The following is a 144,179-nucleotide window of genomic DNA, read 5'->3' as shown; positions in this document are numbered from 1 at the left end:
TCCAAATACATGTACATCCTGTCCCTCAGTATTCCCTCCAACAACTTGCCCACCACGTATGTCAGGCTCACTGGTCTATAGTTCCCTGGCTTGTCCTTACCACCTTTCTTAAACAGTGGTACCACGTTAGCCAACCTCCAGTCTTCCAGCACCTCACCTGTGACTATCGATGATACAAATATCTCAACAAGAGGCCCAGCAATCACTTCTCTAGCTTCCCACAGAGTTCTATGGCACACCTGATCAGGTTCTGGGTATTTATCCACTTTTATGTTTCAAGATATCCAGCACTTCCTCCTCTGTAATATGCACATTTTGCAAGATGTCACCATCTATTTCCCTACAGTCTATATCTTCCATATCCTTTTCCATAGTAAATATTGACGCAAAATACTCATTTAGTTTCTTCCCCCATTTTCTGCAGCTCCACACAAAGGCTGCCTTTCTGATCTTTGAGGGGCCCTATTCTCTCCCTAGCTACCCTTTTGTCCTTAATGTATTTGTAAAAACTCTGGATTCTCCTTAATTCTATTTACTAAAGCTATCTCATGTCCCCTTTTGCCTTCCTGATTTCCCTCTTAAGTATACTCCTACATCCTTTATACTCTTCTAAGGATTCACATGATCTATCCTGTCTATACCTTACATATGCTTCCTTCTTTTTAACCAATGTCGATTTGAAAATCATAGCTAAGACTCCTGCACTGAGACTAGAAACTGTGCTGCCCTCCATATTTAAGGAGGATCAGATGGGTTTTATAAAAGGTTACAGATCGTCTAATAATGTTAAGAGGTTACTTAACATGATCCATGTATGTCAACAACGGTCGGTACAGGGATTAGTGATCTCTCTAGACGCGGAGAAGACATTTGACTGGGTCAAATGGCCATATCCTTTTTATACTTGCAAGCAACTTGGCTTGGGTGAGGTTTTATCAGATGGGTAAAGGTTCTTTATAGTGACCCTTTTGCCGTGATTGTCACCAATGGTGTGCGATCAAGCAATTTTAATATTCTGAAGGGCACTCGACACGGCTGTCTCCAATCACTGTTGCTTTTCACATTGATAATTGAACCGTTGAGGTTGGCAATACCTAGGGATCTCATATCTACTCCAGAAGTGGGGACAAATTCACATAGGATTGCATTGACTGCAGATGACATTCTTGTCTTTTTGTCAAACCCAACAGTTCCGCTACTTCATCTGGTACAATGCATTAATTTGTTTGGTGGTCTACCGAAAACGATTGGTCCTGAGGGTGAATCTCGATTTCCCTTTAAATGGTCACAGGAGGGTTTTCACTTCTTAGGTATATTCATTACTCCCGTCTTTGATCAGCTATTTAAAACCAATTTTGCCCATTTATTCGACAGAATCAAACAAAACCTTCGAAGATGGGAGGCACTTCCGATCTCTTGGTTAGGTCGGATAGCTCTCATTAAATGAACATTCTCCCCTGCCTGCTGTATCCTATATGAATGCTTCCTTTGATCTTTACTAAGCAAACATTTAGGAGACTGAAAGGCTGGTTCAGTTCTTTCATCAGGCATTGCAAGCGACCCCTTATTAAACTAACTAAATTACAATTACCCCATAGACCGGGAGGAGTGGATCTCCCAGATATTAAAAAGTATCAATTAAGCTTGTTGTTATCTTACATAGAACATAGAGAACATAGAAAAGTACAGCACAGAACAGGCCCTTCAGCCTACGATGTTGTGCCGAGGATTATTCCTAATCTAAAATAAAATAACCTAACCTATGCACCCCTCAATTCACTGCTGTTTATGTGCATGTACAGCAGTTGCTTAAATGTCCCTATTGACTGTTTCCACCACCAACACTGGCAACACATTCCATGCATTCACAAATCTCTGCATAAAGAACCTGCCTCTGACGTCTCCTCAATACCTTCCTCCTAATATCTCAAAACTATGACCCCTTGTGCCAGTCAATCCTACCCTGGGGAAAAGTCTCTGACTATTGACTCTATCCATGCCTCTTATTACCTTGTATACCTTGATTAGGTCACCTCCTGTCCTCCTCTCCAGTGAGAAAAGTCCAAGTTTAGTCAACGTCTCTTCGTAAGACAAGCCCTTCAGTCCAGGCAGCATCCTGGTAAATCTTCTTTGCACCCTCTCCAAAGCCTCTATATCTTTCCTATAATAGGGCGACCAGAACTGGACACAATATTCCAAGTGTGGTCTCACCAGGGTCTTGTAGAGCTGCAGCAAAACCTCATGGCTCTTAAACTCAATCCCCCTATTAATGAAAGCCAAAACACCATATGCTTTCTTAACAACCCTATCCACTTGGGTGGCAACTTTGAGGGATCTGTGTACTTGAACACCAAGATCCTTCTGTTCCTCCACAGTGCCAAGAATACTGTCTTTAATCCTATATTCAGCATTCAAATTCAACCTTCCAAAATGAATCACTTCGTATTTATCCAGGTTGAACTCCATCTCAGCCCAGCTCTGCATCCTGTCTATGTCAAGCTGCAGCCTGAAATAGCCCTCAATACTATCAACAGCACCTCCAACCTTTGTGTCATTGTCAAAATTACTAACCCACCCCTCAACCTCTTCATCCAAGCCATTTATAAAAACTACAAAGAGAAGGGGCCCAAGAACAGAGCCCCTGCGGGACACCACTCACTGCTGACCTCCAGGCAGAATATTTTCCATCTACAACCACTCTCTACTTTCTATCAGCCAACCAATTTTGAATCCAGACAGCCAAATCTCCCTGTATCCCATATCTCCTCACTTAATGATTGAGCCTACCATGGGGAACCTTATCAAATGCCTTGCTGAAGTCCACATACACCACATCCACTGCTCGACCTTCATCTCATCACCTCCTCAAAGAACTCAATAAGATTTATGAGGCATGACCTGCTCCTCACAAAGCCACGCTGACTGCCTTTTATTACCTATGCTTTTCCAAATAGTCATAAATCCTATCCCTCAGGATCCTTTCCAAAGTCTTGCTGACCACAGACGTGAATGACTGGGCCCGGGAGGGACCCTCACTTACTATGGTTAGACATTGAAGCTTCTCAGTCAAGATGCCCCTTACTAGCTTACTGTTCTTGGACAAAATGTGGACAGTTAAAGAATATTGCCATAGCCCAATAGTTAATAATACTTTTAAAGCATGGAGGGCAATGCATCAGAGTGAGGGCAATATTGCCAAAACATAACTTTTTACACCCACAGTTAGTATTCTGAGTTTTCAGCCGGGGAAGATGGGATTCGGGGTTTAAACTGTGGGCAACTAGGGGTGAGCCTTGCCTGGGTGACATTTTCGAGGGAAATATACTGATGTCTTTTAACCAGTTGGCTCAGAAATACCAGTTGCCCAATAGAGACCTCTTCCATTTTTTCAAATTAGAAATTTCATACAAATTCTAATTGACTCTTATAGATCTGGCATGGAGAAGAGGGTGCAGTGTGCTGAAAATACACTTTCTATCAGTAATGTCTATCACCTATTGGGAAAGGGCCCCTCGGACGAGTCCAAGCTGCTCTGTAAGATATGGGGCAGGGAGCTGGACATTGAGATCTCTTCTGAAGTATGGGAGGATATCTGAGAAAATGCAAGAAGGATCTCATTTGCAATGGGACCCATACCTTGCAATTGAAGATTCTTCATAAGGTCCAATTTGCTCCAGATTGTCTCTCAAAATTTAAAGTGTGAGTATCTTCATTGCATCCTAAATGCAAAATGAGTACGGGTACGCTCACTCATTGTCTATGGTCCTGCCACAGGCTACAGGCATACTGGAGCGCTGAGGGGGCGAAATAGAAAAGGTCTTGGGGACAGAGATGGAGATGGATCCAGTATCTCTTCTTCTACTTTCATTAGACGCGCACAAAACAAAAGCTTTCCAGTATCCTCACTTTTTGTGCAAGAAAGAACATTCTCTTAGGATGGGTGCCTGAACCCCCCCCCCCCGGGATTTTCGGGCATGCCTAAGCTAGTTATGTAACACATCCCTTTGGACTTTCTTACAAGTATGTTGCACCATAAAACTGAGAATTTCTGTAAGACATGGCAGCCCTTTTTGGACTATTTGGGTACAGATTTGTTTGTCACACTAATAAGTGCCTTTAAATGTAGGGGTAAATGTAGGGGTATGGGTGGGTTGCGCTTCGGCAGGGCGGTGTGGACTTGTTGGGCCGAAGGGCCTGTTTCTACACTGTAAAAATCTAATCTAATCTAATCTAAAAAGCCATAATGATTCTGTTTAATGAATCTGGTATCCAGAGAGGAAGAATTACAAACACATGAATATGTATAAATTTATGCTCCCAATGGTTGAGGGCTATTACTTTGTTTTACTGAGCTGTATTATTATTATTATTATTATTGCTGACATGATTGAATAGTTGTTAGTTATTATTTATGTAATGAATGGGTTTCTTTATATTGATTTGAATTGTTTTGTTTTGTATTTGTTGTAATACTCAAAAAAAATTTCCCTTTTTTTCAATAAAAAATGTACATTATATTTTAAAAAATGGCTAGTCAGGTCTGAGGAAATGAATGTCTTACCCCTGCTCCTAGTTCCAGTGTTCTTACCTCAGTGAGAAGATTTGGCTTGGAAGGTGTGAGACATCAACTCCATCATTAGCTGAGCACCTCAGTGTAACAGCTCTGCTGCTGGCTAAGGAAGGAATGCCCAGGGCGCTGGCATGCTGAGACCTGGCACCAGCACAACCCCAGGCAGGAAGAGGACCATGTGGTGTCAACAATCAGGGATTTCATCCACATGAATGGGGAGTAAGAGGTCTGGGAATCAGAGTTGTGGAATGCAATGGCCCTCATTGCCCATAAGGTGCAGCAGAGTAGCGAATCATGTGACCATCTGGCTGCCTCTGTGCACAGGTTGGCATCTGCCATGGAGAGGGTTTTTGCCTGAAATGTCGATTTTCCTATTCCTTGGATGCTGCCTGACCTGCTATGCTTTTCAGCACCACTCTAATCTAGACTCTGATTTCCAGCATCTGCAGTTCTCACTTTTGCCTATCTGCCATGGAGAACCAGATCCAGATTCCTCAGGATCTGCGAGAGAGGAATCAAAAAGGTGCCCGGAGGCAACCCAGCCAGAAGGGAAACCACATAGAGACCCTTTCAGAAGTCTCCAAACATGCACTTCAGAGGCATCCAGACCATCCATTGCCATCCTCCCTGCCACCTTAATACCCTTGGAAGCAAACACTCAGGACAGTTATCTTGCACCTGGCACGGAGACATTTGGAATGTCTGGCTGGTCCAGATGCAAGTGCCTCTGGGGTCATCCAAACAAACTTTCAGAGCCAACGGATTCCGCTGAACAGACTACCTCCACTCTCAGGAACCAGACAGTACACTAGTGGGAGGGGGAAGAGGAGAAAAACGTGTCATGGGAACTTTGAGGGAATAGGTGACATTATTTTGTACTTTATATATAAAAGGAACTGCTTTCATCTTATATCTTGTCTCTCTGTGTAGCCCCGAATGACATTGTTTCAGCATGAGGCATAACTTTATGGCTATAAACAATGCATCATGGCTGGGGATCTGTGGTGAGAGTCTGCTTCAGCATTTGGAAGCAAGAGGAAACAGGCTTTTATAGGGCCATGGGTGCAGGTCCATTTTTGGCCCATGTCCTACAACATCGTTATTCTTTCACAGTGTCTGTGACTAAACCTGTTAGTATGAATGAGTTAGTCAACAACGTCTGTGGCAGGAAGGTGCAAGGCATAGAAAGCCAAATACTTTTGGATGGCCATTGATTGCAGACATTACAGGACTGTGACCTGCATAGTGCATGAATCTGTGTGTAATTTTCTTTAAAAGTCCTATTATCGGTAGGTCCTTCTGGACCCACCCTCACAGTTTGAGTGTGATTGCAGCTATTTTCTTCCCTATTGCAAACTACCAAATTCCAGTACAATTGAAGGTGACAGTGAATGCTCTTCAGCCAGTGGTTTACAGACTCCTTCTCTGACCAACCAAATCCCTTTCCTGGTTCCTCTTCCCATTGTCTTTGCACCTGTTCACTTAACTGGTCTGCATTTGTCCACCTTTCTCACTGAGCCCCTGTAATACAATGTGACCATGCCAACTTTTGGCATTCATTCACCATCCACCCTTAGTTCCCCCATCTCTTGAAGCCAGGGTGCAATTGACCTGACCCCTCCACATATCCCCCATCTCAGCCATGTTTTATTGTGTTCACCCATTTGCAGGTACTGTTGCCTCCTCTTCATTTTTGTAGACCCCCCCATCCTGCTTCCCATTTGCCTGTAACCAAATATCCTGAAAAATAGCTTGCGAAGTCTCTTTTCCACAGTAGCAGGCCCCCTTATCCCTCTTCTCCAAACCCTCTTCACTTTAGTTTATTTGGACAGATCTGAGAGACTGACGATACCCCACCCCCTTGAGCGGCCTAACTGGACAGCCCTGGGTGAGAAGTGTCCAGGTCCCTAACTAGTGACTACAAATTTCTCTGACCACATTAGGCCTACCCACTGACTGGCCACAATGGAACCACGAGAGTAACCGTGATACACTTACCAGATGGCAGAGGTATGAGCCCATGACCGAGCACAGTCCGAGCAATGCTGGGCCATGACCAATCCACTGAACTGGTATGGGAGGCTGCTCTTGGCTTGTTGGAATGGGACCCTGTAATTGATGTGTCACTCTCTGGATTTTTGTGAGGTGTGTTCTCTTAAGACTTTGAGACATGGTTGACTAGAGTTTTTGCAGACCAGTATGTACAGGAAGAATACCCATACTGACCAAATACTGAACTATAACAACAACCACCCCAGCACCCACAAATGAAGCTATTTCAGGACACTATTTAAATGGGCAAGGACACAATGCAGTAACCCAGAATTCAGAAGGCAGAACAGAACACCTATTTAAGGAAGTTAAACAAAACAGCTACCCTAAGAGCCTTATCCACTCATACACCCACAACAAACCTAGAGAAGAAAATACTACACGACCAGACATGATAGTGACCATACCATGCATCAAAGACATTTCAGAAATGTCTACCCGACTACTCAGCCCCCTTGGAATTTTAGTGGCCCACAAACCAGTAAACACCTTTCACAAGGTCCTTAAAGACCTGATACCCACATCCAACAGGACAAACATTAACTACGAGACACCCTGCAAGGACAAACAAGAAGAAAACTGACTATACGAGTGCACAAACATCAACTTGCCACTGCCAAACACGACCTGTACTCTCTCATTTCCAACCACACAGACAACAAATGATACAAATTCAACTGGGACAATGTAACCATCATAGCAGGGGCAAGACAGAGACACACGAGACAATTCCCTGAAGCCTGGCACTCCAATTGGAACTAAATCAATAAACACATTGAACTGGATTCCTCTCCATATAAATGCGAAAAGATTAAGCAAGCAGCCCTGAGGTGGACGATGGTCTAAACAGTGAGCTGAGTCCGTGTTCATGCACACAAAGTGTCTCTTCTGCAAACTTTCAGTGCAAGTTATCGATGCAGCCTGCAATGCATGTCTGTGCTTCAAGAGTGCCCTATCCAGTGTATTGAAGTGATGCTTGTGAAAAGTTGTCAAAAGCCAGATGCCAATGTATGAGGAGGAGGGATTCATGTAGCTCTAGATCATGTCATGCGATATTGTTTGGTGCTGAACAATATGGAGGTTGCTCAGAGCAAGCAGTGAATGAACCCGTTCTGGTTTCCTTGACAAATTTTCCCAATGTCTAGCTTGTTTAGCATATTTGGTAAAACAGAATTTTAAATATTAATGATGTGAGTTAGCTATTTACAGGGTGTTTAATAAGAAAAAGACCACCTTAATTGGCACCTAAAGCTGGCCATAGCACTTGTCAAAAGTATAAAAAATGCATTCTCCCAATATCAGAATATGTCTCCCTGGAACTCTCGTCCAGTTCTGCCACATATTTCATTTAAGGCTGAGATAGAAATAGACTCTTGATCAGTAGGGGAATCAAGGGCTCTTGGGAAAATGCAAGACAGGGGACATGAGAAATATCGCATCAGCCATGATCCTTATGAAAGAGCAGGCCCGAGGGGCTGAATGGCCTACCCCTGCACCTTTCTCTTATGGTCCTACAGTCTTCTCTTGCCACAACCCATGTCACTCAGACCACAACAAGACTTTGTTCCAAGTTTTATTTTGCTAACAGTAAATGAAGACATTTCTTTGACATCACTTTTGACTTAGAGATGAGTGGACTAGTGGGATGTTTGTACCCATGATGTTGAGTCCCATTGATCTTGAAATGACATTATCATTTAAATTTGGCAGCCAGGAGATGAGGGAAATGCAGTAGGTGTTGCAAGCATAAACCATGCAATTTAGACTTCATGGTCAAGTCTAGGTTGTCATCAGCTAGTTTGCCAGGATATGGGACACCAGTGGAATGTTTTGGAATCCTGGGAAGGCTTCTATTCCTTTTTCCCCTTGCAGACTCTTTTCACCCTTTGCAGAACCTCTACTCCCTTTACAGACCCTTACTTCCTCTTCCAGTCTCTCATACTATTTCCTGGTGCCTCTTCTTCCTTTCCAACACCTCTTCCTTCCTTTGCAGTCCTCTTTTCCTTTCAGATCCTTCCACCCTTCGCAGACCTCCTATCCATTCCCTGACTTACATTTTCAGCCCCTCTCCACCTCTCCCCATTGGACTTTCTCTCTCCCCACATTGCAGATTGTCTTGCCCCATCCCCACTGAGATATCAGATAGACAGCCTCACCCCATAGCCTTACTCATCAGCTTTGACCTCACTCCTGGGCTTCCTCCCATTGGCTTTTCTTCTTAGCCTCACTCCCCAGCCTTGCAGCCTCATTGCCTATTAACAGCAAGCACAGGAGAGAACCAGCTTATGTTTGGAGGGGTAGCTCCTTTCATTTTAGTTAACAGAGTGACTTTTCTCTGATTGCTTACTTCCATGAGTGAATTTTCTTGGGCAGAGCTACCCATCTCCCCCATGTATTTTGAATGCTGGTCCTCACACATCAAATCCCATTCACCTGCCACCCTCGGCTCCAGGTCCTCAACATCTCAATTTTGAAATTCTCATCTTTGTTTTCAAGTCACTTCATTGCCTTGTTCTTCTCTATTTTTAAGACTTCTTGTACCTCTACAATCCTCATAGTATGACATTCCCTATTTGACCTCTTGAGAATTCCCAATATCTTCATTCACGGCTGTGCCTCCAGCTGTCTGGGCCCTAAACTTATAGTTATAAAGGTTTATAGCACAGAAAACGACCCTTTGACCCATCGAGTCTGCACCAGTCAGAAAATATAATCAGCTAATTATTCCAATTCTGTTTTCCAGCACTTGACATCCTAAGTTCACATCTGAAAATTTTAAATGCTATGAGGGTTTCTGCCTCTACTATCCCCACAGGCAGTGAGTTCCAGATTTCCAACTCCCTGGAGGTGAAAATAAAATTTCCTTACATCCTCTCTAAATGACCTACACCTTATCTTAAATCTACGTTCCTTAATCATTGATCCCTCCATCAAGGAAAAAAGTTTCTTCATTTTTCCCCTATCTATGTTCCTTATAATTTTATTCATTTCAATCATGACGACCCCATTCCCACCCCTTTGTCTCTTCTGCTCCAAAGAAAACAACCCCAGTCTATACAATTTCTCTTCTTAACTAAAACTCTCAGGCCTTTATGACATCCTGGTAAATCCCCTCTGTACCCCTTTCCTTCCTAAACCTCTCCATCCTTTTCATCTTCTTTAAGACACTCCTAAGAATCTTAGTATTTGACCAAGCTTTTTAATCATATATTCTCATATCTCCTTCAGTGGCTTTGTGTGAAATTTTGTTTAATAACATGCCTGCAAAGCATATAAGCATTCTTCCTATGTTAATTCTGCTAGCTACATAAATGTATACTGTGTGAACACTCCTGCTTCCAATATCTTTGACCAAAAATAGCAATTCAGCCCTTACATTGTAGGATCGTGACTTCCACATTAAAATGAGACTATCATCTGAAACTAGCTAAGGATAGTTATAAAATTACTGCATTTTGAGGCATTTTTAATCCCATTAATATCAGATATAGGCAATAATAATTCTGAAAAAAAATGAGAAAGTTACTTGTTCATCAGAAGTAAGAACATTTTTGCAATTCCTGCTGGGAAAAAATTAATTTGGAATGAATTTATATCTTTGAGCTACACTTAAGACCTGTATCACAATTAGAAACTTACTAGATGATTATGTCAGTTATAAAGTTATTTCCCACTTTAAAGAAAATAGATTCAATGTCAGCAGATGATCTTTTCCATTAGCTTATTGTTGATTTTTAGGAACTAGACACGTACAAATTAGCTGCTACGTTTTCCTGCAATGCAACAGTGATTAGTACTCCATTGGCTAGAAGGACTATTGGCTTTGGGATATCCTGAGGTAATGAAAGATGTCACATGAGAATCAACTTGCGAGAATTGTCCAAACATACACCACTGAAAGGATGGAGGAAATCAGCTCCATCTGCAAACTTGGAATACTCATTAGAATTTTCAACACGCACTATCTAATCTCATCCTTCCTATATTCAAGACAGTGACTGCCCTCACATGCAACAATGAACTTGTGATAATCAAGGACAGGTTGTTTCATATCAGCACAATGTTATTGATTTGCAGCACATCATACAGCAAGGCTGAGACCAATTAACTAAATAGTTTATTTCTGCAGTCAATCTGTTGACCACTGATGAGGAACCACCCACCCTCCTTCACAAAATCACATTGCAGAGTTATACAGAATTACTTTTTTGCTGGTAATTCTATTTCTGCTTTAGTTGTGTGGGCATCACGAACTAATTTTGCAGTTTCACCAACATTTATATGAGTAACAAAGCTAATCCATGTTGAGATGGTAATCCTGATAATGAAAGCTTCTAAATGGGAATAATCTAAAACTGGGACTGTGACTAATGCCTTCGGCAGCTTGTTCCATTATGGGATTGACCTTAGGAAGAAAGATTGCTCATATGCTGTCTTTGAAACAAATGAGTCCAACTTTTCAACATGGTGAGAGGCTCTTCAATGTAGTGGAAATGCCCAAAATCACCAGTCCATTTCCCAACCATGGAATGTCCCACCTTTGTGGAGATAGACCTAGAATCAAGCCAGATTTTGTGTAGGGACAGTAGACAGAAGCAGCTGGGCATCTAATTCTTCAATTGGCTCCACTCAGATAGGCTGTTACTATCCCTGTAACATGGAACCAGTGTATGCATGTTAGATCTGAGAATAAAAGGTCTGAACTCAGGGTTCATTTAGAGAGCCACTGTACTCCATTGGAGAAGTAAGGTAGTTTTCAGATATGGTCCTGGGACACCTTTTCAATTATGATGCTTTCTACCCAGTCTACCTTGGAACCCAGAAGCCTTGACAGCCAGTCATCTGGGACAACATCCTACCAGCCTCGACTCTCCCTCCTGAACTAAAAATGGGAGTTCAGGTGGTCATTGTTAATGGTCAGGTTTGCAGAGCCAGGAATTCTCCTGCCTTTGGAACTTGCACCTGGAAATGTAAGGCAATACCATGGTCTTTGTAGTTTGTGTGGATGGGAACATAAGAAAATATCAGAACATAATAACTTAACATAATAACATAAAAGCATAATGGTGGTCCATTCTGTCCTATCAGCCTGCTCTGCCATTTTAGATCATCGATCATTTATTTCAATACCAGTTTGTTGTGCGATAATCAAATCCCTTGATGCCATTCTATCAGTCTCCAATTTGAAAATCTATCTCCAAATCTCCAGTCTCCAAATCTATCAGTCTCCAATTTGAAAATATTTAGTGCTTCCATTGAGCTTCCATAGCCCTCTGAAGAACAGAATTACAATGATACACTGGCTCTGAGTGAAGAAATTCCTTTTCATCTCAGTGGTTTGACCCTGATTTTGACATTTTGTCTGGTTCTTGACAAGGATGATTAGCTAACTGTCATGGTCCTCATTGTTGTGGTCCATCCAACAACATCTGTGGAAAGAGAGAAGTGACCATCCAGTCAGAACATAGGGAACTAGGTAGAAAATTTGCAAGAAGGACCCCAAAAGTACTCATCCTCAGATGCAATCTCCGAGCACAAATGTGTTGAAATAAGAGGCTACGACAGTTTAATATGTGGGAGATAGGGCATTAGATTCTTCAGACATTTGAACCCATTCTGCGGATCATGGGATAGATACAGATTGATGATTTGCACTTGATCAGAGTCATGATTGTGTTCATTGTGGGGCATTCTCTTTGTGCTATTGGAAAGGGTTTAAACTAACAAAGAAGTTATGGTAACCAGGTGATAATATCAGAGAGGAATACCGAAGTGCAAAAATGTTGGGACATGTAGCTAGCTCTTGGATAGAGAATAAAAAGTTAATGCATGAGGTCAGATTGAGGGAGAAAGTAAAAAAAGTCTAAATATTTATTGTGCAAGACCTTCAGGAATCTGGAACAACTTTGTGATAATATCGTGGGGTTGCACATCACTGCATAAATAGCACAGTGTGGGTGGAGTTAAAACAAACGATATGACATCGTGCATCAAACTACACTAGATTAGAACTTTAGCAAGCCTTGAGAATACGGACATGAAGTTTAGAGATCATTCAGAGCACATGGACACACCAAGAAGGTAGATTAGTCCTTATCTAATGTAATTATGGATTGAATTTTCTGAGCCTTGAATGACATGGGTAATGGCAATTTTGTTGGAAAATATGGTGAGTTCGAAGAAATGGGAGTCAAAGAAATTACACATTTTGTTTCAAGTCTAATTTGAAAACACGTTTGAATGGCCTGATGAGAAGCCTGTCCATGAGTAGGAAATAGCTATTTGCATTTACAATTCAGTAATACCTAATCTCATTTAATTGACATACAGTTTCCTATTCTCTAACATTCCAGACAGGAACTAGACAGCAACAATTCCTGATGTGCAAGTCACAGCAGGTACCTGGCAGCTCCAGCTCATTGCTTGCACTTCTGGCCCTCCAGCTTAGATAACAGTCCCTAACATCTCAGAGTACACTCCATGGGCAACAGTTTCCTGCATCTACCCCATCCATGGAGTTTGGCATCAGACACCTATATGTCTCACCCCATCACGTGACACATCTCTAACTCACGTCATTACAGCACTTGGGAACAGCACTATTCAATGTAGTTCTCTGCCAGGGCACTTGATACACAAGGGCAAGCTCCTACATCATGAATTGGCCCAGAGTACATCTCAGGGTTCCTCACTTCCTTTCTTTGTACTCACTCACTTTGCACTTGGATGTTCAGAATGTCTCTGCTCTGCCTTGTCCTTTTGTGCTTTGCCCTCTTATTCAGAACTTAAAGAATCCAATCCTTCTGTCTTGCCTTGCTTTTTAGCATAAACACAAAGCTGGGCAACTTGTGATGTTTGTCAGTTGTGATCAGTGAAGGGGGTAGACATCCTGTTCAGCACCATGCCACATCAGTGTGCTGAAGGGGAGTAGTCCTTCGTCATGCCAAACAGGACTTACCAGCCAGGGAGTCTTGTCATAGTTAATCAAGGGCAGTATCCAATCTCAGTCCAGGGGCTTGCCCATAGTCAGTCACTTAGACAGTCAGGGTTCCATATCACTGCAGTGCTCAGAGTGGGCCATGCTTAATCCTGCAGGCTGAATGCAAATTGTCCGGATTGTTGAAGTAGGTCATTCAGAGAACACAGATCAGTCAGAAGTCCAGTCACCTATACAGATCCTTTTGTATTTGTGTGCTCACCTATATACCTTTGATATATTTTTCACACCATATCTGACCAATATCTCATCTCTTAATGTCCCACAGTTGTCTGTCTACTGATTGCAGCCATTAGTTATTTCCCCCTCTTTTCACCCCATCTAAGGTTTGCTTTAGCAGCATTGACACTCCAAGAAAACAACTGATGGCATCTGCAAGTTTCAACCACGGGTCCATATTATAGCACAGATGTTAAGAAGGCAAGCCATGTTTACTTGGTGGTGGGTCTTGAATTGAAGTGTTTTTGATTATTTTACACTGAATTGTATGCTAGGGCATATGTACAGTGTAAATGTGTTGGGGGTTTGTGTGTGAAATAGGCAGGATTTGTGGGAGATGTATGTGAATGTAAGGGGTGTGTGGGTGTGTGAGTGGTTGGGGTCTGGGGTGCTGCGTGGTGGATATAACTTGAGGATGGTCAAGTCACTGGCTGACACAGTCAAACTCTCAGAATTATACTTTAGAGACAATGTTCCACACAAAACCACACATCATTCCTGGATGTGTTCCATCCCACTGGCAGGACAGACCCAGTAGGGATGGCAGCACAGTGATATACAATAGAAATGAGTAACTATTTTACTTAATTTCATTAGAACCAATACTCTGTTCAAGATGGCAGCAGAGGAGCAGTGCTGTGTTCAAGCTCCTGAGCTCATTCACATCCGTCCACTTTTCTTTTTTCCTTTTTGTTTGCTTTTGCTTTTTGTCTTTTATCCCCCTTTCGTTTCAAAACCTTTTGCTTTGGCAAGGCATTGATCAGTGGGATCCAGTGAGAGATCCAGTGATTGGAGCCTTTGCGCGGGCCCTGCCCCAGCATGTTCCTGGACCCAGTTATGATACTGGTAGTTATAGAATTGGAGGCAGAGGGAGGAGACCAGAGGTGGTAGCATCAGCAGCAGCAAGTACTCACCTCTTCCTGAGACTCCAGGCTGTGGCTTAATCCAGGTGTCTGCATGGAGTTAAGACTTAAATGTGTTCCTTTATTTCTGTTTTCTTTATTCTGGTTTTGTAGTCAAGTATATAATCAAGATGGTGTCAGTTACGTAGGGGGAGGCAAGATGGTGCTGAAGAGTGACAACTTTTGTTCTAGTGCTAGCGGTGTGGTGAAGGTGACTTGTGCCTGGCCACCAGGCCCAAGGCTCATGATGGAGTAGTTAACAAGAAGGACTGCGAAGTCGGATACTTTGTTTATTTCTTCATCTTTCTGCCTTTATATTTTATGTTTTGGTTTATCTTTTACTGTGTTTTAAGAGATGGCCTGGAAGGCAGTGACACGATACAACATTTTTTACTGTATTTTGTAACAAGATACCCATGACAGTAAATCAATCAATTAGTCAATCAATCAAAGTCTCTGATTTTTATAATTGTGTTCAGTGAGTTACAGGCTTGGAGGAATTGCTCAAAGGAAAATTGAACTTCCAAGGCAATTCCTTCAGAGATTGATACAATGAGGATACCGCGGAGTCATTTGCACAACTCCCATCTACACTGGAGTAATAACTATCTGACTATTGGAAAATTTGTCCCATTAATACTGTGACTACAAGAGAAAGTTCAAAGGCTGGGATTGCTGCAGCAAATAATGGATCTCCTGATCGTTCAAACTTGTCCAGCATCTGCAAGGTACCTGATGGAACACTCCCCACTTCCCAGAATGAGTGCAACTCCAACAATGCTCAAGGACTTTGACACCATCCAGGACAAAGCAATCCATTTTATTGGCAGCCCAACTAGCATTTTCAACAGTCATTTCCTCTACCACAGTGATAGCTGTGTGTACCATCTACACAAAGCACTGCAAGAACTTACTAAGGCTGCTCAGATAGTACTTTCCAGATATAATAGTGTGGAATAGCATCAGATAGTACTTTCCAGATATAATAGTGTGGAAAACAGAAATAAAGGAACACATTTAAGTCTTAACTCCATGCAGAAAAGGTTTATTAAGGATATTTTGTTTTAAAATTCTTTGTGAAGTTTTAATGAGATTTGGTAACTCATAGTATCACTAACTTGCAGGTAGAGTGGTGTGGGGAGATTTGCAGATAAGTCAATGGGGTCTGTTTTGACTGCATTTGCTACTTGGTATGTATGCCTTGCGGAATGTTTGACCACATTCTGTCTGTTAACTATATTTATCTCATGTTAATTCGTGTTATTAGAGGCAATGCATATATATAAGGTAAAAACAATGACTGCAGATGCTGAAAACCAAATACTGGATTAGTGGTGCTGGAAGAGCACAGCAGTTCAGGCAGCATCCAACGAGCAGCGAAATCAACTTGAAGGGCTTTTGCCCGAAACGTTGATTTCGCTGCTCGTTGGATGCTGCCTGAACTGCTGTGCTCTTCCAGCACCACTAATCCAATACATATATATAGTCAACTGTTTTGCTGTTCAAATTTTGCAGACTATATTTACTTCCATTTGTTCAAAAATGTGAAATCTTGTGGCTTTTTTCTTTTTGTAAATACCTGGATTCTGAAACTCTATATTGAAGAAATTAAATTGGTTCCTCATGTGATTTTGACATAAATTTGGCAGTTTCATTCAGGATCATAATACAAATAATCAAGTAGCATTGTAGCCCTTCTGTACAATTTAGCACTTTCTGAAAATTAGAGGAAGTTGAAAATGTTTGAAAAAAATTAAAATGGAAGAAACACACGCAAGTCTTGCATTTCCAAAGCCATTTTCATCACTACCAGACGACTCAAGATAGTTTACAACCAATTAAATACTTTTTGAAATATAGTCACCGTGGTAATGGATGATATAAGCAAGTCAGTTTGCACACAACAAACATCCAAATTAGCAAAATTATAATAATTAGGTAATTTATTTTAATTTAGTTGATTGATGGATAAATATTGGCCAGGGGTGAGGTCCCTGCTCTTCTTTAAAATAAAGGCTTTGAATGCTCTCCATTGAAGATAGCAGAGGCTATGGTTTAACATCTCACCTGGACGACAGCTCCCCAACAGAATGTCACTTTCTTGTCTTACACTGGAGTGTCAGCTGAGTTTTTTTGACAATCTATTCTTGTCAAAAATGTGTTAATTTGTGTAAAAATATTTGTGTGGCATTCCTTATACATTTTAAACATGTCTACTGATGAGAATAGGATCAGAAAGGAGATATTGAAATCAATAAGTTATTAAGTGCCATAAACAAGGGTGTGTCTTGCCCTCCCAACACAGCGATGTTTACAGTATATTACATGTATACAGTGTTATAAAACCACAAAATACTATGTGGCTTCTGGATTATCATTTACAGCAGTGTTAAAGATGACAGTAGGTTTGGAAAGATTAGAAATCTTCCACTACTGAAAATTATGGCTAACAATTCTGTCTTTTGAAAAAAGTTGAACAAAAGTGTGGCTGAATTAATGTTTACTTATTTGTGTGTTTATATAATAATTTATATGCTTGATCAAAACTACAAATTGAATTGGTTGTTGGAAATTCAGTTATCCATTTTTTGTTGCAAAAGGTTTTTTAAGTTGCTATACTTGTTTTATTCATTTATAGTATGTGGATGTCACTGCCCAGGCCAGCATTTATTGTTTGTTTCTAGTTGTTGTTGAGACGGTGTTGGTGAGCTGCCTATTTGAACTGTTGCAGTCAATATGCTGTAGGTACATGCAGTTAAGAAGGGAGTTTTAGGACTTTAACCCAGAGGTAAAGCAGAACAGAGAAAACGTTCCAACTTGGGATGGTTTCTTGAAATAATCAATGTTTTGAGATCGGGACAGATGGATCCCATTATTTCTGTTCACAGAATTGTAGTTTCACATTTTATATTAGATTAGATTACTTACAGTGTGGAAACAGGCCCTTCAGCCCAACAAGTCCACACCGACCCGCCGAAGCGCAACCCACCCATACCCCTACATTGACCCCTTACCTAACACTACGGGCAATTTAGCATGGCCAATTCACCTGGCCTGCACATCTTTGTGACTGTGGGAGGAAACCGGAGCACCCGGAGGCAACCCACGCAGACACGGGGAGAACGTACAAACTCCACACAGTCAGTCGCCTGAGGCAGGAATTGAACCCGGGTCTCTGGCGCTGTGAGGCAGCAGTGCTAACCACTGTGCCACCATGCTGCCCTTAATTTTGTAATACATTTCACAAATTATGCACTCAGTACTACAGAGAATGTGCAGCACAGAACTACGGCAAATGCTGCAAGAAGTTTATGCTCCACTTGATCTTTTTCTCACTATTTCATCTCACTATCAGCCTAACCTCTAATCTTTCTGTCTCATATATTTATCTACCGATCTCCTGTGATAACAATTTCTACTATCCAAATTATCTGCATAAAGGTTTATCCTTCCTGAATTCCCATTGCATTCATTACTATCTTATATTTAGGATCTGTCGTTTTCTAATGTTTAAATATGTCTCATTTTATTTCCTCTTCAAGAAAAAAAGTAACATGATCAGCTTCTTCTTGAGCCTAGCCTCTCAATAATGAAACACACACTAACCATTTATATTGCAAATATTAATCAGAATTTCCAAAATTGAAATTTATTCATAATTTTTACAGAAATCTTTATATATTCTATGGCTACAACTATTTTCATTCAATATATCTACTTTTAGCAGCTGAGGATTTAAATTCTACATTCATTGTATGCGCCTTGTGAATTTTCTGTGCAACTGAGTGGTGTACATAGATAATGAGACATATGTAGCATGCGGACGGTCAGATTTAGCTATGCAATAGGATACTCCCCCTGAAATACTGATAAAGATTATCCCAAGTATCCACAGTATGGTGGTTGCTCTGGTAACAGGCGAGCATTCTGCAGTGTTCAAAATGTGATAATAACAAGCTGCCATATGGCAGCTAATAACAGTCTTTTTGAAATCCAATTAATATCTGGCGCACCTGCTGCTCCCTTCCTCAATGCACAGTAATTATACTAAGTGAATATGAGCGTTTGTAAATCCATCTATACATAATTGAGGTGTTTCAGATAATTAAAGAGGACTTGCTCAGGTAAATGAAGAGGAATCCATTTCCTGTGATGGAATAAAGCAGGATCCCAGAACAAGGACATATAACATTAAAATTAGAGCCAGGCCAACCAGGGATGATGTCAGGATGCACCGCTTCACGTAGAGGATAGTGGAAATCTGGAACTCTCACTTTTCAAAGGCTGTTGATGGTGAAGAATCGATGGAAAATTTCAAAATCAAGGTTTTTTGTTAGGTAACATTATTAAGGGAGACAGAAACAAGATGGATAAATGGATTTAAATGCAGAATAGCCATGATCTAATGACTGGAGGAGTAGGTTTGAGTGTCTGAATGTCCTATGCTCCCAGAGTTTACTAATATTTTGGCAATAAACAGTCAGAATTAATTTGATTATCAATGCTTTGTTTGCATGATAATTTGTTGATGCAGGATCATAAAATAAATTGTGTTAGCAAATGTTTTCTGCTAATATCAAGACAAAAGCAGTTCTGGATATGGATACTTAATTAGGTATTCTGAATTAATTAATTTCCCTTTTGAGATTTATTTGGATCTGCTTTTCAAAAATTGGATTAGCCTGTTCAAAACTAGACGGGTAATCAAAGCAATGGCCTTGGACCTTTATAAATTCATTGCTCAAAATAAACAGCACAGACACAGGCCATTCAGACCAACTGCTCTTGGCTGTTCCCCACAGGGACCCTACACACACCTTGTTTATAGTTCGTGACATGTTAATTTGGGGAAAAGTTCAAATCAGAGTGATATTCGGTCAGTGATTCCAACAACAAATTGCAGTGGAAGAGAAGTTGTATGTATAAAGCTATTTTCATCTTTTTGAACTTTGCAATGCAATTGGTCATCTGCATTTAAATTTTGATATTTTCATAAGCTATAGTATAACATTATTTCTCCATGGTTTCTGCAGAATATTTGATGGGTATTTAGGAGGAACCCACAAAGAAAATCCAGTGAATAAGCATTATTGGGGTGGGTTTTAAGGTTACATCACAATTGTGATTTGAATATAAACATGCAGTGAACTTGACCTGCACGTCTTTTAGATCAAATTCCCTACAGTATGGAAACAGGCCATTTGGCCCAACATGTCCACACCGACCCTCCAAAGAGTAATCCACCTGGACCCATTCCCCTACCCTATATTTACCCCTGACTAATGCACCTAACACTAATGACAATTTAGCATGACTAATTCACCTGACCTGTACATCTTTGGATTGTGGGAGGAAACCGGAGTACTCTGGAGGAAACCCACACAAACATGGGGAGAATGTGCAAACTCTACAGTTACCTGAGGCAGGAATCGAACCTGGGTCCCTAGCGCTGTGAGGCAGCAGTGCTAACGACTGAGCCACAGTGCTGCCCCAAAAAACTGACATTGGTGCAAAGAGATGTTTCATTTGAAATTACAGGACTCATTCCACTAATATTTTATGAGTACAAAATTAAGTTAATGCTGACTAGAAAATTAAGTGTTTAAGAGGTTCTCCTAACTGAAAGGGGACAAATCTGAAGGATCAGGATTTTTTAGCAATGTGGAGGGATGACAGAGGGGGTAAATAGATAGTTATTTCAGTATTCACATGTATTTTCTTAAACCGTACAGAACACCACAGCCAGGTAAGGTCCCATGTATGTTCCAACCATACATTCTCCATGATCAGTGATAATGATTTTCCATCTCTAATCCAGGAGCATTGAGGTCACCACTCTACTGTTTCTGCCACATCAGTGAAAGCAATCAACACACTGGGGTTTAAATCTGCACTTTTTCCTCATCTGTCATGGCTACTTATGTCTGAGACATTAGAAGGTGCTGTTAAAATAATGAAGTGACTATGTTTTATTTCCAAACAAATTAATTATAACTTGTTTGGAAAGCATCATTTAACGGAATTAATTTGTCCAATTGAAATGCCAAGCTTGCTTAAATGCCCTGAGTTAGCAATAGCCACAGGTACAAGCTGTTCTTCATTCTTCAGTTACTGTGTTTGCTGCTAATAATTTGGTCTCCTATACACTGGGGAGAACAAATGCAGATTTGATGATTGCCTTCCCGATCACCTCTATTCAAATTGCAAGCTCACTCTGAGCTTCCCGACGCTTATTTTAATTCACCACTCCACTTCCAATCCGACGTCCCTGTCCCTGACATCCTGCTCTTTTCCGGTGTACCTCATTGCAAGCTGAAGGTACACTATCTTCTCGTTTAGACACTTTATAGCCTTCTGGACTTAATTTTGAGTTCAACAATTTCACGTTATAAATTGCAAGTTCACTTTTATTTTTCTTTTAAACTGTAGCTGTTAGTGATGGCCTTGCTACTGCCATTTACTCCTCCCAATCCCGCCCTTTTTTTTCATTTGTTTCATTCCTAGTCTTGTTTGCCTTGCATTATCATCCCGTTGGTGACTTAATTATTCCTGTATCTCCCAACCCATCACAGAATCTCCCATTTTAACTTTCGGTCCTTCACAATCTCTGGATTTAGTTAAAACCTATCATATCTCCAACTATTGCCAGATTTGGGAGACTGGCTATTGACCTGAAACAATAATTCTGTTATTTTCATCACAGACACTCCTGGCCTGCAGAGCAATTTCCAGCATTTATTATTTTATTTTAACTCCTTTACATTGTCCACCTAGAATCACAGAAATGTTACAAGGAAAAAATGGAGACCATTTGATCCATCATTACTGCACAGGCTCACCAACGAACATTATGATATTTCTCCAATAATGTTAACTGCATTCACAGACTAAATATATAAATATTAAAATGATTGTTGTAAAAGCAAACATAATTAAGGTATGTGCAAAATAATTGTAGTTCTTTGCATTTCTGATCTCAGAGAATAGCAGTGTTGAGAACGATGGTAATATTTGATTCTATGCTTTATACAATGTGATGTGCGTAAAATTACATAATAGTTATAAGTAAAACCTGAAATTGCTGGAAAACTCAGCTGGTCTGGCAGCATCTGTGGAGAGAAAGCAGAGTTAATGTTTTGGGTCCAGTGACCCTTCTTCAGAAATAATAGTTATGATCATTTTTGCAACTAATGTACAATGCACGTTGTATAGAAATTTCAACATAAAGCTTCCACTTACAACTGATATATTCTACAGCTCTATCACTAACATAAACTTCTGCCCAGATTTTCCAAATTGAAGAAGTAGAGTCATAGAGATGTACAGCACGGAAACAGATCCTTCGATCTAACCTGTCCATGCCAACCAGATGTCCCCACCTAATCTAGTCCCACCTGCCAGCATCCGGCCCATATCTCTCCAAACCTTTCCTATTCATATACCCATCCAGATTCCTTTTAAATGTTGCAAATGTGCTAGTTGTGCAAATCTGATTAAGTGAAGCCTGAGTTGTGAAGTTCTGCTGTGGGATAATCTTTTAACAACCCATTCAATCCATGAGAGGAAATCATTATTTTTCTGAACTGTAACACATCTTTCAAATTTATTTTTTCTTTTATTTTCATGGTTGCTAGTACAAAAATGAATGCATTGTCTTGAAGTTACATTAAGACTGCAAATCATTTGCTGAAACTCAGTTATTTTGATTGGGATTGCCTTAGAACATCTCAAAGATTAACAGGGACTGTCTCAGCTGTCTAACTAAGTATGTTCTGACATCTCTTCTTTTGTTTGACAGATTTTGGCTATTATTTATTTAAGATTTAATTGTATATCAATGTTTATACTTGGGGTTTTTTTGATTTGTAAACCCGTAAAAACATGTTAAATTTTCAATAAACATATCTATATAAAAAAAGCACGTACTGACAATCCTAGTGTCGACTATGGAAGGACATCCAGTTTCTGATTAAATTATTACACCTCAGTTATACATCTTCTGACAAGGAATAACTCTAAGAATTCTGTTACCTTGCTAGTTTTGTGATTCGAGGGATATTATAGATGTTTTAACAAACTCTTAAATTTCCTCTACATCCTGTTTGCCTATCATTTCTGCTCACTGGCCTACATTGGTTTCATGCCAAGCAGTATGTCAATTCTCAAATTCTGAACTGTGTCTTCTTGCCCATTCCTATCTCTGTAATCTTCTCTAGGCCCACAATTCTTCAAGATAAAAGGACATCTGACCAAGTGGGAGGCTTTCAAGAGTGTGATGTCAGGAGTTCAGAGGCATTATGTCCCTGTTACGTGAAGGATAAGGCTAGTAACATTAAGGAACAATGGATGAATAAAGATATTGAGGTTCTAGTCAAGAATAAAGGAGGATCTTTTTAAAATATATACAACTTGGTTCAATTCAAACTCTTAATCAATAATAGAGTGTAGGGGCATTCTTAAGAAAGAAATCAGCAAGGCAAAGAGGAGATATGAGATAGCATTGGCACATAAAGTTAAGGATAATCCAAAGAGATTCTACAAATACGTTAAGAACAAGGGAGAGAAGGTAGAGATCCAGATCAAGGAGGTTTCTTTGTGTTTAACCCCCAGGAGTTGAGAAGGATACTAAATAAATATTTTGTTTCAGATTTTACTACAGAGAAATAAAAGGAGACTGGAGAACATAGAGAAATAAATTTTGATGTTTTAAAAACAGTTTGCCTCACAGAAGAAGTAGTTTGGGAAGTCTTTGAGAATTTAAACATAGAAAAATCTCCGGGATCTGATCTTATGTATTCAAGAATGTTGTGGGAAGTAAGAGAGGAAATTGCGAGACCCCTTGCAGAAATATTGGCATTATCTCTCACTACGGGTGAGGTGCCTGATGATTGGAGAGTGTCCCTTTGTTTAAGAAAGATTGTAAGGAGAAACCAGGAAAGTGTAGACCAGTCAGTCTGATTTTGGTTGTGGGTAAATTGTTGAAGGTGATTATTAAAGATTGGATTTATGGACATTTAGAGAGGCAAAAATTGATTAGGGATAGTCAGCATGGTTTTGTGCAAGGAAAATCGAGTCTCACAAACCTGATTGAGTTTTTTGAGGAAGTTACCAAAAACATTGATGAGGGTAGAGCAGTAGATGTTATTTACTTGGACCTTAGTAAAGGCTTTGACAAGGTTCCACGTAATAGACTAATTAGTAAAGTTAGATCACACGGATTCAGGGTGAGCTTGTCAATTGGATACATAATTGACTTAACAGCAGGAGACAGTGGTGATGGTGAATGGTTGCTTTTCAGACTGGAGGCCTGTCACCAGTCGTGTTCCACAGGGATCTGTTTTGAGTCCTCTTTTGTTTGTTCCTTACATTAACGATTTGGATGACAATATAGAAGGCACGGTGAGTAAGTTTGCAAATGACACCAAAATCGGTGGTATAGTAGACAGTGAAGAAGATTTTTTTTAAGACTACAAAGAGATCTTGATCAAATGGGTCAATGGGGTGAAAAATGGCAGATGGAGTTCAATTTGGATAAATGCAAGGCATTGTTTTTTGGTACAACAAACAAGTGTAGGGCTTATACAATTACTGATAGGGCCTTGGGTAGTGTTCTAGAACGGAGGGATCTAGGGGTGCAGGTACTTAATAGAAGTTTATAAAGTAATAAGGAATATCGATAGAGTTAATGGTAGTTTTTTTTCCCCTAGAATAGGGGATTTCAAGAGTAGGGGGCACATTTTTAAGGTGAAAGGAGAGATTTTAAAAAAAGACAAAGGGGAAATATTTTACACAGAGTGTCTTTCGCGTGTGAAATGAACTTCCTGAGGAAGTGGTGGATGTGGGCACAATTACAATGTTTAAATGACATTTGGATAAGGACATGAATAGGAGAGTTTTGGAGGGATATGAGTCAGGAACAGGCATGGGGGACTAGTTTTGTTTGGGATTATGTACAACATGGACTGGTTTGACCAAAGGGTCTGTTTCCATTTATCCACACTCATATAATTCTGACCTCTTGAGCACTTCCAACTTAAATTGCTCCACCTTTGGTGGGCAACTCTTTAAGTCATGCACTCTGGAATTCCCTTCCTAAACTTTTCTGTCATCCTAGCTTCCTCCCTTCTTTAGATGCTTCTTAAAAACCTACTTCTTTGGCCAAGTTCCGATTCTTATCCATCATATTTTGTTTGTGATGAGGAGGTGCTGGTGCTGGAATGGGATGAACAAAGTTAAAAATCACACAACACCAGGTTATACTCCAACAGATGTATTTGGAAGTGCTTTCAAGTAAACCTATTGGACTATAACCTGGTGTTGTGTGATTTTTAACTAAAATTTCTTTAGTAATATTTCTATGAAGCACCTTGGGATGTTTTAACTATGTTAAGGGTGATTTATAAATAAATTGTTGCTGTTGTCAAGCTGTATCATATGTATTTTGCCTCCTTCAGGGAGAAGTTTTAGTATTTATTGATATCAGAATTTTGTGATAACATCTAAAATTTGTGAATATTTCTATTCCATAAAGGCTTGTATGCTAGCCACAGTTACATGTCAATAAACATGGATACAATATGGGTAAATGTAAGTATTTCCTTCATTTGAATTTCCCTAATTAGATTAGATTCCCTACAGTGTGGAAACAGGCCCTTCAGTCCAACCCGACCTTCCGAAGAGTAACCCACCCGAATCCATTTCCCTCTGACTAATGCATTGAACGCTATGGGCAATTTAGCATGGCCAATTCACCTGACCAGCACATCTTTGGATTGTGGGAGGAAACTGGAGCACACGGAGGAAACCCACACAGACAGGAGGAGAATGTGCAAACTCCACATAGATAGTCACCTGAGGCTGGAACTGAACCTGGGATCCTGGTGCTGTGAGGCAGCAGTGCTAACCACTGAGCCACCATGCCAACCTAAGAAAGACGGTTCCACTGAATTCATGAAGATCAGCTGACAAGCACATTGGGAACATAAAAATGGAAACAAAAGTGTCCGCATCTGTTCTGCTTATCCTCCTTACTAATAAGTACAAGCAAATTTTCAGGAGAAACTTCTTCACAAATATATTTCCAATTGTGGGGCAGAACAATACTACAGACAATCAAAAACAACAGTCATCAAGAAATTAAATTGGGGAATTCAGAAAAGTACATTACATGAAGAGGCAAGAACTTCCTGCCACTGGGAGTGGGTGAAATAACTAGCATAGCTGCATTTCAAAGGAGGCTTGATAAACATGAGGGAGAAAAGGAAGAGAAAGGTATTCTGACAGGGTGAAATGAAGTAAGAATGGGTTCTGAAGAAGGGTCACTGGGATCAAAACGTTAACTCTGCTTTCTGTCCACACATGCTGCCAGACTTGCTGAGGTGCTGTAGCAATGTCTGCTTTTGTTGCTAGATTTCTAGAACCTCAAAACTGCATCTGCCGTTCTATTTAAGGATGATATTCCTTGTTAACTAAAGTTATCCTCAAAGGTTTTAGGGGATATGGGCAAAGATGGGTCACAGACGAGCCAGGATCTCTCTGCAGGCAGTACAGGTTCATGTAGCTAAATGGCTTACTCTTGATCTGTTGCTAAAGCAGAGCGACTGAGAGAAAGTTTGGACTGCAGATGCTGGAGATCAGCTGCGAAAAGTGTGGCACTGGAAAGTATAGCAGGTCAGGCAGTATCCAAGGAGCAGGAGAATTGACGTTTCAGGCATAAGCCCTTCATCAGGAACATGGGGGGCATGGAATGGGGTTGAGAAATAAATAGGAGGGTGGGGGTGGGGGGAAGGTAGTTGGAAAGGCGATAGGTAGATGCAGGTGGAGCATAATGGTGATATTTTGGAGGAGAGGGTGGAGTGGATAGGTAAGAAGATGGACAGATAGGACAGGTCGAGAGGGTGGTGCTGAGTTGGAGGTTGAATCTGGGATGAGGTTAGGGGAAGGGAGATAAGCAAACTGGTGAAGTCGATGTAGATGCCATATGGTTGGTGAGTCCTAAGGCAGAAGATGAGGCGTTCTTCCTCCAGTTGTCAGTTGGCTTGAATTTGGTGGTGAAGGAGGGCCAGGACTTGCATGTCCTTGGAGGAGTGAGAGGGGGGTGGTGGAGGATGCCCATGACTTGTGAGCATTTCAGGGAACATCTCCAAGATACATGTACCAAACAGCCCCAGCGCCCTGTGGTTGACCACTTCAACTCCCCCTCCCACCCTGCTAACAACATGCAAGTCCTGGGCCTCCTCCATCACCATCCCCTCCACCCCTCCTCACCCCCGCCCCCCCACACACACACATACTCCCCAAGCCACCTGATGACTTGACTTGGGACCCTCCAACCACATGGCATCAACATCGACTTCACCAGTTTCCTTATCACCTCCCCCCAGCTCATCCCAGATCCAACCCTCCAATCTGGCACTACCCTCTTGAACTGTCCTACCTATCCATCTTCCTTCCCACCTATCTGCTCCACCCTGCCCTCTGATCTATCTCCATCACCCCGCCCCACAGACATCTACTTAACACTTTCCCACCTACCTTTCCCCCACCCCCAGCCTTCTATTTATCTCTCAGCCCCTTCCCACCCCCCAAGCTCCCACCAATCCTGATGAAGGGGTTATAAACGTTGACTTGCCTGCTCCTCGAATGCTGCCTGACCTGCTGTGCTTTCCCAGCGACACACATTTTGACTGTTGCTAAAGTGGATTGATATGGAGCATGAACACAAGCATAGAGCATTGGACCAAATGTTCTGTTGTCATGCTGTCTGTCAGATAGTTCCATGTTATTTACCTATCTGCAGGAGGGATATCCCTCTTGCTTTAAAAAGAAAGCCATTCTTGTCCTTTCTTAAATTTCTAATACTATGCTTCAATAATGGATAGGGGATAGCAGGGTCTCAATATCACATTCCACCAATATATGAAACTTTAGGTGTTGCCACCTCAGAAAACAGGTCTTAACATGCATTTAAACACCAAAATGTTGCATCACATAACTGACAGGATGTGAGTTTACTTTTGCAATAGAGTGTTTGATTATAACAAAGAGTACTACTATTATCTTTCCAATAACAATTGTCAGAGAAAACCTAAATGAGTTCTGTGGCATTCAAAAGCTCAGAACTATTGGTTCTTCTAATGCTGCATTTTCTTCAGGCACATGTTCAGCTTGGATCACCGGTGTTTCCACATCAACTGGCTCTGCTTCTCCAGGCACATCTAGAAGATATTGTAATAAATGTGATATTTTAATTTACAGGTAGTTCTTCTATAACATGGTTGCGTTCTTGTGCAACTCCACATTATAGAAAAATCACATTTTAGAAACAGCACTTAAAGTGTTGGTGATGTCAATACATTATAGCCAATACACATTTTAAAAAGTTGTGCTTTAGAAACAGCATCCCCAATCTGTCAAATGCATTACAGTGAATTTGTGTTAACAAAACACGTGTTATAGCAGAATGACCTGTAATTGCCAAGCTACAGTGCAATAAAAAACATACTGAAAATGTTTTTTTTACAGGAATTTCAAATTATTTTAGTTGATTATTCCACGATAGTATAATAAATAAACCAAACCATTGCATTATTTTCTATGAAATATTTGGTGAAGCAATCTTAAAGATGTCTAATTGCATAAGAAAACAAACTGCTCCACCATTCAATAAAGTCATGGGTGATCTTCTACCTCAATGCCACTTTCCCTCAATATTCTACTGTCCTCCAATTTCCTCAGTACTCAAATCTATTGACCTCTATTCCTGACATACTGGATGATTGAGCAATGACAGTATTCTTGGATACGAGAATTACAAAAATTAAGAACATTAAAAGCACACATTTTGCAAAGTGGTTTACCCTTGAACGCTATGACTGGTCTCCTATTGGATTAATTATTTTGAGTGTGTTTTTTTCCTGATGCTGAAAAAAAATACACTGAATCCTTGCTACTGAGCTAAGTCCTCATAATCTGGGTATGTTGGAATACCTGTTGCAGGAATGGGTATCTCCTCAGTTATAAAAAGCTCTGCAGTTTCTTCCAGCGATGCAGGCCTCTCACTTTCAGGGTCAGGATGAATTGGTTCGCCTTTGGTCTCCTCTGTATGTTCTTGTGCAGACTCTGGTTTTGGGCTAGAACTTGGTTCAGCTGCTGGCTTTTTCGTGTCCCTTGGTCCCTTAGCCTTTGCCTTTCTTCCTCTTTTTCCCTTTGTCTCCTCCCTGTGAATTAATGATCGCAAGTACAAAAGGACAGCTTTACACGTTTGGCAAATGTTTCATGTATTACCCAATACTTAGACAATTTAAACAAAAAATCTTAAGGAAAGACTTATTGCTAACAATTGGTAAGAATCTTGAAAGGCATGAAGGTAGAATTCAATTCAGGTAGACGTGAAATAGAGGCACAATCAGAATTTCGCTCTCTTTACAGAACGCTTGTTATTCAGTCCCATTGCGGTCAATGGAATGAGGTTACATGGGGAAGAGACTTACATGTTAACAAGCAAGTACAAAATCTTGATAGAATGAAAATAGTAAAGTACAAAATAACATTCTGTATATCCAGATAGAATGTCAACAAACACATATGCATTAGATGGTGCACAACAGAGTAAGATAACATGAGAAAGAACTGGCAGATGCTGGAGATGCAAAACAAACACAGAGATTACTGGAGTTATATTGAAGAGTCACTGGACTCGAATAAATAACTCTGCTTTCTTCCCTTTTCCAGCACGCAACAGTGTAACTTAATGTGAAAGCAAAACACTGCAGACAGTGAAAAACTAAAACAAAATCAGAAAATGACGGAAATACTCAGCAGCTTAAGCAACATTTCCATGCCGAGGAACAGAGTTAAACATTAGTGAGTACAAACTGATCTGACAAATTATAATTCAGCTTAAATTTTAAGTCTTTCTCTATGCACAGATTTGGCCAGACCTGCTGAATAATTTCATGTTTGCATGGTAATTTTACTATCGAAGGCTAAAAGGCTTTTGACAGCCATTAAGTTAATTAGTTAATAAACAAGCTGGTTGGAGTCCTTTTAACTAGTTCTTGCTTTCAAAATATCCCAGGTGAAAGAACACCAGCTGAACATTCACCACAGAAGATAATTAGTGCTAACTGATTGGTGATCTTAACCTGTTGAGTCAATTACACTCAGAAATGGAGCCCATAATTGAGAATAAATAAGACACAATAAGAAAATGTAAACAAAGTAAAATACATATATATTCAGATATACGTCTCTAGTTTGTACTCTATACATTTCAATGTGCAACGTTTTCACCTGACTATAAAACTAATCACTCAAAATAGAACATAAATCATTCTTATTCACTCATGCATTTACACAGCAGTAACCTGCTCAAAGCTCAGTTTGAGTTCTGTCAGGGTCACTCAGTTCCAGACTCACTCGAGTGTACCTAAACACAAACAAAAGACCCAAAGTCTATGTGGTAATGTAAGAGTGACAGCATTGACATCCAGACACAATGTTACGGAGTATGGCATGAAGAAGGCTGAACAAAGTGGAAATCAATAGGATCAGAGGGGAAACCATCCACTAGTTAGTCATAGCAAACATAAAGAAAGATGACTGTATTTATTGGAGGCCAATCACTTCAACCTTAGGATATCATTTCAGGAGTAGTATCCTTGACATAAATGTCTTTAGTTGCTTTATCAATGATCATTCTTTCAGCACAAGGCCAGAAGTGGGCAAATCTACTTATGATTGCACAATGTTCAGTTTTATTTGCAACTTCTCAGACACTAGTGTGTGACTGCATGCAGCAAGATATGGACAATAGCTTGGGCTAATAAGTGGTAAATAACAAGGGCTTACCAATAACCATCACCAAAGAGATAAAATAAAACTACCTTCTCTTGGCATTCCATGGCATTACCATCATTTATTTCCCCATCAAAAACATCCTGGGGTGTTCACTTTGAGGCATTTAAATACTGTGGCTATCAGAACATCTCAGAGGCTCAGAATTCTGCAGTGATAACTCATCTCTCATAACTCCCCAAAGCCTTTCCACCATCTAAAGTGTGATGGAATAGTCCCCATTTGCCTTGATGTGTCCAGTTCCATCAGCAATTAAGAAATTAACAACATCAGATTAAATAGTACATTTGTTCAGAAATCCCATTGATCCCTTAATAAAACATTTAGATTTTCCACCATCAGCACATCATGGCAGCAGTACCATTGTCTAGAATAATGGCCAACAACTCATGAGATTCCTTCGACAGAATCTCCAAACACACGGTCTCTACGGTGGAACAGAACGGCAGCAGATACCTGGAATTAAGAATCCAATGATGAGCATGAAACCATTGTCGATTGTTGAAAAAAACCATCTGGCTCATTAATCTCCTCCAGGGAAAGAAACTGCATCCTTAGCTGGTCTGCCTTACATGTAACTCCAGACCCAAAGCAATTTGGTCAACTCTTAACTGCCTTCTGGATAATTAGAGATGGGCAATAAAATGCTGGCCTAGCCAGCGACGGCAATGTCCCGTGAATGAGTAAAAAAAAAACACCCCACCTGCCAGCTCCACACTATCCTCTATCTTCTATCCTCTATCCAGTGGTTAGCACTGCTGCCTCACAGCGCCAGTGACTGGGTTCAATTCCCGCCTCAGGTGACCATCTGTGTGGAGTTTGCACATTCTCCCCGTGGGTGTCAGCGTGGGTTTCCTCCGGGTGCTCGTTTCCTCCCACAATCCAAAATTGCCAATAGTGTTAGGTAATTGGTCAGCGGTAAATATCGGGAAATGGGTGTGGGTGGGTTACTCTTCAGAAGTTCGGTGTGGACTTGTTGGACCAAATGCCCTGTTTCCATACTGTAGGGAATCTAATCTAAGATGGACAAATATCAGCTGCAAGAAAAATATGGCTAGGCAATAATGGACAAGTTAGCCCAATCACACAGATGACTGTCAAAATGGCCACCCGCGCAAACAGGCCTTGTGACATCAGTTGCTGGTGAAAGACTGCCTTAAGTCAGAATACACCCGTGCATGTACGGTCATGAGCACTGTATGTGTGTAGAATAACCTCACCATCTGCACATGTATGCACAGCCCTGCTGAGGCCCAATTTCTGCTACTGGAGAGGTCTGAGATGGGGCAAAGACCCTGAAAGTAGTACCAGCAGTGTTTCCAGGCAGCTCCTCATGGTAGAATGAGGGAAAGGTAACAGCTCCGGGCTCTCTTTGGAATTGGGGAAACACCTACAACAGCAAGGATTTTAACCAAATTTCACTGAATGCCGAAAGACTGACTCAATAGACCACCTTTTCAGTACAAAGGCAGCAGTGTCTGCTGCTTGGCAGTGACATAGCATTGCTAAGGGAGTTTGTGCAACATTAGATGTCCTGCACAACCAAGAGGTAGTGTTGCAATGACACACAGCTAAGCAATAAATGTTGATCTTGCTAAAAATGCTAAAATCCAACAAATTAACAAAAACACAGTGGTTGGACGATACCTGGAGCATGGTGTATTATGTGGTTGCCATATAATCAAACAACAGGGAAGGTGCAAAAAATGTTGACAAAGATTTTGTCAGAACTACGAGGATATACCTAGCAGGAATAGGAGGAGACTGGGACTCACCTCAGATTTGGAAGTCTGCACGATAACCTAATTTGAGTTTTGAAAATTATGAAATGTTTTGGTAGAGTAACACAGACCGCTTCTACTCCAGAGTAAAGAGTAAAACTAGAGGCTATGAAGACAAGATAGTCACCAAAGAATCAAACTGAACTCAGGAGAAAATTCTTTAGTCAGAGAGTGATAAGAATGTGGAAATGGTTACCACAGGGAGTGGTTAAGATGAGCAGTATGGGGAATATAGATAAACACTTGAGGGAGAAGGGAATAATGGGTTCTGTTGATAGTTAGATAAGAAAAAGGACAAGTGGAGCATAAATACTAGCATTGGCTAAATGGGCTAAATGGCTTCTTTCAGGGCTGTGCATTTCTTGTAATCCTATGGACTTTGGAGTACAAATGTGTATAGGAGTTATTTATATATATATATATGGCCCGGAATGTCATAAAATCCTATCCCGTGTACTATTGTCTTTTAGGAAAGTAAATTTGTCATTTTTCCCCAGTTTTGCTGATTCATGACTGCAGACTCACAGCAAAGTAGTTGACTCTTATCTGTCCTCTGAAATGGCCCTAGCAAGCCAGTGAAGCAGCTCACCATCACCTCCAAGAATAAATAATACGTACTAATTTGACCAATGATCCTGTGAAAACCACCTGCTATTTTGCCTTATCTTTTTAATGGAAGGGCAGTTGCCCCCACCAGTTCAAGAGAAAAAGACAAATATTTTCACTTTCCTGAGGAAACAGGCCATTGGATTGAGCAAAACTAGCAACTATGAGACCACCATAATTACAATTTTTACCACACAATATTCATCTGTGAAACTAACCAGTACAAAGTTGGGATTGGTTTTAAATTGTGAGTTCACACACATCACATGTTTCATTTTGCACTGAGCACTTCTAGCCAGAGTATGTACATGTTCATCCCTTTAAGATGGGCTAGCAGTAAATCATCTTTCCTTATACTTGACAGTTATTATAATCATGCTATATTTAATCACTCACTGTGAGGTTTTCTTCTCTTGATTTTCCAGCTTCCTTTTCCTGAGTTGTTCACGATCTCGCAAATGATATGGAAGAACTCCTGATGGGAAACAACAATAGGGTAAATTTTCATTCTCACGTGACTTCTGGTTTAATATGTTGTTTTTTCTTCAAATACTGTCTTACATTTGTAGTGCTGAAAGTCAGGAAATAAATTATTTCATGCTAAGTCATCAAATGTAGGAATCTATCCTATTCTTTATGAAGCCCCACATTTATACTTGATCTTATATTTATGGTTTCTGCATAATTTAGTTACAAATTAGTTTCACTAATACTTCAATTAATTCATGAACTTCTGTTTTCCAGAAGTGATTGAGTGTTTTTTTTTATTATTACGCTTCATATCATACTCAATTCAATTCATGTCAAAGAATATGAGATCCCAAAAAACATACCCAGATGTCACAGTCAGCATTCACCACTGATTATGGACAAATATGCCCACAAAAGAGAGCACAGTGGCATCAGCTTCACTCTCCCCAACAAAGCTTTTTCCTACCCTTGCTGCAAAGGATGGTCACTGGGGAGTAAAGCTGGGTGTAAACAGAAGTTTTCCAACTATATTTTGGATGCCATTCAGGAGAAGCAGATAGTTCTAAAGGCCATTGGCATTTTCACTGCTCCCAAATGCAGATAACAAGATAGTCAGCGTTCTTCACAGAGTGGAAGCTATTGTGGAGGTTCTGCTTTTCTATAGATATGCAAACGCAATGCACGAAGCCATTATTGACCCCACTCAGAATTAAGTATGAATACCGCAGAAGGCTTACTAGCTGAACACGAGAACAGATACAATTGAAGATACCCACAGTCAAGTAAGTAGGTCATATGTATATACTAGAAAAATGTTTCATAGATCTTTGTTTTCACTCGTAAAGGTGTCAAGAACCAGACAGCAGAGTTTTAAAGTGTTTTGCAAAAGGAGCAAGAGATCATGTGACCTCAACTGTAGTGCACCACTTTAGTTTATGGCAGCCATTAAGCACTTTACATGAAACATAGGCCAAAAAATAGTTATTTTTTTAGAGTAGATTAGATTAGATTATGTGTGAATTTCTGTGGTCATTGCAACATGCCCAAGTTGTTCTCTTGGAAAAGCATTTGGATCATTAACGTTGTCCCAAAGCTTTCCCATTTCCCCACATCCCATCTCAGCCAAAGATGGTAAGAACATGTTTATGCTGCTTTTATACTTTTATGAGCCTAAAACTACACCCACAATTTTAGATGAAGAAGTACCTGAAGCCAGGAGAAAGATAACAGGAAATATTTCTCATTGCACGGAAGGATAAGCACAAATATGGAATGGTTGGGTCAAATTCCTTGTTTTCAGAAACAGAAACGTAAATTGCTGTGAAAGCTCAGCAGGTCTGGCAACATCGTGGGGAGAAATCAGAGTTAACATTTTAGGTCAGGTGACCCTTCGTCAGAAATGACGATAACTAGGAAATGTTGATTTATATGCAGAAGTTAGGGTGAGGGTAGCTGATAAGGAGTAAACGATAGGTAGAAATAGATGTCAAACAGAGAGAATAACATTTGGACAGACAAAGCAGTGGATAATGATCTGGCTAGGGGGCTGAATAGCTATTAATGGGGACAGTTAGTGACTAACAATGGGTTGTGTGCAACAGTCACTCTCAGCCACTAATAGTTTATTCACCTCTCTCGCCAGATCATTATCCACTCCATTGTCTGGCCAACTGTTCTTCTCTTTCTCTGGCCTATATCCCCATCTATCATTTACTCCTTCTCCCCTCCACCCACCCTATCTTCTGCATACAAACCGATATTTTCCTTGTCACCATCATTTCTGAGGAAGGGTCACCTGACCCAGAACATGAACTCTGATTTCTCTCCACAGGTGCTACCAGATCTGTGAGCTTTTCCAGCAATTTTTGTTCCCGTTTCTGATATAAAGTATCTGCAGTTCTTTCGGTTTTTATTTGGCTTGTTTTCATGTTGGTTTCTCATTATTTTTCATGAATACTTCTAGTGTTTTATAACACTTGTTAAAACATTCCTCTTCATTGAGAGTTACACAGCATTTTTCATCGATGAATAGGTGAGTAATTTTTATGATAACAGTCTCTGTTATATTGGAATACTGTGTGCCATTCTTGGCACCAAACTGTAGGAAATATGTCAAGATCTTGGAGAAGATGCAGAGGAGAATTACTAAAATGATACCACGGATGAGGGACTTCAATTATATGGTGAGACAGGAGAGACTGGGATTGTTCCCCTTAGAGCAGAGAAGAGCAAAGGGAGATTTAATAGCAATGCTCAAATGTATGAGAAGTTCTGACAGAGCAAGCATAGAAAAAGCTATTTTCTCTGACAAGTGGGTAAGTTACCAAAGATTATAGAGTTAAAATAATTGGTAAAAGAACCAGAGGGGAAATGAAATACTTCTATCCAGAGTTTTGTTAAGGTCTGGACACCGTTGCTTGAAAAGATGGTGCAATCACATTTCAAAAGAACCTGGAAAGCTAACTGGACAGGTACATGTAGAGCACTCATTTGCAGGGTTATGGAGAAAACAAAACTGGGGTTGGGCCTAAACTGGACAGCTCTCTCCAAGAGTACTATGGACCTCATAGCCCTTTCTGTGCTTTCAACTGCTACGATTCCAAAATAACAGAAAGGTTCCATATGTTGTAAGCCTTGTGCAATGCATATATGGTTGCACAACAAATTCAGACTTTTAATTTTTCAATATGCACAAGGGAAGGCAGTTCTTAACAGAGGTAGATACAAACCTTCCAGCCCTTTCCCAGGCCAGGAGTATATTTATTGATTTCTGCTTACTTTGCAACAATTTTTATACTGATCTTGGTAATAAAATTTAAAAGTCAGCAAGATCATTGTAAACAATGATCTAAATGTTGAGAAAATCCCATCTAATTTCCCTGATAGGACAGAAGCTATTGCAAACCTCAAGGTGGACACAACAGTGAAGATATCATCTGGGATGGGTCGGTGACACTTTTTAAATAAAATCATACATCACAAAAAGTGCCTATTCAGTCCATTGCTAACTCCACTTTCCTCCTATAATCTGCAAATTATTTGCTCCAAATATTTATCTTTCAAACACAGTGACTGTAAAAGGCAATTAAACACCTGTAATGTAAAATTGTCATTGCATTCAAGGTATACAGAATTAATTACTTTGCATTTTATGTTCTTGATTGTTCAGTAGTCAACAACAAAACCTAACGAATACAGAATACCTTTAATGTAATTAAACATTCCAACTTGCTTCACAGGAACATTATCTAACAAATTATGACACCGAACCACATAAGAAGATATTGGTCAAAGAAGTAGGTTTTAAACAGTATCTTAAAAGGTGGATAGGTAGAAAGACTTAAGAGGGGTATTGGATTAGTGGTGCTGGAAGAGCACAGCAGTTCAGGCAGCATCCAACGAGCAGCGAAATCGACGTTTCGGGCAAAAGCCCTTTGCAGAGCTTGGGGTCCAGGGAGCTGAATGCACAGATGCCTTTTGTGGAATCATGAAAATCGATATGCAACAGGCCAGAATTGGAAGACCACAGAGACACTGGCATCTTTATACTGTTGGGTGAAATAACAAAGATTGGGAGCAACGATTGGAAAATACATGTTGGAAAACTTTGTGGTTGCTTGCTGCCACCAGTTGCAACAAGGTTTAGCATTGTGATGGAGGATGGGATGTTGCAAGGTTGTTGAGGCTGAGAAAGAATCCTACAGTAGCAAAACTTCAGGTGTTCCTTGTGCAGCATGAAGATGCACCAAAATAAGAATTCCACTCAGAAAAGATTTCCACTTACCTTCAGGAGTGTCATTAGCTTCTCAGCAGCTTTACCTGGGAAGGCTCATTAGATATATCCATACAGGGTGCAGGTTAAATATCATTGTGGTGCAATTCTTATCAAAATCAGTGGCAATAAAATGGGAAATGTTCAGGAATGAACTTTCATAATTTAAGTTACCCCATCATTCCTTTTCCACTTACCAGTACAGTTAAGATCCTCCCCGAAGTATTTAGCATTATCAATTGTGGAAGGATCAATTCTTATTTTAAAAGATTGCATTTAATTAGGTTTTCTACAATTTAGAACTAAAAATGCAGCTATGCTAATTTTACGCTGTTAAAGTTAACTAATATTTATATTACACAAAACACATTATACTAAAATAGGGCTAATTATGCACATTCCTACTCCATATTTGGCTATGCGTGGAAATATTATTAAGAGAACTGAATTTTCCACCTTATGTCAGATATGGACTAACTTGTACTACAGCAGTCTGGTGAAATAAATTATTATTTTCAATAAAATTGTGGGAGCCTACAATACATAAAATTGCAAAATAAAATTTTTAGAATGTGATATGTTGCCCATTCAAATCAACTGAACTACCTCTAGTGTCTCTCGGGGATTCTCAGAACTCTGCAAAATTAGTTTATACTGTCAGAAATCACTATTATTAATTAGATTATTATTCATTTATTATCATATTGTGTAGTCCCAAAGTAGAGTAAATGATTCTAAAGTTTTGAACTTTAAAAGCATTCAGCAACTAATATAAACTGAAGGAAATAAATAATCTTTGCATTTTACTGAAGTTACAGTAACTGCTACTTTCTGTCACAGACAAGGTTACCTGGAACTTCCAAATCAGTCGTGTTCTGACTATGCTCAGACGTATCCATTTTCTACCGCCGCTAAGAATTATGTTTCTTTATAAGGTAACTGAGTAGAGATGTTTGAATAAGGTAGAGATGTCCTTTATTCTGAAACTGGATTAGGCGGTTTCAGCGTTGACACCCAAACAGGCATCGTTATCTAATGCACACAAGCAGGGAACTTAGCAGCATCCAGTAACATCTCTTCTTCAACAGTATAACAAAGATATGGTCCAATGGCGTCACGATGAGCAGAAGAATTAAAATGAAAGTAGAAAAGTGCCCAGTTAGAAAATAACTGCTTTGAGTCAGTGTTATTGAGTAGTACAGTAATTCATGTTTATCTACCTGTAGCTTGGACACAGGTTTAAATGTTAGGAGCTAGATTCAATTTGTGAAATGTACTTGCAAAGCTTAAAATATTAATTTCTTGATAATTTTTTAAAAATTCATTTGTGGGAGGAAGGCATTATAGGCTAGGTCAGTATTTGTGGCTCATCACCAGGCAACTTAGCCTCTTCTGCTGTTCAGTAAGATCTGATTATTTTCAATATTTCCAACTACCCCGAATAATCTTTCACTCCCTTGTTCATCAAGACTCTGTCCACATCTGCCTTAAAGTTATTCAAAAAACTCTGTTTCCACTGGCTTCTGAGAACAGTTCCAAAGAATCATGTGAGAAAAAAAAACTTTGCCTTATCTGCCATAAACAGATGAACCTTATTTTTAAACAGTGAGCCGTCATTGCACAAGAGAATCCTTTTAACAAGACCCCACAGAATTTTCTATGTTTCAATCAAGTTGCTTATTACTCTAAATTCTGGTAGATGCAAGCCTAGTGTTGAGAGTGTGTAGCTGGAAAAGCACAGCAGGGCAGGCAGCATCTGAGGAGCAGGAAAATCGATGTTGTGAGCTGGAGCCCTTCATTAGGAATGAGGCTGGGAGCCTCGGGGCTGGAGAGATAAATGGGAGGGGTATGGGGCTGGGGAGAAGGTAGCTGAGAGTGCAATAGGTGAATGGAGGTGGGGGTAAAAGTTGGAGAGGAGGGTAGAGCAGATAGGTGGGAAGAAAGATTGACAGGTGGGACAGGTCATGAAGGCAGTGCTGAGTTGGAAGGTTGGAACTAGGGTAAGATGGGGAGAGGGGAAATGAGGAAACTGGCCTGTCTCTTTGTCGGCTATGTAGAACAGTCCATTTTCCAGAGTTACACCAGCACCACTCCCCACCTCTTCCTCGGCTACATTGATGACTGCATCGGCGCTACCTTGTGCTCCTACAAGGAGGTCAAACAGTTCATCAACTTCACCAACATATTCCACCCCGACCTTATATTCACCTGGACCATCTCTGACACCTCCCTCCCCTTCCTAGACATCTCCATCTCTATCCACGAGGATGGACTCAACACTGACAGTTTTAAAAAACCCACCTACTCCCACGGCTACCTGGATTATACCGCATCCCACCCTACATCCTGCAAAAATGCTATCCCGTATTCTCGATTCCTCCGCCTCCACCGCATTTGCTCCCAAGCGGACCAGTTCCACCACAGAACACACTAGATGGCCTCCTTCTTTAAAGACTGTAATTTCCACTCCCACATGGTCGAAGATGCCTTCCAACACATCTGATCCATGTCCTGCACTTCCGCCCTCGAACCACACCTCTTCAACTGCAACAAGGATAGAACCCCTGCCGGTCCTCACCTTCAACCCCACCAACCGTTGCATAAGTCGCATCATCCGCTGACATTTTTGCCACCTCCAAATGGACCCCACCACCAGGGATATATTTCCCTCTCCACCTGATCCGCTTTCCACAAAGACCGTTCCCTCTGCAACTACCTGGTCAGGTCCACGCCCCCTTACATGCCACCTTCCCCTCCTGGCACCTTCCCCTGCCACCGCAGGAATTGCAAAACCTGCGCCCACACCTACCCCCTTACCTCCATCCAAGGCCCGAAAGGAGCCTTCCACATCCATCAAAGTTTCACCTGTACTTCCACACGTCATTTATTATGTCCATTGCTCCCAATGCGGTCTCCTCTACACTAGGGAGACTGGACACCTTCTCGCAGACAGCTGTGGAGAACATCTCCGGGACACCCACACCAATCAACCCCACCATCTCGTGGCCGAATATTTCAACTCCCCCTCCTACTCTGCCAAGGACATACAAGTCCTAGGCCTCCTCCATTGCCACTCCCCCACCACCCGACGCCTGGAGGAAGAATGCCTTATCTTCCGCCTCGTGACCCTTCAACCCCAGGGCATCAATGTGGACTTCACCAGTTTCCTCATTTTCCCTCCCCCCACCTTACCTTCGTTCCAAACTTCCAGCTCAGCACCGCCCTCATGACCTATCCCATCTGTCAATCTTCCTCCCTACCTATCCATTCCACCCTCCTCTCTGACCTATCACCTTTACCTCCACCTCCATACACCTATTGTACTCTCAGCTACCTTCTCCCCAGCCCCACCCCCCACCTATTTATCTCTGCACCCTGAGGCTCCCAGCCTCATTCCTGATGAAGGCTCCAGCACAAAACATTGATTTCTCTGCTTCAGGATGCTGCCTGACCTGCAACACACTCTCAACTTTGGTCTCCAGCATCTGCAGACCTCATTGTCTCCTAGATGCAAGCCTAACCCATTCAGTATTGAGATATATGAGAACCAGCCCACTCTACATTGAGCAAACCATTTCTGAAGTGCTTTCAATGCATTTGCATTATTCTTTAAATACGGTAACCAATACAGTACAAAGTACTCCAGATATGGTCCCGCCAATGCCCTGTATAACTGAAACATAACCTCCCTACTTTTGTATTCAATTGCTCTCGCAAGAGCAACATTCTCTTAGTGTCCCTAATTGCTTGCACATTAACTTTCTGTAATTCATGCATGAAGACACCCAAATTCCTCTGTAACTCACAGCACTGCAATCTGTTACTACTCTTTCTACCAAAATGGACAATTTCACATTTTCACACACTACACTCCACTTGGCAGATCTTTGCCCACTCACTTCATCTATCTATCCTGATTATCAATTAAAAAAAAACATTTTGACAAAGCGTTTCATCTTGCACTCATCAGGCATTTCTTGTTGTCTAGAGGAATTAAGGGCTACGGGGAGAACGCTGGTAAGTGGAGCTGAAATGCGCATCAGCCATGATTGAATGGCGGAGTGGACTCGATGGGCCGAATGGCCTTACTTCCACTCCTATGTCTTATGGTCTTATTCTCAAAAATACCAATGGAAAGGGGAACAATATTTTATGCTGTATGAGAAGAGAGTTCAGATTGGTGGAAAATTGACTCTGATCAGTCACAGCGAATGCACTAGTTGGGTGAAAACTGAGAGTTAACTGCAAAGCTTTATTTAAATGTAACCAAAACTGATTTACTCTGATGGATCAAGGCTTTGCTCTGAGCAACAAATCAGAGATTAGCTGTTCCTCATTTTGTTCAGTTCAAAACAGTAGAATGGTAATACATATTCTGTCTGAAGACAGCTAGGCCCTGTGTTTAAATATCTGTAGTTTACATTATGTGCATTTGCAATATTCTGAGTCTGACTGACAATCTTAAATTAGTTGTCAGCATAATTCTTAGCACACACAGGAGTATTTAGCAGATGTTATCAATTTGCAGAATCAGATTGTAATATTGGACACTGCTTTGACTTTACCAAGCACCCCCTGCAGCATTACATGACAGCCTTAGTCAAAGGCAAGCTAAAGGGGTACGTGTTGAACTTTTGTAAGAGCAAAGAGCTGCCAGGTGATTATATATGATAGGCTTTGTCCTCATAGTTCAATGAATCCATGTATGTATAGACGATTCAAGACTCAGAGAAATGTTATTCTTTTATGCTCTATCTTATGTATTCTCAGTTCTGCATAACATGAATTATCCAAATGGCTGTGTGATTTGCCATAACTAGTCCTTTTCAAGGTTTTCAACATAAATGGTGAAGGATATTTTCATATGTGGCAGCACCACACAAAACCTATATATCCTGCAGATGAAAATGATAAATTTATAAAAATGAACTCAGTCTGTTACATTCTGTGAGTTAAAGAAAATTCATATGTTCCAGTTGGTCGTAATAACTAAAGAGTACAGGTATCCTGAACATTGTTGTATGATGGTGAAGCATACTGTTTGCTGCCATAACAACAATTCAATTCCAGTCATAAGTGCTACTTTTCTTAATTAAAGTTGAAAAGAAAGATGTGCATTGATATCTTAAATCAATCTGAGATAGTTATATTAGAAACTGGATTCTATTTCCAATATTAAATTATTTATTCTTGTATTTATTTCTCGTTCTATCACTGTAAGGATAAACCAAAGGATGCTGAATGCTGGCTCTGGGCCCACTCTTTAAAATGATGGGCTGTTCAGAATCCTCACATTAATTGTAGATATGGAGCAGTCCACGGTTTAGACTGAAGCTTCCAGCTAAACAAGCCACATAACAACAAGTTGTATTCATATTGTCCCTTTAATTTAGTAAAGCCTCCTAACATGACAAAAGAGCAATGTCAGACCAGTACTAACAATGACATAAGATGATGCATTCCGGAAACTTGATTTTGAATGTTAAACTTGAATTTTCTGAACTGTTTCCGAAAGCCTTCTGCAAAGATAGATAGTATTGTTGTCTCAGTCAAAAGTTTATAGTTTCAAATCCTACTGCAGGTTGAACATTTTTACATCAAACTACAATGAACTCATTGTTGGATATGCCATTTTTGTGAAACAGACATTAAGTCCAAATTTCATCTGACCTTGTGGTTGGATGTATGGAAATCTATGAACTATAATCAACAAATAGCAGGAAGTGTTGAGAAAACAACGCATTTTGGTGAAATTTTTCTTTCAAGATGATTCACAAAAAACGTAAATGTAAAAGCAAAAATGACACTTTATACTGTATGAAAAGAGGGAGCTCTTGTCAACCAGTTGAAAAACTCAGCACATATGCACGTGCACTTAACCAACAAAATGTAAGGTTCAGCCCTATTCCCTATTTCATTGGCTGTAAGTTGCTTTTGACATCTTGAGGTTGTGAAAGGATAATTTATAAATACTAGCCTTACTTACTTCCAAAATACTTTCAATCCCATGGAAAAGCTAGGAAATCAAATGGACCAATCCAAATTTGCCTCAACTTCCTTCATGTTCGCAGGATTTGATAGTTCTGATAAGTGAGTCAATGTTTTCCCTAGTGCCGTCCTCATTTTCTATTTGATATTGGTTGACCCTGTGAACTTTGCCAACTCTTTCACGTTTGACATCCCTAGACTTTCAATATTTGAACCTTGCACTTTCTCTTTAATGTTGCCTATATTCCATTTCCCTGAAATATCCACACTTTGTTTCTTTAGTTTGATTTCTTTTGCTCATGTTTCCATTATCTGACTGAAATGATCTAAACAATTACTCTTCCAATAGCCCCATTCAGTAGCTGTTGTATTTTATTCCCCCCTCCTTTTTTGGTTTAAAAATAATTGCATCTGTCTCCTTATTTTTTTGTTCTGAATAAATGCACAAGCCTAACATTTGCAACAAGGCAAATAATGCTGAGTGCAAATGTTAACTATGTTTGATATTTCCTGCTTTTGTCGACAAAGGTTGTGCCTGAGCTGGATAACACCCAGCAGAAAACGTTAAGCACACTATACAGTTTTGGTGCTATTTCTTTGAGGCACTATGCAGAACAAGACCAGAGTTATCTCAAAGGAACATTCTGCAAGCACTCAGTAAACACTGCTGTTTGACAGCTCTGCACAAATGCTTAATTTTGTCGATGTCCCAAAATGCCTTCTAATTCCTACAAGCAGTTTATGCAAACTATACTTCTGTATTGTTACCTTCATGTGGATGCTTCATAAATTAAGGGGAATGTTAGATTATTATAAGTGCATGCAACCTCATTTTTTTAAAGACCAAAGTACAAATTATGCCCTGCCGTTCACAATGCCAGACTAAGGGATATGCTTCAGTATCTGAGGTCCCATATTGAAAGTTGAAACCAACTTCCATTCTGTTCCCTCAAGCAAATAGAGAAAATTCCAATGGCATTTGACGAAAGAGCAGGTGAAATCTCCTTTATGTCCCACCCAACATTTATACCTCAATCGACAGTGTTCTGGTCAGTATTGCAATGCTGTTTCTGGGAGCTTGCTGTTGATCAGGATAGCAGCCACATTTCCGACATTACAATAGTGACTAAATTCCACAATGTGCCACCTTCCAAAACGGTGCTGCTCACATGGCTTCCTTCTTCCATAATGGTGGTTTCCCATCCACTGTGGTTGACAGGACTCTCAACTTCATCTAACCTATCACCCATACCTCCACCCTTGCCCTTTCCCATCACTCACAACAATGTGATCTGATCCCTCTTGTTCTCACTTTTCACCCCAACAAAAAAAAACATTCTCTGCATTTTAGATAACTCTAGCAGAATGCCACAATTTCCCCTCACTCTCCCTGTTTGCATTTTGCAAGGATCGTTGCTCTGGGACATTCCTTGACCACCAACTTCACCTCCCCCTTCCCAAGGAACTTTCCCATGTAATCACAGAAGATGGAACACCTGTCCCTTCATGTCCTCCCTGCTCACCATACAAAGGCCTATTTTTCCAGGTGAAGCAGTATTTCACCTGTACCTCCTCCAATCTTGTGTACTGTATTTGCTGCACCCAATGTGGCCTACTTACATCAGAGAAACCAAATGCAGACGGGGTGACTGCTTTGCAGAACACCTCCAGTCCTTCAGCAAGCACGACTTTCCAGCAACACATTTTCAGCTCCTTCCCGTAGCCAGTCATTTTAACACAGCGTCTTGCTCACAGGCCCACTTGTTTGTCCTTGGCTTGCTGCAATGTTCCAGCGAATCACAGTATAAACTGGAGGAGCAGTATCTCATCTTCAAACAAGACAGTTTACAACCTTCTAGGCTCAATATTGAATTCAGCACCTTACCTTTGCTTGTTCCGTTCTCTGTCATCCTCTCTCCCTTCCTCCCACAACAGTGGGACTGTCTGTTCTTTCCAGTCTGGCAGTTAGACACATCATTAATCTGCCATTCTCATATTCCAATCACTTAATCTGAACTATCAACATCCTTTCTCCCCCCCTCCCCGTACTCCAAACCCCCACCCTTCCACTATTGCGTACATGCTGCCTCCTCCACGCTTCACTTCAGTTCTGATGAAGAGTTATCTAGTGTAGTTTGCGTTCTCTCCATGGATGCTGCCTGACCCGCTGTGATCTCCAGCATGCTTTGTTTTCAGTCAGGACAGGGGGTTGGACATCTGCCTCATCAGCCTGGACCAGGAGAAAGCCTTTGACAGGATATCGCATACGTATATGAGAGATGTTCTCTCCAAAATGGGTTTTGGGGAGGGAATCTGCAATTGGATCAGACTGTTCTACACCAACATTGTCAGTGCAGTCTCAATCAATGGGTGGGAAACAGATAGCTTCCCAGTCAGATCTGGAGTCAGGCAGGGCGGCCCTCTCTCTCCTGCCTTGTTTGTGTGCTGTATAGAGCTATTTGCCGAGTCCATCAGGAAGGATGCGAGCCTGAGAGGGGTGACTATTCCTGGCAGTGGGGACCTACAGGTTAAGGCCTCCCTGTACATGGATGACGTGGCTGTTTTCTGCTCGGATCCGCTGTCCGTGCACAGACTCATCTGCATATGTGACCAGTTCAAACGGGTCTCGGGGGCCAAGGTAAACCGAGGCAAGAGCGAGGCCATGCTCTTCGGGAACTTGGCCGACCAATCCTCCATCTCCTTCACCGTCAGGACTAACCACCTGAAGGTGCTGGGTATTTGGTTCGGAGGGGCTGGGGCGTGTACCAAGTCTTGGGGGGAGCGTATCAGTAAAGTGAAGCAGAAACTAGACAGATGGAAGCAACGGTCGCTCTCCATTGCAGGTAAAAACCTGGTCATCAGGTGTGAGGGATTGTCATGCTGTTATATGTGGCACAGGTCTGGCCTATTCCCAGAACCTGTGCCGCTGCAGTCACCTGGGCCATCTTCCACTTTATGTGGAGATCAAAGATGGACCAGGTCCCAAGGGACTCGATGTATAAAGATCTGGGCAACGGGGGAAGAAACACACCCAGTGTCACCCTCACCCTGATGGCCACCTTTGTGTGTTGCTGCATCAAGCTGTGTGGAAGAGCACAGCAGTTCAGGCAGCATCCAACGAGCAGCAAAATCGACGTTTCGGGAAAGGCTTTTGCCCGAAACGTCGATTTCGCTGCTCGTTGGATGCTGCCTGAACTGCTGTGCTCTGTCAAAGTCATTTGGTAGAATGCCTAATTGCCAGAACTTTCCAACAAGCACCAAGACATGGCTTAGCTGGTGGTGAGAAGGGCTCTGCCTGTGAGATCCTTTATGCATGCCCGGACTCTCTGCCACACCACACGCTGCCCTCAAAGTGGCTGTGGAGGGGACGAGACTGTCACACACCTCCTTCTGGAATGTGCCTACGCAAAGGAAGTCTGGAGAAGAATGCGGTGGTGTTTGCCCAGGTTCGTCCCAAGCAGCTCCATGACAAGGGTCTGTTCCCCGGGAAGCACATCGAGACGAACATCAACTTTGCCTGGAGGATCATCAACTTGGTCAAAGACACTCTTTGGTCTGTCCAAAACCTGTTGATCTTCCAGCTGAAGGAGTTGACCCCGACTGAGTGTTGCAGACCGGCACGTTCCAAGGTCCAGGACTATGTGTTGAGGGACGCGCTGAAGCTTGGGGCAGCTGCCGCCAAGACGCGGTGGGGAAAGACCACCGTGTAAGGTCTGCCTGCCTAAGAAGAACAGGGGCCCACTCAGTAATCGGGCCCCACTGACACTCAGCAAAATGTCTGGATGGTCAATGTACAGACTTGTACATACAAATGATTAATTCCAATCCCTGTATGGAAAGAAATGCAATGTGCGCATAAGAATGGCATGACCAATTGTATAGATATCAAAATAATTTTATGAATAAAGTATATTTTTGAAATTAAAAAATGCTTTGTTTTCAGTCCACAATGTACTTCAGTGGCTGTAAAGCAAGTTTTTCTGCTTTGCTTCAAGAAGTTCAGCCTCCAAGCATAAATTTCCTTACACTTCCTGTTTTCTGTCCAGTTTGGCAGTGCTTTTGCCCGAAACGTTGATTTTCCTGCTCCTCGGATGCTGCCTGACCTGCTGTGCTTTTCCAGCACCACTCTAATCTAGACTCTGGTTTCCAGCATCTGCAGTCCTTGTTGTTACCTAGTTGTGTTATTGTTGACTGCAGATGTTACAGTATTCTATAGAACAATCAAGATTTGATCCTTCAGTCACTAAGGGCACATTGACAACAAGCTTTTACATCTAAAGATTTGTCAGGAATATCTGCTAATTGCACACAGTGCAACTTAATTGAAGCTTCCCTCCCCAGGCAGTTTTGTACCTTGGAACGACAGAAGGCCTTAACTGTGCTTGAAGAATCTTTCAAAGAATTCGGTACAAACATACTTATTTATTAGCCAGGTGGGTGTTGTTTCATGGAAAACTTTGCAAACATTTGGAACTGCAACATAGAAGAATATGAGGGAAAAAAAATATACATGATCAAGATGCATTTATTTAAACATTTATTTAAACATATGAGAAAATTCAGATATCTGCATTTGCTACAACTTTGTCTAAATATAGACAATAGGTGGAGGAGTAGGCCATTCTGCCCTTCGAGCCTGCACCACCATTCAATATGATCATGGCTGATCATCCTTAATCAGCATCCTGTTCCTGCCTTATCTCCATAACCCTTGATTCCATTATCCTTGAGAGCTCTATCCAACTCTTTCTTAAATGAATCCAGAGACTGGGCCTCCACTGCCCTCTGGGGCAGAGCATTCCACACAGCCACCACTCTCTGGGTGAAGAAGTTTCTCCTCATTTCTGTCCTAAATGGTCTACCCCATATTTTTAAGCTGTGTCCTCTAGTTCGGCACCCACCCATCAGTGGAAACATGTTTCCTGCCTCCAGAGTGTCCAATCCTTTAATAATCTTATATGTCTCAATCAGATCCCCTCTCAGTCTTCTAAACTCAAGGGTATACAAGCCCAGTCGCTCCAGTCTTTTAGCGTAAGGTAGTCCCGGCATTCCAGGAATTGACCTCGTGAACCTACCTCAATAGCCAGAATGTCTTTACTCAAATTTGCAGACCAGAACTGCACACAATACTCCAGGTGTGGTCTCACCAGGGCCCTGTACAGCTGCAGAAGAACCTCTTTGCTTCTATACTCAATCCCTCTTGTTATGAAGGCCAGCATGCTATTAGCCTTCTTCACTACCTGCTGTACCTGCATGCTTACCTTCATTGACTGGTGTACAAGAACACCCAGATCTCTTTGTACTGCCCTTTTACCTAAATTTATTCTATTTAGGTAGTAATCTGCCTTCCTGTTCTTGCCACCAAAGTGGATAACCTACATTTATCCACATTAAACTGCATCTGCCATGCATCTGACCACTCACCTAACCTGTCCAGGTCACCCTGTAATCTCCTAACATCCTCCTCACATTTCACCCTGCCACCCAGCTTAGTATCATCAGCTGAGCTAACACATAACTAATCAAAACTTCTATTCATCGGAGAGCAAACCCGCCAACTGTTGTTTGCAAATAAATCTTCTAAACACCATAACCTTACATATTTTTTCAAATTGTCAGATAAAATTTTTGTGGTCATCAAAGTGACGAATCACAATACTTAAAAGCGGTGTAGCTTTCACATTTTGTAGGAGGGAGCCTGAGTTGGGCATGGTTCTGTCAGACCAAAGGCTGGTTTCTACATTGCAAAATTCCAGAGTCCCTACAGTGCAGAAAGTGGCCATTAAGCCCATCAGGTCTGCTCCGACCCTCCAAAGAGCATCCCACGCAAACCCAGTCCCCCATTCTATCCCTGGATTTACCATGGCTAACCTACCTAACCTAAACATCCATGGACACTACAGGACAATTTACCATTGCCAGTCCATCTAATCTGTTTATCTTTGGATAATGGGAGGAAACTGGAGCACCTCACACAGACACAGAGAGAACGTGCAAACTCCGTACAGACAGTCACTCAAGGCTGCACTTGAACATGGGTGCCTGACACTGTGAGGCAGCAACGCTAACCACTGAACACTACGCAAGTTTCAGATGCCAACCCATTCGGCATAGTGTGGTTTATATAGACAAAAGGTTTTATTCTGCTGCAATAATATATCTTCTGTACAAATTCATTAATTCTCAGGGTATAGCTAAACTTGGCAAAAGTAAAATTTATCTTGAAGGAGAGGCAATAGTAGAGGGAGGAGTGATCAGAAGAATGATGGGGTACTTGGAAGATGTAAGGGGAGATCAGGAAGATCTGATAGAGGGAATTAGCAATGGTATTGCTGATGGTACTGCAGTGGTGCTAGGAGAATAGTTCCTGCACTTCATGACTCTATCTTCATGTAATTATTTCTTAAGAAGTGGTTTTGGATATATCTCCACCTGGGCTGTAGCAAAATATTTATTAAGAAAGCACTTACATTAACAATTTCCAAAAATATTTACAGATCTGAAGACAAGATCATTGTAAGTAGTTCACCAAAGTTCTTTGTACATATATATGCCAAATATTTTAATAAACGTCTTCAACTGATTCCCCCAATGACTGAACAAATTAGTGAAGCAAATAAATGGATTACAGAGAATAGATCCTCAACTACCTACTCTTGAAGTAGTTATCAGTGTGGCAGTAAAGGTCAAGGCAGTTGGATATAATTGGTCTCAACTCCTATAGGTTACAGAGTGAAACACTGGAGTCTTGGTATGGCGACTATCAGAGACCACTACGAAATGTGACAGGAAATTGGATTTGGTTTATCCATGACTCAGTGTGTAACCCTTTTATCTATGAGCCAGAAGGTTGTGAGTCCTGTCATAGGATCACAAAAGAAATAGGAGTAATAGTAAGCCATTTAATCCATCAGTCTGCTCAACTATGAAGTAAGATCATAGCTGATCTGATTGCAGCCCATACTCCATTTTCTTGTTGTCCCCCATTACATTTTACTCCCTTGCAGGTCAAAATTTTGTCAAAATCAGCCTTAAATATATTCAATGATTCAGCATCCATTGCTTTCTGTGAAGACTAACAACCTTTATCTTTAAATTGTACCCACAATTCTAGATTCCCCTAGGACAAGAAACATGCTCTCAGCTTTAATGCTTTTAATAAGGTCACTTCACATTCTTCTAAACTGCAAAAAGAATAGGCCCAATCTCTTCAACCTTTACTCATAAGACATCCCACGAATCAGCTGATCCTATGAATGAACTTTCTCTAAGTTCCTTCCAGTGTAAGTATACTCTTCCCTCAAATAAGGAGACCCAGTTATGCACAGTGTTCTATGTGCAGTCTCAAGCATTCATGTGTTGCAAAGTTATTACAAAGGTCCCACTGTACAGACATAAGCACATAATCCACGCTAACACACCTAGTACAGAACTGATGGCGTGTTGAACTCTTGGAAGAACATCTTTGGGATGTGATGGCAAAATAAGGCCCCATCTCTTTTCTCAGGTGGTTGTAATAAATTCTGCGGCAAACGTTTCAAAGAAGAGCAGGTAAGTTCCTCACAGTGTCCTAGCCCATATATTGCTTGCAGCCATCATCACAAAAGTAAATACATTATTTAGTTATTAATGCAATGCAGTTTGGAGGATCTTGCAGTGTGTAATTTAGTTGCAACGTGACTACACTTAAACAAATGGTATAACGGCCAACTTGCTGTCTAATAGTATTGCAATGATGGCTACAGTCTGTATTTGTGTAGTTGGTGCTAATGACTGTTTGCATTTGCAGCCTTCACCTGGGCTTTAAATCAGCAAGAAAGCAATGATGGGCTGTGTAATCACAAAGGGATGTCCCTGGCTGTGATAAAGAAAGCTTCAGCTAGTCATGGGGTTGATGTGAGAAGTTCCAGTCCCTAGTTAGGTTCTGTATCAGGCAGAAGGTGGAGAAAGACTCCCTGGTGCAGATAAAAGGACAGAGTGCCTCCAGCTCTTTCAAAATCGCTAAGAGAGCAAACTAGTTGAAGCAATAAAGAAAATGAGGAAATTAGCAGACAGGAAACAATCCGTGAAGAAAACAGCAAAGAAATGAAAAGTTGGATTGGCAAAATCTGAAGCGAGGACATCTCTCCAAACAAGAGGTGAACCCATAATGAAATGATCTTTGTCCCTCGGCTGAGTTCTTCTCAACAGCGATCATTTCAAATTAATACAACATCCAATCTGTCAAATCCTCACTTTCTCATCAGATGTGTAGTAGATATTTCACTTGGCCTCTTTGTGAATATGCACGCTTTGTGCCACCTACAGGTAACATTTGCGTGATTCACAGCCTGCAAAAAACATACTTCAATAAAGTTGTAAAGTGCATGGGATGTCCTGAGATTATGAATGGAGCTATAAGAATGCTACTCTGCCTTTTATGTATGACAAATTACCAACTCAAGGTAGAGGGAGAGGCAAAAATCCAGCAGAAACAAAATGAAGAAAGGGGAAGAAACGATATTGATTATGGAATGGTCATGTTGGATGAGAACTGTTGTGAAATCAACAATTATAAAGTTGTTGCAATTGTGAAATTGAATGAAGTTCAGCAGAATAATCTTCTAAAGATAGGTTGTTCTCATTGTTGAAACTCTCATTGCTCAGAGAAACATATCCTTTGGATGAAAGGTCGCAAAATGGATGTGAACAAAGTACATATCACTTGCTTTGGAAATATTAAGACAGCAACTATACTCCATCATATAGAGATTATCCAAACATAAAACTCTATATAGAACTGGAATTCCAATGTTACACAATTCTAAAGCATCATTTAAAAAATGACTCCTCAAATAACCTATTGTCATCTTTCAATCAGGCTGGTGGTACTTACCTTTTAAGTAGTCACTGAAATAAAAAGAAATTTTAAACTCTATCAATAATCTTATTTACATAGAATTTACAAAATATTAATAGGCCATTCAGCCCAATTAGTCTAAGTTGATGTTTGTGCTCCATGTGAGACTTCTTCTAACCCCACTTCATCTCATCCTCTCAATATGTTTTTTTGTTTGTTCCCTTTCATGTGCTTATCCAGCTTCCTCTTACTCGCAACTTCTTATAAGAGTTCCACTTTTTGAGGGAATTTTATTCAGACATTTCAAGATTACATGAAATAATGGCAGTGCATATTCCTAAGAAAAACTAAAAGAAAACACAATGCTCATAGTTAGGAGGCAGACATCCAGTGAAATTAAACTGTCGAAACATTCCCGATGTTTCTTCACTTTTGTAGAATGGGACATAGAGCCCATGCTGTAGATGTCAGTTTGGCATCAGTTGAAAACATCATTCAGCATAGACAGCTGGCTACTAATTTTCCTGTACTTTTCCTCATTTTCTGTTAGTCTTGTTAGGATTGAATAATGGGGCTGGAATTTGCAAGTGTGGAAGGTGGTGATTGGTGCCAGCATTCACTACAATCACTGCTGTGAATCTGACCACAACTTTACACAGTTGTGGGGCAGCACAGTGACTCGATAAGTGGAGAGGGGAGAGAGAGAGAGAGAGAGAGAGAACCACTGTGGCTCACATGTTAGTACTGTTGCCTCACAGCATGAGGGACCTGCATTTGATTCCAGCCTTGGGCGACTGTCTTTGTGGAATTTGCACATTCTCCCTGTGTCTGCATGGGTTTCCTCTGGGTGCTCTGGTTTCCTCCCACAGTCCAAAGGTGAGCAGGTGAGGGTGAATTGGCCATGCTAAATTGTCCATAGTGTTCAGGAATGTGTAGATCAGGTGCATTAGTCTGGGGTAAATTGTAGAGTACTGGGGTGGCAGAGTGGGTCTGGGTGGGTCGCTCTTTGGAGGATCAGTGTGGACTTGTTGGGTCAAAAGGCCTGTTTCCACGCTGTAGGGATTCTATATATTAAAAAAAAGTTGGGCTGCTGCAGTTTGGAAGTGCTGCCTGTCCCTCAGAGTTTATCACAGGTGTATCCATCTCCAATCCCCAGACTCTGAAATCATTTAAATCAGTGAGAATTTCTCACATCAGTCTTAAAACCCCTATAAAATGTTATATCATGTTCAATTAGATGCAACTGAATTATTAACATTAAACTAAGAGTCATTGTGGCACAGATGGAGGCTATTCTGCACATAGGTTTCATATTGGCTCTCCATAGAGCAATCCAGTCAGTCCTATTCCCTTGCTTGATCCTGGCAGTCATAGAAGTCATTGAAATAGACCCTTCAGTCCATGCAGCCCTCTCAGTTTATTTCCTTCGAGTGTCTCTCCAACTTTCACTCTCCACGTGCAGTGCATGCCAAGGTATAGGGCGCTTCCTCACATCTCACCTGCACTTCTTGCCCAAAACCTTACATCTGTATCCTCCAGCACATTCATGGTTGGCTGATGGAGAACAACCATTATTTTTCTATTTTCTTTAAATGAATTATAATATGATTAACAAAATGTGAAAAATTGGCTCTGAGAAAATAATTGTATAATCAGAGAGCTGTTAATTCATACATTTTTAAGCTAAATTTTGTTTGCAATAAGTATTTAATATGTTTTTATAGAATATTTTATGCTTCTTCCTTCACCCCCATGTACGTGCTCCAAACTTTAATAAACTTGATATGAAAATATTTAAAAGTGATTTAATTGGAATGCTTTCTGTTTCCTGTTTGAGTTGAGAGGGTTGCTGGGGGCAGGGGGAGCTGTGAAAATCCTTTAACATGACTGGTTGCTTGGGCAGCTTGCAGACATCAAGCTGGAAATCCCCAATAAAGATATGCAGTAATCAGTTACAGTCCCATTGTAGAGTGAGAGGTCAATTCTCTCAGCAAGACCTAATCAAAGTCAACTTCATCATTGACTACAAAGTCCAATCCAATGTCAATCATATCTTATTGTTCTATAATTGAACAAGACTGCCCCCTACATGCCAACCTTTTGCTGCTCTGTGAGATGGATTAGTCAAGTAATTTGCGGAGAGTCACCAGAATTATTTTATTCTCACATGTTACAAGGGGCACTTTCTTTTCAATCTTCAGCATTCATCAATTCAGAAATTGTTATTCTATTACTTGGAAAGCAAGAGGAGTCTGTTGTGATTTTATATTAAAGCAGAAGCATATTGTATTAGGGCCTCAACGACTTGGGTTACAGGATAGAAGGTCACATATCCAAATTTTACAGATGACACATAGTTGGGTTTCCACACTAAGCAATGTTGATGGAAGTGTTAGATTACAAAATGATATTGGCTTAGTGGTGCTAGAAGAGCACAGCAGTTCAGGCAGCATCCAAGGAGCTTCGAAATCGACGTTTCGGGCAAAAGCCCTTCATCAGGAATAAAGGCAGTGAGCCTGAAGCATGGAGAGATAAGCTAGAGGAGGGTGGGGGTGGGGATAAAGTAGCATAGAGTACAATGGGTGAGTGGGGGAGGGGATGAAGGTGATAGGTCAGGGAGGAGAGGGTGGAGTGGATAGGTGGAAAAGGAGATAGGCAGGTAGGACAAGTCTGGACAAGTCATGGGGATAGTGCTGAGCTGGAAGTTTAGAACGAGGGTGAGGTGGGGGAAGGGGAAATGAGGAAACTGTTGAAGTCCACATTGATGCCCTGGAGTTGAAGTGTTCCGAGGTGGAAGATGAGGTGCTCTTCCTCCAGGCGTCTGGTGGTGAGGGAGCGGCGGCGAAGGAGGCCCAGGACCTCCATGTCCTCGGCAGAGTGGGAGGGGGAGTTGAACTGTTGGGCCACGGGGTGGTGTGGTTGATTGGTGCGGGTGTCCCGGAGATGTTCCCTAAAGCGCTCTGCTAGGAGGCGCCCAGTTTCCCCAATGCAGAGGAGACCACATCGGGAGCAACGGATACAATAAATAATATTGATAGGTTTAGTGAATGCTGAGCAAAACCACAGGCAAATTTGAGGTCATGCATTTTACAGCAAAATAAAAGCCTGAACAGAACACTTACTAAATGATGAGAAACTAGAGACAGTGGAGGTGCAGATACATACCTTAGTAAAATGTCATGAAAAAAGAACGAAAATCATGAAAAAGGCTGCAGAAACGCTGACTATTCCATGTTCAGAACAAGAATACAATGTCCTAGTAAGCTGGAGTATGGTGAGGATCACACCTTAAAACAATATATTGGCCTTGGAACAAATGCAGCATAGACTCTTGTGGGTGAGATTGGCAAATCATTTTGGGCAGATAGACAGGACATCAACACCATTCCATTACCTTAAGGGTCAAAGGTCTTGGCACCATATTTAAATACTACCTCAGAAACCATTCATTCGCTGCAAGAGTGGAGCATCACTCAAGTTCTTGGAGTTAAACACCGGCAGTTAAACATTCTGGCTTTACCCCATCCCTCCCTAAGTTATCCTCCATGTCCTATGCAGCTTGGGTGATTGGCACCCATTAGCAAACAAAGACAAATGTTGCCCAAAGAGGATGAGCTCGCAGCTACTCGCTCCAAAGTCCAGCAAGTACAATATTATACCTGCTGCATGCTTCTTAGATGCGATCAAGAATCAGAAGCAATCAGTATTGATTTCATGTGGCGAGTTTCATTCAGAAATGGAATTTTATTCTGGTTAGGTGGCCCTTTATGGAGTACTCATGAGATGGAAACATGTCCAACGGGACTCCCAATGCTTGCCATTAGAAAGCTCAACCCACCTTTGAAACTTCAAGAATTTAATTATAAACTTTCTTCCCACCTTCTGAACCTGAGTTTGGGCCTCATGCTCAATGAAGTTCCTGCACTCTGTTTCTCATTCCCAGGGGCAGCACAAGTTTCTGCTCCTGGCCTCCAATGGTTGACTTCCCAGAAGATTAGATAAACCACGATGGCATTCACTGGAATTTAGAAATTTCTGTTGATTGAGCAGTCTAGGATTGGGCAATGTGGGAGGCAGCAAATAAAAATTAAAGCCAGTTTGTCAAGGTGTTTTATATTGAAAAGGTCTCAGAGGTTTGGAGTTCTCTTCTGCAACTGAAAACAGATGCTCAATCAGTTGTAGGTAGATTTTTTTAACCAAAGGAATTTGGGCATGTGAGTTAAAGTTAGGAAGAAATTAGGTCATAGATGAATGAATGGTAGAATGGGCACCGAAGGCTGAATGGCCCTAATGGTCCTAAGGAGGACACCCAGCATCCCGATCTCTCCATACAGCTGAAATTTTACAGCTTTGGATAAATACTTGCAAAGAAAAGATTGACATGACCATCAGGAAAGAGTAGAGTGGAACTAACTGGGTGGCTCTACAATTCAGTACAACAGTTAAAAGACTTCCTTCTGTCTAGGTCATTCTAATACAAACCAGGATGAGGACTCGCTGAATTGATGGACTTTGCAATAAAATGTCTTTATAGAGTTTATAAGCATAATGGTTCCAACATTCTAGCCTGTGGTTATTGAGTACCTCAGGTGAAAAGGCATATTTGGAAGAATCCATTTTCCTGTCTGTAAATGTTGAAAGCTCCCTGAAGAGAACCAAGATTAAGTTTGTCAAGAATTTAAACAAACAGAAACCTTGAGACGAATCCTAATATCTGTTTGATGTGAGGCCAGACTGTTCACTACCTTCCATGATGTGGAGGAGCCGATGTTGGACTGGGGTGGACAAAGTTAAAAATCATTCAACACCACGTTATAGTCCTACAGATTTATTTGGAAGCACTAGCTTTTGGAGTGCTGCTCCCCCAACCACTGATGAAGGAGCAGTACTCTGAAAGCTAGTGCTTCCAAATAAACCTGTTGGGCTATAACCTGGTGTTGTGTGATTTTTTACTTTGTCCACTACCTTCCTGTCACACTTTGATCCTATGTTGATCTTTCAATCATATGTTCACATAAGTAGCCCATTTTTCCACCTTTGTTACCTTGCCCAGTAATGCACCTCAGTTCATCTGCTACTCAAACCTACATCCATGCCTGTTCAGCCAATCTGTAGTATCAAAACATCTATCTCTGCCTTGAAGCTGCTCAATAATTTTCACAGCCCTCGAGATACAGATTTCCAAAGATTCACCATCCTCTGAATGAAGAAATTCCTGTTATTTCAGTCTTCAATGACCTGCTCGTTATCCTGAGATTACATTCCCTTGTTTTTAGACTTAACATGCTTGGAAACATCTTACCTACAAGCACCCTGTCATGCCCTGGTAAGAACTTTGTAAGTTCGATCATTCTTTAAAACACTACAGACTGCAAACTCAGTCTCCTTCATCTCTCCTCATAAAACAATCCCACCATCTCAAGAGATCAATCTGGTGAAATTCTCATGCACTCCTTTATTATCTACAGACTTGACTATTCCAACATACTCCCAGCTAGCCTTCCACATTCTACCTTCCAATAACCTGGTGTTATCCAAAACTCTGTAGCTCATGTCCTGACACGAAGTTTCATTCATCCATCTTCCTTGCACTCACTAACATTCAATGGTTTTTAGATTGGCAAAGCCTCAATTTTACAATTCCCATTCGTGTTTTCAAATTCCTCCAATCTCTCATCCATCCTTATTTCTGTAACCTTCTTTAGCTCTACAATCATCCAAGTATCTGTGCACCTCTAATTCTGACATCCCATCTTTAATTGCTCCAGCATTGGTGGCCATGTCTTCAGTTGCTTAGCACGAGAGTTCCCTTCTTAAATCCCTCTGCCACTCTATCCTCCTTTTAGATACTCCACTACAATCAGACCTGATCCCAATTGTTTTATTTCATTTGGCCAGTCTGAGCATAGAGCACTTTGTTCTAGACCATTGCCCTCATGCGCAGCTAGATTTCACTAAGCCTGATTGTAATGCTAAAGCACTTTATTCCTGCCTAAAAAGAAGCAAATTTAATTGCATCATGCATAAGGATCTGAAAAGAGAAAACTTGGCCTGATTTTCCAGCTTCTGATTGCCAACTGCTTCTGAGTCCCAACCTCTCCACTCTGACATCTTTGATAATCTATATGTATGCAGTCACTATCTTGTGGAAGTAACTGAAAAAATGAGCTCAGTTGATCAATACTTCACTTGCCTTCAAGGTTGTGATTCCAATTAAAACTATACTAATGTATCAGTAAATTTTACCTATCCAACTGGCGTTGACTATGTGAAGCATTTTGCATCCGCACTTCAATGAAAAGTCAACAAGTTATATATTATTGTCGGTAAAACTATCTCAAATCGTACTACTCTGCCATGAGAGAAAGGAAAACTTTTCTTTGTTAGATTTGCACGACTTTATCGGATTATCTGAGTGTCTCAGGTTCAGTGCAGGTCAACTTGCTTTACAGGAATAAAAAAGTCAATCTTTCTGACAACATATCTAGGTACTGAAACCTGTGTGAAAATGAACTGGGGCAGAATAAAATTAAAAAGCTGAACTGTTCAAGGGTGACATTAGGAAAAGCTACATCGCACAAAGCCAAGTGGAAATCTGCTGGAACTCTCCATAAATTTGTCTACTGGCCAGTGTTAAATGGACAAATTACAATGAATGATATACCTAGTGGAGATCATTTATACAATGGTTATATGAGAGCAAGGGCTGGAATAATCCACCTTGGCAAAATGTTTTAATTTGATTAGTAACTTCCCTTGAAGGTATTTTTCTTGTTGGAGTGGCCTCTAAAGGGGCTATTAATTGATTAATTTGTTAGTTTGTTTCATTGGTTACTAAAATTTTTTTTATGCTATGACACTATGGAGTCATCAACGTTTCAATCAGATATTTAGTCTGATGCAAAAGAAAGTTATGATGGCTCACAGACTCCCCGGCAACCTGTATTTTCATGGACTTCAGGCTGTGCTTATATGGAAAAGCATTGAGCCAGATTATAGCCTGTTCGAAAAAGGAGCTGCTTCTTAAAATGTTTTCACTTCAGCCCCATATTCCTGATCTTTGGGCATTTGGTGCACAGCGGGGAGAGGGAGGAGCATGAATAGAATAGAGAACACACTGTGGGTCTGGCCAGGTTAAGCATTAACAGATCCAGCAAATGTGTGGTTGAGGGGAGTCATCAGACCCAATTGCTTGGCTCCCTTCAATGGTAATGTCCATAGCCAGTTGTCCCTGAAGAGTGAGCATGCCATGTCCATTAGTGCACTTGAGGCCTTCCACAAATGGTGGACACTACAGGAGCTGATGTACATTTTCTTCACTTAGTGACATCTTAATTTAGTAGGATTCCTTTAAATTTTTATTGTTTTTTTGTCAGGGTGCACTGTCAGGGGGCTATCAATGTATTCACATGTTCTTCATTTACTCAAAGACAAATGAAGAGACACTTTAGCTCTGCTGTTGTATGGGTCTGTAATTGTACATTGTTTAGTACTCTGCATTGTGGCTATATCAAGGAAATACCAGAAAATTCAAACATTAAATCTGTTTCTCTTTTCAAAGATGCTGCTCGGCCTCCTTTGTCTGTTCCCAGGATAATATATTGCTGTAGAGTTCATGATGCAGAAGGCTTGATTCCTGATCTGCTAATGTAAAATCAAATCCACTGTGGTTGCTAGTGATTTAAATATATAAATACTTGTTGACAATGGTATGTGTAGTGGAGTTAGGAGCTGTATACACAAAAATCTTCACTTTTATGAGTAAATCTAAACCTAAGTAAAATTTGAATTCTGGTCACCTACTTCACGAACTGCCTGCCAAGAATTTGCAGCCAGGTTAATTCAAGACTTTACAACTGAGATTGCTAGACTTTGGTTAAGCAAAAGAATAGTGAGAACGATGGAACTAAGACAGGTAGATGGATTCAAGATTCAGATCAGTTACAATCTCACTGAATTGTGGCTGAATGGCATTCTCATGTTTCTGTGTTCTGGGATATTCCTGATGAAAACCCTGAAGAAAGTGCAAAGAGAAAATCGTTTGAGGAGGGAAGCCAATTTAATAGGTAAGGCACAGGAGCAGGAAGATTTTCCATGATATGTCCCCATGTTATCTGAAAACTAAACATAAAACATTTGTGATCAGATTGTGTTTTCATTGAATTCAATCATGAAACAGTAAAAACACAGAAGGAGGTCATTTGGCCTGTTGCATTCTTGCCAGGTCTCCATAAGATCTGCTCAGTGAATCCTGCTCCCCTGCCTGTCGTTCTGTAATTTACTGAACAGTAAATAATAAATACGTAATAGTACTGAAGACATATGCTCCTAAGCTAGTTTGAGTACAAGAGTCAAGGAAAATCGACATTTCAGGCAAAAGCCCTGCCCAAAACATCAATTTTCCTGCTCCTTGGATGGTGCCTGACCTGCTGTGCTTTTCCAACATCACACTCTTGACTCCAATCTCCAGCATCTACAGTTCCTCACTTTTGCCTAGTTTGAGCAGCCCTTGCTAAGAAGTTTCAGTATAAATACAATGTTGGGATCTGCCCTAACACAACTGAAGTCAATAGGAATCAGGGATAAAACTATCTATTGGCTGGAGTCATACTTAACACAAGTGGTTATGGTTATTGTAAGTCAGTCATCTTAGCTCCAGGACATCTTTGCAGGTGTTCCTCAGGTAGTGTCCTAGGCCCAAGTATCTTCAGCTGCTTCATCAATTACATTCGCTCCAACACAAGGTCAGAAATGGAATATTCACTGATGATTGTATAATGTTCAGCACCATATGCAATTCCTCAGATACTGAAATAGTCTATGTCCATATGCAGAGTTGAAAAATGTGGTGCTGGAAAAACAAGCCGCTTGGCACACCAGCCTCATTCCTGAAGAAGGGCTTATGCCCGAAACGTTGATTCTCCTGCTCCTCGGATGCTGCCTGGCCTGCTGTGTTTTTCCAGCACCACATTTTTCAACTCTGGATTTAGCATCTGCAGTTCTCACTTTCTCCTATGTCCATATGCAGCAAGAGCTATACAACATATGGGTTTGAGTTGAAAATGGCAAGTAACATTTGTGCTAAACACTAAATGCCAGACAATGACCATCTCCCATAAGAGACAATCTAACCATGATCCTTTTATATTCAGTGGCACTTCCCTCACTAACCTCCCCCTTACCACTGATCAGAAACTGGACTTGTCATATAAATACTGTCGCTACAAAAGCAGATCAGAGGCTGGGAATTTTGCAGTGTATAACTCATCTCCTGGCACCCCAAAGCCTGTCCACTATCGACAAGGCACAAGTCAAAAATCTGAAGGAATAGTCTCCATTACCTGGATGAGCACAGCTCCAACAACACTCAAGAAGCTCAACACCATCCAGGCCTACTTGACTGCATTCCACCTATCAATTTGGTCGTCATTCAGTCATTCTGTCACTGAAGTACAGTGACAGCAATATAAATCATCTCTAAGACAGACTGCTGAAATTAACAAAGCTCCTTAAACAAACTCTTCCCATTCCAAAACATTACCACCTAGAAAGACAAGGGCAGATGCATGGGAATGCTATTATCTGTAAATTTCCCTTCAAACCACACACTATCCTGACTTGGAATTATCTTGTTGTTTGTTCAGTGTCACTGAGTCAAAACCTTGCAGTACCTCCCTAACAGCACTGTGAGTACTGTATACCTACATGAAATGCATTGCAGAGTTTCAAGATGGCAGCTCACCACAACACTTTCCAGGCCAATTTAGAATGAATAATGCTGGCCTAGCCAAAGCCACCCACATAAGATGTACCCCATAAGACAGGCACCTATGATAATAGTGATGTTTGGAGGAGGTTGAGATGGTTCATGCATTTGGCAGATCTGGCTGAAGATGTTTGCAAGTGCTTCAGCCTTATCTTTTGCATTGATGTGTCAGGCTCCCACATTATTGAAGTTGGCGATATTTGTGGAGCCTCCTCCTGCAGTCAGTTGTTTAATTGTCTACCAGCATTTGATGTGACAGGATTATAGAGTGTAGATTTGATTTATTGGTTGTGAAATTGCTTAGCTCAGTCTATCACTTGCCACATATGCTGTTTGTCATCCAGGTGGTCCTGTGTTGTAGTGTCACCTCATGTTTTAGTATGCCTGGTGGATATCTGTCAGACCATGGTGTTGAAGACTGTGTTGAACACCCAGAGCACCTCATGGATGTCCAGTCTTGAGATGCTATACTTATTTGAAGTCTATCCCATTCAGCATGGTGATAGTGCCACATAACATGATGGAGGGTCACCCTATGGTGAAGACAGTGGTGGGGTCATGTTCCAGAGAAGTTAGGAAGAAGTGTCTGAAACTTACCTCAGTATCTGCAAAGTAGAGGTTGGAGTGGCAAATAACAGCATCTCATCAGCAGTTTTGATAACACCGTCAGGATTAGACATGATAGAGTGGAAGACAGCAAGTTTAAATGGAGCAAGTGAAAGGAGCAGAAAAACTAAGATGGCTTTATCACGCTAACAGTTCTTAAGAAAAGATAAAGACCAGATGGGATGGCCAAATGTAGGGATGCAGGTCTGGCAGAATACTGGAGGCTGGTAAAAGGGACTATTGTCCAGGGGAGAACTCTGGCCCAAGAAAGGGAGTACTATTACAAGGAAATCTTTCTCTTGAAGGTACCATTTCCAATTTTCCTTTCCTGCCTGGATTTGTTTGTTAAAATAACCTGATACCCTCTCTACAGCTGATTGTGTTCTTTAAAATGGAGACTGCCAGGCAGACTGGCAGGTGTAAATTTGAGGAGCAGGAATGGCTGTATCATGCTAACCATTCTCAATGAAAAGATCGTACGCTGCCTTACCTGCTGTGCTTTTCCAGCATCAACTCTGATCTTCAGCATCTGCAGACCTGTCTCCTGGCAGGTGTAAATTACATCGTTTCACCATTCCATTAAGTGGAATGAAAACCCCTAGAATTCATGAAAGACCACATCTCCTATAAAAATTCACAATGCCTGAAGACTTTCATGATGTTTTTGAGGTGAGATGTCAAGATACAAATACTTGTTTTTGAAGCAATGACTGCTACAGACATGAACCAACAGAGTCTCTCTGGAATGTACAAATAAGCAGAATATTTCCAGGGCTTTTCAACAAATAAAGAGAGACAATAAGACTATTCTGATGACAGGCTGAGAAGTCATATGCTGCCTCTCTCTCTCTCTTTGGAAGAGGTGTACACAATTCTGTAGCAGTGGACATCCTGAGAGAAAAGTGGCTGTGAACCAAGATCTTTTAAAATATAGAAATCTGCTCTCTCCAACTGCATGGAGGTGAACAGCTGAAGTGAATGGATGTAACATTGAATTTACTACATTAAGACCAGTCAAGGAATAACATACTGTATACGCCTTTTGTTTTGATTTCCATGGACTGTAAAATCCTTGTAGCTTTGCTTCTTATTTAACCAATCCTACTTGCATATGTGTTAGCCCAGATGCATGTAAGTGACTAGAGGCACAGTGTTGCATTATCACATCTTTCTTAGCTCAGGAAAATGAGTTTCAATAAACTTGTCTTGCTCTTTGTTTGATCTAAGGAAACATGCCCAAGTAAGTTCTTCATGCCTTACAATATAATGGGACACTTGCAGAATTGGCAAAGAACATCCATGAGAAATTCTGGCAAAAACCTGTTCAGTCAAATGAGGAGAGGGAGAATTTGAGGAGTCATGTCATCTGTCCTCACCTGGTCATCACAGCATGGAGGTGAAGGTGAAGGAAGAAAAGCTCAATATTGAGTTGTGCTTGAAAATCATTGAGGTAAGGGTGCGTGTAATAAATCTAAGTATACAGGTTGTTCCGCTATAATGCGCGCTTTATTAACACAAATTTGCTGTGATGCAATTGATGAATAGGGGACACTGGTTCTTAAAGCACAAACTTTTATAATGTGTGTTGGCTGTAACGCAATTACATCGCCAACACTTTAAGCACTGTTTCTAAAGCGTGATTTTTCTATAATGCTGGGTTGCAGAAGAACACAACTAACACATTATAGAAGAACTACCTGTAGATTCCTCAGTGTCAGAGCTTGCAAGGTCAGAGGGTATAGTGAATACACAGCAAAAAGTAGAATTAGACGTACAGTAGAGTCCGAGGGAAGAAACTTTGACAGGATCTGGAAGAGAGCTGGTATGCACAAGTTGTACATGCTTATGTTCCTTAATGCTGGAAAGGAATAGAAAAATGTTTTATCAAGGTACTGGATGAGATGAAGGATGAAATGAACAAGTAGAGGAGGACAGTTCTAAGAGAGGGTGAGTCAATGCTGCTAGCGAGAGGGGTCAAGTGTGCACATGTGACAGCATATGACACTGAATGTGGACCTTGGGATGCAGCACTCTGACAAACATTGCACACCCAAGTTCAATTCCAGCCTCGGGCAACTGTCTGTGTGGACTGTCTTGTGTCTGCGTGGGTTTCCTCTGAGTGCTCCAGTTTCCTCCTACAGTCCAAAGATGTGTAGGTTAGGTAAATTGGTCATGCTAAATTGCCTGTAGAGTTAGCTGCATTAGTTAGGGGGAATGGGTCTGGGTGGGTTACTCTTCAAAGGGTCAGTGTGGACTAGTTGGGCTGAAGGGCCTGTTTCCACACTGTAGGGAATCTAATCTAATCCCACTGATACATATAATTCTGGGTGGATTTGAAACGTGAAAGAGGAAATTTCAACTGGAATTTATGTGGAGTAAGTCAAAGCTACAGCCAGTCACTGAGGAAGGAGATGTGGCTATTAAATCAAGATCTTGTAAAAACCTTAGACATGAGGAAGGAAACAGAAAGTGACAAAAAATGAAAGAGGCAAACAAACATCTAGTTTCTGAGAAGAGTAGAACTTCTTCAAGGTAAGACACTCCTGGAACTGCAGAGAGACATGGGAGTCCTCATCTGTGAATCACAAAAATGGGCATCCAAGTTCAACAGGTTATAGGGAAAGTAAATGGAATATTGCCCTTTATTTGAAAAGGAATGCAGTATAAGGTGGAGATGTTTTGTTAAAATTAAATAAGGCACTAATCAGACCACAGCTGGAACAATGAACAGCTTTGGTCCCTTATTTGTGGGAAGATATATTGGCATTGGAGGCAGTCCAGAAAAGGTTCACTCAGCTGATACCAGATATGGAGGGGGTGTCTTATGAGAAGACTCTGAGTAGGATAGGCCTGCACTCATTTGAGTTGAAAAGAATGGAAAGTGACCTTGTCGAAACATACAAAAGGTTTTAGCAGACCTGACAGGATAGATATAGAAAGGTTTTTTCCCCTTGTGGGAGAGTCTCAGGCCAGGAGGCATAATTTCAGAATAAAGGGGTCACACATTTAAGGCAAAGTTGAGGAAGAATTTTTTTCTTTCAGAGTGTAGTGAATCTGCAGAATTCTTTCCCACAGAGAGCTTTCGAGACTGGGTCATTAAATATATTCAAGGCTGACAGACAGATTTTTAATCAGTGAGGGAATCAAGGGTTATAGGGAAAAGGCAGGAAAGTGGAGTTCAGGATTATTAGATCAGCCATGATCTCAATGAATATTGGAGCAGATTCAGTGGGATGAATTGCCTCCTTTGACTAATGGGTTTATTTCATTCAACTACCCAGATCTCCGTACTCCTCTACTCTGCAATTTTAATAGCACCACCATTGGCCTACATCCCTTTAGCCTAGTTCCTAAATCCGGAAATTATTCCTAAACTCACTTCCTCCTTTCATCACTCATTAAGGTCACCCTTTGGTCACCAATTTATGGCTCATTGCAACATTTTACTTAATATTGTCCTGTGAATTACTTGGGTTGGTTTACTATATAAAATATAGTAATTTGTAAGTTATATATATATGTATAGTATATACTATATATAAGTATAGTAAAATATAAAGGCTGTTGAATCTCAAGTGGTACAAGGGATACTAATATGTTGACTCCCATTCCTGTAACACTGATGAACAGATGACTTCACTGTACTTTCAGTTTCCAGGCTGGTGAAGAGATTGGGTTGAAACAGATATATTTATCTGGCACAGCAAGTTCTTTTCCAAATTTATTTCACATATTTGAAAAGTAACTATAACTACTGTAATGTTATTTTGATATCTTTAGTTGAAAACACAATAATGCCTTTGTAATTGTCATGCTCACAAAGCAAATATTTTCCAAGATTTCTTCAACTGATTGGCTGTAACAATGGTACCTATTTCATGGCATTGTGAATTTTCTAACTACATTTACAATATGTATTAATTTACCACAATTTCAACGTAAAACATCCCATGATAAATCACATTGGAGGAAGAATTATCAAATAAAATTTAACCACAAGCCACATAAAGACATATTAAGACAGATGATTATCTCTCAAAGAGGTAGGTTTTAAGGAGGATCTTAAATAGGAGAGAGAAAGAAATAGAGAGGTTTAGGAAAGGAATTCTAGAATCCAGAATCGAGGCAACTGAAGGGATGGCTTTTGAGATGAGTAAAATTAGAGTCAGTACAAGAAACCACAGAGTATAGTTTTATTCATTATAAAATATTGGGAGTGGATCAAAAGACCTGCACACCACTAAATACATTTAAAATGGAGCCAATTATAGAGCAGGTCCATTCCCTATCCAATGTGGTTATTATTTGTTTACTTTGTAATTTTCTGGAACTCAGTTTTAAACTGTAATACATTTTTGTTGAATAAATCGTATTAAGCAATACACAACTATGGTAGGTAGCTGGGATTAAGATACAGGTGAGCTGTGATCAACTTGAATTGTAAAACAGGCTTGATGTACTGGATTGATTGATCCTGTTCCTATGTTATAAAAAGACTATTCAGAACACATTGTGTTGGTGTTTCTCCCTAACAAAGCCATTGTTTACCTGGGCATTAGTCAGGCAATGCCTTCTGAGATTAAGAACTACCTGACATATCCAACTTGTCTTTTTGGGTTCAATTAATTAACAAAGACCTAGTGTTATCTGGACGCAGATTTCCCTATCATCTGTACAAATCTGCACCAAGGTTTGCGGGCAAAGAATAGTTCTTTGTCGAAGGCTATGTCAGAGTCTTGCATGTGGGTCTGATTTTTATTCATTCAAAACCCTCTTATTCATTGCTGCTCCTTGTAGCAAATCTTGCGAGAAGATCTTGTGACATAGTGCTATGTTGGTTAGGGTCTTGTCACACAGTCACTGTAGCTTGTCTGTAATCAATCTGTAACACCCATCACTCAACTACAACGAGAGTAACACCTCGAACTGCTGCCCCCTACTTTGTGGTCTAGAAGAGATCTCTGTAGCTTTTCAGCTCTGATCAAATGGCTAAAATGCTGACTTTTTTTTCAGGATGTTAATTTTTGAGATAATTTAAAATTTCAAATGCCATTTTTTTTGTCTTATGGTTTTTTTTTGGACAGACTTTTTGGCTAAAATCCACAATTCAAAAGCCTTTATTTTCTCCTGTAGATTTTACAATATGAGTATTTCAACTAAAGGTAGACAGAGGGAAAAGTGATTTATAACTTTTAACTCTTGAGCTACCTTAGATAAGGAGTATTCCCTCGTAACTTGTCTCTGCTGCGTTCAAGACATCAAATTTTACAAATGTTTAAAGTTTGGGTTGTGTAAGTTTTACATTACCATCCCACAGAGGAAATTGCATGAATATGCTACTACCCTCCAAAACAAACTGCTTATTATTAATTAACCTTGGCTGCGTTATAAACATCCCAAGTATTTTAAGGGTCTGTGACTTATATTCCTTTGGAAAATATGCCTTTCCCCACTAGAGGAAGTGTATAAGATATTAGGAATCATCGAGTTTTGAGAAGATTTGTAGCTCAGGTTGCGGTTCTGGATGTAGGTGTGCTCACTGAGCTGGAAAGTTCATTTTCAGTCGTTTCATCACCATACTAGGTAACATCCTCAGTGAACCTCTGGATGAAACACTGCTGATATGGCCCACTTTCTATTTATGTGTTTAGGTTTCCTTGGGCTGGTGATGCCATTTCCTGTGGTGACATAATTTCCCACTGTGACATCATTTCCTGTTCTTTTTCTCAGTGGATGGTAAATGGGATCCAAGTCAATGTGTTTATTGATAAGAGTTCCAGTTGGAATGCCATGTTTCTAAGGATTCTTGTGCATGTCTCCGTTTGCCTTGTCCCAGGATGGATGTGTTGTCCCAGTCGAAGTGGTGTTCTTCCTCATCTGTATGTAAGGATACTAGTGAGAGTGGGTCATGTCTATTTTTGGTAGTTGATGTTCATGTATCCTGGTGACTAGTTTTCTGCCTGTTCATCCAATGTAGTGTTTGTTACAGTTCTTGCAAGTATTTTGTAAATGTTGTTAGTTTTGCTTGTTGTCTGTATAAGGTCTTTCAAGCTTCTGTTTTAGTGTGTTGGTGGGTTTGTGGGCTACCATGATGCCAAGACATCTGAGTAGTCTCACTGTTATTTCTGGGATGTCGTTGATGTAGGGGAGAGTGGCTCGGGTTTCTGGACGTGTTTTGTCTGCTTGTTTGGGTTTGTTGCTGAGAAATCGGCGGACTGTGTTCATTGGGTACTCATTCTTTTTGAATACACTGTACAGGTATTTTCCTCTGTTCTCATGGTTCCTCTGTGCTGCAGTGTATGGTGGCTTGTTGAAATAATATTCTAAAGCAGCTTCATTTGTGGATGTTGCGGTGATTGCTTCTGTACTTCTGTATTTGGTCCGGATGTGTTGTTTTCCTGTAGGCGCTGGTTTGAAGTTCCTAATTGGCTGTTTGCTCTACTGCGACATCTAGGAATGGCAGTTTGTTGTTGTTTTTCTCCTCTTTAGCAAATTTTATGCAGTAATGGTATTATTGATGGTCTTGAAGGTTTCCTCTAATTTGTTTCATTTAGTGATGACAAAGGTGTCATCCATGTAGTGGACCAAAGTTTGGGTTGGATGGCCGGTAGAGCTGTTTGTTCAAGTCTCTGCATTACTGTCTTTGCTAAGTACCCTGATATTAGAGATTCCATGGGTGTCCTGTTGGTTTGTCTGTAGGTTTTGTTGTTGAAGGTGAAGTGGGTGATAAGGCATAGGTCCACTAGCCTGACAATATTGCTGATGAAGTTGGTAGTGTTTGGTATATGTGTCTTTGGTTCTTCTAATAGTGTAGTAAGCGTTTTCTTGGCGAGTTTGATTTTGGTAGATGTGAATAGGGCTGTTACGTCAAAGGAGATCATTATTTCACCCTCTTCTATCTTGGTGTTTTTGATGTTGTTCAGGAATGCTTGGATGGAGTGGTGTGAGTCTCCTACTGAGTGTTCTAGTCTCTAGTGTAGCTCCTTGGCCAATCTGTAAGTTGGTGTTCCAGGGAGAGAGACTACGGGTCTGAGGGGGGTTACTGGTTTGTGAATTTAGGGTAATCTGTAGAACTGTGGTGTGTTGGATCTGTCTGGTTTCATTTTTTGGAAGTTAGTCTTATTTATTTCTCCAGATTTCTGAAGTTCTTTGAGTAGGGCTGTGATTCAGTTCGCTAGTTCTGGGGTCGGGTCTATTGCCACTTTTTGGAAAATGTTGGTATCTGCAAGTAGTGCGTTCACTTTGTCAAAGTAGTCTCTTTGAATTAAAAAGGCTGTCATGTATCCTTTGTCTGCAGGTAGGATGACAATGATTTTATCTTTTTTTAGTCCTTCTTGTGTATTGAGTATGTTTCCTTCCTTTTTTCTGCTTAACGTTGGTGTGATTGCCTGTCTGATGGTTTGCTGGGTTTCTTCTGTGAGTTGGCTGTCTTTCCGTGTTGTTTCTAATGATGCTAAGAAATCTTTCTTGTCCACATCCTGGAAGTTGTAATTTAATCCTCTTACTAAGACAGCTTTTTCAGTGTATGTTAAGGGTCGGTCAGTTAAGTTTTTTTATCCATGCTTCTGTGTTGTCTGCGTATGTTTGTCTAGTTTTTCCTGCATGTCTAGTTTTTTTCATTTTCTGTGTTTGTCGCTGTTTAATGTCTATGGCTTATTGTATTGTGTCTGTTCATTCATGGTCCGTTGCATTAGTGAGTAAAGATTTTTGGTGCGAAATTTCCCAATTGTATTTATGGAGTCTGTTGTGGACATCGTTAATCATTTCTCTAAGCATTCTTTTGGCTAGTAGGGTGTTAAGGGGAGGGTTGTATTTAAGACATCTAAGTAGTACCTGTTTCTGTAAGCATTTGTGCAAGAAATACAGCTGTTCGCAGGTGGCGCTCTGTCCAATAGCATTGGTTTCCCATTTTTGGGCCAGTTTTAGCATATTGCGCACATTGGTGTTAGCAGGTTTTGAGAAGATTTGTAGCTCAAGTTGAGGTTTTGGAAGTAGATTTGTTTGCTGAGCTGGAAGGTTCATTTTCAGACATTTCGTCAACAACAGAGATATGTCTGAGAATTCCTAGAAGTATGGCATTCCAACCAAAACTCTATCAACAAACACATTGACTTGGACCCCCTTTATCACCCCCTGAGAAAAAGAACAGGAAATGACATCACCACAGAACTGACATCGCCATAGGAAATGACATCACCAACCCAAGGAAAACTAAACACATAAATAGAAAGAGGGCCGTACTACCAGTGCTTCATCCAGAGGCTCACTGATGATGTTACCTTGTTTGGTGATGAAACCTCTGTAGACAAACTTTCCAGCTCAGCAAGCAAACCTACATCCATTAGGAATCATTTCAGTTCTAACAGAAAAAGTTAAATAAGATGATTTACTAATTTTGTAATTTAATTAACATAACTTAACAAGCAATATACTTTAAGTCAATAAGTAAATGGTCATACTAAACACTATTAAAAGATGCAATAACAAGTACAATAGAATGCAGTTTAATTTAATTTATGACTTTCAAGTATATCTAAGAATGTCTAGGAATATCTAAGAACAGTAACAGTAGAATATCTAACAATGCTAATAGAACATTTGTCAACATTAAAGTTTTGCCTTACAGCCCTGAACAAGTGACTTCTTTTCTACAGAAATCTGTGTGTTGGGGCAGGTGGGAATATGGTTTGAAAAATCTTATGAGGTATCTATTATTGCTGAAATTTCAGTGAAAGTTTTTTTTAAATATTGACTCCTCCTCCTTTGCAAATGTGAGTGTCAGTATGGGTTCCTCCCAATTTCATGTGATATCATATCATTTACATAATTCCTTAATTAGTCAGTGAAGTTTCCTTTATGAAGTTGTCAGTTTTTACCTAGTCAATTTATTTGTGATGTTTTATACTCCTTTCATCTCTCCGTTAAGTCTTTCAATCTTCAAAGAATACTTTGTTAAACATTTATCAGTAAAGATGTTTTGTTTTTTAATCTGGATATTCCTCTCATCTCTCTCTTAATCTTTCAATCTTAAATTAATCCTTCATTAAATGTTTATCAGTAAAGAAGCTTAATTTCTCTGGGGAGGGTCTTCATGAGTGTTGTCTTATCCTGGTTTCTAATGGGATTCATGTGATAAGCATTTTTACTCTTTTTATCAGTTAAATGGTTTCAGTATTTCTCTATAATTAGCATTTACTTTCACGCACAGGTGGTTTTCCAGGCCTTCATTTTAGTGATTAAACTATTGTTTATTCATTTTTTCTTGTCTGTGCCAAGCACAGATTTAATTAGTACTAAACACATACATGTCCCCTTTTAGGCATATTCTTTTCCAGCTAACTGTGATGGAGTTTTTCATGGTTAACTCCTATAAGAATCTTTCTTTTTAAATGTTTTAATTTCATATCAATGTCTGTTCTACTTAATCAGTTATATTTACTTCTTAATCAAACCTATAATTCTCACCAAATGTTGTTACAGGGGTCCCCAGTCCCATGTTTGGAGCAATGGATGTCATTCAAAAAAGAAATAGAGAGAGTACAAGTCCAACATGTTCCTATCACAGTGAAGGGTTGGGCCAACAGGTTCAGGGAACACTTGATGTCAAGAGTGAAACAGGATGGCATAAGAGAAAAAAGGACATTTATGACATACATACTAAGGGCTCAAAACAGCAGAAACCCTGGAGAAGCATAGAAAATGCAGGAGATCAAAAAACATATAACACCACTTAATAAGACAAGAACCTTGATGTTGAAGATAGCATATTAGTACAGACACAGGATTACCAGAATCAATAGAAAATAGAGAATTGAGATAAAGGGGCATTCTCAGGATGGCTACCTTAGCCAGTGGAGTGCCACAATTATTTACAATGTATACTGATAATCCAGATGAGGGACCTGAATTACCAAGTTTACAGATGACACAAAAGTAGTTTGGAAGGCAAGTAGTAAGGATCACACAAAGAGTCGACACAAGGATATAGACTGGTTAGATAAGTGGGAAAAAACTTGGCAGATGACATTTTTTCTCCAAGACAGTTGTCAATCTTTAAATTCTTTACTGCAGAGGGCTGTCAAGATGGGTCATTAGTTATTTTCAAAACTGTGATGGACAGATTTTTGATTATTAAGGGACTCAAGGAAATGAGAATAAGTCAGGAAAGTTGAGTAGTATCAGATCAGCCATGATCTCATAATGTTGGAGCAGATTTGATAGGTTGAATAGCTTATTTCAGCTTCTACATCTTAGGGTCTAATGAAACCCCCCCCACCCCCCCGGCAGGTAAAATAAAGGAAAAATCAAAGATGTCTTATACATTTATCAAGGGCAAGAGGATAATCAGAGAAATATAGCACACATTAGTGACCAAAGTGATGTTGTGTGTTTAGAGCCTGAAGATATGAGGCATTAAATGAGTACTTTGGATCTATATTCACAAGAGAGAAGGGTGATGTAATGTAGAAAACAGGGTGGAAGAACTGCTGATTTATTTGAATAAATTAGCATTAAGAGGGAGGTGGTACTAGTGATTTTAGATGGCTTAAAAGTGGATAAACCCCCAGTCCCAATTGAGATGTCTCCCAGGTGACTGTGTGATGTAAGGAAAAAGATTGCAGGGACTCTGACATTAATTTTCAAATCCTCTCTGACCATAAGAGAGATAGGCGAGAACTGCAGTGAAGCTAACGTGGTGCCGTTATTCAAAAAGAATGATAGGGATGAATCAGGAAACTACACACCAGCGCGTCTACCATCAGTGCTAGGGAAATTATTGGATAAAGTGCTGAGGGACAGAATTAATTTCCACTTGGCGAGGCAAAGATTAATCAAAGATAATCAGTATGGCTTAATCAGGGGAAGATCACGTTTGGTTGAGATTTTCCAGGAGGTGACTAGATGTGTGAATGAAGGTAGTGCAGTGAATGTAGTCTATATGGATCTTAGTCAGGTTTTGACAAGGTCTGATATAGAACACTGGTCAGGGATATCAGAACTAATATTTGCTTGAAGCAGCACCGCCATGTGTCAGCTTGGAGGATCTATATACATCAGACGGTGATAGATGTATTGAAATCTGTTCTTGGAAGCTGTTGCCGCATGTGGACCTCAGTGGTCTGTGTAAAGGCAGGAAAACTTAGAGGAGATGGAGGTCTGAATCTATGGAATCCAGGCCAATTTGAAAAATTGATTCCAAAATTGGCTTATTAGCAGGAAGGATGATGGTCTAAAGGTGCTTTTGTGAAGGGAAACCAATGTCCAGTGGTGTACCACAGGATTCAGTGCTGGGTCGCTTGCTGTTTGTTGTGTGCATTAATGGTCTAGACATGAATGTAGGACTTCTGATCAGTAAAGTGGTGGTGTGGTAAATAGTGATTAAGAAGGCTTTAGACTATGGATGATAGAGATAAGTCAGTCAGATGGATTGAACAATGACAAATGGAATATATTTCTGAAAAGTGTGAGGTGATGATTTTTGGAAGGACTATCATGCAAGGGAATGCTGGTGATACGATAGGACCCCTGGAAGTACAAAGGATCAGAGTAATCTTGGTGTGCATGTCAATAGGTCCTTGAAGGCAGCAGGACAGACAGACAAAGATGGTTAAGATGAAATATGGGATACTTACCTTTATTAATAGAGGCACTGAATATAAGATCTAAGAGGCAATGATGGAGATGTTTATAAAATTAATTAGGTCACAGCTGGAATACTGTGTGCAATTCTGGTCACTACACTATAAGAAGGATGTGACTGCACTTCAGACAATGCGGAGGAGATACACCAGGATATTGCCTGTACTGGAGCGATTCAGTATAGGCTGGGACTGTTGCCCTTAGAGCAGAGAAAGCTGAAGGGTACCTGAAATGTACAAATTATGAAGGGTTAAGATATTGAGAAGTTTTCCCCCTTCATAAATAACATGACAGAGGAGTCGTAGGGAAATTTGAGGAAAAGCTTTTCAGTCAGAGGATTAGATGTACCTGGAACTCACTGCCTAAAAGAGTGGTAGAGGTGAAAACCATCACAACATTGAAGAAGTATTTAGATTATCAGTTGAAACGCCATAGTTTACAAGACTATGGACCAAATGGTAGAAAATGGGATTAGATAGATGTTTGATGACCAGCAGGGACATGATTGGCCTCTTTCTATTCTGTAAGTCTCTATGACTGTGTCTTATTGTCCAGATTTCTGTGGCATAAGGGAAAGGGGAGAGAATGCAGTTTATTTCCTTGCTACAATCTTAAACTTTCTTGGTTGTTAATGTATCCTTCATTTTTGCAAGCTTACTTCTGGCTATCTCTGGGATCCTATTTGCGTCCGCACCACATCTGGCAACTTCTATTATAATCTGTTCTACATTTACTCTCACACGAAGAAAAATCAGGCTTTTTGTCTACATACAGTTTCAAAGATCAACGGGGACTTAGGAAGATCAAAGGCCACCTCAATTTTTGAGTCCCTCTCAAAGTTATAGTGATGAGGGTAAGTGAGGTAGTGGCAATGAAGTAAACTTAGGTTTGCCAGTGTATTTAGTCTCCTTGCCTATTTGGTAAGGTCCTTGAAGTACTCAGCTCATTTATATATTGTAGAAATTTTATTAATTCGTATCTGTAGCAATTCTTGCTTCAAACAGATAATTACAGTTTGATGTCTCATCTCAGAAACATTTGATAAGTTTCAGGGTAATGTAAATTTATATGAGGTGGGGCAGATTGTCCATTTTCATCTCAGTTGGTGGTGTGTGAAATTACGTAATTTGCAGCAATCAGCTCGACAGTCTCTGTTTTTTTGTAAAAAAAAAATTTGCAGATGATTTTTTTTTAAACAAACAAAGCCAGCCATGAATAGGGAAATTAGAAATTGTACCTTCAAAAACACATGTTTGTATTAGGACAGAAACAAAGTTAATACTTTGGGTCAATGAGCATTTATTGGAAGATAGAAATGGAACCAGGAGATGCAGCAAATTCTACCAGCTAGATAATGCAGAAGGGATGCGAGAAGGATAGTATGATCAACTATTTCAAAGCCTGAAGCAAGGTTGAGATGGCTGAGGGAGGAATAATGCATCAAGGTCATAAACACAGAGGAATCCACTTGCCACGCGGATTCAGTTAATTTAGAGGCTGCGAAAAATGGGCACAGGTTCAGGAAGTGGCAACAGATTCAAAGTATTACTCATCAACCATTGTTTCCTGTATTCTTTTTAAAAAATGAAAATCTATGTTTAGAAAACTTACTGAAGATATGAAAAATTCTGAGATGGTGTCTAACAGAAGCCATCTCGAAATAGATATAAATATGTAATTTGATTTTAAAAACAAGATTCACAAACTATCAAGTGAAGGAAGCTGCATGGTCAAATGGCGCTTTTTCAGAGCAATAAAACCAATTTCTTAAAATAAGAACTTAATAAGTAGGTCCAGATTAGACCATTTAGCTGCCAGACCCTGGTTTGTGATAGGGTTAGGGTTCAAAATCGATTTTGGGTAATCTTCTGAAGCCAGTTTCCCGCCCAATCCGCATTCCTTGATTCTATACGAGAACAAAAACCTACCTCAACCTTCTATGTTAAGATATTTAAACAGGAGTGGGTAGTTTCAAAGATTTTGAACCTTTTGAGTGTAGAAATGTCCACTCACCTCAGTCCTAAATGGTCAAGCCATTACTAAAGTAACGCACTTTTTAAAAAAAAAGTGGTTTTGAAATCTACGTTGGGAGATTTTGTTCAACAAACCAACCTACGTATAAAATGAACAAAGCAGCCACAGTCGTTCATTTAGTCTCTTGTCCTTGATGTTTTGTCATACCAGTACTATCGCCTAGAGGGAGTTTGATCCAAGTATTTGCTGACGATTGCAGTTGTCGAGTGCAAGAAGGACAGCGCATTGCAATTGCGACTGCAAAACATGGCATCGAACATTGCGTCGGGAAGCAAGATGAAATGTGCTGGGGTTTTTTTTGCTGCTTCCGCAGATTAGCGTTACTGAACAAACTAAAGCACCGAACGAAAACAAAGAGCGGTGCAACAAAATAAACAGAAAGCACCGGGAAGAAGTGGTTTCTGAAGCGGAATCCAAAGACTGGAGTTAGGCTTGTTGCAAGAGGCTGCGGTTTTCTCATGCAATGATCGCACGGAGATGCAAAAATCGATTTTATATGATTCATGGTGCACTGGTATTCGTAACAATTTATATTAAAATACCTATTTTATTCTAAATAGATTAGCCCATTCTTCATACAGTCTTGTACGGCAATGTCTACATGTAATATATTTTTCTTGCATGCTTTAATAAAATTCTATGTAATGGCGCGTGATGGTCATGTGTTTGTGATTGACAGGCATTCAGCAGTGTACCTTAATCGCTATTTTTCCTTCTTATAGTTCTACGTTTTGATGGCCACCAGCTTTATAACCAAATAAATGTTGATAGGTGAAGGTTGCACATTTTCGAAATGGTAAAGTGATATGCATCACGTTTAAAGTAATTGTAAAATTAGTGTTCGCTTTTTAAAAAAAGTGCAGATTTACAGCGGGAAGGTTTAAAGAACATTATAGCCATGCAATGACTGGTCTGAATCAATAATTATTTATACTATATTTTATATATGTTTTGCGTATGGACATACATTAAAATGTCATCCCACTTTCTTCCCCCTGCCACGCGAAAAAAAAGCAAACTCTCACATAACACTTCAACCATTTGCACGTCTGGTCAAGAAAATCTACAGAATAGGGCTCATTCGAGAAGGTTGAAAACAATACCCTTCGATTCATATTAATGACCTGCATAATTTATGGTGTCTTTCAGTACAAGTGAAAGGGCCTCCATATTTCACAGTCTCTAACGAGATAACCCTGTTTGTACGACTGAGAAAATCCTTCCCAGTGAGAACAAACAGCAAAGGGAATCTCCCGCCCATAGTTTTAACAGCCTTTATTTCCTGTCCACGGGGCATTGTTGTATTGTATTTCTTGCAGTGAAACTTTTTTTCTCTTTAAGATAACGTATGGTTTGGAAAAAAACCAAGTGACAAAACTGATCATCTAAAGGTGCCAGCCTTTTTTATCCAAGGACTTTGCCCTGGATTATATTACATTGAGTAGATATATTCACCCAATCCAACATTACCAATAACCGTCTCAACAATTCATTCACTGCCTGTAATGTTGATTATCTGTCTACAATATTGGTCACTGGTCAGTAACAAACAAGCTAGAAAGATCCCATTGTTCGGAGAAGCGCTGTTTTTTGTGTGTGGAGGAATTTTTTTGCTTATTTTTTAAAGTGTTGAATGTTAATTAACTTGCACTGTTCTGTGGATGAACACAAAATCGTCCTTTACGTTTTCGCTCAAATTATACTTTTGAGCTCGCATTGGTCACAAGAAAGTCAAGGTTGCTGGGTCGGCGCTAGCAAATCTTGCACTTCTGTGGAAATACCAGGAGGTGGCGATTGCTGAAGGTTTTCTGAAAGTAGGTCATTTTAGTTCTGTGTAGCTAATTTTCGTCCTAAACCCAGTGCGGATAGAAAGTTCACCTCATAAACAGCCTTAAAGCATAATTCAACTTGCAGATTTTATGGCAACAGTATCGAGTATCATCAGATTCCCCCGAAATATGCAGTCCTGCTCATCAAGACTACTCTCAATGACATTGTCTTAACCCAGTTAATGTTTCTTTGTGAAATATGGGGTTATGTTGATATCTCCTAACTCAAGAACACTTAGGGAGAAATTTATGATAAAAAAAGTGCATCTTAATTGGGTAGGGGGTGTAAAATCTTACAAATCATCTCTTTGAACAAAATGACGCCCAAAGTCAGTTGAGAGTGCAACTACTTTATACCCACAATCAAAAAATGATTTGCTTGGTTTTGAAACTGTATCCTGTATTGTGGTTCTGAGAGCTTGGGAGAAATAGTTCACGATAATCAGCTGAATTTTACCCACCTTAAGACGTTACAATGAGTGAAGGTGTTATATGGTGACCCACGTGTAGAAATTTGGTTTTCCCTGTCATCCAGTACCCCTCTTTATTGCTTATTGGCTCAGTAGCAGTACTCATAGGAGCTCTTCCATTCGTCCTCCTAACTGGAATTGTGTAAGTGAATACTGTAGATGGCCCAGAGTCTCCCTTCTCAGTTGGTAGGTGGAGCAGATGGTGAGTGGGCTGAAGTGAAAGAATAATTGGCATTTTTTTTGAAATTGAAGAAGTAATTCCTAAATACTCCTAAATGAGCGTCAGGACCTTTGAATGAGCTCTTTTCAGCTTTGAAATGAACGACCACTCTATATCCACTAGAAAATTCCTCTAAGATTCAATGACACCAGAAAAATATGGACTTTGAGGTGTAACTGAGTAGATATATTCATCAAAACCAGATTTGAAAAGTTTTTTAAAAAGTCAGCTACTTTCATCTTAAAAGCCGTTTTACATATATTTACTTTCTGATCATAATAATTTGTTAATCTATTTAAGTTAAAAATCCAAGCTGAATACACTATACCATCAAATTTAATAAAATGTACTGAACCAGTTTTGTTTAGAACCAGGATTGAGCTGGGTTACAATTTCAATAAAAATAAATTATCCAACTACCAGAAAAACTGCTAATTATTACAGATATGGAAATAAAGTTGTTGCTTGAATTGTAGTGAATGTTTTATTTAAAATAAAACAATTCTGCATGTAAGATAATTGTCTATTGCTAAATAGCACCATAGCTTTATTAATAGAGCAGTGGACACATTTCAATTTAAAAAGTCAACTGAAAACAGGATTGAAATCAGGAATCCAACTTGCTGTTATTGGGGAATTGTTGCTAGTTCTTGAGTTGGATTATTGAGTGGGCAAGTAATGGAGCTAACTTACCTTTCATAACCATGTACCCTGTGACCATATCAGGGAGCAATATTGCTTATATGTATATGAACATTTCCACCAAGAGCATAAATGTGGATGTAATGGCAACACTGAATCAAGAATCGTTTGGAAAAATAAAAATCAAAAATGTAGATTTCATGCTGATGCTATGCAAACTTACTTGGTAAGTACAGAAAATACAACAATGTAACATTTCAACAGATTGCATGTATCTAAATCCTTTCAATTCTGTTGTGGTAAGAATTACAATTATAAAGATCATTCAAAGAAATGTTAAATTAGCAAACAAAGTCTGACGAGAACTTGGAATAAAGTTAAGCTTTGTAAATAGGAGTAAGGACTGCCAAATAAATTAATTTCAGTCGCATTGATCAAAATCTCAACTAAAATCTAGTTGAGAGGAAATAGGATTGAAGATTATCTTAAAAGGTGCAGATAATGGTGAAATAATATGAAAGTTTGGAAATTGTCTTGTTGGAAATGCACCCTCCAAAGAATGCTTCAGGTCAAGGGTGAAGGAAGTTGGAATATTATTTTGCACAAATCAATGGGAAGGACCATTGGAATTACCAGCACTAAGGTTCTCTCTGAAATCAATAATTTTAATTGACCACACCTTTACACTTACATTATAAGTAATTTTCGCATGTAACATACCCAGTTGTGTTTTTGCTGTAGTAATTGTTACCTGTGTAACAAAAATGAAGTAATTTCAACTCTTAATACATTGGCACGTGGGTTGGGAAGCGGCATTTATTTATGTTTGAAGTGGTAACCAAAACGGACCGATGTGAATTGGGAGACCAAGGTATTTGGTAGGTTTATTCTGAAACAATATATTCCACATTTACTCTGTATAGTACGCACCAAGGGATCGTTATGATCCACTCGGGCAATCGAGACAGTGGCCTTAATTTACTTTAACTGAACAAAGATGCCTCCAACAGCCGTTGAAAAATCTCTGTTGACATTTCCTGAACGAGATCCATAGCTCTCTGGATCTGAGCTGGGGTCATTGACAACTTATATCTATTCCTTAGAATAGACTGCTGGTATAGATTTCGTGAAGGATTAACTGACCGTCTCTGAGGATAAACTGTGATTTGGTGGGTTATGAATTCCTTGGTTTTGAGAAGTAGGCGTTTTAATGTGAACATCAATAGAGGTTGCTTGCTGGAAATGTAGATACAGAATGATATTACAATCTAGTGGTGCAAAGAGCCAGTTGTATAATTTGGACAGAGTTTTCTGAAGAGATGCAGACCAAATTAAAACAAAAAGCATTTTGGTCCATGGAAGCACGCCTCATTTCCCTTGTAGGATAAACCTGAACATTAACCTTTTTTTGAATGAAGCCCTGATTTTTAATTCAACTTTGGCGGCATTATGGAGCGAAGGCAAATTGCAAAAATTATATATATATATATTGTAGAAATGATGGCTGGGTTTGGGAAGGGAATGCTCCTTTAACATTCTGTAATGTGGGTGGGTGTTTGTTCTGCTCGAAGTCAATCGGAGGCAGTAGTGAGTCTTTATTCCCACCCATGGTTCGCTCGCTCGTTCTCAGCTTCTGCTGCTGTTTGGCGCCGGGGAGAGAACTTGGCGTTTGGTCACATTACCGACACACTGAGAGTAGACCGTCAAACTAACTCCTTCCTTGGAGTATAAATTCGTCATTTTAAACTATTGAAATTGATTTTAAAAATGGATATGAAGAGGAGAATCCATCTGGAACTTCGGAACAGAACGCCGTCTGATGTAAGCTGCCCACTCCTTTCCTCTCTGAAATTTTGTAACTAAGATTATTTTTGGTGTTAGTTTTGTTGGCGTTACTTTCTTTTAAAAAAATTAAGGTAGCCGTGACCCTTTGGTGACCAGTTTGCATTTTGTTTATTTTGTAGCGAGACCGCGGTCAGGTTATTTGTGAAACGCGAATTCTTGAAGGAAAGGGAATAAATGTGTGTGTGTGTGTATATATATTATGTATATATAAACGTAAAATATGTTTTAAGTGCAAGGAAAGAGCCGTTTAAGCGAAGCCCGAGTTGCTGTTATGTTGCAATTTAACTCTTTGAAAGCTGGATTTTTTTTTCTTCCCTACTCTGGAGGAGCTGAATAAATGAGAACTTTCTACTGTAGTGGGAGGCGTATCTCACCTCAGGACGTGTAGGGATGTTGAAGAGATGGTCTCTCTCTCTCTGGAAATTTGTGCACTGCTTTGGAAGCCATATTTGTAACATACAGCCAAGGCGCCCTTTTAAAGAGAGCACGGGAGGGGAGGGGGTGGCAGTGGAGGGGATATTTAATCTCCACGGAGAGTTAAATTTTAGAAAAAAAAGTTATTGCTTTTTTGTTGACAAAGCTCTCTTACATGAATTTTTCCGGCGCAGTATGATTGTAATCTGTTTTCTACTATCTGAAATCACCACGCAGTCTGTTTCTACTGTTCCACGAATATTTTGTAAGAGCCAAATATTAAATATAAAGGATAATGTTTTAAATGTCCAATTGCTTCCGATTGCGGCAAGGGAAAATGATTATAATTTAGTACACTCAGTTTGGGTCTAATCATTCGATAAAGAGTTTGTTCAGTAAACTTTTTTTGGGAAGGGGAGAATTTCTGTACCGTTTTCTATGGCGTAAGAAACGGCGGAAGGGATGCTTCCCGTCACACACGCGGCGTTCGGTTTCTCGCCGTGTTTTGGTTATAATCAGTAACCAAAGCCGAATATAATGAGATACCGCCAAGTTATTTTGTTTTCTTTCGATTGAGATTTCTTTTTTTTAAAAAAAGAGGGGAGCTAGTGGCGGTGGGTAGGTGGTTGGTTGATTGGTGGGGGTGGGGGTAAATTTCCAGGTCTGTACTGAGTTCGCCATGTTGGTGGCACGTTTTTCCACCCAATTCTTAAGTGGTGTAAAACGCAACGCAAAATAATTAAAAAGTTTTCCGGAATTAAAGGAAGGGAAGGGGATTGTTCGTATTTTTAAATATACATACACATTCAGTTTATATACGATGCTCGCTGTTGTGGCGAAGCAGCGTTTCTCCTTCGCTGTGTCCAGGCGATGCGAAGGGCTGACTCGCCTTGCGGTGGTGTGGCAGCCCGGAGGCCAGAACAAACGTCGCCAAAGAGGCGAGCGAGCGATTTACATTGTTCCCCGAGGGAGGGCTGATCAGTTTCCCCATTGTTGACGGAACACGCAGCTCGCTCTTTTGCTACATTACGTTCCGAAATGGAACCTTCGGAGGCGCCGCTGAAGTATCCTCAGCGGAATGTATCCATTCTGCAAATGTCGTCGCTTTCCACTCGCTACTTTTAAAGGGGAAGTGAATGAGTGAATTTGGCGGTGGCGAAGGTGGGTGAGAAAAAGACTGACGTCACTCGAGAGAAAAATAAAATTGACGTTTTATAAAGTTGGTCCTTTTTGTTTTTGCCGTACAAGTTTAGATCTTTTATTTCCATTGAAATAAAAAACACGTTTAAAGTTTGCCTCTCAAAGACCGTCTACAAAAACACAAAATGCAGTAGTTCAAGGTGATATGGGAATATATAGCGGGGCTAGTTAACATCTTTAAAGGAATTATCTAGCATGGAAACAGACCCTTCGATCCAACCAGTCCATGCTGATCATGTTCCCAAACTAAATTAGTTCCGCCTGCCTGCGTTTGGCACATATCCCTCCAAACCTTTCCTATTCTATTCATGTACTTATCCAAATATTTTTTAAACATTGTAACTGTACCTATACCAACCATAGAGTTAGAGAGTTGTACAGCATAGAAACAGACCTTTTGGTGGAACTCAACCATGCTGACCATATATCCTAATTTAATCTAGTCCAATTTGTCCCTGCCAACCAGATATCCAACCAGATAAATATAGTCCCATTTGCCAGCATTTACCTCATATTCCTCTAAACCTTCCTCATTCATGTACCCATCAGATGCTTTTTAAATATTGTAATTATACCAGTCTCCTCCACTTCCTCTGGCAGCTCATTGCATATGCATACCACCCTCTGCATGAAAAAGTTGCCCCTTAAGTCCCTTTTATATCTTCCCCTTCTCACCTTAAAACTCTAGTTTTGGACTCTTTGGGGGTAGGGGGGAATCCTTGGCTATTCACCCTATTCATTCCCTGTGTGATTTTATAAACCTCTACAAGGTCTCCCTCAGGCTCCGATGCTCCAGGGAACATAGCCCCAATTTATTCAGCCTCTCCCTATAGCAAACACCTTCCAACCCTGGCAATATCCTTGTGAATCTTTTCTGCACCTTTTCAAGTTTAACAACTTCTTTGGGAGGGAGAGCAGAATTGAACACAGTATTCCAAAAGTGGCCTAACTGATGTCTTGTACGGTTGCAACATGACCTCCAAACTCCTATACTCAATGCCCTGACCAATAAAGGCAAATGTACTGTACGCCTTCTTTATTACCCCACCAACCCACAACTCCACCTTTAAGGAACTTTGAACCTGCACCCCAATGTCTCTTTGTTCAGCAACCCTCCCCAGGACCCTATCATTGTGCATAAGTTCTGCCCTGATTTGCCTCACCAAAATGCAACACTTCACATTTATCTAAACTAAATTCCATCTGCCACTCATCAGCCCATCTGCTCAAGATCCCATTGTATTCTGAGATGAATTTCTTCACTGTCCACCTTACCACCAATCTTGGTGTCATCTACAAGCTTATTAACCATTTCTCCTATTTGCACATCCACATCATTCATATAAGTGACAAAAAGCAGTGACCCAGTACTGATCCTTGTGGCAAACTGCTGGTTACCGGCCTGAAAAGAAACCCTCTTTATCTCCGACCTTCAGCCAACTTTGTATTCAAATAGCTAACTCTCCCTTGATTCAGTGTGATCTAACCTTGCTAACCATGTGGAACCTTGCTGAACACTTTCCTAAAGTCTATATAGACAAAATCGACTGCTCTGTCTTCATCAGTCTTCTTTGTCACTTCTTAAAAGAACTCAGTCAAATTAGTGATACACGATTTCCCACTTCCTCTAGCAGTTCATGTAGAGGCTTATCAGAACAGGAATAATTGGGAGTAAACCCGCCAATGATTACTTAGCCCATGACATATTGCATTTTCTTGAAATGGTATAATTTTTCAACAGAAATTGTTGTCTTTTTACACACATGAGATTTTCAGCTGAATCCTGATGCACAGCAAGCCCCAAGAGTGGATTCTACCATAGATGCGGACAGTAGTGGTTGGGTCACTTGTCTAACAAGAGTTATACATTTACCTGTTCATTATTCATGAAAATGTGTACTAATAAATATTTCCTTCAAAGATGAGCGTTTCCTTTTCTCTTTAGAAGACCTGGCACATTCTGATGTCAGGACAGGTCCTGCAGGAAACTCTGTGTTTTCTTTATGATGCTCAGATCTTGGCAATTCTGGCCACTTGTTCATCATCGATTTCCTTCTCTTTATGGGGCCAAACAAATCCATCTTTATTGTCAAACCTTTTAGGGTTTTTGTCCAACCTAGTATGTCCTACAGTTTAGCATTATGAAACAAAATGTGACCGAGTCATTGTGAAGGGATTTGAGATGTGTAAACTAAAATTGCTATGGTTAAGTAAAAACTGTTGCAAGCCACTTTATAAAGTGGACACTATTAATTTAAATTTCTTGTGTTTAAATTAGAATGTTAATTTGCAGACACATGCAATCTGCATCCAGCCAAAGCTCTTGTGAAAATAACATATTGCATAGTACAAATCATTGCCCCTTTTTAGAGCCAGTTTCAGTTTAGATGTCCAAAGTCCAGGTTGTTGCTGCTACCAGTGCAGTACTGTCATAGGTGTCATCTTTTGGGATGAGGTGTTTGGAGTGGCAAGTGGTTCAGTGGTTAGCACTGTTGTCTCACATCACCAGGGACCCAGGTTTGATTCCAGCCTCCGGCAACTGTCTGTGTAGAGTTAGCACATTCTCCCCGTGTCTGTATGGGTTTCCTCTGGGTGCCCCGGTTTCCTCCCACAATCCAAAGATGTGTAGGTCAGGTGAATTGGCCATGCTAAATTGCCCATTGTGTTAAGTGCATTAGTCAGGGGCGGGGGGGGAAGAAATAGGTCTGGGTGAGTTACTCTTCGGAGATGTGGTGTGAACTTGTTGGGCCAAAGAGCCTAACCTGATGTAAAAAATCTCATGGCAGCACTTTAAAGAAAAGCAAGTGTGTTCTCCCAGGTTCTTCTGGGTTCGTGGCCAATATTCATCCCTCAATCGACATCACAAAAGACAGGGAGACTGTGAGGACTGCAGATGCTGGAAGCCAGAGTCAGTAAATGAGAAGGTGGAAAAGCACAGCAGGTCAGACCGCATCCGAGGAGCAGGAAAGTCAATGTTTCGGGCTGAAATCCGGTCACAATCACACTGGTATTTGTGGGAACGCTTTGTGCACACGTTAGCTGTTACATTTCAAGAGTGACTTTTGTGTTGAAAGTACATCAAAAATTAATCACTTTGAGACATTTGGTGGTCATGAAAGGTGCTGCAGACATGCTCGCCTTTCTTCCATTCAAGCAAAGTTTATGCGAAGCAAAGTTGTAATATCTGCAGAGATCTTCTAGCGTCTCGACAACAAGTTACATTTATATAGTGCCTTTAGTGTAATTTTCAAGGAGCTTCACAGATTATCAAACAAAATTCAACCTGGGGCCCATATCACTGGTAACTTGTTCAAAGTGGTGTGTTTCTGTTTCGGAAGATGACAGCTGGAAAGAATTTGAAGCATTGCCATCAATGGTGGAGCAACTAAAATCAGGCTGTTCAAGTCAGATTGGAGGAATGTAGAGATCTCAGTTGTAGATTAGAGAAGTTTACAGAAGGTATTGGGTCATGGAGGTATAACAAAACAAGAATGACATTTTTTATAATTATGACATTGTGCAAATGGGAACCAGGACAGATTGCATAGCACCCAAAGAACGAATGAGACTGAATTTGAATTAGAGCAGATTTTTCGATAATCTCAACTTTAAAGGAAAGGATGTAGAAGACTAGTCGCGTGTGTTTTAATAATTGAATCCAGAGGTAACAAGGACATGGAAGATGGTCACAGCAGCAAGTAAGCTGAGGCAGGTGTTGAATCAGTAGTGTCGGCCCAGATATTTGATTAGAAGCTTAACAGAGTCAAATATGACACTGCAGTTGCAAATAGTCTAGGGCAATGTCAGACACTTGCTAGAGTGAAGGATGGAGTCAGTGATTAGGAAATGAAGCTTATGGACAATACAGTGTAAAAATCTTCTCAATGGCTTGGACCAGGCACTCCTTGTTAGTCTAGCAGGTGTCAGCTGAGGTTCAGTGGAATGCACCCTCATTTCTGAATCTTCAGATTGTGATTGAATTCCCATTCCAGAGCTTTGAGTACAAAACCCTGATTGACACTTTTGGTGCACTCCTTGAGGAGGGAGGTGGCGGCGGCGGGGGGGGGGGGGGGCTGCACTGTCAGAGCTGCCTTTCTTTTAAATAACATTTTAATCTGAGGCACTGTCTTACCTCTCATTTGGATGTAAACTATTTCATAGCGCTATACAGAGAACAGCATGCCAATGTTTATCCTCATACAACATCACTGTGACAGATTATCTAGGCATCATCATATTTTTGGTTTGTTGGATTTTGCTGTGCATGTTTGGGCACCCCATTTCTGCATTGTAACAATATAATACTTCCAAAACATTTTCCAGTCAATCAAGTGTTTTTCAACGTGCTGAGGTTGTGAAAGGTGCTATAGAAATGCATGTCTTTGTATCACCGCTAGATTTGCTATCATCACAGTCCTAATGCAGTCACGTCACTTGGTGATGCTACTGGAACCAAATCATTCTGAGACCTGTCAATTCCAGTTGTTTGTGCAGCATCTTTTTTCACTCTTTTCATCATTAGGTGTGGTGCTGCTGCAGTTCACTCTATTTTTGGCGTTGCATAGCATCCTGCATAACTGGATTGTTGCCATGAATCTCCCTTGTACATTCCCCAAGCTGAGTATAGATTTTATAGCTCACAGTATAACCGGTAACAACAGGAAAATATTCCAGCAAATTGGTTTCTATAATATTAAGTTTAGAAAGAACCTGCATTTACACCATACCTTCATAATATCCTTAGGACATCCAAAAGTACTTCATGTGCAATTAATTCCTTTTTAAGATTGGCATTGGACTGTTCAGCCCCTTGAATTCAACCTAGTGCCCTGGCGGCAATATATACATTAATACTGCCTATTTCCACCTCTGTAACGTTGCTTGATTCGCCCTGTACAACACATTTGCTACTAAAACCCAGATTACCTGTATTTGCTTCCAAAATTCACTCTTCCACCATGCACATGTTTATTTGTTCATTTGTGTTGTGGCATTGTTAACTAGGCCAGCGTTTAAAACCCATCCTTAATTGCCCAAAAGGCAGTTAACAATAAACCATACATTGCTGTGGGTCTGGTCTTGCATCTAGGCCAGACCATGTAAGATTGGAAGACTTACTTCCCTGAAAGGGCATTAAAGTTTTTAACAACAATCAACAGTAGATAAGACTAGCTTTTTATTCTCTAATTTTAAAAATTGAATCCATGGGGGAAATTTCACCATCTGTCATAGTGGAATTAGAGTCTACATCCTCAGAAAGTTAGCCTGGGGTTCTGGATTGCTAGTTAGTCAGATTGCCATGCTCGTTGATCTCTCATATTCTACGCTCCATAAATTTGAGGTAATTTCAATACTGCTCTGGTCTGAATCAGCAACGGTCTTGTCTCCCATTCAGCACTGTGCTCACATTGGCACCTGAAGAAGTAACATTTTGATTTTAAAACTCTTGCCCTCTTTTTAAAAACCCCTTAAGTGCCTCCCCTTTCCCTATGTTTGAGACCTTCTGTGCCCTGAACCTCTGGGATCTCTGCGCTCAGTGAAGTTTTGCTGTTGAGCATCCAGGATTTTAGTTGATTAATTGGTGGCCATGCCTTCCAATGCCTGGGCTCGATGAACTGGAATTCTCTATCTCCTGACTAACTGTCTACCTCTCCTTCCACATTCATGATGCTCTGTAAAGCTTAATATTTAGTCATGTGAACTAGTTTTTGTACTACTTTGGCTTATTATCATGCTTTGACTTGTAATGGGCCTGGGAAGTACCTTGGATGCTTCATTATGTAAAAGGCTCTATATGAATATTTGTCGTTGTTAGCAAACATCATCAATGCTAGTTTATCTGGTAATTACCACATTATTTTGCATAGGATCTTGCTGTGCATAAATAACTGCCATGCTTCCCATATTACAACAGTGACACTCTCTGCCATGGGATCTTTTGTGGGGAAAAAAGGCCATTCAGCCAGGTCTTTGCTACCTTTTGAAAGAGCCTGTTCAGCCAGTCCCATTCCCCCACCCTTTCCTCGTAGCTCTGCAACTCTTCCCCTTCAGATATTTATCAAATTTCTTTTTGAAGTTTGGTATTGAATCAGCTTCCACTGCCTTTTCTAACAGTGCATTCCAGATCAGTTTTCAAAAACAATCTTCTCACCCTTCCAGTTCTTTAGCCATCGTAATTTAACTCCCCAAGGCTCCACAGTCTGCACCTTCGAAACATACAACCTCTATCAATAGAGGGACAAGGGCAGCAAGTTCATCAGAATACTGCCACCTGCAATTTCCCTTCCAAGTCACAAGCTGTCCTGATGTGGAAATATATTACTGTTCTTTCCCTGTCATGGGTCATGACAGAAGGCTCAAGAAGGCAGCTCACCACTACCACCTCTAGGGCAATTCTGTATGAGCAATAAATGCTGGCCTATCCAATGACTTTCCGAGAATGGTTTTAAAAAAGGTTGTTGTGCCTGCATGTTAAACTTATTGTAACACGTGCAAAAACTACTGGGATCTCTCTGTACTGCAACATTTTGCAGTTTTTGTCCCTTAACCTACTATTGAACTTGTGTGTTCCTGCCAATGTGAACAAGCATATCAGCCATTTTTTTTTGCCCACTTAATCAACCTGTCCAAATCTCTTTGCAGACTTTATCCACTTTGTATCTTGCCTTTCTACCTAACTTTGCATTCTCAGTAAATTTGGCTCCAGTACAGTCAGTCCCTTCATCTAAGTTATTAACATACCCAATAGATTTTAAGTAGTTTAGCACCAGTACTAATCCCTGTAGACGTCTGCTAGTTACGATTTACCAACCTGAAAATGCCCCATTTATCACAATTCTGTGTTTTCAGTTAAATCATCCTAACTTATAACCCACAACACCATGGCATCTTCTGTAATTTTTTTTGTGGCACCTCATCGATTTTTTTTCTCTAACCTGCTTGTAACATACTTAAATAACTCAAATGTATCAAACACACTTTTCCTTTCTGTTTGACAAAACATCCACCTGATTATAGTATGATTTTCTAAGTGATCTACTTCTAGCTCCTTAAATGTTTATTAGCATTTTCCAATGACAGATGTTAGGCTAATTTTGGGTCTGCAGTTTTCTGCTTTCTTTCTCTCCTTTTTTTTTTACAATGGTGTTATGTTTGTGGTTGTTCAATTCACTGGAGCCTTTCTGGAATCTAGAGAATTTTGGAAGCATACAATCAATGCATTTATTATCTCTGCAGCTATATATCTTAAGACTTTGGGATGCAAGTGATAAGGCCATGTCAGGAAATCATGCCTGATAAATTTGTTCAAATTCTTTTGAGGATATAACAAGTGTGGTAAATAAAAGGGAACCAATAGATGAAATATATTTAGGTTTCCAAAAGGCAGTTGATAACATACTGCATAAAAGGTGATTTAATAAGAGCCCGTGGTGTTGGGGTAGTATGGTTAGAGGATTGGCTAACTAATAGACAAAGTTGGACTAAGAAAAAATTTTAAGGATGGCAGCTTACAGTTACTGGAGTGCCACGGGGATCAGTCTTTGGGCTATGGGAGGAGAGAACGTATGATTTCCAAGTCTGATGACACAAAAAGTAGTTGTGAAGGCAAATAGTGAGGATGGCATAGTCTGCAGAGAAATATAGACATATATAGGAATATAGAGGAATGAATGAGTAGGCAAAAATTCAGCAGATGAGATATGATGTGAGAAAATATGAGGTTATGCATTTTGGCAGGAAGAGTAGAGAAGCTGATTATTAATTAAATAGAGAAAGCTGCAGCACAGATGAAAATGGGCTGAATGGGCTACTTTTGCTCCAATGTCATATGATCCAGGGCAATGGCAATGTTTAATCCCATTACTTTTACCAATTTTACTTTATCACAATCATGATTGTATTAAGTTCCTCCTTCTATTATTTGATCAAAGATGTTCTAATGTTCTTGGCGTGGTTTTGTGCTTTCTACTATGAAGATGGATGCAATTCTCCAGTATCATTCTATGGGATCAAAACTCACTTCAGCTACTCTGTCCTTTTTTATATATTTCTGGAGGCTTTTACTGATTTTTTTTTGTTCATTTTCTCTCATACTTTAATTTCTTCCCTTTTTATTATTGAAGGTAGCAGCTGGTTTCTGAACTTTTTCCAATATTCCAATACGGATAATCTTCATAGTACTGCACTCCATTTCTTTCAAATGTTATGCCATCCTTACTTTTCTGAGCCAAAGGTGATGCATCCTTCTCAGAGTCTTTGTCTCAAAGGAATATATTCCAGAATTGGACACTGGTCTCGTAGAATCATTGATTTATAAACAATTTTAGCATTACTCCACTGCATTTATATTTTGTTCATCTATTTATAATGCCATGTTGTGATTCTAATTAGTAAATGATCTTGAAACAACAAAGGTGTGAAATCTGATGGATTTCTTGCCAAGTTGTAACCCCATTGTATTTTATAAATAGTGATAATTAGATTAATTCTTTACAATTTGTATTTCCTACGTAGCTATATTTTTTCACATTTGTATTCGTATGATATAAGTTTCTTTCCTGTTTTTTTTCTTCTTCATTGCCTAATTAAGAGGCCAGGAAATGGCCTGTTCCCTTAAACAAGCTTCACCACTAGATGGTGTAGAATGTGCCTAGTGTTTTACTTTCCTTTATTTATACTTCAATTTATTTTATAAGGGCATGTAGCATCTTTCACAATCCCAAGATATCTCAAAGCACTTGTTAGTCAATGAAAAATTTCTACTGGTCGTGGTTATAAGTAATATGGAGCCAAGATATACATATCAAACTGCCACAAATAACATTTGAGATAAAGAGCAGATGGTTTGTTTTGTTTTTTTTTTACTGATGTGGATTGCAGGACAACTATCCGAGGGTGCCTGAACAATTGACAATGTTTTCTTCAAAATAATGTCATGGGAGTATTTTAGAGCTAAAGATCTCATGCAACAACAACTCCCTCAGTGTTGACCTTTCAACAGTATGTCATGTCCTTGGTACTGAGCCCCCAATATGTGTGGCACTCCTTCAGCATGGGTCCTCCTCCAATAGTATGGTGCTCTTGTGGTACCAACCAGCCAAAGCCATGGTGTAACCTGAGCACTGAAGTGTTAACTTAGGTGTTTTGATCAAATTTCTTAAGTGGAATGTGAACCCATAACTTTCTGCCTCAGGTGCCTGAGTGTTATTCAATAAGTCCGGGCTATTAGTGTACTAGAGTAGAATAATATTCTGTTTTATATTCCCACATAAAAAATCAGTAATTTAAGGGCCTGGGGAGTGCTCTTGTGTCCTGGCCAATATTTTCTCCTGAACTGCCATTATTAAAATCAGATTATCTGGTCTTGATCACATTGTCTGTGGGACCATACTATGGGTAACTTGACTTCTACTGCGTTTTCCTACATTAACACTGTGACTTCACATTAAATATAGCTCATTGGCTGCAAAACATTGGGATGTCTAGTGAAGGTTAAAGACTGAGTGGATGGTCCAGAACCAGGGGACAAAGTTTCAGAATGAGATGACAACCCTTTAGGACTATGGTACTGAATCGTGGAATGGTTACAATACAGAAGGAGGCCTTTCAGCCTGTTTAGTCTGTGTTTGCTGTCCAAATGTGATTTAGCTAGTCACATTGTGCTGTCTTTGTGGCCCACACATTTTTTCCACTTCAGGTGCCCATTCTATTCTGTTCTGAAAGCTGAAATTGATTTTATCTCCAGCACACTCTTAGGCTGTGCATTCCAGATTCTAAGTACTCGCTGCATTAAAATTATTTCTCATCTGCTTTCTAGTTTTTTAATCAGGTTGCTAAAAGATTGGTACTGTCCTACAAACAGCAATTGCTTAAAGCTTTAAAGTGTTGTATTTACAGACAGACCCATCAGAGGCTGCAGCACAGTGATACGCAGTCAAGAAGAATCTGATCTAGGAGTCCTCAACATTGACTCTCGATGCCATAAAATCTCATGGCATCAAGCAGATGGTGCATGTATGGAATGAGCTGCCAGAGGAAGTGGGTACAATTACATCATTTAAAAGGCATCTGGATGGGTACATAAATAGGAAAGGTTTAGAGGGATATGCGCCAAATGGGACTAGATCAGTTGAGGATATCTGGTTGGTATGGACGAGTTGGACTGAAGGGTCTGTTTCTATGCTGTGTAACTCTATAACTCTAGGTCAAGTGTGGTGAAGGAAGCAACATGTTGATTACCAGCTATATCCACCTCTTCGACTGATCTATCAGTACTCCTACATATTGAATGGCACTTAGAAAAAGCACTGAAGATTGTACTGGTAAAAAGTACTCCCTGATTGTTTGGGGTCTCCAATGTCCATCACCAAGAGGGCTCAATAGCACCACTACACACTGAGCTGGCCAAGACCAAAAGGACATAGCTGCCAGACAATTGAAAAATCTACTTGATCTCATCCTTACTGATCTATCTGACTCTGATTCTGCCATAAGTGTGTTGGCAGGAGTGACCACTGCATAATCCTTATGGACATAAAGTCCCATCTTTACACTGAGGATACCCTCTGTCATTTTGGGTGGTACTACTATGATGATAAATAGGACAGATTCAGAACAGGTTCAGGAACTCAAAACTGGGCATCCACAAGGAGCTATGAGCCAGTAACAGCAACAGAATTGTATTCAACCACAATCTGTAATTTCATCACCTGGCATATCCCTCACACTTCACCATTCGCATCAAGCTGGGCTCCTTAGTTCAATGAAGAGACCAGGAGGTGCATCAGACCTAACTAATTAATAAAGTTAAAGTGTCAGTCTGGTAAAGCAACAACACAGGACTACTTGCCTGCCAAGCAACATAAGTGTCATTTGATAGACAGAACTAGACAATTACAGAGTCAACAGATCAAATCAAAATTCTACGGTCCTGCCACGTCAGTCATGAATGGACATTTGAACAGCTATCTGCAGGAGGATGATACTCTAAATATCACCATCCTCACTATGTGGAAGCCCAGAACATCAGTGCAGAAAGATAAGGCTGAAGTATTTGCAACCATCTTCAGCCAGAAACACCAAGTGGATGATTCATCTCAGCCTCCTTCAAAGGTCACCAGCATCACAGATGTTGGACTTTAGCCAATTCAGTTCAGTCAGTGAGATATTCAAGAAACTGTTGAAGGCAGTGGATACTGCAATGGATTTGGATCTTGACGACAATCCTCCAAAGATTCTGAAAATTTGTGTGCCAGAACAAGACACCGGAGCCAGGCTGTTTGGGTACAGCTATAACGCTGGCATCTGGCTGGTAATGTGCAAAATTACCCAGGTATGTCCTATCCACAAAATAAAGAGCAAGACAAGTCCGACCCACTCTACTGTCCGATTACGTTTATTCTCAATCGTCAGTAAAATGTTGAAAGGAGTCATTGACAGTGCTATTGAGCAGCACTGGCAAACAATCTAGTGACCAGGTGGCCTTGTAGAGGGAGATGTGATGTCCCTCTGCTTTTAGAGAGAGACGGCACTGCAGCAAATAGTGTGCTTTATCTTCTCCTCTTCCAGCTCCATTTTGATTTAGCCCCCTCCCCCTCTCCTTACCTCTCCCTCACCTGTGAATTTTTGCATTACTATTATGGCTTTACATGTAAATTAATCAATTGGAGAACACATGATTTACTGGTGGTAGTTAAGAAATTATTTGGTAATGAGGAAAAATAGTTCAGTTGTGTCTCAGAGCACTTTTCCTTAAAGAAAGAAACAAAAGAAATAATCTAGTCACTTTTTCTCAGTTTGGGTTCTACCAGGCTGGCTTTGCTCCACACATTAGGGTATTGTTCGAAATATGGACAAAAGAGCTGAACTCAAGAAGTGAGCTAAGAAACACTGCTCTTGATATCAAGGTACTATTTGACTGAATTTGGCATCAAGGTGACCTAGTAAACTAAAGTCTGTCAGTATCAGGGAGGGAGTCAAGCTCTTAACTGGTTGGAGGCGTATCTAGTATAAAGGAAGATGTTTGTGGTTGGTTGAGGTCAATCATCTCAGCCTTAGAATATCTCTGCAAGAATTCCTCAGGATAGTATGCCAGGTTCAGACATCAGCTGTTTTGTCAATTCCCTTCCCTCCGTCATAAGGTGGTGATATGCAATCATTAACAAACAAATATTCAGCACCATTCCTGATTCCTCCGATACTGAAGCAATCCATGCCGAAGTGCGGCATGATCTGTACAACACTCTGGCTTGTGTTGATAATACTTACATTGTAAAACTGCCAGACAATGAATATTTACGAAAAGAGAGAATCTAACCACCTTCTATTGACATTCAAAGCGAATCCCACACTATCAACGTCTCAGGGTGGTTGATTAGAAGCTAATTTGGGCTAGCCAAATAAATATGACGGCAGGTCAGAAGCTGGGAATACTGCAATTAAATCACCTTGTTACTCCTCAAAGCCTCTCCACTATCTACAAGATGCCAGTGAGGACCATGATGGAATGTTCTCCACTTGCCTGGATGAGTGCAGCTCTAACAACACTTGATGCTCAACTCCTTCAGGGCAAAACAGCATGCTTGGTTGACAACCCATCCACTGCAGCAATCACCAAGATTCCTTCGATAGTAACTTCCAAACCTGTGACTTTTACCACCTAGAAGGACAAACACAGCAGGTATGTGGGATACACTACTTGCAAGTTCCCCTCATAGTTCCCCATTACCTTGACATGGAACTGTATTGCCTTTCCTTCAAAATTCTGGGACTGTGTTCTGAACTGTTCTGAGTGAACCTACACCATATGAACTGTAGTGGTTCAAAGTTCACCACCACCTTTTCAAGAATAATTAAGAATGGCTAATCTACCAACATTGACCAGATCCCATGAAAGAGTGGGGGGGGATGAGAAAAGACATGTGGGTAAGTGGAGTTTTGTCACTGATTAGCCATGATCCTATTGAATGGAAGTACAGACTTGGGGCTCAATGACTGCATCCTGTTCTGATGTTCCTTACTTCAGAAGCAGTTTTTACTTGCACAATCCTACATTTTTCAGGAGCATGTATATTTTATGACTGTGCTGTACACATACCTGCCGTATCATGATACCCAGTGCCTCATGTCATAAGAGTGGTAATTGACCCTTCGCTAGTAAGCTTTTTGTAAAGTCAAATTGTTACTTAAAATATAGCAAATAATACCCCCTCAAGGGCATCTTGTTTGTCATGTGACTGCCTGCACCGACAGTTATCTCTTTCTTCAGTTTGGAGACACTGAAATTTATAAAATGTAGCGCTTCCAAGGCTGGAGCAGTTAAATTTGGCAAACTCTGTTAAAGATTTTAAGACGAAAGCAAAAACGCATTTTGTCTTTAATGTGGTGAAGAAAAATCCGAAGGCACTTTGACATGTTATCAAACAAAATCTGATATCCCTCACTCAAAATATTTTGACAGGTGACCAAAAGCTTAAAGGAGGTTGTGAATTTTAAGAAATGCCCTAAAGAATGAGGGTGGTAGTGAAGGATAAGGGACAGGATAGGCTCAGGGAGGAAATTCCTGATCTTGGGCAAAAGGCCATAATTTGAGCAGAGCCAAAACCTTTTACGGCAGTGGGGCTAAAGGAGGTTGCAGAAACTGAATGAGAATGTGTAGGGGTTATGCAGTGGTAGTGAGTGAGCACATGGAGGAATAAAAGGATGAGAATTGTAAAACCAAAGTATTGCAGATACTGGAAATCTAACTTTAAAAGCAGCAAATGCTCATCAGGTCTGGCAGCATACATTTAATCTGTTTTCCTTTCTCCAAATATATCTGTTGAAAGGTTTCCATGTTGTTTCTGTCTAAGGATGTTGCCAGACCCGATGGAGGCCTTCCAGCGCTTCCTATTTTTATGCACAAATACTAAAAACTGGTTTGAATAACTCAACGTTGTCACCATTTGGTGTGTTGACCCATTAAATCATTAAGCGAGGATTCCATGAATTGAAATGCATTTCTTCTCATGAGAGAATTCAGATAACAATCTGTTGCCAATTTCATTAATCTTTTTTATGTTTTTGATTCAATAACAGCAGTCAAAAAGGAAATGGATAAATAATTGACAAGGAAACATTTGCAGGGCTACAGGGAAAGAATAGGGAGGAGTAGGACTTAATGCAGGCCCTTTGAAAAAAACAATGAATTATATGTTAAGTGGTTACCTTCTCAACCATTGGATTATATGCATTTGTAACTGCTAATCTGCCTGCAAAAAGTCAGAGTCCAAATTGCTTGAGGAAGAATATGTGGCAAGTGCATGTCTACCTTTTGCTTTTGCAAATTCAGAACGCATTTATTTTTGTACTTCATATAATTTGAGGATAAGTCTCAGTGTTTTTACCAGTGTGGTGAAGCATTTATGGTATTTTACTGGATTTATTATAAGTGGAAGATTTATTTCCCTTTAGTTTACTCCAAAGAAAATTCAGAATTTTGGGATTTTCCATTTTTACTTTATTGCTGTTGCCTAAAGCCATCATCTGATAGGTTTAAACATAATTCAAAGAATGGACAGAACAGATCCAATGGAAGAAAATCCAAAATTGGAGCATAAGTCCAGTAAGATTTAACTTTTTTTTAATTTCATGGCCTATGGTGATGGAGGGGAGGGAGTGCTCTCAAAACAAAATCAGTCGTAAATGTTAATTTCTTTTTTCTATTTTGTCTCGAAATGTGAGGGATGAAAGAGAGAATGTTTGTTTTAAAATTCTTAACTGTTTTAAAGGAGAAAAGGTTGTTACTTGTGGAAAAATCCAAAGCTGGGGGTCAGAAATGCAAGACGAGTCACTAAAAGAATCTGTTAAGGAATTCAGAAGCGATTTATTCCATTCTTTTGTGGGATGTGGACATCACTGATGAGGTAGCATTTCTTGCCCTTGAGAATGTGGCTGGTGAGCTTGCTTCCTTGAACCACTGTTGTTCATGTGGTGCAGCCACACCCACAGCACTGTTAGGAAGGAAGTTGAAGGTGCTTTTACCCACCAGCCGTTAAGGAAAGGCAAAATCGTCCCAACTCAGGATGGTGAGTGGCTAGGAGGGGAACTTGCAGGTGATGGTGTTCAAATGCATCTGCTGCCTTTGTCATTGTAACTGGTAGAGGTCAGACTTTGGAAGGTGCTGTTGAAGGAGGTGTGACAAATTGCTGCAGTGCATCTTATACACTTCATTACGCAGTGGTGATAATGCAGAATTTTCTACTATAGGCAGTTGTTGAGATGAATGACATAGATGCATTTAAGGGGACATCAGATCCTTGCATGAGGGTAAATGGAGGAATATTGCTAATTAGATGAAGAGAAGTGGGTGGAAGCTGATGGTGCATAAATGCTGACGTAGATCAGATGGGCCAAATGGCATGGTTGGTGTCATAAAAGTTTGAAATAGTTCTCTGATTCTGACTCTACAATCTTATAGTCGAATGGTTTTTGGATGCACTGTGAAATTTGACATCTAAGTAGGTTTTGGGAGGCTCTGAAAAGTTCCCATCTCCACAAGCCTAGCTTTGGAGAAAGTGCCTGGAACATTCGTATTTTCTTTTGGGCAAGGTGGGGAGGGAGCTGGTAGTGGGAGTCTGGCCAGCCGCTCTGGAATCAGTTGTGGAGGCAACTGTAGGGGAAATGGGCAATGTGAAAGGTCAGCCTACAGGACTTGGAAAGAATAAAATATCTGACCCTCCCGCCCCCTCCTTTCTCACCGCACAATCTCCTGATGCCACTTCATGCCCCTGCCCCCATCCCCATTAGCCTCTCATATACTCTGACAATCAATGACCCCAATGATCTTGTATAACCCTCGTGTCAATTTGTACCAAATCATGGCTTCTATTTAATACTTTTACTGAGCATGCCAATTCATCCAGAATCCACCATAGATGGACCTCATGACTCACGCTGAGATGAAATAAGATCAAATATTAAGAGTCTGTTAAAGATTTCAGTACTTTGGTAAAAAGGAACTCATTGATTTTAAAAAAAAACATTTAATGCATTTAAATTGTTTCAATTGATTAATCTCTTACAAAAATAAGCATTCTTATTCATTGCCCTACACCAGAGATTTTATAGGTATTTGGAGCTATCAGTTAAATTGTGAACCACTGTGATTATTTCTGAAATTAGCCATTCAGTACAAATCCTGAAATGATGGGCTTCAGACTTCCATCATCAGACATTGTGACTAGCATGCACTATTCTCTTCTGAAACTGAAGTTCTTTTTCTCAAATTTAAAGGCGTGGAGATTTAAATGTCTTAATAGCATGAGCATTCTAATCAGTTTATTGACATTTTACACTCCTTCATGACTACTTTTAATCTTAAAAAGCACTTGACCTTTCCAAAGATACCTGTCCAAAGGTATCCCCAGACCTATCTAAAATACTTTTTCAGCTGTCCAACAGTGTATCCCAATGCTTTGAAAAACTCGACCAAGATTAGACTAAAAAGTACAAAACTCACAAGGTGTGTTTTGGATATCCTGCTGACAGAAATTGGATACTTATAGCTGTAAAGCAAATGACAAGCTGCCCCTCACGTTTCCTCATTGGTGCAAATTATGGGTTAGGGAATGGGCCTTCTGGAATTTGGATTTGCCACTGTTCTGGATATGTTGCTTGCCTTCATTGCTCAGACCATAGAGAATAAAAGTTAGGTCATCACGTTGCAGTTGTGCAAGACGTTGGTGGGACCAGTTTTGGAGTACTCTGTACAGCTCTGGGTGCCCTGCTATAGGAAGGATATTATTAAATTGGAGAAGGTGTAGAAAAAATGTTAGATTAGATTCTCTACAGTACGGAAACAGGCCCTTCGGCCCAACAAGTCCAGCCAACCCTCTAAAGACTAACCCACCCAGACCCATTCCCCTATCCTATATTTACCCCTGACTAATGCACCTAACACTGTGGGCGATTTAGCATGGCCAATTCACCTGACCTGCACATCTTTAGATTATGGGAGGAAACCGACACAAACACAGGGAGAATATGCAAACTGCACACAGACAGTCGCCTAAGTCAGGATTCAAACCTGGGTCTCTGGTGCTGTGAGAAGCTGTGCTAACCACTGAGCCACCATGCCACCCCAAATTTACGAGGATGTTACCAGGGTTAGAGGACTTGCGTTGTCAAAGGGGAGGCTGGCTGTTTTTTTTTCTCACAAGAGCATAGGAGGTTGAGAGGTGACCTTACAGAGATTTGTAAAATCATGAGATGCGTAGATAAGGTGAATAGCAAAGGTCTTTTCCTAAGAGTAAGGGAGTTCAAAACTAGAGGGCATTTTCTTTAAAGTGAGTGGAGAAAGATTTAAAAGAGACATGAGGGGCAACGTTTTCACACACAGGGTGGTTCATCTGTGGAATGAACTTCCAGAGGCAGTGGTAGATGTAAGTACAGTTACAACATGTAAAACACATTAACACAGGTACATGAAGAATAGGAAATGTTTAGAGAGGTATGGGCTAAACGCAGGCAAATGGGACTAGTTTAGTTTGGGAAATTTGGTCGGCATGGATGAGTTGAACTGAAGGGTCTGTTCCATATTGTATGACTCTAATTTGAAGAGCATCTCTGTCATTGGATTAATGTTACAAAATTACACAATGTTGAACTCTATAGACCAGAAATATGTCTGGTTTGATTTCCAATCTTTGCTGCAGTATATTTGACAAGCAATTCAGGATTAAAGAAGGGTGTGTCAGTCATGGTTCCTGTTCTTGATCACTATTATACATTAATAACAGGTGATAAAGTTATTTAGTTTGCCTTGGGATATGCATCCAGAACAAACTAAGCTCCTGACAAAATAATCAATTCAGTGATCCCTGTTGGAAATACACTTGGGTCACTCTGGATGGACTGTTGTCTGCACTGTAGAAAAGTCACCCTTGTTTCATAGGGTCATCTAGAACTGCCACAGAACTGTTCCCCAGCTGAGGGTTTGTGCTTTCTGAATGGTTGAGTAATTTTTCCCCCAGTAGAGGGGGATAGGTATTCTGCTCCTAGCTTGGTGCCTGTTCAACTTCAGGGAACCCAGAGTTACCCATCTAGTTCACTGAGCCTCCATTCAAGGTTCAAGCTCACCGTTTACTTTGTGCCACTATGCTATATTATAATGGATCATTAACAGAAATTCTCTGTCCCTTCACAACCTCCCACCTTGTTATAAATCTGCATCCCAAGTGAAGCAAGTGATATGCAATCTTGGGCATCTTGTCACCTTAGCATGGTATTGGCAAAGATGTGTTAGGTGATATAAACACTGAGGTAGAAACTGAAGACCAGAAGGAGGCTGTTTAGGTCTTTACCCCTGAACGATGGTGATTTTTTGCAATCTCTCTTTTTATTTATTTGTTTACCCTCTCGTGTCTTCATATTTCTTAGCAACCTTTGATCAACAAACAAAAAACTATCAATCTTAGATTTAAAATTGACAATTTAACTTGCATTAGTGGCCATTTGTGGGTGAGAATTCCAGCTTTTTCTTCATGTAGAACTGTATTTCCTAGTTTCACACCCGAAAGGTCTGGCTGTGATGTTTAGATTCTGCCTTCCAGTGCTGGACTCATCATCCAGCAGCAACAATTTCTCTCCGTTCTCCTCAGTATCTTTGTAATCTTCAATCAAATCACCCTTTCACTATCAGAAATCCAGGCAATGCACCCCAAGTTTGTGAAATCTCTTTTCTGGTCCGTGTGGGTAACTTGAAACCCACCTTCATCTCAGTTAATTGGTATTTTTTTTCTGCTCCTACCTCACTTATCTTCATCTAAGCTTCATTTTGAATGCATCGATATTATTTGCCACCATGGTTACAAGGTCCACATTCTAACTCCTCTCTGGCTTGAGAAGCTTATCCTGAATTCCTTATTGTTTTATTAGTGACAGTCTTGTATTTATTTCTGTTAGTTGTACTCCCCCTGAGTCAGAATAACCAACCTTCCTGGACCTTTAAGGGACCATCCTGTATTTGAGGTGGTTCTCCCATGTCTTTGATTTTCTCTGATGGGGTGCTATTTTGTAATCCCTGTACATTACACATCTGCACACTGTGTTCTCGTCTTGATGGTCCATTCTCTCAGGATTGGCAACCCTGCATCTCTTCTGCCTGTCCTGCCAGTTGTCCCTTAATTCTAATGTCTCTCTCTCTCTCTCTCTCTCTCTCTCTCTCTCTCTCTCTGTCTGCCCCACCTCCCCACCCACCCACACACTATCAAACAACTTCATAATTTTGAAGATTTCTCATCAGATCACCAGCCAACACCCGTTCTTGCTCCTTTCCACCCTCCCCCCCCCCCCCCAACAAAAGCAGTCCAACTTGTGGTGTGCCTCCTGTAGTGCAGGTATTAGGGAGTTAACCCAAGCAGCAAAGGATGGTAGTTACTGATTTGTTTCTCAAGTCAAGAATTGAAGGATTGTAGGAGGTTGCAGAGATGAAAAGAGGCGAATCGCAGTGGGATTTGCGAATGAACATTTTCGATCCAGGTGATGTTTAATTGGAAGCTAATGGAGGTGAGTGAGCTCGGGAGTGGAGGTTGGGCAATAGGTGGTAGAGGTTTCAAAGAATGCAGATTACAGGGGATGTAAATTGGGAAGGTTTCTTTCTGACCTTAATTCTGACTGTCTGCCTATGATGCTATTTTGTAACATTGAAGATTTAGAATTAAATCACTGTGCAATTTTCCAAGCAAAATGCACTATTGTAGTGCAGGGTCTCCTTGTATTTTAATTATGAAGAGTTTTAATAAAGTCAATAAAGAGTAACTCCTTACAGTGGCAAGAGAACAGGTAACCACAGGACATACATTTTAAGATAATTGACAAAAGGGCCAGAGGGGAAATGAATTTTTATTTTTTCTGCAGTGTTTTGTGATTTGGAAAATCCTTCCTGAATGCTGGTGACAAATTCAATTCAATCACTTTGAAAGGAATTGGATTTTTTTTAAAAAAGATAAAAACTGCAGAGCTACAGATTAAGAGCAGGGAAAAGGAGACTAACTGAATACCTTTTCAAAATACAGTGACAGGCTCAGTGGGGTGGATGGTCTCCTCCTGATTTAATTTCATGTTGGCTTTTCTGCCTGCCTTGTAAACAGATGCATTGTATGAAATTGTGGTGTAATTTCCATACTATAGAATGGACTTACTACAACATCAGTAGCAGAAAATGGATCGAACTGCATTTAAATCTTGATTCAGTTCTACAAAAACTTGGTGAGACCATACCTGAAGCTTTTTATGTAGTTTTGTTCTCCTTTTTAAGTAAGAAAAAAATTGGAGGGACCTGCAGCAGAGATTCCTTAAACTCAAACCTGGGATGGTGAGATTGCCATGTGAAGAGAAATTTGAAGAAACTGGGTTTGTATTCTCCAGAGTTTAGAAGAATTAGCAGTGACTTTATTGAAACATATAACATTCTTAAAAGATGGTCTCCTGGCTGTGGCTCTAGAAAATGTGGGACGTGGCCTTAAAATAAGACATTTAAGACTGAGATGAGGGAGAACTTCTTCACTTGGAGGTATTGAATCTTGTTTTCTCGGGTTTTGTTTTTACAGTAAGGGCCTCAATTGGCAAATCATTTGTTCGTTCTAGGTGCGAGAGCTTGTTCTTGACAACTGCAGATCGAATGAGGGTAAAATTGAAGGTCTGACGGCTGAATTTGAGAATCTGGAGTTCCTCAGCTTGATAAATGTTGGGTTGATGTCTGTCACGAACCTTCTCCGTCTTCCCAAACTGAAAAAGGTGAGTCTTCAGCATGGCAATCATTGAGTTCAATTGCGGAGGGAACAAAAGTACTTTTGCTATGTCATGATATTGTAGTCTTGTGGTGCCTATTATGTAGTTCTCTGCATAGGTACACTTTGTTTATATTTTTATACAAGTAATAGTTGCTCAAAATCTTCTAGTGGAACCCATCTCAATCTCCTCAACAGACAATCGATTTTTCAATGTATAATTTCAGTTACATTACACTGTAAGTTTTTGCTATAAATTCTGTGTTAGGATTGAGCCCTCCACTACCACCTGATGAAGGAGCAACGCTCCGAAAGCTAATGTGCTTCCAATTAAACCTGTTGGACTATAACCTGGTGTTGTGTGATTTTTAACTTTGTAATCCTCTTATCCTGTAAGACAACAATTGGATTGCACAAAATAATGCCTAATATTTGGATAGGATTTGGTGGTGATTAGTGAGATATGGTTGCAGGGAGACCACGTTTGGGAATTGAATATCTAAGGGATAATCAGTTTCGGATAGATAGGCAGAAAGGAAAAGGAGGTGGTGTAGCTTTGTTAGTTAAGGAAAAGATCAGTACTGTAGTGAGAAATGGTGTCAGCACTGGAGACCAAGTCACAGAATCAAAAACAAGTTGCTGGAGAAACTCAGTAGGTCTAGCAGCATCGGTGGAGAGAAAGCAGAGTTAATGTTTCAAAATATTAACTCTGCTTTCTCTACACCAATGCTGCCAGATCTGCTGAGTTTCTCCAGCAATCTCTGTTTTTATTTCAGATCTCCAGCATCTGTAGTTATTTGTTTTATTTTCAGGCATGGAAAAAGGTTAGGTGGAAATAAACAATAGCAAGGGAAAAAGGGAGAAGTAATCTGTTGAGCATCAAACAGTAGTGGGGCACAGTACAAATGAAGAAATACTGGAGGCTTCTTAGAAAAGAACAGTAATAATCATGGGTAATTTTAATATAGATTAAGTAAAATTGGCATGGGTAGCCTTAAGGGAGAGTTTATTGCATTTAATAGATATTGTTCAAAGGAACAATATGTTGGAGAACCAACCAGGGATTAGGGTATTCTGGATTTGATGAAATTAAAGATCTCCTAGTAAAGGATCCTCTACAGAACAGTGATCATGGCATACTAGAATTCCAAATTCAGTTGGAGGACAAGAAACAGGATTCCCACGCTTGCTTTCTGCAATTAAACTAAGATAACTACATAGACATGAGGACAGATCTGGCCCTAGTGGACTGTGACAAAATAGTAGGACAGTTGATGAGCAGTGGCAGATGCTCCCAACTAAAATATATCCAGAAAAGAAGAAAGATTGTAAGAGGGGAAGGGAATCCAAGGCTAAGCAAGGAAGTTAAAGCAAAAAACCTAAGTCATGCCATACTGCAAAGGCAAGGGGCAAGCTGGATTATTGGGAAATGTTTGAAGATTGTCAAAAAGTTACTAAAAACCAGTCATAAAAAGAGCAAAGGTGTATTATGAAAGAAAACTGCCACAAAATATAAATAACAAATAGCATAAGCTGTAATAAAAGTGAAGACAGTAGCTAAAGTGAAAGTTGGTCCTTGGAGGATGAAACTAAGGCGTTGTTAATGGGGGACTAAATATTTTGCTTTAGTTTTCATATTTGAAGATACTAGTATCATCCCAACAGTAACAGGTAAAGCAGAAGTTAAAGAAAGGGAGGAACATAAAACAATCATCTTCACTAGGTTAAAAAGTTCTGAGATTGAAGACAGACCAGTCTCCAAGGCCTGATGGCCTATGCCCTAGGGTCTTAAAGGAAGTGTCAGGAGTGATAGTGGATCCATTGGTTATAATATTCCAAAATTCCCTGAATGTGGGAAAAGTTCCACAGGATTAGAAAAATGCTAATATAATATAGTTTTTAAAAGTAGGAAACTAAACACCAGTTAGTTTAACATGTATCATTGGGAAATTGTTAGAATCCATTATTAGGGAAGTAATAACAGGACATTTGATATGAAGGTTTTATGAAGGATAGACCATGTTTCACTAATTTCCAAGAGTCCTTTAAAGATGTGACAAGTAATAGAGATCCTGTAGATGTAATATATCTATACTTCCAGAAGGAATTTGGTAAGGTGCCAAACAAAGATTAGTACACAAGGTAAGATCACATGGGGTTAGTGGTAATTTATTGGCTTGTTTAGAGGATTGGTTAACCAACAGAGAGCAGAGGGTTGGGATAAATGTTTGCTTTTTCTGGCTGACAAGATGTAACTAGTGGAGTGCAACATGGTTCTTTCATCAGGCCTCAACTATTTACAAGTTATATTAATGACTTGGATGCGGGGATAGATAGCACTGTAGCCAAATTTGCAGATGACCCTAAAATACGTGGGAAAATTAGTTGCAGTGAAAAACTGAGAAATTTCCAAATGGATAGGTTAGATGAATGGGTAAAATTTGGAAGATGATGTTTTATGTGGATGCGTGAGGTCATCCATTTTGGTTTGAGAAATAAAAAGGCAACTTATTATCTAAATAGAGAGAAACCTCAGAGTACTTTGGTGCAGAGAGATCCAGGTGTCCTCCTGTATGAATCATAGAAACCTAATATGCAGGTACAGCAGGTAATTAGGGAGGCAAATGGAGTTTTGACATGTATTACTCAAGGAATGAGTGTAAAAGTCAGGAAAGGTTGCTGCAACTGTATAAGGCATTAGTGAGACTGAGTTGAAAAGTGTGGCACTGGAAAAACACAGCTGATCCAGCAGCATCCGAGGAGCAGGAGAGCCAATGTTTCGGGCATAAGCCCTTCATCAGGAATGTGGAGGGGAAGGGATCTGAGAGATAAATGGTGGAGGTTGGGCTGCGACTGGGAGAAGGTATCTAGGAAGGCAATAGGTGGATGCAGGTGGGCGCTAAATTGTGATAGGTCAGTGGGAGGGTGGAGCAGATAGGTGGAAAGGAAGGTGACTAGGTCAAGAGGGTGGGGCTGAGTTACAGGGTTGGATCTGGGATGAGCTTGTGGAGGGGCGCTGAGATTTGGAAACTGGTGAAGTCGATGTTGATGCCATGTGATTGAAGTGTTCCAAGGCAGAAGATGAGGCATTCTTTCTCCAGTTCCCTGGTGGCTTTGATTTGGTGGTGGAGACAGCCCAGGACTTGCATATCCTTGGTGGAGTGGGTGGGGGGAGTTAAAATGGTCGGCCATAGGGCGATGGCGTTGTTGGGTGTGTGTGTCCCAGAGATGTTCCCTGCAGTGCTGCATGGGTTGGTGTCCTGTCTCCCTGATGTAGAGGAGACCACATCAAGAGCAACGGTTGTAGTAGATGAGGTGACTGGATGTGCAGGAAAATCTCCACTGGATTTGAAATGATCTTATTGGGCCTTGGACGAAGGTGAGGCAGCAGGTGTGGGCGCAGTTTTTACACCTTGTGCGGTGGCAAGGGAAGGTGCTAGGTGTAGAGGGTGGGTTGGTGGGGGGTATGGACCTAACGACAAGTGAGTCATGAAGGGAACGGTCTCTGTGGAACGCAGAAAGGGATGTGGAGGGTAATATATCTTTGGTGGTAGGGTCTAATTGTAGGTGGCGGAAATGCCGGAAGATAATCTGCTGTATCTGGAGATTAGTGGGTTGGAAGGTGAGGACTGAGGGGCTCTATCCTTGCTGTGGTTGGAGTTGCTGGAAAAGCTCAGCAGGTATTTTTATCATTTTTGAAGAGAAATCAGAGTTAACGTTTTGGGTCTGGTGACCCTCCCTCTGAACTAGTTCATTAGGCATCATTTCACTACACTTGAAGTTGGACGTTGACTTGATGAGGTTTGAGCAAAATTGTCATCATATTTCTGATGAATTAAGATATTTGTCCCTCCTTCGTACGTCTGTGGGCAGTCTTCCATGTTCCCAATGTTAAAGACATTGAGACAATTGGGAGGAATTATTCAGCATTGTGGTGTTACTTTTATTTGACACTGAAGACTCTCTGTGGTAACAAAAGCAAATGCCCTATTTTGGATAATTTCCAAAACCTGACATGTCTTAATTATAACACCAAGATAATGTTCTGATAATTACCAGTGCGAAGTTACTGGATCATTCTATTGTATTTATGACTTTTATCCCCCTTAAATCATGAAGCTTAAACATCTGAGCCTGAAGTTATGTGCCAAATCTTTGACATAAAAGCCACATTTGTCGAGTTTGAATATAACCATTCAAAGTATTTCACAGAACCATTATCACCGAAATTTAACACTGTCACTTAAGAAAATAACAGTTCAGAGGATCAACAGTTTGGTCAAAGAGCTAGCTTTTATGCAGTGTCTGAAAGGAGCAGTGAGAGGTCAAGTGGCAGAGAGGTTTAGGAAAGAAATAGAGGAATCTGGAATCTAGACATTTGAAAGCACAGCAGCCATGGGAGTGATTAAAATTCGGGAAGTGCACTGCAAGTTTACACTTTAACTGAATATAACTTCAAAAGAGCATCAGATGATATGATTAAAGTCTGTCAGCACATCTGGTAGACCAATAGTGAAATATTCAGCAATGGAAAAATTGCCTTAACAACAGTTATATCGTGCTTTTAACAACCGAAGTGGTTAAGAGGAGTATTATCAAATCACAAAATAATGTGTTACATGGAATAGTGTTACTTAGATTTTACAACATTTGAATAGACTGTTTGGCTTAATTAGATACGGTGATTCTGTGAGATAAGGGATAGGAGGAAGCTTATGTGGAGCATAAACATCAGCGTTGATGGATTGGGCAAAATGGTCATCTTCCTGTCTTGTTTGTTTTAAAAAAAATTGTGTAAATTGAAGCAAGCGCAAAATACAATGAGCATTGGATATGGTGGTAAGACAATGGAATGATGATTTTAGGTGATGTACTGTAATGACTTTGGTCTGATCTGTGTTAATTCAGTCCAGTATTCTAGAATTTACAGACTAGCTGATGTTGCAGCTGCTGAACTGAATACCCAGAGCACAGAGTTCCCAAATACAATCAAGGCTATGGCATGGGGTCATTCTGTGGCAGGGTGGCACCAACAGGGTCTTCACCTCAGGCCCTTGTCTCAAGATTTGCCTTTATTAAGCTTTTACACAATAGCATTGTGGGTAAGTGGTCAGATGTGACCAGAGAACAGTGAGACTTCAATAATTCTCATGTAATTGATTATAGGTTGAGGTGAGTGCACTTCCTTTTCTAATGAATGTTATGTTTTGGGATCACAATGGTAAACCCAGCATTAATTGCCCATCCTTAATGGTTTGAAAAGCTGTTGAGTTACCAACAACTTGAGCAGTGCAGGGAGTGGAGTGAACATGTTCTCAAGTGCTGTTAGGTAAGGCATTCCTGGTTTTTAAAAATCCAGGGACGGAAAGGAGAAAGATATTTTAAGTAAGAATGGTCTGTGAGTTGAGTTGTAGAGATATGCCTTGAAGGTGGTGGTGAGGTTCCCATGTGTCTGCCACCCTTTGCACAGAAGAACAGGATGAAGAGGATGAAATAAATGAGTTGCATTTCTCTTGGCTGTTTCATAACCTCATGCTGGCCCGAAGTGCTTCACAACAAATAAAGCATTTTTTTCAAGTATAGGCATTGTTGTCATGCAGAAACATTACAGCCAATGTGTGCACAGCAAGATCCTGCAAACTACAATTCTGTAATGGACGTACTATCTGCTGTTTAAATAGCTTGGATTGATGAATAACTGTTGGCCAGGTTTCCAGAGTAATCTCCTGCTCATCTGTTCAGTGGAATGTGTTATGTCTTGTTTTTAAATATTTTTACTCCAAGTTCTCATTTAGCAACTCTGTTTCCTCCTTGGTTAACTTAAGAGACACATTTTTGACTACTGTACACAACTTGCATTGGAATTTTACATTTGGTTCCAAATATTTAGTCAGTCACTTTAAGTGCTTTACACTCAACACTGCCTCAGCTACACCCTCTGTTTACACAGTACTGCTAGTATTGTTGTAAATTCTAACAAGAATTACATTGCTCAGTTTGCAGTTAGTATTATTTAACAATGGAAAGATCTAAGACCACTCTGTATTTTGCCTCCATATCTGTCCCTTTCATTGTCTAAAGTGTCATCCTTTATGAGACACTAACCCAGGGCCCTGCCTGCCTGTGTTGGTATAGAAACTGCCACAGCATTGCTTTGAAGAAAAGCAAACCAGTTCTCACCAGTGTCCGAACCAATATTCACCCCCAACCTTCTGAGATAAAACAAATGATTTGATCTTCATCTCATTTGTTGTTTGTAGAAGCTTCAACATTAGAACAGTGACTATACTACAAAAAGTGTTTCAATGGTTTTAAAACACTTCATAAATTTGCGAGGTTGAGAAAGGTGCGATCAAAATGTAAGCTTTTTCATGATTCCTGTTCATTTTCTTTCTTTTCATTCTGAACCTTCTCCTCTTCTAATAATTTGTCCTGTTCATTATTCCTGGAGCCAAATTACTTAGTTTGCATGTAATTCTCCAAGACAGTAATCAATCCTGTGTGCCATGTTTTGCAGCAATATACCCTGATCCTTAATGCCTGTGTACAGTGAATCAGACTTTGAGGTCATGTTCGACCCTATGAAAAGCTGTAAAGTTAGGCTGCCTTGGTGATGAAGAGGATATTAATTCCACATGTGTAATATTGCCCAACTTGGAACTTGCTTCTGTTCATATGCTGCTGAAATTCCAATCATACTTTTGTTACAAGAGGGTTTGATTTCTAATGCTGTCCTAACTGAATGCCCACTGTACACTCTCCATAAATTTCAATTCATCCAAAATTCTTGCTGTCCAGATCCCGAATCGTATCGAGCCCCTTTTCACCCGTCACCCCTGTGCTCATTAATCCACATTAGCATCTGGTCCAACAACACGCTAATCTAAATTTTCCATAATTGTGTTCAATTCCCTCCCCAGCCAAACCTTCACCTGCTGGCCCCATCCCTCTTACCATACAATATCACTGCAGCTCTGATCTCTTAAACATACCCATTTTAATCGCTTCACCATTGGTGGCCATGCCTTCACTAGCTTGGGTCTTAAGCTCTGAAATTCCGTCTTTAAGTTTCTTCACTTATTTTTTTTTTCAGAAGCTTCTTAAACCTGCAATTTTGACAAACCATTGATCAGCCGACCTAGGCTCAGTGCTAAATTTTGTTTAATGCTGTGTATATAGCCTTGGGAATGTTTTACGTTAAACTGGAGTATATGAATGCAAGTTGACTTAATTTATTGTCACAACTCTTTTCCAATTCCAGCTCGAGCTAAGTGACAATAGGATTTCTGGAGGGTTAGACATCCTGGCAGAAAAACTTCCAAATCTCACGCATCTAAATCTCAGTGGAAACAAACTCAAAGACATCAGTACATTGGAACCTCTGGTACTTTACTTTTATTTTTGCTTTTTTCTCTTGTTATATCTTAACATGTCTGCCATGCATTTTCCCTGCACCTGCTGGTTGTCAGGATGTTACAATCTGCTGTGTGCTTTTTAAGAAGGTCAGCAGATTTTGCAAGAATGTGATGTCTATGATGAATGCTCTTGTATTCACCTAAAACGTATCATCTATGTTAATTTAAAAATAGATCCTGTGTACATATGAAAAGCTAATCTTAGCATCATTGCATTGCTGCTAACAATTTACATGCCCTTCTCACGTATTTTGTTTCAATTTTGATATTATTCAGAGTGGTGAATATTCTCCACTAATAAGCAGCAGTCAGGAGTGTGATGGAATATTCCCCATTTTCCTGGATTAGTGTAGTTCCAAGGACACCCAAGAAGCTCAACGTCATCCAGGACTCTTTATTTTATAAATCTCTGTAAGATTACCCCTCAGCCTCCGATGCTCCAGGGAAAACAGCCCTAGCCTGTTCAACCTCTCCTTATAGGTCAAATTCTCCAACCCTGGCAACATCCTTGTGAATCTTTTCTGAACCCTTTCAACTTTCACAACATCTTTCCGATAGGAAGGAGACGAGAATTGCACGCAGTATTCCATAAGTGGCCTAACCAATGTCCTGTACAGCTGCAACATGACCTCCCTATACTCTATACTCAATACTCTGACCAATAAAGACAAAAATACAGTTGCATCTGTCTACACATTCATCTGAAAGAGAGCGTTCCAGTAACAAGTCCTGATCCATTTTTCATTTCGCCTAAGTGGGCAATCAAGCACCATTGGACGAGAGTTCCCAATCATTGCATCGGTTTGTCTAACTGTGGTCAGTGAAAAAGCTTGTTTGAAATTGCACAAAGTTAAGGGCGCCTCAAATTTCCCCTATGTTTTGAACTAGTTCTAAAGGAACTTCTCCACCAGACAAGCAATGCATTGACAGCAAGTTAAACACCATTGGGACTTCCTGTTAATTGCAGATTTGTAGCTCTCTGAGGTAGCTCCAAAAGTGAAACTGATTTTTTTTTTGAATGCAACATTACATATACCGTCAAAGAATTTTTGGAATTGATGACCCAATCTGAGCGGGAAATAAGTTTTCTTATTGTTCGGCCAGTCGTCTGGTGTTTTAAATTATTTTTGGGTTACCTGTTGTGATGGATTGAACCTTTGTTTAAAAATGCCTTGTTTGTGACAAGCCCAGTTAAGTATTGAATTAATCAAACTTTATCAAGTTATCTTTGAAATATATCAAAGGAAAATCTTTTGTAAAGTAATTTTCCTTTTAAATATATTCTAAATTGGATTCTGGTTGCATGTGTTCATGGCAATTTTTTTCATTTGCTGTTATGTAAATCACTTCATGTCGAAACTCAGGAATGCTTTTCCAAACAGGCTTCGGTTTGGCTGTAGTTTGTGCACAGAGCAGAAACTCTTTACTTCTTTAAAAAAAACTTAAAAACAGTAGACTGTTGGAGGTGCTTTAGGGTTTTGAAAATGTTCAATAGGACACACCTCGAGATGATGTTTCCAATTGCAGGTTAGGCCTGTGCAGTGGGGAGAGGAGGCTTGGTCGGAGTTTCAATGCTGGCATGGCCCAATTGGGCCAAATGGCCTGTTGCTGTGTTGTAAATTCTATATAATGTTTCTTCCACAGAAAAAGTTAGAGAACTTGAAGAGTCTGGATCTTTTCAATTGCGAAGTGACGAACTTGAATGACTACAGAGAAAGTGTGTTCAAGCTTCTCCCCCAGCTCATGTACCTGGATGGTTATGATCAGGAAGACCGAGAGGCGCCTGACTCGGATGCAGAAGCTGATGGTATTGATGATGACGAGGATGATGAAGGTAACCTTCATAGTTCCTGGAGTCTCTGGAGGGCTAGGAACAAGAGGCACTGAGTTGGTGCAATGCCTAATGACATGTAGATCTAACCCATTCCCTAGGTGTTCTTGAGAAGGTGGTGGTGAGCTGCTTTCTTGAAATACTGCAGTCCATGTGCTGTAGGTAGACGTACAAAGGGAATTCCAGGATTTTGATTTGATGTCACTGGAGGAATGGTGAGGATATTTCCAAGTCAGGGGTGAGAGCGGCTTAGTGTCGCTCACATATACCTGCTGCCCTTATCCAAATAGATAGTAGTCATCTGAACTTGGATGATGCTGTCTAAGGATCTGCTGAGTTTCTGCAGTGCATCTTGTAGATAGTACACATTGCTGCGATTAGATTCTCAGTTGTAATTTTGACAGTCTCCCTTAGCTGAGTGATGCAGTGCACAAGGAGGTCAGTCAGCCCATTATGCATTTACTAATTCTTTAGAGAGCTCTCTCAATCACCATTGATTATAGTGTATATTGACCCAGCATTAAAACACATCCATTTTTCCAACTGATCCTTCTTTCTAACCACAAAATATTAGTATTCATTCTCAGTTTTTCATTTCACAAATGCATGTTTGACATAGCTTATAACTCAAAATAATAGAGATGTATAGCACTGAAACAGACCCTTCAGTCTAACTTGTCTATGCTAAGCAAATATACTAGATCAACATGGTCCCATGTGCCAGCATTTGGCTCTTATCCCTCTAAACCCTTCCTATTCATGTATTCATCTAGATGCTTTTTAAATGTTATAATTGTACCAGCTTCCATCACTTCCTCTGACAGCTCATTCCATACATGCACCACCCTCTGCATGGAAAAAGTTGCCCCTTCGGTCCCTTTTAAATCTTTCCCCTCTCACCTGAAACCTATGCCCTCTAGTTTTGGACTCCCACATCCTGGGGAAAAGACCTCGTCTATTTACTCTATCCATGCCCCTTTATGAATTTAAAACTTCTGTAAGGTCAACCCTAAGCCTCTGACAATCCAGGGAAAACAGCCCCAGCCTATTCAGCCTCTCTCTATAGCTCAACTCCTCCAACACTGGCAACATTGTTGTAAATCTTTTCTGAATCCTTTCAAGTTTCACAACATCTTTCCAATAGTAGGGAGGCCAAAATTGCACACAGTATTCCAAAAGTGGCCTAACCAATGTCCTGTACAGCTGCAAGAAGACCTCCTAACTCCTGTACTTATTGCACTGAGCAATAAAGGGAAGCCTACCAAACACCATCTTCACTATCCTATCTACCTGTGACTCCACTTTCAAGGAACTATGAACCTGCACTACAAGGTCTGTTTGTTCAGCAACACTCCCCAGGACTTTTCTATTAAGTGTATAAATCCTGCCCTGATTTGCCTTTCCAAAATGCAGTACCTCACATTTTATCTAAACTAAACTCCATCTGCCACTCCTCGACCCATTAGCCCATCTGATCAAGGTCCCATTGTACTGTTAGGTAACCTTCTTTGGTGTCCACTAAACATCCAATTTTGGTATCATCTGCAAACCTACTAACTATACCTCCTATGTTCACATGCAAATTATTTTTATAAATGATTAAAAAACACCAATCCTTATGGCACTCCGCTGGTCACCGGCCTCCAGCCTGAAAAGCAATCCTTCATCACCACCCTCTGTCTTCTACCTTTGAGCCAGTTCTGTATCCAAATGGCTAGTTCTCCCCGTATTCTGTTATCTAACCTTGCTAACCAGTCTACCATGAGGAACTTTGTCGAACACCTTACTGGAGTCCATGTAGATCACGTCCACCACTCTGGCCTCATCAATCCTCTTAGTTACTTCTTCAAAACTCAATGAAGTTCATAAGACACAATTTCCCACATGCTTGGTGCAAGAGACTAAACAGGCAACACTCACAAGTTGTGAAGATATTCAAGAATATCAGAAACACACACAGTAGAGCATAAATGGCATCGATGAAGGAAAATAAGTCTGTCAGCAGAGTTTGAGCTGATTTCAAATTTAAAGTCATGATTTACTGACTCATCAAATAATAGTGCTAAATTTTGTGGTTTGAAAATGGAAGAGGAGGGAATCCTTCCTGAAGAAGCAGTGCCACAAGGATCGGTGCTGGGCCCTCTACTTTTTGTCATTTACATAAATGATTTGGATGCAAGCATAAGAGGTACAGTTAGTAAGTTTGCAGATGACACCAAAATTGGAGGTGTAGTGGACAGCGAAGAGGGTTACCTCAGATTACAACAGGATCTTGACCAGATGGGCCAATGGGCTGAGAAGTGGCAGATGGAGTTTAATTCGGATAAATGCGAGGTGCTGCATTTTGGGAAAGCAAATCTTAGCAGGACTTCTACACTTAATGGTAAGGTCCTAGGGAGTGTTGCTGAACAAAGAGACCTTGGAGTGCAGGTTCATAGCTCCTTGAAAGTGGAGTTGCAGGTAGATAGGATAGTGAAGAAGGCATTTGGAATGCTTTCCTTTATTGGTCAGAGTATTGAGTACCGGAGTTGGGAGGTCATGTTGCGGCTGTACAGGACATTGGTTAGGCCACTGTTGGAATATTGCGTGCAATTCTGGTTTCCTTCCTATTGGAAAGATGTTGTGAAACTTGAAAGGGTTCAGAAAAGATTCAAAAGGATGTTGCCAGGGTTGGAGGATCTGAGCTACAGGGAGAGGCTGAACAGGCTGGGGCTGTTTTCTCTGGAGCGTTGGAGGCTGAGGGGTGACCTTATAGAGGTTTACAAAATTATGAGGGGCATGGATAGGATAAACAGGCAAAGTCTTTTCCCTGGGGTCATGGAGTCCAGAACTAGAGGGGTTTAGGGTGAGAGGGGAAAGATATAAAAGAGACCTAAGGGGCAACATTTTCACACAGAGGGTGGTATGTGTATGGAATGAGCTGCCAGAGGATATGGTGGAGGCTGGTACAATTGCAACATTTAAGAGGCATTTGGATGGTTATATGAATAAGAAGGGTTTGGAGGGATATGGGCCGGGTGCTGGCAGGTGGGACTAGATTGGATTGGGATATCTGGTCGGCTTGGACAGGTTGGACCAAAGGGTCTGTTTCCATGCTGTACATCTCTATGACTCTATGACTAAATGCATTATGACAACATGAGCCAGCCACTGACTTGATCTTGAGAATGATGTAACAGAATGTGTCCTCAAGATTTAGCACAAATAGTGCTGAGTATCTGTGCACACACAACTGATTAGCCCACCAGGTGTCAGCAGCCACTGGCTCTTCTTTATATTCTTATTGTTGGACATGGGTGTCGCTAACTGGGCCAGTATTTATTGCCCATTCCCTAGTTGTCCATTCCCTGGTGGTGAGCAGCCTTCTTGAAATACAGCAGTCCATGTGCTGGAGCTAGACTGATAATGCTGTTTGGGGGGGATTTCCAGGACTTTGATCTGATGACACTAAAGGAATGGTGAGGATATCCTGGGCTGAGAGGTGGCAAATGGAGTTTAATGCGGACAAGTGTGAGGTGATTCACTTTGGTCGGAGTAACCGGAATGCAAAGTACTGGGCTACTGGTAAGATTCTTGGTAGTGTAGATGAGCAGAGGGATCTCGGTGTCCATGTACACAGATCCTTGAAAGTTGCCACCCAGGTTGACAGGGTTGTTAAAAAGGCATACAGTGTTTTAGCTTTTATTAATAGAGGGATCAAGTTCCAGGACCGTGAGATTATGCTGCAGCTGCACAAAACTCTGGTGCAGCCACACTTGGAGTATTGTGTACATTTCTGGTCACCGCATTATAAAAAGGATGTGGAAGCTTTGGAAAGGGTGCAGAGGAGATTTACTAGGATGTTGCCTGGTATGGAGGGAAAGTCTTACGAGGGAAGGCTGAGGGACTTGAGGCTGTTTTTGTTCAAGAGAAGAATGTTGAGAGGTGACTTGATAGAGACATATAAGATAATCAGAGGGTTAGTTAGGGTGGACAGGGAGAGCCTTTTTCCAAGTATGGTGACGGCGAGCATGAGGGGGCATAGCTTTAAATTGAGGGGTGATAGATATAGGATAGTTGTTCGAGGTAGTTTCCTTACTCAGAGTAGTAAGGGTATGGAATGCTTTGCCTGCAATGGTAGTAGATTCGCCAACTTTAAGTACATTTAAGTCGTCATTGGACAAGCATGTGGACGTTCATGGAATAGTGTAGGTTAGATGGGCTTCAGATTGGTATGACAGGTCGGTGCAACATCGAGGGCCGAAGGGCCTGTACTGTGCTCTAATGTTCTATGTTCTATATTTCCAATTCTGGAGTGTGACTTAAAGGGGAGCTTGCAGTTAGTGTCATTCACATGTATCTGGTGCCTTTGTCCATCTAGATAGTAGTGGTCATGAGCTTGGCAAGTGCTGTCTAAGCATCTTTAGTGAATTTCTGTAGTGCATCTTGTAGACAGCAGCAGCATGAACTACTGAGTCGGTGGTGGAGGCTGTGGATGTTGTGCCAAATAAGTGGGTTGCTTTGCTCTGAATAGTGTCAAACTTTTTTGGTGTTATGAAATTTGCACTCATCCAGTCAAGTGAAGAGTATTCCACCACACTCTTGACTTGTGCCTTGTAGATTGTGGGTGGCACGGTAGCACAGTGGTTAGCACTGCTGCCTTACAGCGCCAGAGACCTGGATTCAATTCCTGCCTCAGGCAACTGTCTGCGTGGAGTTTGCACATTCTCCCCGTGTCTGCATGGGTTTCCTCCGGGTGCTCCGGTTTCCTCCCACAGCCCTAAAAATGTGCAGGTTAGGTGAATTGGCCATGCTAAATTGCCCGTAGTGTTAGGTGAAGGAGTAAATGTAGGGGAATGGGTCTGGGTGGGTTGCTCTTTAGAGGGTTGGTGTGGACTTGTTGGGCTGAAGGGCCTGTTTCCACACTAAGTAAGTAATCTAATCTAATTGTGGAAGGCTTTGGGGAGTCAGGAAGTGAGTTATTCGCTGCAGTATTCCTAGCCTCTGACCTATTCTTCTAGCCACTGTTTTTATGACTATTCCAGTTGAGTTTCTAATTGATGGCAAGCTCCCAGGATGTTGACAGTGAAGGATTCAGTGATGCTAACATCATTGAATGTCTAGGGATGGTGGTTAGATTGTCTCCTTCTGGAGATGGCCATTGCCTGGCATTTGTGTGGCATACATGTTATTTACCACTTGTCAGCCCAAGCCTGAATGTTAGCCAGGTCTTGTTGCATTTGGATATAGATTGCTTCATTATCTAAGGAGTCACGAATGGTGCTGATGCAATCATTTGCAATGATGTAATCATTGGTGAATATGCTCACTTCTGACCTTATGATGGAGAGAAGGTCATTGGTAGCAGCTGAAGATGGGTGGGATTAGGACACTACTCTGAGAAACTCCTGCAGAGATATCATGGAGCTAAGATGACTGATCTTCAACAACCTCAGCCATCTTCCTATATGCCAGGTATAACACTAAACAGTGGAGAGCTTTCCATGTGATTCCAGTTTTGCTAGGGCTCCTTGATGCCGTACACAGTCAAATGCAACCTTAATGTCAAGGGCTGTCACTTCACCTTGCTTCTGGTATTCAGCTCTTTTGTCCATGTTAGAACCAATGCTGTAATGAGGACAGGAGCTGAGTAGCCCTGGGAGAGGCCATACTGGATATTTCTGAGTAGGTCCTGCTTGATAGCACTGTTGATGACTCCTTCTGTTACTTTGATCAAGAGTAGACTGATGGAGTGATAATTGGCAGGGTTGGATTTATCATGCTTTTTATGTATGGGACGTACCTGGGAAATTTTTCATACTGTTGGGTAGTTGTAGTTGTATTGGAACAGCTTGGTTAAGGGATGCAGCGAACTGTGGAGCACAAGTTTTTAGTACTAATGCTTGAAGGTTGCCAGGGCCCATAGCCTTTTCAATATCGAATTTATTGATATGACATGAGTGAATTGAATTGGCTGAAGACTGGCATCTGTGACACTACAAGCCTCTGCAGGAGATCATGGATGAATAGTTTTGTTATCATCAGAAATTCAACTTAAATGAGTGACACCAAACACCCTAAGTTCAACAAAGCTTTAAGTGAAACAGATAGGTATACAGTCACTTCACTGAACAAAGTGTCTACTTTTATGACAGAATACCAGATTACTCGGAGACACTAAAGATTTCAATACGAAAGTTACCAGCATCCAGTAATTCATCTTCAAACAGGGACAAACAATGTCACATCAACAGCATGAATGGAAAAAAAAACATACATTCCAATAAGCCCAGTGGCTTATTGAATGGAAAGGTTCACAAACTGGTTAGTGAAAATCACAAGATGTGAGAAATCGAGTCATGGTGGTTGCAGCCAGCATGACTGACAAATTGAAGTTAAAGCCTGTAGTAAATTTCAGACATAAAACCATGTCAGACATAAAGTTCCCTGCAAACCCTTGTGCATGTCCGTAACTATGTTTGGCTGGATGAGGATGTATAGATATCCAGTGGCACACATGAAGAATGAAGGATATTAATGTTAGACATATTCAGGTTCTATTGAACTCATGAGATCAAGGAGTGGCTGCAGATAACTAAAACCCATGTTCTAGGTATAGCATCTCTGGTACCTTGTCCACAGAATTGTGCACAGTACTCAAAGAGTAGTTAATCAAGTTTTTATAAAGGGTTAGTAAAACTACCTTCTAATGAAATTATATTTTGCAGCAAGTAATAGGAACTTAAGGCAGCTATATTTAAAAAGAAACACAGTTGTATTAGCAAATACGTTGTGCTGTAGAATTGAGTCTGATGGTTTAGTTAAATGGATATGTTGAAAGCATATATACTCTCACAAGTATCTTGTGACTTGAGTACGATAAGTAATATATTTGAGGTTTTCAACATCTACTTTCAATTTTTATTCCATTTGTATACTTCTCGTCTGACTGAATGAGGTGAAAGTGTGTGATTGAAGGGGATTAAGGTAGGGGAGGCAATAGCGTAGTGGTATTATTGCCTGACTGTTAATCCAGAAACTCAGTTAATATTCTTGGGACCTGGGTTCAAACCTGGCATGGTGGATGGTGGAATTTGAATTCGGTAAAGAATTTGCAGTTAATGGTCTAATAATGGCCATGAAGCCATTGTTGAAAAAACCCGTTTGATTCATTAGTGTCCTTTGGGGAAGACCATCAATCATCCTCACCTAGTCTGGTCTATGTGTGACTTCAGATCCATAGCAATGCGGTTGACTCTTACCTTCCTTCTCAGTAATTAAGGATAGCCCATAAGTGCTGGCCTAGCCAGACACACCTATATCCCATGAATGTTTGTTTTTTTTTAAATCGTGAGACCTTTCAAGTAAAAGAGTTATTGGTTTGGGACCATCGCCCTCGGCAGCTTTTGTATATTTTAGATCAGTTCTCGAGAGAAGTTCCAGGCCATGTTACAAAGTGCAAACTTGCTATGTGTGGATAGAAAAATTACAATGAATAAAATTCAAGAGTTTCTTTTAATTACGTGTAGAAGGAGAGGAAGAGGAGGAGGAAGATGAAGAAGAAGATGGAGAAGAAGAACTAGATGATGAGGAGGAGGAAGATGAAGAAGGGGAAGATGATGAAGATGAAGTCAGTGCAGAGGAAGAGGTAAGAATTCAATGGCAAGATTCAAACCTGTCCTGATGCTATCGATATAAAAGCACAGGAGGTGCTGCAGGAAGTTGGCAGATCTGGCAGGCATCTGTGGAAGAGAAAAATAGAGTTAATGTATTGAGTCCAGTGTGACTTATTTGGAATTGATTTTAGCATTAAATTGTGGAGTCAATTTTTTAAAAATAATTTTTAAGATTCATCTTGAAAATATTACCTTTGACTAAATTGTAGTGTTAAATTTTAGTTGAAAATCTAGGAATAAGAAATCGGAAATAATTCTCGATGAGATTTGTGGTTATTGTAGATTACACAGTACAGAAGCGAATCATTTGTTCATCATGTCTATCCAATTCATTCCACTTGCCTGCTTTCTTGCAATTCTTTCATTTTCAAGTGCTGTATATATCCAAATCCCTTTTTAATATTGAAGCTGCTTCTACTGGCCTTTCAGACACACATTACAGATGCATACTTGCTATGTAAAGGTAAATAAATACATTCTCACCATCACTATTTTGTTTCAGCTAATTGTGCCCTCTTACCAACCCTCATGCCAGTAAAAAAAAAGTTTCACCTTGTATGCTTTTTCAAAATCTTAGAGGATTTTTAACACCTCTATGAAGTTTCCCCTTAATCTCTGGTCTGAGGAGAATAAGGGTCATAAAGTGTGGCGCTGGAAAAGTACAGCAGGTCAGGCAGCATCTGAGGAGCAGGAGATCTCCTGCTATGCTTTTCCAGTGCCACACTTTTCAACTCTGAGTTTCAGCAGTCCTCACTTTCCCCTGAGGAGAACAATTCCAGCTTCCCCTATGATAACCGAAAATGTTGCAAAGACTTCTCCAATCAAACAGTGTCTGTGGAGAGAGAAACGCTGTTACTGTTTCAGATTTGAAAGCCAGCTTCTCAATGTTTGGTTACAAACTGTGTTTTACTGTGAGGTTAATTGACTTGTAGAAATGAATGAATGATAGTCTGAGCACATTTCATGTGTGCTGTGCATTCATTGAAGGAAATCATTGCTCTCTAATTTGTATGTTCACATGAGCGAAGACAGAGGTGAAGTCAGACTGAGCTGGAAGTAGCTGGTCTTAGTGATGGCATGTGTGTGGCCAGATGTACATTTTGGTGAGTCAAATATGACAAAGATACAAGCAGACTGTTTGTTTCTACCACAAGAGAAATTGATTAAGTAATGCAGGAATGGAGATTGGAGCAGGGCTATGATTTCAAACTTCCTAATGAAGCTGGGAGAAAATAATTGAAGAAAATGTTTGCTCAACCAATACTGGATAAGCAGTCTGATAGCATAGTAATCATTGAGGAATTGAAAGGGTTAATGATGAAGGCGAAATATGTTTGTCAGCAGTACATTCCATGGTTTGGAACTCTCAAGTATGACGCTATTCTTCCCCAGCAAACTGCTTTAGCCCAAAATGTGTTGTAGTAACAAGCAACGAGACTATCTTGAATTACGTTGCAAATAGAGTCGTTGTGCACTGTCTCTTCCATGAGTTAGACTGCACTGGGTTTGCATGGTTCTGAATTTGGCTGTCACTAGCACCAAATAGGAATCTTTCAAATGATTAGTCTGTGAAAGATTTGAATCCAGACCCTTAAAATGAAAAGTTTGTGTCTAACCCACTATATTGCCCTTTCCACAGATTTTACATTTCAAAATTGATGAATTATCTATGCGCCAGTGTGAGGATTCCAGCTTGATTTGGCTCCAAAGTTCAGTGACTTTTGTTTTTCCTCTCCTTGTTCATTTTCACTTCCCATGGAATTAAGGGAAAGGAGGAGGACGTTGATTTGGTTTGAAGCTCTGGCCAGACTTGTGAGGTTCCACGAACTGCTCCTCAGGAAAGCTTTATGGAACAAGAAGTATTACAGTATAAAGGCTAGTTGCATAGACCTGCATTCACTCGACTATAGAAGACTTTACAGATGATCTAATTCTCATCTCTGCTGGCACCCATTTCTTCTTCTCCAGTATCTCTTGCGAATCCTGTACTGTTGCTAAATTATCAGACTATTTATCCAATGTTGGGTAAGCAAACATTTCCTCCAATTAAAGAGAAAACGGAACCAATGCTTCTGGCAATTTCATTCCTAACCTACTTACTCTGTCCACTTTGCTGACAACAGTCTGTGGCTGAACCAGTCTGTTTGCCACTTTGTCACATGAGAATCCAAGATGTTCTTCTGGCCACACCCATACCATTACACTATGCCCATTTATTTCCGCCTCTTTCCTGGCTCCTGAGAACATGAATTCAAAGCAGGGGTGGGCCATTGGTCCCTCTAGCCTGTTCTGTCGTTCTCCTGGCTGATCTGATTGTAGCCTCAACTCCAGGCATATAGCAGCTTGCCTTCATTGCTCAGACCATTTAAGTATTGGAGCAAGTATTGGAGCTTGGACTTTATGCTGAGGTTGTACAGGACATTGGTGAGGTCCCTTCTGGTGTACGATGTCTAGTTCTGCTTGCCCTGTTATAGGAAGGATATTATTAATCTGTAGAGGGTTCAAAGAGATTCATGAGGATGCTGCTGGGAATGGAGAGTTTCAGTTATAGGAAGAGATTGGATAGGCCGGGACTTAGTTTACTGGAGTGTAGGAAGTTGAGGAATGACCTTGTAGAGGTTTATAAAATCATGAGGGATATAAATAAGGTGAATGGCCAGCGTCTTTTCCCCAAGGCTGGTAATTTCAAAACCAGGGGGCATATTTTTAAGTTGAGAGGAGAAAATTTTTTAAAAAGACATGGGGACAATTTTTTTACACAGTGGTTCATATGTGAATGATCTTACAGAGAAAGTGGTGTATGCGGGTACAGTTACAGTGTGTAAAGACATTTGGATAAGGATATGAATAAGAAATGTTTGGAGGGATATGGGCCAAGCGCAGGAAGGAGGGACTAGTTTAGTTTGGGATTATGGTTGGTGTGGACTGATTGGATTGAAGGGTCTGTTTCCATGCTGTATGACTCTGACTCCTCTTTTCTTCCTATACCTGGCAAACTTTGACTCCTTTGTTAGTCAAGAATCTAGTAATGTTGCTTTAAAAAATTAAATTATTTTGACTCCATTAATCTCTGATAGAGTTGTAATGATTTTGACCTGCTGAGAAAACCTTTCTCATCTTGACTTGATATGGGAAACCTCTTATTCTTACATGGTTCTTGTATGTTTTAATAAGTTCACCTCTAATTCTGCTAAATGTCAATAAATAGTCTGGCTAGTCCAACCTTCTCATTCTAGTTACCAGTCAAGTGAATTGTGACAAAGGTTTATAATACTGGTATTATTTGGGCAGTTGAGTTCTAAAGTAGTGTAAATGGGTACTTGCTTTTCAGTTCTGTGAAAGTGACTTATTCCTTTAAATATCAGAAGTTCCTTTTTTATTTGAAGCAGTGTGTCAAAATGATATTTCCAAGAAATCCTGTCACTTCAGCTAGCTGCCTGGTGATATTATTGCTAAATTGTTTAACTAACGAGTTTTTACACCACTGGGAAAGCAAGGTCAGAAGTGGGTTATGTTCAAAAGATAAGATTCTCACCAATAGGTATCCTGTTTATCAAATTAAGTGTAGTTAAACTAGTTGGAAAATGCCCTGAAGAGCTCAGACAGGAAAAGTCAGCGAGCTTGTGTCTGGGGGAAGAGATAGTAATTAAGAGATTCACATCTGATAAATATGAATAAATTTGCTGACAGGATAAGCTTGCAACCTTGTCAGTTGAGTAAGAAAGTTTAGAGTGAGGAAAATGAGTGAAACTTCACTAAAGTGGAGTGGCTGTAAAGGATATTGCTGGGAAAGGGTGTTGAGTATTTCTTTTGGGGATTTTTAAAAGAAGTGTAGCTTCTTTTTACTCTTGTGTGATAAACTTATTTTATTAAAATTACATTGGTAGGCTCTTGTGAATATATTCAGTGACTGACCATCGTGGTAACCCAATCATAAAAATAAAATGTATGATCTCTCAAGCCAGGTCTCACTCTGGGATCTGAATTGTCCAGCAAATCCATCAGATGGAATTATAACTTTTTCTGAATTGTTTCCAATGCATTTATATCCTTTTCTAAAAAAGGAGACAAAACAGTACACATTACTCCAGATGCAGTTTACCAGTTTTAAATAGAACTATAGCAAAACATCCCAATATTTATTTCCTATTTCCATCGCAATAAAAAAAATTATATTTGCTTTCCTAGGTACAGGCAATACCTGCATGTGAATGCTTTGTGATTCATGTATCTGCAAAATCTCTGCATTTAAATAATATGTTGCTTATTCTTCCTGCTAAAGTGGACAACCTTACATTTTTCCACATTATTCCTCACCTGGTAAAGTTTGCCCAAATCTTCTCAGCTGCTGCTGTAACTCTAATTCATGCCTTTTTTTAAAACTTCTGGATGTGACTATTCCAATCCACTTTTGGCTGCTGTTCTACATTCTATTCTCTACAAACTTGAGCTAGTCCAAAACACTCATGTTCCTGTCTTAACTTGCAGCAAGTCATATTCCAATTTAACTTTGTGGTTGTTGACCTACACTGATTCGCGCAGCATTTTAATTTTAAAATTCTCACCTTGCTTTCAGATCTCTCCATGCTCACCCCTCTCTCTTTCTATTATCTCCTTGACCTCTGCAATCTTCCAAGACTTTTCAAATTATGGATTCTAGACCATCATCCCTTTTCTAATCTTTCCGTCATTGGTGTTGCCTTATGCTTCTGTGGCAAACATCTGGAAATCCTTCCCTAACCCTCTCTACCTCATGTTAAAATCTACCTTTTTAACCAAACATTTCGACACTTGCCTTGCTATCTCATTATGTGCCTTGATGCCACACTTTGTTCTGTAATGTTCTTGTGAAGGACCTCAAGACATTTTATTGCATTGAAGATGCTTTATCCACTGTTGTGGTGCTCAAGTTTAAAGAATTGTCACTTGGCAGATAGAGAGAAATGATTCCTTCCGCCAGGTTTTGGGGAAAATTCCAGAATGAGGGTAGAGCTTTCTGAAAAAAAAACGCAGTCATTCAGTGATAATATCAGGAAGCACTTCTTCACACAAAATGTTCTGGAAATCTGGAAAATTTCCCCAAAACAAAAGCTGCTGAGGGTATGGATTAACTGTAACTCTTAAACCTGAGACTGAAAGATTTTTGCAGGCAAATGGACTCAGCATGAGAAACTAAGGTAAGGCAAGTGCAGTAAAGATTGAGAACAGCAATGAAATAACTGTATGGTAGAACAGAGAAGGGGTTGAATGGCTGCCTTCTGTCCCTTTGCCAGCTGTTCCACAGCATTTGTTTCCAGTGAGAGGATTTTTGTTGGTTTTATGGGTGCCATTCCCTGATCTGACTACTGGGTGATCTATCCACTCTATTGTATTGTAGATATGATCTGTTGTCTGAATCTGTAACTCCATTGTCCATATTATTTGAAGGAGTGTTCTTCACATTCATTGCAGCTTACAAGTGAAAGCACGAAAAGGGATACATTGAAAAGGAATAGTGACGTTGATTAGAAAATTTTACAGCACAGAATGAGAGATCATTTGGCCTGTCATGCTTATGCTGGCTCTTTAATTTAATCTTCGACCCCAACTTTTTCTTCTTAATACTGTATATTAGTCCTCTTCAACTGTATACACTAATGTCTTTTGAAAATTCCTGTGGACTTAAAAGAGGATCAAGTCAATGTTCTCTATTTAGTTTTTTCCATTCATGCGGGGACTAAACGTTGTGCATCAATATGAATATGACTTGCTCATTAGCTAAAACTTAGTTTGTTCTTTATCCCTTCCATTTGTATTTATGTAGGCACTATGTAGCCTTTCAGGCCTCATTTGGAAACAATATTTGTTTCTTCACTATATTCATTCCCACTCTCTTTGACTATTGTATCATGAAATCTTTTGTTTAGTCTCTCCTTCCCTTTTGTTTTCCCTTCTAGGACTTACCCCACCTCCCAACACTGGCTTAAAAAGAAACTCTTACATTGCCAGCTATTTCAGTTCTAGTGAAATGTCAGATCGACGTAAAAAGTTAACACTATTTTTCACTCCAGAGATGCTGCCTGACCTGCTGAGTATCTCAAGTGTACTTTTTAAAAATTATTTTTGTTACTAATTAGCCCATGAGTTTGCATTCTGCTGAAGTGCTTCAGGAGCTCAGTCTAAATAATTCTGTAGTGTGTCTTATCACCTCAGGATGTCCCACGGTGTTTTACAAACAGTGAAGTACAACCATTGCTCATTTAACACTCATAATGTGTTCCAAAACAAAAATTAGTTTCCCATAAGAAACCATGTAATAGGATGGGTGACCTTTCTCACCTGTAAGCTTTGCATTAAAAACCTAGCTGGCCCAAACATCCACTTATCAACTCCGCACAATCTGTCCATCATGAATCAGCAGTATGATGGAATGCTCCCCACTTGCCTGGATGATTGCTGCTCCAACAAAATGCAAGTTTGTTACCACCCATGACAAATGTTGATTGTCTGGACAAATAACAGTGTGGCATGTTGGAAGATCAAATTCAGGTGCAGATTATACAATAAAAGGCAGAACTCTTAGGAACATTGACATACAGAGAGATCCAGATGTACAGCTCTACAGATCCCTGAAAGTGGCAACATGAGTGGATAAGGTGGTCAAGAAGGCATACAACATGCTTGCCTTCATTGGCTGGGGCATCAAATAAAAAAAAGTTGGTATATAATGTTACAACTGTGCAAAACTTTAGTTAGGCCACATTTGGAATATTGCGTGCAGTTCTGGTCACCACACTGCCAGAAAGAAGTGGATGCTTTGGAGAGAATGCAGAGAAGATTACCAGTACGTTGTCTGTCAGGAGGGTTTTACTTATGAGGTTGAATAAACTCTGATTGATTGTTTTCATTGGAAAGGTCAAGGCTGAGAGGCAATCTGCTAGGGTTTACAAAATTATGAGAGGTATAGATAGGGTGGTAGTCAGGGGCTTTTTCCACAAGGTGGAAAGGCCAACTACAAGAGGGCACAGGTTCAAGGTGAGAGGGGGAATGTTTCAGGGAGAAGCGTAGGGAAAATGTTTCCCACAGAGGGTGGTGGGTGCCTGGAACATACTTCCAGTGGAGGTGGTGGAAGCAGTGACATTAGCAACGTTTAAGGTGTATTTTGATAGACACGTGAATGGGAGACGAACAGAGGGATAGAAACCACGCATGGGAAATAAGTAGTGGGTCTAAATAAGGTTTAGAATTGGCATAGGCATGGTGGGCTGAAGGGCCTAATCCTGTGTGGTAGTGTAGACAAGCAGTTCACTTGATTGGCGCCACATTGGCAAACATTCACTTCCTCTACCACTAATGCTCAGTCACAACAGTATATGCCATCTACAAGATTAGAAATTCATCAAAGGTCTTCAGAAGGTGCTTTCCAAACCCACTACAGGTACTACGACCACCAGAAGGATAAGGGCACCAGATACATGAAAACATCATCGACTGCAAGATCCCCTCCAAGCCGCTCACCATCCTGATTTAGAAATATGTCGTTGTTTCCTCACTGTCACTGGGTCAAACTGCTGGGACTCCCGTAGTGACATTGTAGATGTACCTACACCCAAGGACTGCAGCAGTTCAAAGGGTAATAAATGTTGGCCTACCCAGCAATGCCTACATTCCATGAAAAAAAAGAGAAAAACAGAAAGTATCTTTGGAAGTGCCAGAATGATTTTCTTCTGTGTTGTCTGATTCTATTCCTATTTGGAATGGAAAGATTCTGTGACTAAAACTGAAACACTATTTGTGCATTGGACAGTGCGTGGGCAGTAGGTTTTGAGACTGCCTATATATCTGAAGCAGTTTGTGTGCATTGACCAGCTTTGTTGATTTAGCTTGCCAGCTTAGATAGTGTAAAGTAGGGGCTAATAACCATTAAACAAATCTGGCTATGTATATCCATGTTCTATACCAGCTTAATGTACTTCTGGAAGCAGTGCTTGGGTAATACCATGAAATGTGATGAAACAGTTTCGGCTGAAAGTTTTGATTGGTCATATTGAGAGCATCCTGGTCAAATTCAATCCGGCAGTGAGTTACTTGGTCGGTGCAGAATTCACTTAACCTGACAAAATATCATATTACATCTGTTCCCATGCCTCAGTCTTAATGCAGTACAATTCAGTTTTGTATTAACAGTTGATGTCCTCCTTTTTAAAAAAATTACATTTACACTGCACCTTTCACATTCTGGGCATAGTCCAAGGTGCTTTACAAATACTGTAATACTACTTTGAAGTGTAGTCAATTTTGTAATGTATGAAATGCAGCAATCATTTCCCACAAACAACAGTGTTGATGTCCAGATAATGTTATTGAGTGATGTTCATTAAGGACAGATAACTGAGCTGAGTTATCCCATTCTCCTCTTCAAAATTAGTGCAATGGTAAATCAATTGTGCAAAGGGGATGTAGATAGTCACTTGAGGATGAAATTTGAGATTATTGCTTTTCAATTTGAAATCATTTGTAACTAAAGTACTGTTCTCTCCTGCACCGAAGGGCTATGAACATGATGGTGAGCTTGATGAAGAGGAAGATGATGAAGAAGAGGATGAGGATGAAGGTATTGTCTGTCTTCTGTTTCTTGACTATTCAGAATAATAGAGCACAGAAGGAGGCTAATTGGCTCAATGAACACCAAAGTGCCCGTTCCTTGATAATTGTCTTCAATTAGTCCCATTCACCTAATCTTTCTACAATTACTGCACATGTTTCCTTTTCAGGAACGTACAGAAGAACTAGAACATCTAGTCCCTCAAGCCTGCTCCAACATTCAAGAAGATCATGGTTGATCTTTTTAATGGATTTAGCTTCACTCACCTGCCCACTTACCATAACCCTTAATTATTTTACTGTTCAAAAATAAGTCTATCTTTGTCTTAAAAACATTCAACAGGTAGCCTCAACTGTTTCATCGGGCAGGGAATTCCACAAATTCACAACTCTTTGGGTGTAGAAGTTCCTCCCCTTATTTTGAGGCTAGTTCTAGTTTCACTTCCCAGTAGAAACAACCTCCCCACTTCCACCTTAAGAATTCCCTTCATAATTTTATACATTTCTATAAGATCCCCCTCATTCTTCTAAATTCCAATGTGTATAGTCCAGTCTACTCAATTTCTTCTTATAAGTCAGCCCTCTCAACTCTGGAATTAACCTAGATAACCTTCCCTGCACCTGTTCAAGTGCCAATATATCCTTTTTCAAGTAAAGAAACCAAAACTGTACATGCTACTCTAGGTGTGGCCTCACCAGCCCCCTATACAATTGCTGCATAAACTCCATCCCTCTAGCAATGAAGGACAATATCCCATTTGCCACTTTAATTCCTGCAAACTAACTTTTTATGATTCATGACACCCAGATCCTTCTGCACAGCAGCATGCTGCAATCTTTCACCATTTAAGTAATAGTCCATTTTGCTATTATTCCTATCAAAATGGATGACCTCGTGTTTACCAACATTTAACTCCATCCGCCAGATCCTTGCCCACTCATTCAGCCTATCTACATCCCTCTGCACACTTTGCTTTACCACTTATCTTAGTGTCATCTGTGAACTTTGACCCACTACACCACAGTACACAACTTATGTAACTAACTTCAGAAAATTCTTACTGAATGTGCTTCCACTACGTTATCAGGCAGCATATGCTAAATCCTGAAAACTTGCTGCATAAAATAATTTGTATCATCTCCCCTCTGATTTTTAATTCCTTCCTTACTTTGTAAAAGTAAACATTTTCATTCAAGTGCTTAATATCCCTTATTTAGAAACAAATGCATATATTCACAATCCTACATCAAATTCAAGGCAATATTCAACCAGGTTTTGCACCAAGGAGCCTTGGGAAAATTAAGAGGAATTAAGGGGGAAAATCCCCATTGGTGGAGTTGTAGTTGGCACAAAATAAGATGGCTATGATTGTGGGTGTTGGAGATCAGTCATCTCAGCTCCAGTACATTGCTGCTGGAATTGCTCAGGATCGTGTCCTAGGTCCAACCATCTTCTTCAGCTGCTTCATTAATTATATTCCCTCCATCATAAAGTCAGAATTGGGGATGTTAGTTGATGATTACACAATGTTCAGCACCATTTACAACTCAAATACTCCAACAGTTTGTGTTCATATGCAGCAAGACCTGGACAATATTCAGGCTTGGGCTAGTAAGTACTGAATAATATGCCAAATAAATGCCCAGCAATGATTGTCTCCAACAGAGAATCTAACCTTCAACCCTTGACATGGAATGGCATTACCATCATTGAATTCTCCATTATCAACATTCTGGGAGTTGCTGTTGACCAGAAACTGAACTCGACCAACCATGTTGAATACTGTGGCTACAGGAGCCAATCAAAGGTTGAGAACCCTGTGGCACGTAGTTTGACTTGATTCCACCACAGCCTCTACACCATCTGTAAGGCACAAGTCAGGAGGGTAGTTAAAAAAACGTTCAAGAAAGACAAAATAGCCCACTTGGTTGACACTCCATCCACCATGTTCAAACTTCACTCCCTTCACCATTGATGCTCAGTGGCAGTAGCGTGTGCCATCTGTAACATGCATTGTAGCACTTTATCAAGTGTCTTTTGACAGCACCTTTCAAACTTTGTGTTTTAGAAGGTCAAATACAATAGATTCATGGAAACACCACCACCTGCAAACTCCACTCTGAGCCACTCAATATCCTTACCTGGAAATATATTGCTATTTCTTCACTGTCACTGTGGTCAAAATCCTGGAGTTCTCTAATGGCACTGTGGGTGTTCCTGCACCCAGAGGACTGCAGCTTTTCGAGAAGATAGCTCAATGCCATTAACTCCAGGACAATTAGTGATGGGCAATGAATGTTGCCTTGACCAATGACACATACACACATCAATGATTGAATAAAGGAGAAACGTTTTATACTTTTGTCTCAAATGTCGAAGAGCCAGTATTTTGGACATCCCACACATGAAAATTGTATCTGTTTGAAGGCAGCTGCACTTTTTGTTGTGAATCACTGATTGTAAACTCCCAGTTTTTCTTTGCCATTTCCCCTCCCACATTGTGGCTGCTGAATTTGTGCGTGTAACTCTTGACATGAGTTCCAGCATCATGTTGGCTAGCTGGAGGCTCTTGCTCCGTCCCTGTGAAATCTCTGGCCTTAGTTGTAGTGACTTGTTAGAACGTGACATTTGAATGATGCGTTTGGTATCTTGGCATTGAAATCATTTGCTGTTATCTTACAGAGGAGGAGGAAAGCACTAAAGGACAGAAGAGAAAAAGAGACACAGAGGATGAAGGAGAGGAAGATGATGATTAAGAAGCCAAGTGGCCTGAAGGACTACTTAGTACTGGTTGGGCTGTAATGCCTCCCTTTCCTCCCCTGATCCCTGACCCTTACCCCAGATTGATGACTGTTGGATACCTGCACAGCACTGAATTATCATGGAGCCAGCAGTTGCCAATGTCTTGACATTCCTTGTATTTATAAATGCAGTTAATCCATATTCCAAAACCCACATGGAGTAGTGAAACTGGGTAGAATTTGGTCCAGTGCTTTTATGATATTGGGGTTTCTTAGGTTTCCTGCTAAGACTATTTCCATAGCAACAAGAACAGATGAGGTGATTGGATAGTCATGTTTGTAAATGACTGCCTGTTACAGCGAGGTTATAGTATCGATCTTTATGTAAGTCAAAAAGCTTTGTAAATAAAATCTTAAACTTTTTGGTTTGTTCTTCGATATTGCAATACCATTTTGGGTGTTATTTACAAATGCAAGATGTTTCTAAACTAACAGTTTTTGGAAAGTTAATAAATGGTTTCTTTTAAAAAGACAGTATTCATGTTTACTATCCATCGCTGGGCAGCACAAGCACCATTCTTGGTGGATTTGATGCAATGGAGTAGCACAATTTTGTCGATAACTGAAAATTGGTTCAATCTTGGCTCTACGCAGAAAAAACTGACCTCAGCCCAGTTAGTAAATAACAGTGGAACAACTTGCCTCGGCACCCTTGATGGTGAAGGCTCCCTCCTTACGATTATTGTTAAGTGGTCATCCTTGTTCAGAGTGCAATTAAGTATAGGAGTGATGTCGATCACGACCAGATGGTCCCCTTCAAGACGTGCACAAATAATGAATGTTAAATGAGAAACCTTTTAGGGTTAATTGTTCCTGCAGAACTGTTCTGAATGCTCAGGAGCGCAGAGAACGTGAGAGGAGAAGAATGAGTAATCACGTTTGTAAATTTATCTGTGGATGCCTGGAGATCATATATTCTTCAGAAGCCAGCTGTAAATATCAACATGTTACTGCCCAAAATTGGGCAAAATCACCTTGGATACAACAAAATTAACCTGCTATTAATTTCACAGGAGATGCATAGTAGTGGATCCTTCGCAATGATGAGGTAATTCCTGGGAATACAGTAATTGGAAGCAATCCCCTCTAGGGCTGCTCCTTCTTATGCTTTGTAAAAAAAAAAATTCATTGTGCTTTATCACCAATGTTTGGTGTTTTCACTTGCTATGCGTGTGGATGCATGCTATTCTTACTAGTTGTGGCAAGCTTTCCTGTAAATGTTGTCCATGGTTTTCTTTATTGACAGAAGCCATGATGAGGTAGATAGATCAGTTACTGCTCAGAGCGTATAATTTTGCTATCCTGTATTCACTTTGCTTAACACAGTTTATAAAAAGAATCCAAAATATCAATTTTTCTGGAAGAGTAGAAGCGTGAATCTCAACCTAAGAGATTTTGATTTGGTTTATTATTGTCACATGTACCTAATTACAGTAAAACATTTTGTTTTGTGTGCAGTATGGCAAGGTCATAACAAAATCATTGGAAGGAATACAAGTTGCGCAAAAAGCAAGATCAACATCACATTTGAAATTTGAGAGGTCTGTTTAACAGTCTAATAACAGTGGGGAAGAAGCTGTTCTTGTACCTATTGGTATGTGTGTTTAAGCTTTTGTATCTCCTGCATTACGGAAGAGGTTGAAAGATGATATAACTGGGGTGGGAAGGCCCTTTGGCTACCTTTCCATGGCAGCGAGAAGTACAGATGGAGTCAATGGATGGAAGGTTGGCTTGTGTGATGGTTTGGGCTGTGTTCACAACTCTTTGTAGTTTCTTACGGTCTTCGGCAGAGCAGTTGCCATTTCAAGTTGTGACACAGCCAGATAGGATACTTTCCACGATGCATTTGTAAAAGTTGATGAGGGTTCCTTATGGATATGCCAAATTTCCTTAGCTTTCAGAGAAAGAAGAGGCATTGTGCCTTCTTGGCCATTACATCAATGTGACTGGTCCAGGACAGGTTGTTGGTGACATTACTCATGCTAATTTACCAATGTACTGTCACCATAACTAGTTCAGTGCTTCACAATAATTCAATGGGCAGGGAACGTATCACACACAAAATAGTTGTTGGAATCTTAAGCCCCGAGGGAGGTGGTAGAGATAGTGCTGTTGTCATTGAGCTAGAAATCTAGGGCTCCAGGTTAAAGATCTGAGGACCTGGATTTGGATCTCAGCACAACAGATGGTAAAATCTGAAATCAGAAGGAAAATCTTGAATAGAAGGCTGATTGTCATTAAAAACCCATCTGGTTCACTAAATGGGAAATCTGCCATCCTTAGCTGGTCTGGCTTACATTCTTGTGGATCTGAAGTCCAGTGTGGTTGACTGCTCATTGCTGTCTGGGTAATTAGGGATGGGTACTGAATGCTGGTCTTGTCTAGTGACTAGAAACATATCATTACTACAAAAGTGGAAGTATTGGGCAAGCTAACAGAGCTAAAAGTGGATAAGTCTCCTGGCCCTGATGGAATGCATCCCAGGGTATTAAGAGATAGTGAGAGAAATAGCGATTTAAGCAAATTGGAAAATAGCAAATGTGACGCCACTGTTATTTTTTTTAAAAAAGGTAGACAAAATGTGGAATTATAGGCCAGTTAGCTTAATTTCTGTAGTGGGGAAAACATTTGAATCTATTATCAAAGAAGAAATAACAAGACATCCAGATAGAAATTGTCCCAATGGACAGATGCAGCATGGGTTAATGAAAGGCAGGTCATGCTTGACTAATTTACTGGAATTATATGAAGACATTTTGAGTGTGGTGTAAAACAGGGACCAGTAGATGTGGTGCATCTGGATTGCCAAAAGGCATAGCACAAGGTGCCACACAAAAAGCTGCTGCATAAGATAAATGTGCACGTTATGGGCAGTGTATTAGCATGCATAGAGGATTGGTTAACTAACAGGAAGCAAAAAGTGGGGATAAATGAGTGATTTTTCTGTTTGGTGATCAGTGACTAGTGGTGTGCCTCAGGGATCAGTGTTGGGACCGCAACTGTTTACAACTCACATAAATGATTTAGAGCTGGGGACCATGTGTAGTGTGTCAAAAGTTTGCAGATGGAACTATGATGAGTGGTAGAGCAAAGTGTGCAGAGGACTGAAAGTTTGCAGAGGGATATTGGTCGCTTAAGTGAGTGAGCAAAGGTCCAGCAGATGGAGTACAATGTTGATAATTGTGAAGCCATCCATTTTGGTAGGAATTAACAATTAAAAGGACAATTATTTGAATGTCAAAAAATTACAGCATACTGTGCAGAGGGATCTGGGTGTCCGTGTGCATGAATCACAGTAGGTTGGTCTATAGGTACAACAGGTAATTAAGAAGGCAAATGGAATTTTGTCCTTCATTGCTAAAGGGATTGAGTTTAAAATTGGGAGGGTATGTTGCAGCTGTACAGTGTGCTGGTGAGGCCGCATCTGGAGCGCTGTGTGCAGTTTTGGTCTCCTTACCTGAGAAAGGATGTACTAGCATTGAGTGGGGGCACAGGAGATTCCAAAGTTGAGAGGGTTGGCTCATGAGGAGAGACTGAATAGATTGGGATTATGTTTATTGGAATTTAGAAGAATGAGGGAGCATCTTATAGAAACATATGAAATTATGAAGGGAATAGATAAGATAGAAGCAGGGAGATTGTTTCCACTGGTGGGTAGAATTAGAACAAGTGGGTATAGCCTCCAAATAAGGGAATGCAGATTTAAGACTGAACTGAGGAGGAACATACTCACCCAAAGGGTTGTGCATCTGTGGAATTCTCTGCCCAGCGAAGTAGTTGAGGATTCCTCATTGAATGTTTTTTAAAGCTTAAGATAATTTTTTGAACAGTAAGGGAATTAAGGGATATGGTGAGTGGAACTGAGGCCATGATTATCTTGAAATGTGAAACGGGCTGGAAGGGCCAGTGGCCGACTCCTGCTCCTGGTTCTTATGTTCTGTGAGTTAATAATGAGAAAAGATGCCTATGAGATGTATTCATGGAAATCCCAAACCCTTCAGAGGGTAACCTTACCATGTGACTTGGGATTGGAGTTCTGTTTAAGTTGACATTAGGGAAAGAATATAGACAACATTTTGATTACTTTGTATTGTGCAGGGACTCTCAAAATACATGAGAACTCAGTGAGGAAACGGTGTACAAACTAAAGGATTTTCCTTTTACCAAAGTAAAGGAGAGCCAATAGATCCTCAAATTTAACAAAGCACATCAGCATAATGCAATTCTCAATGATTCGGCCATTTTCTTTTTCAGGGTGTCATGAATTAGCATGGATTTTACTGCTTTGGGTTGTAAATATTGTAATTATTTCATTTCTGTACTGCCTTTCACATACCCATGGTCTGGACTCGGGATCCTGATGATGAGACAAATTTCAGGTCCCAAACCCCTGTAATGACTGCATTGGTTGTCATGTATAATGTTGGAATGACTGGCCATTCAGTGGCTGAGGTTTGCTTTTGCTGACGTCTTGAAGTTGGCAGATATGGTCCTGAAGCTGGAGGACCTTTGACCCCGAACAATTGGGAACTGCGCCATTGGAGCTTATGTAACTGGGAGGGAAGTAATGACGTTTCGCAATCAAAATGCTCTCTGAAGACTTCTTCATGAAGCTGGTTACAGCTGCCAGGCTGCTGCTGTGAGGGGGTTTGATATACAGGGGTGCCTCAGCAGTGACGCTCATAATGTCAGCTAGACATAATGTCTAGCTTCAATAAAACTGGAACATAATGTTCAAGACTCAAGTTTTGCCAAAATGCAGCCCCTACCCTGCCTGTTCTTCTGCATCTGGTAGATTGTTTCTGTACATTAACTGGCTTTCAGCTTCGAGAGGCTTCTGCCACACAGGTTCAAATATTGGCCCTGAGTGATCCTTCAGTTGCTTCAATGATCTATGCCTGCTTATAGGCAGGTAGCTTATAAAATGGGGGAGACACCAGGCTGTGGAGGGGGTCGCCTCCATTCTCCCTCTCCGAAGCTTCAATGCCAACTGCCTGCCCCTCTTCTGCAGTTACAATGTGTCCATCAATGCTCTTGATGCCTTTCAAGAGAGGTGGCACAGTGGGAAGATAAAGTGCTTTATTTCCCCCTCTAATTCCATGTTGATTTAGTCCACTCCCTCCCTCTCTCTATCCCCACCCTCATATTTTGATAGAAGCATTGCCCTTAACAGGCTTTGCTTGTAAATATTCAGTTGGCCACATGGGTATTTTCCTGATGGTGGAGAGAGAAAAAATATAGGCAGCTAGCTGTCACCCAGCCCTGAAGCAGCATGTTTCGAAATAGTCCAGAAGTGAGAAAATGCCAGCAAACTGGCACGCCAGCTGTTTACAGAAATTCATTATCTCTACCACTACAACCCTCCCAAGACTGAAAACGTTACCCAGGTTGTCCCAAAGTGTTTTTCAGCTAATTGACTACGTTTGACATCGTCAATCTGGTAAGAAACATAGCAGCCATTGTCCCCACCAACAGTGTGTTACCAACTATATTTTTCTTGTATTTTTTTCAAGAGATGTGGGCTTTGCTGGCTGGGTGGCTCTATTGCCAACCACTAACTGTCCTTGAGAAGCTGATGATGAGCTGCCTTCTTGAACCACCACTGCCTGTTTGGCGATATTAATCGAGCAATGAATGCTAGGGAGAGCTTCCCTGATCTCATATGGGATTTTCAATGGTCCCCCAAGAGGCTAGTTGGAAACAGCTTGATATCTCATCTAAGTCAAGTCCATGGCATGTGAATTAAACAAATTACTTTGTAACAAAGCTGAGGGTGTTGTCCACTGCACTACAACTGCTACCTGTGGCTAATACTCTCTAGTGGCTGTAGTCCTGCATGAAGCAACATCGATATATTAATAGGGTTAGTAAATGATAAGAAAGTTGAATGTTATTCATCCACTTCCTGTTAGCCTAATGAGGCCAATTTACAATTTGGGAATTTATGGGACAAAATAACTAAGCTAATGTCAAATGGAATTTTACAAAACTGGGCCTTAAAACTGCTTTCAAAACAAAAAAAATGCCTGTGTCCTGTTTTAGGAATGCTACAAAGAGATTTACAACCAATTAATTACTTTTTAAGTGTAGCCAGTTTTATGTTGGCAAAAGTGACATTCAGTGTTGCCCAGAAAACTTCCAAAAATATCAAATAAAATAAATAGTCAAACAATAATCTTGTTTTAGTGACATTATTTAAGGGAGAAATGTTAGCCAGTTAACCTACCTAAATTCCTATGTCCTTCAAATTGATATTTTATGTCAAACCAGTTGGGTAGAGGCTTTGATCTAATGTCTTACTCAGAAAATACTATTGCCAAAAATGTTGTAATTCCCCAGTAGGATATGGAGGTTTCAATCTCTATTGTGTGTTCGATCCAAGTGTGGTTGAACCCAGAACCTTCTGATCAATGAGATGTGAATCAAATTTTCATGGTCTAGTGAGTACAGCATGGCACTGGAGCTTTAGCTTCCAATGTCTTTTAAGGTAATTGTAAACCAATAAGTTGGAATCAAGAGAGGATCATTGCACTACTGTGTGTGTGTGTTGAATGTTGAAATCATTGGGATGGTGTTGATGGAGAGAGGAACAAACACTGTCTGCCTGTTTTAAACTGCCTCTTCTGACTCTCTTGGACATAAGGGACCTATCTGAAGATATGACCAAAGCTGTATTATAAAGCTGTATTATAAAGCTGTACTGTATTATTAAAAAAAAGTGTAATTTTGGTTACACTCTAGATACTGCTAGATCTGTTGAGTTTTTCCTGCAGCTTCTGTTTTTCTTGTTGACACTTATGATATTGTGATTGGAAATGTACATTATGTTGGAGTGGTGTTGATACTCTGATAGATCTTAATATTGTCACAATTATTCAAATTGTCTTTATAATATTATTAAATAATTCCTTCTCACAAAACCAATCAATTCCTGTTTGTCACTTTAACTTGTTTGACAGTGTTATTTACAGATTACTTGGCCATAAATTGGGGTGGAAATTATTCATCCCTTTCTCTTTGTTGACAAAAGTAAATTTATATTGGTTCCAAATGTCTGTAATATTTGCCTCTCTCAAGAGAATGATTCTGCATATCAGAATATAGTGTTGATAATAAAATGTTATGGTCTCTGTTGGTTGTGTCCAGAATTGTGGAGAAAGACTTTGAACTTAACATGATTGTGTGTGTTTTAAGATTGAGATTTCTGAACTTTAAGAAGCTAACACCAAAAATGCAGACTATTTTTGTTAGTAAAAGACACTGCGATCTGTAGCTATTGATTTGTCTATTTTTAACATGAGAAAGGTGCTGCTTCTAATTGTGTTTTCTCTTCCAGCGTATCCATCAGGATTATCAGAACATCCTTATGTGTTTGGATTTGGAGAGTTATTCTGGAAAATAAGAATCATGGTAAATTATTCACTTCCAAATTTCCTACAGGTCTTCCTTCTTGTATAATCATCAATTCTCTGAAAGATGGCTGGTCCAACATACAGTGTGGCAAGCCAGCAGTTTCCAAATCCACCAATGTTTGAATGAGGATCAAACCAAGTGCTGGTGGCAACAATCTGATCAATATCATTAGCCAACTGATTAAACTGACTCCAAGGTTGCTCTAGCAACATGCGTGTTTTGGGCTGGATTTTTGAATATTGATAGTGGTGACTCCAACTTTCTTTCCCTCACGTGGCTGACTAGGAATCTTCCTTACTTTTACTGTTTGACCACAAAGCTTCTGGCTTAGAGGCAGGAATGATACTCAGTGCACCACAAACTGAGTATCATTCTTCTAGGATATGATGCAGTTTTGATAACATTTTCAGGCTTTAAATATTTCAGCTACATTCAAATGAGTTTAATGATAAATATTAATATAAAGCCTCCTCTCTGCTAAAATCAATGATGAAATCAACTCTTTATGATCCCTAGATATGTATTAAGATGTATTACTGTTGGAGCAGGGTTAATGTTTTATTGTATAGAAAATATGTGTATCTTAAGGTGCAAAAGAACTCCCTTCATTTCCTTATAGGAAGGAATGGCAGATTGGAAACCCACTTGCTAATAATCATTTCAAGCTTCAATAAAAATGCCACACATTTGAACTGTTTCTGACTTTGGTTTTAAAGAGATTTGTGTTTGGTGTTTAATTTTTTTTTGTCTCACAAAACACTGAAGTGATACTCTGAACAGCAAGTTTTATGTGGGTGTATGTTTATGGGTAGCTTTTGTATTATCTATCAATTGCAGCCGGCAGACTGCGATTAAATGCATTCGAAGCCGTGCTGTTCAGTCTATGGCTTCATTTTGGTGCATAAGTGTGTTGCTGGAAAAGCGCAGCAGGTCAGGCAGCTGCCTGACCTGCTGTGCTTTTCTAGCAACCCATTTTTAAGCTCTGATCTTCAGTCCTCACTTTCTCCTAGTTCATTTTGGTGCAGGATGTTCCTGTTTATTGCAGTGTTCCTGTTGATCAGGGAATGGGAAAGAAACAAATGTGACAATTCAGTTCTGAGGAAGTAACAATAAGAATCCTATGAGAATCCAAACAGTCCACAAGGACTGAATGACAGTGATAAAGAATTTTTGCCCATGTTCGTCCTTCAATTTTGACCTCTTTTACATTCCTGATTTCCCCCACTTCACTCTTGGTGCTCATACATTCAACAGCCAAGGCCCTAAGCTCTGGGATTCTCTCTCTCCTTCTTTAAAATGTTGCTAAAAACCTACCACTTTAGTCAATAATTTGTTTGCCATTCCTAACATTTCGTGTTGCCCAAATTTTGGACACTTTGACCAGTTTGTATACTAAAAACATTTTATCCATGCGGTCTTTTGGTGAGGTGGATGAAGCGACACAGAATTCAGTTTGTGGTTCAATTGAATTCTATTAACAAAATGTTCCTTCTTAAAAACATGCAGAATTTCCCAAATTCCCATTATATTTGCCTTCCACTGTCAAGGAAGAATCTTAATTGCAATGATCCATGGTGTTTGAGCTGGACTATTGGAATCTCCTTGCTCTCTGGTGTGGGGCAGTCTCACTTACACAAAGGTGGGTCTTGCATGTCAGTGCAAATCTCCTCCTGGGTCTCCTTGGGTTGCTTCACAATCTTCTGCCATGTGTTTTGTTGCGGGTCTTCACTGAGGGGGTGGTTTCCAGGTGCATGTTTTTATCCTCCCTCTCACCCCAGACCTTCCAGAATGTTCTGAAACCTTTAGCCAATGGGGTCATGAGCTGAGTTCAAATCACTTAAATAGGGCCATGCCAACACTTTTCTCTGTTGCCATGCCTGGAAGTGTAAAAGTGCACATACTCAAGAAGTCAAGGTGCCAGAAAGTCTGATCAATACCTCTCCAATACATAATCCTCAGGCTTGTTTTAATTCATTTCCCTTGAACCTTTGTAACCTCTTTGACCTTGACCTTAGATTCCCTGTAGCCGATAGTTGCTGGCTGCTGTTTGATTTGGCCAACTTTCTTTGACAGCTAATTTCTCTGGCTGTGGGTTAATTTAGAATGTCCAATTTTAGACCCAGGGTCACTCAACTACACTCCTTTTGTGGGTCAGGATCCAGCTCCAGCAGAATACCACTACCAGACACATTTTCCCCATTCCTCCACTGTCAGAATTCCACAGGGATTGTTCCACAACATCCAAATCCATCCTTCCTAAGGAAGGATCTCCATCTCATCCTGAATCATCACCCTATCGCTGAAAGCCAAAGTATTATTTCAGGACTCTTATGGACCTACTCTCCTGGAGATTTTCCCTCCACAGCTTCCCACTTCATCGCCTCCCAACCCCATATAGCTTGCTTCCCACCTCCTTCAGAAAGTCCAAGTTTCTCCCTATCAGTTCCAGAGGATGTTTTCATTTGAAGGTGCTGCAGACCTTACAAGATCTGTAATCTTAACCGTGAAACAGGTCAAAACCACTTTCACTGTGTTTAATTTTTTAGTCCTTTATAGTCCAGTCGGGCAATTATGGGGAAAACATTTGTTACTTCAGAGAGCTTTATAGATTTCTTTCCATGGACAATATCCTCAGGACTTTAAAGAAATGACTGCTGATCTAATTGTCAAATCCCTGAAGAATCTATGTCGCAATGTACTGATTGGCTTTTTCCCCTGGTTAGAGAGTCTAGAATATGAGTTCCAGTTTCAGGAGAAGATTGTAAATCTAGAATTCTTTCCCCCTGAGACTTGAGACTACTTGGTTGTTAGATTTGGCAAATCTTTGGATGCAAAGGAAATTATGGGTGCTCATAATTCACCATAACTAGGTAATAGACTTTAATAAACATTTTAAAAATTTAATTTGAGGATATGAATGTCACTGATTACGCCAACCTTTATTGCCTAAACCAATATGCTTTTGAGAAGATAATGGTGAGTTGCCTTCATGAACTGCTGCATTCCCTGAATTATAGGTACACCTATTGTGTTGTTAGGATAGAATTCCAGGAATCTGGCTAAGCAACAGCAAAATGAAGACAAAATAATGCCAAGTCATAATGATTGATGCTTGAGGGGAACTTGCAGGTAATGGTGTTCCCATGTGTCTGCTGTTGGTTACCAAGGTGCTGTTGAAGTTGATATGATGAGTTTTTATTTTTTTTCTCTTTTTAGAGCCAGCTCTCAGAGTGGACAGAATGTCTGAGTTCTTTTTTTTCTTGTTTTTGTGCAGGTGTGGAACACAGTGAAAGACACAAGGTGCACAAATCTTTATTCGGTTTACGGTGAGTTTTTATTAGATACACATTGAATAGTATTGGGCCAGGTTTGACCGTGGGGATGACCCATCTAGTAGGGCAGGAGAGTGATGGGTGGGTCTCCTTCGTCTTCCTGCTTTGGCCTCAATTAAATTCAATGTTGGAAAGCTTATCCCCATTCCTGTCCTACTGCTAAATGAGGTCCTTAAGTGAACAATTATTGCCCAATTAATCTCTCTGTACTGGACAGTGACACTTGGCACATTGAGCCAGAGCTTTTCAGTTAGTTCATTTCCCCAAATGCTTCCACTTCAAGTGATCTGATATGCCTTTTACTTTTGTATTTTCACTTTTTATCTGCTACCACCACCTTTTCAATCTGCACTCTGCACGTTCCAGATCAAAGCAACTCACTGCATTTAAAAATGAAATGCTCCTCATCTCCCCTCTGGTCATTTTGCCAATTATTCACACTGCCTTCTGGTTACTAATGTACCTGTTTATAAACGTTTTGGTTTGAAGACTTAAATGATCAGCACCTTTGTGTAATACTATCAAATAAAGTTGCTTTTCAAGCGTTTTTAAGAAAGTGAAGTTTGCTGCCGAGTAACTGGGAGAAATCATTGTCCCAATTAAGCTAATAAAGCAGGATGCAAGACAAGAAAGATGTCCTCAATGCCCAGTCTGCCACTGTGTGCAGGAAAATTACTAGATCAGTTGAATTTGCTTGTCTCAAGCAGAAGATTGAATTTTTAAAAACCCATTGCCTACATAAATTGGACTACGATGAAATGGTGCTCTGTGTGTTTTGATAGACATCCAACATCTTTTTTTTGAAAATGAAATTTTTGTAATTTCCTGTTAAGTACAAGTATGGGAAAGGCTTAGATTTAAAGGCTGAAAAACAGAACAAATTGAAATTGGGCAAAAATGAAATTGGAGATTGTTGTTGTGTGAACTGCTGGAAATTAAAGGATATTACCCTGTAGTATTTGCGTAAAAGCCAATTATTTCTGTTATCATTAAAGAAAATGATTTGTTTGCAGTACAAGTAGTTTGTGAATTTGCTTAAAATAAAATCTTTAGAAGTACTGAATATAATATCTGAATGATATGCAGGGCCTGAAGGAAAAGGGAATAGCTTCTTTTGACTCGCATTTGGCTCGAACATCATTGTACACATCAGCATGGACCATGTTTCTGTGCGACAGACTTTATGGTCTGACTCCACTATATATTGTAATGATTATTATTAAAAATGTTGCAAGTCTGCAGGTCTTGTTTTACTGTATTGTCTGCAATCGTAACACATCATGCCTCTTACTGTTGTATTAACCCATAGTTATCGACTGCTTATTGGCAATTGATTTATTAGACCATTATCATTAACAAGACATTAAAATCCTAGAAGTTCCAACAGAGTGGAAGCAGGCCATTCGGCCCTTTGATTCTACACCGATCCTCTGAAGAGCATTCCTCCCAATCCCCACAGCCCTATACTTTCTATGGCTAATCCAGCTAACCCACACATTCATGAACACTCTATGCAATTTAGCAAGGCCAATCCACCTAACCTGCACATCTTTGGACTGTGAGAGGAAACCGGAGCACCCGGAGGAAACCCATACAGGCTCTGGGAGAAGGTGCAAACTCCACACTCACAGCTGCCTGGGAATCGAATCTGGGTCCCTG

General features: G+C 40.3%; 1 protein-coding gene across 2 annotated transcripts; it reads left to right on the top strand.

Annotated features, from left to right (window-relative positions):
- The first annotated feature begins 76,303 nt into the window (after positions 1-76,303).
- On the top strand, positions 76,304-132,247 carry anp32b (acidic (leucine-rich) nuclear phosphoprotein 32 family, member B). Of its 2 annotated transcripts, none has more exons than XM_072588729.1 (7): positions 76,304-76,615; positions 103,347-103,496; positions 110,751-110,873; positions 112,549-112,738; positions 120,244-120,362; positions 128,920-128,983; positions 131,657-132,247. In XM_072588729.1, exons 1-7 carry the CDS (start codon positions 76,565-76,567, stop codon positions 131,728-131,730), a joined length of 771 nt encoding a protein of 256 aa, XP_072444830.1. In that variant the 5' UTR covers positions 76,304-76,564; the 3' UTR covers positions 131,731-132,247. The 2 variants fall into 2 exon arrangements, with proteins under 2 accessions (XP_072444830.1, XP_072444821.1); XM_072588720.1 differs by lacking the exon at positions 76,304-76,615 and adding an exon at positions 80,863-81,083.
- Positions 132,248-144,179: the final 11,932 nt, after the last annotated feature.

Source organism: Chiloscyllium punctatum, chromosome 2 (assembly GCF_047496795.1).
Source record: "Chiloscyllium punctatum isolate Juve2018m chromosome 2, sChiPun1.3, whole genome shotgun sequence".
Classification (NCBI taxonomy): domain Eukaryota; kingdom Metazoa; phylum Chordata; class Chondrichthyes; order Orectolobiformes; family Hemiscylliidae; genus Chiloscyllium; species Chiloscyllium punctatum.
This window is presented reverse-complemented; position numbering and strand designations above follow the sequence as displayed.

Bases quoted from the DNA above. Each gene is read 5' to 3' on its own strand.
- anp32b (XM_072588720.1), top strand. From the start codon at position 81,030: ATGGATATGAAGAGGAGAATCCATCTGGAACTTCGGAACAGAACGCCG. The intron at 103,497-110,750 runs GTGAGTCTTCAG...TTCCAATTCCAG, and splicing joins GTCTTCCCAAACTGAAAAAG to CTCGAGCTAAGTGACAATAG. The intron at 112,739-120,243 runs GTAACCTTCATA...AATTACGTGTAG, and splicing joins TGATGACGAGGATGATGAAG to AAGGAGAGGAAGAGGAGGAG.